General features: G+C 40.8%; 17 protein-coding genes and 1 long non-coding RNA gene across 96 annotated transcripts in view; 7 read left to right on the forward strand and 11 right to left on the reverse strand.

Moving 5' to 3' along the window:
• The first annotated feature begins 658 nt into the window (after positions 1-658).
• Positions 659-9,406, forward strand: LOC100117587 (neuralized-like protein 4). Of its 2 annotated transcripts, XM_001601731.6 has the most exons (19): positions 659-1,053; positions 1,362-1,577; positions 1,664-2,110; positions 2,187-2,387; positions 2,468-2,687; positions 2,760-2,862; positions 2,955-3,131; positions 3,211-3,519; positions 3,636-3,845; positions 3,920-4,193; positions 4,297-4,693; positions 4,768-5,089; positions 5,176-5,372; positions 5,460-5,665; positions 5,741-6,272; positions 6,411-6,940; positions 7,177-7,595; positions 7,689-7,841; positions 7,928-9,406. In XM_001601731.6, exons 1-19 carry the CDS (start codon positions 898-900, stop codon positions 8,118-8,120), a joined length of 5,262 nt encoding a protein of 1,753 aa, XP_001601781.2. In that variant the 5' UTR covers positions 659-897; the 3' UTR covers positions 8,121-9,406. The 2 variants fall into 2 exon arrangements, with proteins under 2 accessions (XP_001601781.2, XP_031785640.1); XM_031929780.2 differs by having other exon boundaries at positions 2,468-2,862.
• A 5-nt stretch (positions 9,407-9,411) lies between these two features.
• Positions 9,412-12,507, reverse strand: LOC100117548 (guanine nucleotide-binding protein subunit beta-2). The gene is made up of 6 exons (XM_001601701.6): positions 12,071-12,507; positions 11,411-11,556; positions 10,676-10,975; positions 10,397-10,598; positions 9,965-10,181; positions 9,412-9,884 (listed from the first exon to the last, which is right to left on the reverse strand). The coding sequence occupies exons 1-6, from the start codon at positions 12,137-12,139 to the stop codon at positions 9,778-9,780; spliced, it is 1,041 nt and encodes a 346-aa protein (XP_001601751.1). The 5' UTR covers positions 12,140-12,507; the 3' UTR covers positions 9,412-9,777.
• Positions 12,508-12,986: 479 nt separating this feature from the next.
• On the forward strand, positions 12,987-32,580 carry LOC100117467 (procollagen-lysine,2-oxoglutarate 5-dioxygenase). 3 transcript variants are annotated; one of them, XM_016984369.3, is made up of 9 exons: positions 12,987-13,766; positions 19,109-19,343; positions 20,012-20,355; positions 20,455-20,908; positions 20,996-21,223; positions 28,861-29,182; positions 29,257-29,361; positions 29,799-29,945; positions 30,932-32,580. In XM_016984369.3, the coding sequence occupies exons 1-9, from the start codon at positions 13,511-13,513 to the stop codon at positions 31,214-31,216; spliced, it is 2,376 nt and encodes a 791-aa protein (XP_016839858.1). In that variant the 5' UTR covers positions 12,987-13,510; the 3' UTR covers positions 31,217-32,580. The 3 variants fall into 3 exon arrangements, with proteins under 3 accessions (XP_016839858.1, XP_016839853.1, XP_008215204.1); XM_016984364.3 differs by lacking the exon at positions 29,799-29,945 and adding an exon at positions 29,589-29,735 and having other exon boundaries at positions 13,461-13,766; XM_008216982.4 differs by lacking the exons at positions 12,987-13,766; positions 29,799-29,945 and adding exons at positions 15,474-16,711; positions 29,589-29,735.
• Rhbdd1 (rhomboid domain containing 1) lies at positions 13,869-15,320 on the reverse strand. The gene has a single exon (NM_001134401.2). The coding sequence runs from the start codon at positions 15,017-15,019 to the stop codon at positions 14,279-14,281; it is 741 nt and encodes a 246-aa protein (NP_001127873.1). The 5' UTR covers positions 15,020-15,320; the 3' UTR covers positions 13,869-14,278.
• Positions 21,301-23,380, reverse strand: LOC100680305 (immunoglobulin domain-containing protein oig-4). Of its 2 annotated transcripts, none has more exons than XM_008216937.4 (4): positions 23,192-23,380; positions 22,361-22,572; positions 22,134-22,283; positions 21,301-22,061 (listed from the first exon to the last, which is right to left on the reverse strand). In XM_008216937.4, exons 2-4 carry the CDS (start codon positions 22,544-22,546, stop codon positions 21,903-21,905), a joined length of 495 nt encoding a protein of 164 aa, XP_008215159.1. In that variant the 5' UTR covers positions 22,547-22,572; positions 23,192-23,380; the 3' UTR covers positions 21,301-21,902. The 2 variants fall into 2 exon arrangements, with proteins under 2 accessions (XP_008215159.1, XP_031785764.1); XM_031929904.1 differs by having other exon boundaries at positions 22,361-22,557; positions 23,192-23,333.
• Positions 26,106-28,208, reverse strand: LOC100116266 (immunoglobulin domain-containing protein oig-4). 2 transcript variants are annotated; one of them, XM_008216959.4, is made up of 4 exons: positions 27,935-28,208; positions 27,619-27,836; positions 27,048-27,197; positions 26,106-26,842 (listed from the first exon to the last, which is right to left on the reverse strand). In XM_008216959.4, exons 2-4 carry the CDS (start codon positions 27,829-27,831, stop codon positions 26,684-26,686), a joined length of 522 nt encoding a protein of 173 aa, XP_008215181.1. In that variant the 5' UTR covers positions 27,832-27,836; positions 27,935-28,208; the 3' UTR covers positions 26,106-26,683. The 2 variants fall into 2 exon arrangements, with proteins under 2 accessions (XP_008215181.1, XP_008215171.1); XM_008216949.4 differs by having other exon boundaries at positions 27,619-28,205.
• LOC100117421 (vacuolar protein sorting-associated protein 37A) lies at positions 31,782-35,905 on the reverse strand. 3 transcript variants are annotated; one of them, XM_031929832.2, is made up of 5 exons: positions 35,322-35,425; positions 34,656-34,845; positions 34,465-34,579; positions 33,818-34,363; positions 31,782-33,582 (listed from the first exon to the last, which is right to left on the reverse strand). In XM_031929832.2, the coding sequence occupies exons 2-5, from the start codon at positions 34,782-34,784 to the stop codon at positions 33,233-33,235; spliced, it is 1,140 nt and encodes a 379-aa protein (XP_031785692.1). In that variant the 5' UTR covers positions 34,785-34,845; positions 35,322-35,425; the 3' UTR covers positions 31,782-33,232. The 3 variants fall into 3 exon arrangements, with proteins under 3 accessions (XP_031785692.1, XP_008215221.1, XP_008215214.1); XM_008216999.4 differs by lacking the exon at positions 35,322-35,425 and adding an exon at positions 35,484-35,905 and having other exon boundaries at positions 31,864-33,582; positions 33,818-34,345; XM_008216992.4 differs by lacking the exon at positions 35,322-35,425 and adding an exon at positions 35,484-35,891 and having other exon boundaries at positions 32,808-33,582.
• Positions 35,906-36,154: 249 nt separating this feature from the next.
• Positions 36,155-40,843, reverse strand: LOC100117389. 6 transcript variants are annotated; one of them, XM_008216892.4, is made up of 7 exons: positions 40,677-40,843; positions 38,265-38,973; positions 37,426-38,181; positions 36,821-37,334; positions 36,610-36,745; positions 36,482-36,538; positions 36,155-36,410 (listed from the first exon to the last, which is right to left on the reverse strand). In XM_008216892.4, exons 4-7 carry the CDS (start codon positions 37,189-37,191, stop codon positions 36,261-36,263), a joined length of 714 nt encoding a protein of 237 aa, XP_008215114.2. In that variant the 5' UTR covers positions 37,192-37,334; positions 37,426-38,181; positions 38,265-38,973; positions 40,677-40,843; the 3' UTR covers positions 36,155-36,260. The 6 variants fall into 6 exon arrangements, with proteins under 6 accessions (XP_008215114.2, XP_032455693.1, XP_008215131.2 ...); XM_032599802.1 differs by lacking the exon at positions 37,426-38,181 and having other exon boundaries at positions 38,757-38,973; positions 40,677-40,820; XM_008216909.4 differs by lacking the exon at positions 40,677-40,843 and having other exon boundaries at positions 36,821-37,331; positions 37,426-38,631.
• Positions 36,292-40,692, forward strand: LOC100117358 (TBC1 domain family member whacked). Of its 3 annotated transcripts, XM_032599778.1 has the most exons (7): positions 37,784-38,085; positions 38,228-38,379; positions 38,470-38,694; positions 38,812-38,980; positions 39,050-39,617; positions 39,688-39,957; positions 40,038-40,692. In XM_032599778.1, exons 4-7 carry the CDS (start codon positions 38,829-38,831, stop codon positions 40,155-40,157), a joined length of 1,110 nt encoding a protein of 369 aa, XP_032455669.1. In that variant the 5' UTR covers positions 37,784-38,085; positions 38,228-38,379; positions 38,470-38,694; positions 38,812-38,828; the 3' UTR covers positions 40,158-40,692. The 3 variants fall into 3 exon arrangements, with proteins under 3 accessions (XP_031785703.1, XP_008215148.1, XP_032455669.1); XM_031929843.2 differs by lacking the exon at positions 37,784-38,085 and adding an exon at positions 36,292-36,433 and having other exon boundaries at positions 38,228-38,694; XM_008216926.4 differs by lacking the exons at positions 38,228-38,379; positions 38,470-38,694 and having other exon boundaries at positions 37,747-38,085.
• Positions 40,844-40,889: 46 nt separating the features above from the next.
• LOC100117323 (merlin) lies at positions 40,890-45,017 on the forward strand. 5 transcript variants are annotated; one of them, XM_008216862.4, is made up of 10 exons: positions 40,890-41,189; positions 41,345-41,486; positions 41,574-41,703; positions 41,781-41,986; positions 42,066-42,293; positions 42,381-42,590; positions 42,699-42,805; positions 43,291-43,420; positions 43,495-43,830; positions 43,913-45,017. In XM_008216862.4, exons 2-10 carry the CDS (start codon positions 41,388-41,390, stop codon positions 44,288-44,290), a joined length of 1,824 nt encoding a protein of 607 aa, XP_008215084.1. In that variant the 5' UTR covers positions 40,890-41,189; positions 41,345-41,387; the 3' UTR covers positions 44,291-45,017. The 5 variants fall into 5 exon arrangements, with proteins under 5 accessions (XP_008215084.1, XP_032455620.1, XP_001601599.2 ...); XM_032599729.1 differs by having other exon boundaries at positions 43,943-45,017; XM_001601549.6 differs by having other exon boundaries at positions 41,049-41,189; positions 42,381-42,805.
• Positions 44,963-46,793, reverse strand: LOC100117281 (peroxisome assembly protein 12). Its single transcript, XM_008216884.4, has 5 exons — positions 46,404-46,793; positions 46,235-46,343; positions 45,974-46,149; positions 45,525-45,896; positions 44,963-45,467 (listed from the first exon to the last, which is right to left on the reverse strand). Exons 1-5 carry the CDS (start codon positions 46,521-46,523, stop codon positions 45,270-45,272), a joined length of 975 nt encoding a protein of 324 aa, XP_008215106.1. The 5' UTR covers positions 46,524-46,793; the 3' UTR covers positions 44,963-45,269.
• A 307-nt stretch (positions 46,794-47,100) lies between these two features.
• Positions 47,101-50,135, forward strand: LOC100117246 (mitochondrial carrier homolog 2). Its single transcript, XM_001601495.6, has 7 exons — positions 47,101-47,418; positions 47,617-47,701; positions 48,079-48,250; positions 48,310-48,441; positions 48,510-48,696; positions 48,777-48,844; positions 48,930-50,135. The coding sequence occupies exons 1-7, from the start codon at positions 47,266-47,268 to the stop codon at positions 49,120-49,122; spliced, it is 990 nt and encodes a 329-aa protein (XP_001601545.1). The 5' UTR covers positions 47,101-47,265; the 3' UTR covers positions 49,123-50,135.
• Positions 49,888-65,444, reverse strand: LOC100678404. 8 transcript variants are annotated; one of them, XM_031929815.2, is made up of 9 exons: positions 63,260-65,444; positions 58,443-58,918; positions 57,116-57,365; positions 56,131-56,160; positions 55,260-55,577; positions 54,562-54,628; positions 54,100-54,252; positions 53,920-54,034; positions 49,888-53,435 (listed from the first exon to the last, which is right to left on the reverse strand). In XM_031929815.2, exons 1-9 carry the CDS (start codon positions 63,363-63,365, stop codon positions 53,340-53,342), a joined length of 1,611 nt encoding a protein of 536 aa, XP_031785675.1. In that variant the 5' UTR covers positions 63,366-65,444; the 3' UTR covers positions 49,888-53,339. The 8 variants fall into 8 exon arrangements, with proteins under 8 accessions (XP_031785675.1, XP_031785679.1, XP_031785671.1 ...); XM_031929819.2 differs by having other exon boundaries at positions 53,932-54,034; positions 54,100-54,261; XM_031929811.2 differs by having other exon boundaries at positions 54,100-54,261.
• A 7,484-nt stretch (positions 65,445-72,928) lies between these two features.
• Positions 72,929-83,354, reverse strand: LOC100117167 (USP6 N-terminal-like protein). Of its 4 annotated transcripts, XM_031929772.2 has the most exons (9): positions 82,565-83,354; positions 81,140-81,428; positions 80,825-81,068; positions 80,432-80,755; positions 80,177-80,364; positions 79,935-80,095; positions 79,543-79,863; positions 79,004-79,172; positions 74,195-76,175 (listed from the first exon to the last, which is right to left on the reverse strand). In XM_031929772.2, the coding sequence occupies exons 3-9, from the start codon at positions 80,977-80,979 to the stop codon at positions 75,709-75,711; spliced, it is 1,785 nt and encodes a 594-aa protein (XP_031785632.1). In that variant the 5' UTR covers positions 80,980-81,068; positions 81,140-81,428; positions 82,565-83,354; the 3' UTR covers positions 74,195-75,708. The 4 variants fall into 4 exon arrangements, with proteins under 4 accessions (XP_031785625.1, XP_031785632.1, XP_031785634.1 ...); XM_031929765.2 differs by lacking the exon at positions 81,140-81,428 and having other exon boundaries at positions 72,929-76,175; XM_031929774.2 differs by lacking the exon at positions 82,565-83,354 and having other exon boundaries at positions 81,147-81,406.
• A 550-nt stretch (positions 83,355-83,904) lies between these two features.
• LOC100678057 (CREB-binding protein) lies at positions 83,905-89,870 on the forward strand. 2 transcript variants are annotated; one of them, XM_031929757.2, is made up of 9 exons: positions 83,905-84,293; positions 85,372-85,550; positions 86,299-86,417; positions 86,533-86,798; positions 86,885-87,044; positions 87,600-87,669; positions 87,750-87,978; positions 88,057-88,246; positions 88,332-89,861. In XM_031929757.2, the coding sequence occupies exons 1-9, from the start codon at positions 84,006-84,008 to the stop codon at positions 88,613-88,615; spliced, it is 1,785 nt and encodes a 594-aa protein (XP_031785617.1). In that variant the 5' UTR covers positions 83,905-84,005; the 3' UTR covers positions 88,616-89,861. The 2 variants fall into 2 exon arrangements, with proteins under 2 accessions (XP_031785617.1, XP_031785615.1); XM_031929755.2 differs by having other exon boundaries at positions 83,957-84,293; positions 86,885-87,290; positions 88,332-89,870.
• On the reverse strand, positions 84,583-85,544 carry LOC116417284. Its single transcript, XR_004227574.2, has 2 exons — positions 85,018-85,544; positions 84,583-84,941 (listed from the first exon to the last, which is right to left on the reverse strand). It is a non-coding gene; the product is annotated as an uncharacterized LOC116417284 (long non-coding RNA).
• A 2,100-nt stretch (positions 89,871-91,970) lies between the features above and the next one.
• On the forward strand, positions 91,971-100,761 carry LOC100114069 (protein O-mannosyl-transferase TMTC2). The gene is made up of 9 exons (XM_001599188.6): positions 91,971-92,519; positions 95,691-95,931; positions 95,985-97,218; positions 97,630-97,744; positions 98,203-98,288; positions 98,602-98,846; positions 99,356-99,496; positions 99,665-99,749; positions 99,978-100,761. The coding sequence occupies exons 1-9, from the start codon at positions 92,434-92,436 to the stop codon at positions 100,307-100,309; spliced, it is 2,565 nt and encodes an 854-aa protein (XP_001599238.2). The 5' UTR covers positions 91,971-92,433; the 3' UTR covers positions 100,310-100,761.
• A 3,261-nt stretch (positions 100,762-104,022) lies between these two features.
• LOC100114105 (Down syndrome cell adhesion molecule-like protein Dscam2) overlaps positions 104,023-136,490 on the reverse strand; it is a 64,158-nt gene continuing 31,690 nt past the window's right edge. For 28 of the 50 annotated variants that reach the window (XM_031930814.2, XM_031930750.2, XM_031930724.2 and 25 more), the window contains 18 exons: positions 117,226-117,345; positions 116,963-117,136; positions 116,576-116,872; positions 116,134-116,495; positions 115,679-116,053; positions 115,396-115,582; positions 115,032-115,319; positions 114,681-114,950; positions 114,369-114,600; positions 114,118-114,294; positions 113,765-113,931; positions 112,809-113,072; positions 112,520-112,687; positions 111,447-111,587; positions 110,327-110,517; positions 109,877-110,234; positions 108,979-109,030; positions 104,023-107,643 (listed from right to left, as the gene is read on the reverse strand). In XM_031930814.2, the coding sequence (XP_031786674.1) occupies positions 107,568-107,643; positions 108,979-109,030; positions 109,877-110,234; positions 110,327-110,517; positions 111,447-111,587; positions 112,520-112,687; positions 112,809-113,072; positions 113,765-113,931; positions 114,118-114,294; positions 114,369-114,600; positions 114,681-114,950; positions 115,032-115,319; positions 115,396-115,582; positions 115,679-116,053; positions 116,134-116,495; positions 116,576-116,872; positions 116,963-117,136; positions 117,226-117,345 (3,899 nt within the window). In that variant the 3' untranslated portion in view covers positions 104,023-107,567. Of the gene's footprint in view, positions 107,644-108,978; positions 109,031-109,876; positions 110,235-110,326; positions 110,518-111,446; positions 111,588-112,519; positions 112,688-112,808; positions 113,073-113,125; positions 113,309-113,764; positions 113,932-114,117; positions 114,295-114,368; positions 114,601-114,680; positions 114,951-115,031; positions 115,320-115,395; positions 115,583-115,678; positions 116,054-116,133; positions 116,496-116,575; positions 116,873-116,962; positions 117,137-117,225; positions 117,346-121,376; positions 121,665-128,881; positions 129,173-131,017; positions 131,309-131,479; positions 131,771-132,967; positions 133,259-133,967; positions 134,259-136,490 lie in introns of all 50 variants that reach the window. The other 22 variants (XM_031930796.2, XM_031930799.2, XM_031930778.2 and 19 more) reach the window with 9 other exon arrangements.

Here is a 136,490-nt window from a genome sequence, read left to right on the forward strand (position 1 = left end):
TATTATTAGGGTAAAATTGTTCACATCAACGTGACTTTTATAGCGGGACTGTGTGAATTTCGTGACTCGCAATTCTCATAAGTAATATAAAATTATGTTGTAAACTTACGCTATAAAACCGTTGACATATTGCGCGAGATGTATGTACATAGACCGAATTCAAAATCCCACATCCTATCCTCGACGAACCTAACCTAAACCCAACGAAGGCGAATAATGTAAACAGCAGTATTAACACCATTACACCAGTCCCCGGCATGAATAGCGATAAAACACTTCCCTTCTCGCTCCCTCTCTCCTTCGGCAACACAGTGTATACTATTCGCCTTGTTAACGACAACCTACTGAGGGTTCCTAACTTCTCCACACTATTTAATTTTACACGGACTTCATGGCGCTGCTGTATCTTACACCCTACTCAGGGTTCCTAACTTCACCACTCCGTTTACTTTTACACGTACTTCGTGGCGCTGACGGATACTTAACAAGGCGAATAGTATAGTATAGGCTAGTATACTATAGTATACTTACTTATACCTATATATAGTCCATTCCTGCAAGCCCGAACAACGCGGGCGCACAGAACTCGTACACGCTATATACATATATACACAGAACCACAACGAAATCCATCGCTGCTACTGCCGACTGCGGCGCGACTGCTCGTTCAGATGACGGGAGTGGGTAGTATAGAGCAGCACTGCACCGCCGCCGCCGTCGTCCGCTGCGCTCCTCTTCTCGCTATATTGTTTGTACATAGAAGACAGCTGCAGTCTCTCAGCTCTCTGCGCCTCCTGCTGTCCTCTCGCTTCGGAGAGGCGGCGGTGCTGAGAGAATAAAATAAAGAAAATAAAGAACAACCCGTGCGAGAGCGACGACTCTGCTCGTGACCCGGAGATGCTGCTGTTCCACAGAAGGTGCGGCGATCGCGTGAGCCTCGTCAATGGCCAGTGCACCGCCGTCCGGGATGTCACCGAGTTCAACTTCGGCTTGGTCTTCAGTGCCGAGCCGCTTAGGAACGACGAGGTGTTCCAGGTTCGGATTGACAAGAAGGTGGGTTATTTTTTGTCCTGATGCCTTTTTTACTGATTAACATATAGTTTTGGAGTTTGTTTTTGTTTGGTCAATGGGACGTGATGCAAGAGAGTTATAAGTATTATATCAAGGGCGTATTTATAAATGACGTTTATGGGTTAGTGGATGCGCGGTATGATGAACCAAAATTCAGGGTTGATTGACTTTGCAGACAATGTTTTTTTTTTCAATTATAATGACTATAAACACTGACATTGAGAGTCTGGGTTAGCACTAACAAGTACATTTGTACTGCTTGTTTATGTAAATTGCTCCTCTCTCTCTAGATAATGATATGGAGCGGCAGTATAGAAATCGGAGTGACGGCTTGTGATCCTGACAACACCAATTTACCAGCATCGGCTACTAGCTTACGCCATGGTTCCTGGATTATGACAGGATCCAGTATTGTATACGATGGTGAACCCATTTTAGAGTTATACGGTACTGATTTAAGTACGTTAGATGAAGGAAATACTCTTGGAGTATGTCGGACATCAAAGGTAATACAAATTAGAACGACAATAATACACATTTTACAATGTATACATTTCACATCCATCTTAATGATCTGACTTATTTATTTCAGGGAGAACTAGTTTTTTATGTCAATGGATCGCCACAAGGTATAGCAGCAACAAATATACCATCTCGAGTATATGCAGTGATAAATATGTATGGGAACTGCATTCAAGTTACAACAGTACAACCACCCTCTGGGTCAGTCTCAAATTGTAGCAATGGTGAAGCGACAAGCCATCAGATAGAAATCAATAATGATTACACTATGGATGAGGCTTCCAGTTCTTCGACCACAAACTTAGTGGCCAACCTTAATGTCAATCTAAATGTTTTACCAAAAAACCCAAGCCTTGCAGCCATAAGAGAGGATAGATTAAGGTTTCACGAAAGAGTGGGCTCTCTGGTTAAATTGTCAAATAATGCTCGCACAGCAGAAAGACGAAGGCCACTGGATGAATTTAATAATGGAGTGGTTATGACGCACAGGTCTCTACGGGATAATGAATTGTTTGAAGTGAGTACCTTTTTTAAAATCCATAATAAAAAACAAAGAAATATTCTAATAAGAATTTATCGTATTTTTGGAGCAGATTCGGATAGATAGACTAGTTGACAAATGGTCTGGTAGTATAGAAGTTGGTGTAACTACACACAGTCCAACTGCGTTGGAGTTTCCAGCAACAATGACGAATATGCGTTCCGGCACAACCATGATGTCTGGTTGTGGTATTTTGACAAATGGTAAAGGCACGCAGCGCGAGTACGGTGAATTTAATTTGGATGAACTTCGAGTAAGGCATTTAGGACAATCAAGCATTATTTCTATGAGTACATTATTCAAAACGTTAATTATTGAACCATTGCATCGTAGGAAGGTGACAGGGTAGGCATGATGCGAAAAAGCAACAGCAATCTTCATTACTTTATAAACGGCCTCGATCAAGGTGTGGCTGCCAAAGTTCCTAATACGATTTGGGGCGTCATAGATTTATACGGGATGACAGTTAAAGTCACGATCGTTGATCGCGATGAAAGAGAGGAACAGAATTTAGTTACCAGGAGAAATACTTTACAATTACAGGGAATCAATGGTCAGTATATATTTTTTTTTATTTTAAAGAAAAACGTTTATATTCAGTTCTATAAAGATTTTATTATTACAGAAGGAGGAGAAACGGAAGAACCTTTAGATAGATTAATGTTCCATCCATGCTGCGGCACTCGAGCGGATGTAATTAATAACGGACGCACAGCCCACAGACCTAAGTAATAATCATTATTCACTTAATTAATTTTAAATTTCTTTCTATTTCGAATTTATTGATGTCCGATAGTAACCAAGCTCTTCTAATATTTAGTGCTATAGACGATTTTAATAACGGTGTTGTACTGACGTCGAGGCCTCTGAGACCTAATGAGTTGTTTGAAGTGAGACTGGACAAGATAGTCACCAAGTGGGCAGGTTCCATTGAAATCGGAGTCACCACACACTCACCTACAGAGCTTGAGTTTCCCTTTACCATGACGAATGTCAGGTAAACCTCTTTTTTAATCAAATCTTTGACTACTCTTCGTAACATCGCCCTATCTTCATATGCTGCTTGCGCTTCTTAGATCGGGCACGTGGATGATGACGGGCAACGGTGTTATGCACAATGGTACTACTATGATCGATCAGTATGGTCAGAACTTGGACAGGCTACAAGTAGGCGATCGAGTAGGCGTCATGCGAAAGGATAACTCAACACTGCACTTCTACGTTAATGGCTCGGATCAAGGAGCTGCTGCTAGTGGTGTACCTGAAAGAGTTTATGGAGTTATCGATTTGTACGGACAGGCGGCCCAGGCTACTATTGTGGACAACTCAGACTTCTGCAGTCCGACGACCATCAATTCTAGTCTTAGCAATACTACTCTTTACTGGTATGAAAATGAAAAGTGTTGAAGCTATATTTCAATTTCTGTCTCTACAGAGAAAAATCAATGTAGAAACATTTCAGACAAACGTTACATAAATAAGCCTTATTTATATTCTGCAGCGATCTGCGTTTTCACCATGTGCATGGCAAAAACGCACGGATCACGAACAACGGCCTGACAGCATCACGACCGCGAGCTCTCGGTGAGTTTAACGATGCAATTGTGGTGGCCAATCGAGCTTTACGAGACGGTGAGATGTTTGAGGTATCCATTGATAAGATGGTTGATCGCTGGTCAGGTGCTATTGAAGCCGGTGTTACTGCCATAAGGTACGTCGCGCTCGTGAATAAACTAAACTTTTTGTCATATACGATAAAATAATGTGTTTTTGTTTTCTTAATAGACCTGATGAGTTAGAGTTTCCTTCGACGATGACGGACATAGATCATGACACTTGGATGTTGTCGGGCTCTACGGTGATGCGTGATGGCGTAGCTCTTAGAAACAATTACTCCTGTGACCTGGACAAACTTGCCGAGGGTAATCGAATCGGTATGATGAGGTGCGCAGATGCTAGTCTGCATTACTACCTTGATGGAGTTGATCAAGGAGCAGCTTGTACAGGACTGCCGGCTCATGTGTATCCAGTGATAGATCTCTATGGACAATGCGCTCAAGTTAGTACATTTCTTTTATTTGCAGTTCATTGAAGGATAACAAATAATGGTTCAGTATGATTTGGTTAAATTAAAATATTGAGTGGATTTATTTTATTTCAAGGTAACCATAGTCATACCAGAGCGTCGTGATATGACACTTCAGCAGTACCTGCCATCAGAAAACAGCACAACGAGTCAACAGCCGACCTCGGTCGTTCAGGCTCTTGCCCAGACAGAAATAACACACAAATTCCATGAGTCGGTGGGTCTTAATATCCAACTGGACACTGGTCGCACGGTGGCGACACGCTGTCGAGAGTACAGTAATGCAGTCCTGCTTAGCGAAACAGCTTTAGAAAATAATGAGATATTTGAGATCAGCATTCAGGAGGTGGCGAGGGAATGGAGTGGATCTTTGAGGATAGGATTGATCAGTAATGAAAGTGGCAGTTGGTTATCTTCTATGAATCTCGTACAGGGAATGACTTCTATTCCTGCAGATGCCTGGTACCTCACGGGTAAGTGTTTTTACAAATAAAATCAAAATAAAGAACTGAACGAGTTATATTTGAGCTTTATATTCATAACACAGGTAATCAAGTGCGGCACAAAGGTCAATGTTTATGCTGGAATTACTGCCCAAGCTTGGACTGGCTGCGGGTGGGCGACAAGATTGGCCTAAAGCGCACTAATGAGGGCAACCTCAAGTTTTACGTGAATCGCGAAGACATGGGTGTCGCGGCTTCCAATGTACCTGAGATGTGTTATGCAGCTGTCGAACTTTTCGGCAGCACAGTGGCGGTTTGCATCACGAGCACAAAACAGCAAAACACGGCTATTTCACCAAACGCTAGCCTAAGATTGCAGGATTCATTAGAGCTATTGCTAGATCCTATGCCACCTGGTATCAGAAAGTATGTAAACTAACTGGCTTTAATCATCAAAAATTAATTAAATAATACTTGTACAAATTTTATTCAGACATCTTTGCTACTTTTAGTGAAGTCGGCATGGATACGTCGATAGATACTTGCGGTGAAGGTAAACAGGTCAATGAGATAGTCACAACACCAACCCAATTGACGGTAGCGTCGATTGGGGAAACCGACTGGTCCTACGAGTTTCACGAGAATCACGGTAGAAACGTACAATTAGAGAAAAAGACTGTGGCTAGAAGGGTAGCAAGTTACAATCAAGGTAATGTGATCTTAAAAAACTTTTATGGACGTATGTTTCTTGAGTATGTGTATTTCAACATTCGTTCATTCGTTTCTATTATCACAGGAGTCGTAATGTCCAATAAGCCTCTTATAAAAAATAAGCTCTTCCAAGTTAAAATCGATAAAATTAACGAGCGATGGGTATCAGGAATGTTGTGTGGAGTATCGTGCGTTTCGCCTGAAAAAGTAACTTTCCCGGTGACGGCTCTTGGCTTGAAAAAACATTCCTGGATTATTTGCGGCGACTGGATATCACACAACGGAACTAAGGTAAACTATTGGCAAAACTATTGCCTTATATTTCATTTTTTCATGAAAATAAATTAAATAATTCCATTTCGGTAGGTGCGATCTTCTTATGGTGCAAATCTAGAGTCTCTACGTGTTGGTTCAACAGTTGGTCTCTTGCTCGACGAGGATTCCCGATTACACCTTTATATCGACGGTTTGGATCAAGGAGTCGCCGCTTCGGATCTACCGTCATATGTCTACGCGGTGATCGACCTATATGGCCAGTGCGAGCAGGTCTCTATAATTGGTCCGTCCGCTGAGGCGATGATTTTGCCTCTGCTCAACGAAAACGAGATGTTGAACAACGACACGAACAATGCTACCGCTTCGGCCATGGAAAGGTTGGCTCTAGAAACAGATGACGTCGAGAATTCAAGAGAAAAGGCTGATCTAGAGTGTCATGAGAAAGAAAGTGGAGCTGCGATGCTCGTTGATGAGATGAAGGATGGTTCAGTTGAGATGAGTGTTCAGGATGAAGGCGGATGTAGCCGTACTGACGATCAGGTTGACGAGATGGAAAGCTTGACTGACGCAACGGCTAAGGATAATGATCTAGCGAGCCGGAACTCGCAATCTAGTAACAAAGGTATGAAACTTATTACAATGAGTGAAAATATTATATTATAGTTAGTTTATTTGATGTACTACTTAATTGTTAACGTCTTATAATTTTACTAACATAAAGTAGATTGATAATAATTACTTATCTTTGAATATTGAACAGAATTAAAACAAGTGCCAGCTTCATCGACGATGTCAAGTAGTCTGCAATCGGATGCAAACTGCTCGGAACATTGTTCGGACGCCGTATCCACTTCGGAAACAACTAGCAACATTCCTGACAACAACACGTACGCTGATAAAGATGTAATTCCTCCACCCCTCCATTACAACAACGTTACGGCTGTAGTCCCTACTGGTTCAATGGAAGACAACTGCGAGGGTAATAGCAGCGATATCGAATCTATCGCTGATAACAACGATTCTTGCACAAATGTTGAACTAAATAATGCAACCAACATTAACATCAAGAATGGCTCAGTTATAAATTCTACCAACATGACTAATTTGAATACTGCGATTAGTGGAAGCAACGCTAACAATGCCATCAATGAAAGCATTGCATCAAACAGCTCGCAGAATAATAATAATGCAACAACGACGCCGAGCTTAAATATCAGGACCTGGCACTCAAATCATTGTGCGCCTAGTGCACCGCAAGAGCTTGTGCTGAATCTTCATCGGCATTCTTTGGTAACTAGATCTTCATTTTTTTTAAACCCTGGGTTATTAAACGCTCTGCGCGTTTAAAAGCAGAATTCAATAAAAATCATGAATGCGAATACTTTAATATTACAGTTGGGGTGATTAAAAGAAGAGTAGAAAGTCTTTTTAGTCCAAAGTTTTAGTCAAAAAATGTTTTAATTTAGCCAATGAGATTTTTAGCGATTTTTTCAGTCATTTTTTAACCAAGTAATGCTTTTCCGCAGCAAGGATTTCAAATCAGCAACAACTGTTTTTCAAACAACATTCTGACTACGGCTGCTCAGCAGACAATCTCTACGCATGCCTCGATGCCGTCCACGCCACTGGCGACGAGCAATCATATAACGCCGCCGCCATCCAAGAAGTGCGAATACTTGAAGGCCTGCGTCCGGCTGAAAAAGTCTCTTGTGCTACCCGACGAGTTCTTCTCGCTCGATGAAATTCTCTGCTACTGTAGTTCTTGTTTCAAAATAGATGGGGATTCGGTTATTTGTAAAAAAGGCGAACCACTTGCTGAATTTGCTATCCCTGTCGGTTGGGTAAGATTCCCTCTTAAGCACAACATCAACGCTAACCAAATACCACAAAGCACGACGGACAAGTGGCACGTAGCTTTCTACGGAACGAGAATTGGCACTGTCAGGTAAAGTTTATTAAAAAAGAAAAAGAAAATAGAATGTCACTTAAATTTTCATGTAGACAACTTAAGTTTTACCAAGATGCTCCTGATTTTCAGATGGATTCTTGATAGAGGCGAATTGTTGACAAAAGAACAGCTGGACACTGACTCGTTAACAACCGGTACTAGTACCGAAGATCAAAATCCTCAAGTTGTATTTTCTCCAAATATTAAGTGCGCTAGTTCTGAGGAATTTACAAAGCAATACTCGTAAGTTTATGAACTGATGAATTGGACTATGAGTAAGGTCTTGAATGGAAAGCGAACAAATCTGAAAAATCATCGTTGGTTTACAGATACATCGATACCCAATTAAACAAGAAAGTCAACGCATCGACGGCCTTCCAATTGCTGGTGAGGCCCGGCTCGTATACGACTTCCAGCAAGAAGGACGGACTGGACTCGCAGCTGGAGTGCATCGAGTGGGCTACCAAAGAAACGGGCGCTACCGTTATCATAGCCCTGTTGATTCATCTTGATGGCTTTTAAAGCGTTGTTTGGGCTTTAAATCGTAGCATAGTTCGCGTTAACGTAGAGATTAAACAAGTTCGCGCATGTATAGTAACGTAGTCACGACTCCCTCACCTCTGTTTTCTAGACGAGAAATTACATGCGTGTAAAAGATTTATACGTTCGCTTGAAAGTAAGAGATTTCTTTTATTCCTTGTGAAAAAGAGCACGTACTTTTTATTCAAAGAATAAGTTTAGTGAGCTTTTAATGTATCACGGAGATTTTAGAAGAACATGAAAAATTATCTTATTGAGCACGGAGTTTTGATCGCGTCATACTTGCGCCTATTGAAAATACTCGTGACTTGAAGACTACTTGTCGCAAGTATTTTCGACGATGCAGCGAGTACTTAAACGTATCTTTTTAAACTCTACAACCAATAAGTATTATTATTATTATTGTTTACCTGCCCTTGTACCTAAGTCATTCGAATTTACCCGTTCGTTTACTTCGTTTCGTCTATTTTAACTTTGAATTTATCGGAATTGCGCTTATAAATAAATATATTTAAACCAATATACATTTTCTGTGATACACCGTAATTGCACTCGAATAAGAGTTGCATCGATTATTACGCAATGTAAGAAACAGCGCATTTGATTTAATTTTACTATATTTATAAACACACGAATTCAATTGATAGTTTATAAATATACGGCAAATCATTGAGCGTTCAAAGAAATATAATTGTTGAGCTTGTTCAAAGAAAAGATTACAAATTCGAAAAGATGAAATACCACGAACAAACACAGAGATAAATATTTCTCTATTTATTTTTCCAAAGAGAAGTGTTTTTCTTGCGACGTACAACTATTCTCGAGAGGAAAAATGATACAACAAAATGAAAGAACGATCTTCATCGTTTTTGTTATATAAATGTATATGTATACGGCGTGTGAAAGACGGAGAGAGAGAGAGAGAGAGAGAGAGAGAGAGAGAGAGAGAGAGAGAGAGAGAGAGAGAGAGAGAGAGAGAGCGAGAGACAGAAGAACGCTGAAAGTTTAGCGATACACGAATTATATTGTAAATCATTGAATGAATGCGTACCCGCGTACACGGCAGTGTACGTCACGAAAGTAGATTAATTTTTACGAAAATTATGCGATACTTGAACTATTTGTTGTTAAATCGCATTGTGAATGCATAAAATGTTCAGCAGCAGCTACAGCGGCACACCGAAGTTACTCCTGCGACATTATGGTCCGACATCTTATACCAAGAATAACAATAAACGCAATATTTTGAGTTAGCAAAAAGATAAAAACCGCCTTTTGTCTAAATCTCTTTTTATTTATTAAAAACCCAATGGTGTTTTGGTACAATCTAATGTGTCTTATTACTACGACTTTTTAGCCATATATAAACAATCGATAATACGCTACGGCATACCAATATGTTTCTCTTGATCCTTCGATTAAAATGTAAATGCGTCATCTTTTCTTTTAAATGAGAATAAATTTTCTAAATCATCTGCGTAGCTTGAATTAAAGTATATTTGAAATAATCAATAACAAAACACATAGAACTTTTATCGACATTGACTTGCGAGGACGAGGACTAGCTTTGCATTGCGAGCGTTGTTAATAAATGCATTCCTTCCGTCATTTCTCACGTGTACGGCGTAAGAGCAATCTTTTAAACCCAGACTCGGCAGTTCTGGTCCCAGGAGCAGCTGACCATCGCCATGCCGTTGCCGGAAACGCTCAGCGATGTCACACGATTTTCGTGACCTTGCAGGACTCCTTCATAAAATTTAATTTGTGTTTTAGTCTGTATAGTCACTATAAAAAAGCATACTTTATTTTGTAGAAAATTGCCTCACCATTATGTTGGACCTTGAGGGTATCCCAGATATGAATATTGTTGTCGTCAGTGCCGCAGAAGATGAACCGTCCGCTGAAAGAAAGTCCGCAGGAGGTGAATCCAGGGTTGGAGTTGGGTGGCTTGAAGGAAGCAATCTGCTGATCTGCGCGCAAATCCCAGAGTCGCGCTGTCTTGTCCTCCGACGCCGTCACAAACGCATTTCCCGAAGGATGGTACTTTAGCCGTTGATTAAAAGATTATTAAGTATGCGCATATGCATTCAGACTATAATAATAATCAAGTATTTTTGTTTTGTATTAAGCTAATAAATTAGCTAATGTCTGACCGATAGCCGACATTTTCTACTGTTAACGTGACAAGTTAATCGCTACCTTACGTAACTTGTCATTTTCTACTTACAACCAAATTAAGAAACGGAATCGACACTCACGCAAACGGAATTGACGTCAGCCTCGTGCCCAAAGAATGTCTGATGAGCCACCTCCTCCCTGAGATCCCAGAGTTTGCAGGTCCTGTCTACCGAGCCGGTGATGTAGGTATTACCATCCGGACCCAGACTCAAGCTGGCTATGTCACCGGCGTGTCCTGCAAAGTCCGTCGTCTTTTTGTTCGCCTCCAAGTCCCAAATGCAACTATATGCCAATATGTGTATAGTACAATAACAGGAAGATTGTTATATAACAATGTTACTTCGGCTACAGGTATTTACATCTTCATGTCACCGGAACCCGTGATGAGATGGCCGTCGTCCAGGAACCTGCATGACGACAGAAAGCCTTCGTAGCCCAAAAGCTCACGGGTGATTTTAGCAGAGCCTGTGGCGTCGCGGTTGTTGACGTCGTAGACGGTACACATGTTGTCCATACCACCGCAGGCGACGAAATTGCCAGAGGGAGCAAACGCGACGGACATGACCCAGGCCGAGCGCAGGGGTATGACCTGGACCTTGTTGCCCGTCCATGTATCCCAGATGATGAGCTTGCCGTCGAGAGAGCCCGTCACGCAGTGCCTGCATTTTCAAGGTTTTTCTGTCTATTTTCTCAATTTCGATTTTCAATTATTAAAAAAATATCTGCTACGCGCTACCAATAGTACCTTGAAATACTCGCGATAAATAAACGAATTTTTTCATTTTTATTAATCAAACGAAGATAATGCCATCACTGTCCGTTCTATGGTTCTATCTAGCCCAGAAAGAATATCATGTATACGGCAGAAGTATACTTCTCAGAATGCGACAAGGCTTCACAATAGCACTGATCGTCGGATTTAGCTTTACCTATACACTGCATTATTACATATTACCGGTGCGGCTCCCATATTTAAACCTATATATAGAATGAAAAATGAAAGAGACGCGCGCAGTAGAAAAAAAAATTCCAAGTAGATTCGTTCTCGCATTGACTATATACATGCATAAAGAAGAAGTTGAAATTCGACAAACCTACTGTCACCGCTAAAGTGTACCGAGTTGACTTTGTTGATGTGGCCCTTGAGCATCTTTTTCGTAGACAACTTTATCTTCGGCGCATCCGCGACACTGCTGCACACGTCCTCGATCGTCGTGTCCTGGCATTTTTTCTGGTCTTCCTGTCAACCGCGCGCAAACAACAGAGTTATTCTTTCGCTTGTATTTATATTTATAAAATTGTATACGGGTGTATCGCAAATCTATGTTATTGAATCGTCTCGGCGTGGAATGTTGACCGACAGAGTTCGTTAGAGCTTCTGACGCGAAACTGAATCAGGATGAAAGAAAATTACATCACAATGCGGTCAGGAGCTTCTCGCGTGCTATCGCGTAATATCGTAAATGTAATTAAATCACGATAAAGCCCATACTGCAAGAATGCCGTCGATCATTATGATTTCAAAACGTCTTTGAAAGTATTTTACATTTTTTCGGTTTAATTACCTATAGGTAATGAAGGTCAACACACTTTTATCTTGAGTATAAACTAATAAGACAAGAAAGTGTTTACTTCGCTAACTTTCTGTACAAACAGCGCGAATACAAGCCTCTTTCGCTCCAGTTTCGCGCAGTTTCTCCGACAATACTTTATGGTCAATAGTACAGAATCAAAACAGCGCTTCCAACTCCCACCTTGCACTTGTTGATCAGGTCGTCAAGTTCCTTCTTGAGAGCGATGGTCTCGGCGTCGTCCTTTCCCATCTCCTCGTCTCTCCTTGCCTCCTGGCAATCGGGCTCCGATTATCACTGTAAATTCTACACTATGGAAAAAAAGACAAAGCCTCCACTCCGAGAATCGGATTCTCGATCAGATCGGCAGCGGCCGATCCCAGCTTCAACCCTTTCCTGCCGCGTCAGTAAGAAACGGAAAACTTTTGGCTCGTCCTCCTCGGCCTATCCCACACACTGCGAAGAAGGCGCGTCTCGCGAGTATAGGGTAGGAAGCCTCAGCAAGTACCGTCAGCTACTACTGACCCAGTAATCGTATTAAACCGCGCCGCTATTCCCAATCCCATTTGCAGCCGGCGCTCGCGCGCGCGCAGCTATCTCGTCGTGCTGGTATACGCGCGTGTGTGTCGCTCGCTACGTACATATAGGCCGGCTTAAGTCGATTATAGTCATTATAGACGGCAGCTCCGTGCGCGCTCGTATATTGTTGTATATGTGTGTGTGTGTGTGCGTGTGTGTGTGAAACGCGCGAGTCTACAGTTGTCGCACTTGTGCGACGTGTTTTTTCCCCTTTGTTTGCTTCGTTTTGCGGGGTGGCTTTACGTAATTTTATTTTTTTTTCCCGAGCTGCGGTTTGACAATGGTAATGGGATATACATTGTCTAAATATGGGTAAAAATCGGCTCTATGGGATGCGGGGGCGAGAAGATGCACGCGCAATTCGTTTGGGCGAACGCGGTGATTTTCAACGCGTCTGTTGGCCGGGAAACCAGAGAAATGTCGTGGATTTTGCACGCGTTCCTGTATCGATTGTATTTTATTGTATTGAGAGTACATTCATTATATTGCGTTTTTTATTTTTATTTATTTATTCATTTTTTTTCGCGAATTCGAAGTATTGGAAATATTGGAATTCAGTTCGACGAATAACGGAGAATCGTCGCTCGTTCGAAAAGAAGAAAAGTTGCCCAAAACAGTTATAGCAGGATCGCCGCACACTTTTACCGCGACTGCCGCAACGAAAGCGGAAAAGCATCGAGCCGCTTCGGCTGTTCTTTTTTACCCCGGAATAACAGCGTGTCGACATCACACCCGCGCGCATTGGCCACGATCGCGCTTCGCTCCATCAGCTCTATCACAGCGAAAGTGTACTCGTGATCCGTTTTTGATCGGAGATGCGTGAAAAGCAACGGCCGATATCCTCTAGGATGACGATGCCCGCATTATATATATAGGAGTAGAGCAAGTAGAGGCGCAAGAATAACGCGGAAATTTTCGGAGCCGCCGTCACGCTGATTCTCGCACTTTCTCGGGTATATAAAGTCCGAATCCGAGCGTGTCTCGCTTTCAGATCGGTCGCGGTCGTTTTGACGGGATCGGCTTCGAGAGAACATTTTTGGAACCATGATCACGCGTTCGGCGGCATGTTTCGCGCTCTTTATCTACTGCGCCTCTGCCTGCTCGGGACGGAATGGCAACTCGATCGCGGATGACAAGAGCAAGTACAGCTGCAGTCGAAATTTGAAGCTGAGTTCCTACGTGAGCAAAAATAATAGAAACTCGTCGTGCGAAGAGGCCGAGGCGGAGGACAGGGGAGTGCCGAGGATCGTGCGCTGGAGCCAGGAAGGGGCGAGCTGTCCTTTTGAAGCGCGTGACAAAGGTAGCTAGGGAACTTTTTTTTTTCAGTCTTCAAATCAAATTACTTGTATGCATGTGGTCAAAGATATGTGGAATTGCGAAGTTGAAAAAGTTCATTGAAATGTAAATTATTATAATTTTGTTTATTAAAAACCACTTATAGTTTGGGCAGTTGTTAAATATAGGCAAAGTGAGTTTGGAACAGTAACTTTGGAAATGATGCATGCACAAACATGTGTATTGATTTTCTGGGTGAAGAAATTGACATTACAAAAATCAGATAATTTGTTCATAAGTTATATATTTTATTTTTAATTAGGTATTTTATAATTAAATATAAAAATAATAACATTTGTGCTTTTCACATGTTTGTACTTTACCGCTAACACATATATTTCCCTTAATATGTACTGTTATTGTTTCATCACAGAAATTACACTGAATGGTTCTACATTCAAGTATCTATTTTTAGTTACAATATATCTTCATTCATACAACATTCAAGATTCACTCAAAAAATCTTTGCCCCAACACTTAAAATCTCCAAGTACGTCTCCTGTAAAATTGATCTTCGTGGATAATGGGTCGTCCAGTAATGGTGGATAATTTACTGTCTACAATTTCTCCCACAAATGTATAACAATATAAACAGCCAACCAAAATGCCTCCAAGATGTCCAATAAATGATGAGTTTGGAACTAGAAGATGAATTAAAACCAGCTCAGCCCAGACTGCAAACTTACTTGGTACTCTGAAACCTCCTACATCAGTAGGTCTGTCATGTTCCTCACAGACGACAATAACTTTCAAGGCAAAAAGAACTGCTGAGAAGCCAATGGCACAGGAGGTGTAGTAAGCGTAATCCGTTGTAATTTGTGTCAATGCATATCCCAAGAAAACATACATTGAACTACAACCCAGGGATAACAGACCAATGAGCAAGGCAAAGTTGGCTGTTCCATACATGGGCTCTAAATAGGAACCTTTCAGGAGAAACGATACCATATTGTAGTAGAGATGCATATCTGATCCGTGCTCAAAATTGGATACTACGAAGGAACGCCAATCTTTGTGCTTGAGAATTTTTAATGTGGAGATGCACACGTCCTCTGGATTCCATGGCACTTTGATCATTCCGGCGTATAGAAGACTTTGAACTGCCATTCCTAGGAGAGTGGCAGGAGGTATCTTGTCAATTCCGAAATTCATGGCCTGTGATGCTAACAGTACCAGTCCGTACTGCAGCCCTGGCTGCCTTCTTTGTGCTGGTCTCATTCTGAATTATCGTACATAAATTTGTATCAATCCTTTTTTGTCATAAATCACTTGAATCTTCTTTCTTTATCAATGCTTGTCAAAGGTTTAACCAGGCAAGTTAAACCGCTTCAATTTCGTTTCTTTTCAAAGACTGATGAAATCTCTTCGAGTCGCTTAAACTTACTTAACTTGCCTGTCATTGAGGCGATCCTGCAACTCTCGTTCAAACTGACGTGTCTTTTTCAGATTCACTTGCCACTTTCGGCGGCATCTCGTCAGAGAAACGTTTGTTGTGTACAGGTTAGGATGTTTCTAGCACAAACTATACTCTTCTGTGACGTCACGAAAACTCGAGCATATGTGATAAAGCTTCATTCGCAATGGTTTCGTCTGGGGACCAAAATCATTCTTCTGCGATTTATTGTTTCCAAGAATTATAATTAATATTCAGCATTAAAAGTTGCAGTTTTTCCTAAATTAATCTATGTAGAAATTTTATGATTATATGCGAATGGACAGTACAATAAATTAAATTTGAAATAGAACTTGTGAACAAAGCTTAACATCACTTTGCGCATGCGCAGTAACTGACGTTTCTCGTCCAGTCCCCGGTCCCTGTTGTTCTCGCAAGAAAAGCGAATCGTTTTTGCAATAACTCACAAGATTGTTCTAATTATGTGTGCATGTGCAATGAAAACGGCGATGAACTCTTGAAAGAAAAACTGGTTATTCGCGAATAAGTGATTCTAGTCCGCCTGAACCAAGTGTCATAACAGGCGCGTCATGTGTCGCCTCGAAATCTTTGTTTATACTCGGTAAAGACATCAAAGAAATGTTAGAACTGTACGGCCCGAGACAAGCATCAAAGTCAAAAATCTCATTATTCGATTAACTGTACACTGTAACAAATGAGTGACAAAAGAACTTTCAACAAGAGAATTCTTGTGACTTAACCTATTTTATACGCGACATAGTGGGAAATGAAAACAAATCGCAATAATATCAAAGGACCTACTACGCTGCAATTCGTTATCTCGTTATCAAACATTCAAGACTGACGACCTCATTAACGTAGAGTAGAGGCGATGGTATCGAAGAAGAAGAGACAGAAATGAAATCAGTGCGGCGGATGAAAGAAAGCAAGAAATTTCGAGAATTGCACATTGTAACATTATATCTATGAGGCTGATTTCACAATTCCAGTGCGAGCGATAATTTAAGTCTTACATAAAAGCTCTCCCATCGCTTTCGCTTATCGGCGGAAATTCTCGTAGAATTTATAAAAAAAAAATTGTGATATAGTATACGATATTATTTTTAAAACTTACGCACATCAGCTCTTCCATTCGATCAATCTCGGATACAAACCGCAACTGGCAAAAAAGAATAAAGCCGACCCGGTGTGAAGACAGCTTAAAAACTCTATAAGTCGTGTGGCCCGTGTGGGCGACGGTCACCATATATACACACGCATATATCTCTTTCTCTCCCTCTCTCGGAGAGCAGAGCTCGCACAGCATCATCAGCTGCTGCGTTGCGCGGCGGCGAGTCGCAGTCAGAGCCGCGTGTCCGTCGAGATTACGCCGCGTCGCGTTACAAGCTCCCCTTTTTTGTGATTTACCTCGAAGAGTGAGATGTTTTTCCTCGCGATGAAGAGGTGGACGTGTGTCCTGCTCGCAGTACTGGCTTGCGTCGCGGCTGAGGAGACGGGTAAGGAGTTGATTTTTCGCTCTTCATTAGCCTGAGTGATTGCGTGCGTATAGGTGCGGACTGTATACTGATGAGAGAGATCCTTGAATGGCTGTTGATTCTCGAACGAATTACCGACTTGTGGGTGCGGGGAAGCGCTGATTATGCAGCGTTCGCCGTTTACGGAGGTTTAGCGAGAATTGAATTACCACCACGGCGGCTTGAAGGTATTTAATTCGCTAGAGTTGTGCGCGAAATTTATAAGAAAACATCACCGAGATCCGATAGATTCGTTTAACTAGCGCGCGAGAGCTGCTGTGTGCATCGAGCGCAACATCGGATCAACGTTCTCTGATTGTTGTGTATACACACACACACACACGGACACACAGGATGCTCCAATAAACCGGCGCAATTAACGCACGCGGAGACTCTCGGGGTATTACACTTTGAGAAAAACAACATCGCCCTTGTATCCAACTTGGAGAAATCATGGACGAAAAGCAAAAATTATCTTTGAACCCCGAGGCGTACGTGACGAGGTCCATGTCGTCGGCGGATCTGAAAACGAGAGAGATAGTGCCCAGCAGCGTCGTATCCGCGTATACAGAGAGGAAAAGTCGCCGGTTCCCCTCCCCTCAGGCGTTTTCTCTCTCTCTCTCTCTCTCTCTCTATACTGCACACTTCGACATCCCATATACTATCCGGCCGGTTGGTCTAATATTACGCGTGTGTAAGCTTCGGGGAGGGACATGCTATACCGAGAATAACGTGCATTCGAGATAAAAACCGAACTGTAGAGATTTAGATGATTCCAATTTACAATTTAAAATTTTTAATACACTCGGTGCTCGTTGAGCCAGCCTTTTCCCTCGTGATAGTATTTGAAAACCATCAAATTTAATGGGCGACGCGTCTATATTTAAAAATATGAACGATTTTAATATTCCCACGCGTACCTTCGCGCATTATACAAATGGACTTGATGACAGATCAGTGACAGTTTTAATTATAATTATGCTTCTTATTTTTTAAATTCATACTCCACATTCCCTGTTGGGAAAACATCCGTAAAAATAAACAAACTGCATCACTTACATCCCAACGCGGCTTCTCTGCCACGTCGTCGGGGCCGAGAGCATTTCTGGAATTAAGAGAGTCTGAATCGCTGCGCGGGCGCGGAAGCGCGCTTATACTTATAGGTATATTACGGGCCGCCGCACAGCCGGGAAGCGCGATGCGCTCGCCGATTTTTCGTGCCGGCGCTACTTTATACAGACGCCGCTCTACCGACCGCTCTACCGACAGCTCTCTCGCGTCGGCTGCGCGAGACGATGCTGCAATATTACATGGAAGCTCGAGAGGCTTTTGTTACGCGTGTATAATATTATTGACGTCGCGATGTAATTGAAATTTGCACGGATGATGCCGGATAAATATTAACGCAAATTCTCGGCGTAAAAAATACGCAAATTTAATATCGTTCCAGACCATATATACAGGTATAGGATAGCGAAACGCGTATAAATTACTCTCGCTCGTATAAATTAATTACGCGAATTTCGCGGGTTTATTTATCGGCTCCGCGCGCAGCGCCATGCGTTACGCGACGACGCCGCCGATATTTCATTATCCTTCCGCGCGCATTAGACTTGTAGCTCCATACGCAGTCGTAAATTAGCCGCGTAAAAGTACATGTATATGGTGGAATAAAAAGCACGTTGCATCACCTTCATCAAATCGTAATACCTGGCTTTAGAATAATAAATGCGAGGCAGAAGCTCGCGTCTCGCTCCCTTCTGTTTCGCCGTGATTTCAAGAGCCTCCTCCATTGCAATTTAAGTACTACACTGCTACGCGAGTATTTGTTTTATACGCTGCGTCTGCGTCATTTTATGCGCACTCGTCGGATTTTCGTGTAATACTTATGCGCTATACGTATACGAAACGAGACGTTTTATTACACATGCATATTATTATGCATAGTGCGAGATTTCCTTAAGAAGGCAGAGTTTGCTGCAGGCAGTGCAATCGTAGATCCTGATCAGATCTCCTCGCAGAGTGTACAGTGGAACACTTTTTAAGAGCAGAACTCGCATGTTTTTGCAGAATAATTTATTTCCAATCGACGTGTAACTTTAATTAATTACAATTCGCACTCGTAAAGTTACTCGTTATAGACAGCGTGATCATACGAATTTAAACAAATCAACATTTCTTTTTGCTCGCATCGTCAACGTTATAAGTATAAAGACAATTAGCTCAATTTTCGTTCCAAACATCACAATACCCTATACCATAGCCAATTTAAGGTTCAACAAGCCACGGCCCAAAACAAACAACTGCAGGTGCAGGACGTATAACGACTGTACAGAATCTCTAATATAACGGCACGTGCTTATCTCGTTTGTTTGACAGACGACGCGCTGGTCTTCACGGTCGCGACGAACGAGACCGAGGGCTTCCGGCGTTACTTGCGCTCGACCGAGGTCAACGGCTTCGGCGACAATGTCCGTGTCCTGGGCCTAGGACAAGCCTGGCGAGGCGGCGAAATCAAGCTCTACGCCGGAGGTGGACAGAAGGTCAACTTGCTCAAGGAGGCCATCGAGGAGATCAAAGACGACCCGGACCAGATCGTTCTTTTTACCGATAGGTGAGAGTCGATTTTTTCTTCTTTCATTTCTTAATGGATCAATAAGTTATAAATGAAAATTTTGCTTTATTATACATATTCATTCTATAATGAAAAGCGGCTGCATCTGTTTTATTGCAGCTTCATTATTCTTTAACAATCGCGCATACTCAGCGGTATTAATTGCAACTCTGCTGAAAATACGGTGAAACGCGTTAAATTTTAATTATATTCGCCTGCATAAACCGTTCTTAGCTCCGCATAGCGCGTTTTTGGAAAATGCTTGCTCCGATGAACCGCAGTACAATAGGACGATATTTCACTCTAAATGTCCGTGCACAATCTCTCGATATACGCATGGTAAATTGGTAGCGCGACTAGCTGCACACAAAGCCCCAATTCTGGCACTTTGCCGACGCTGACATATTGCTGCCTTTCTATTTTTCTCTTCCAATCGGCAGTGTCGCTATTCATTCAGGATATATAACGTCGAGAGAAATCGAGAATTGAAATTTGCCCGGCATGATTTGTATTGATGATGTGATCATAGAGAGATATCATTTCGTTCGTTTGAACTGCCCGAATAACGTGTGCACCTTTCGCGGGATTCGTCTTCGTAATTTCAAATTAATATCATTGCGTATTGTAATGTCAGCTGGTTATTAATTAATAATTCGCTCTTTCCGCAGTTACGACGTGATATTCCTCAGCTCTCTGGAAAAGATAAGCCGGAAGTTCAAGGAATGGGACGACGCTCGGGTGATCTTCTCGGCAGAGGAGTACTGCTGGCCTCTGAAATCCTTGGCCTCGGAGTATCCACAGGTGAAACGTGGCAAGCGGTTCTTAAACTCCGGAGGATTCATAGGCTACGCTCCCGATATCTACGCTATTTTAACCAGCGCTGAGATCAAGGACGACGACGACGATCAGCTCTTCTACACCAAGGTGTATCTGAACTCCGAGCTCAGAGAGAAGCACAAGATCAAGTTGGATCACAAGTCCGAGATCTTCCAGAATCTCAACGGAGCAATTCGTATGTTTTTTTTTTTTTTTTTTTTTTTTCAAAAGGACTACTGTTGGTATAGAAATTCACTTCAACTTTTAAAATTTTCTCGTACGTTTGCTATTCCAGATGATATCGAGCTCCGTTTCAAGGGCAACGAGGCCTACGTTCAGAATACGGCCTACAATACAGTTCCTCTGATTATCCATGGTAACGGATTTAGCAAATTGCTGCTGAATTCTCTGGGCAACTACGTGGCTCAGGCCTGGAGCCCCGAAGAGGGCTGTCTCAGCTGCTGGGATCGAACCATCGAGCTCGACGTGAAAAATGCCGAGGCCTATCCGAAAATTCTCATAGCCATCTTCATCGAAAAACCTACTCCGTTCCTCGAAGAGTTCTTGAACAAGATCAAGGATCAGCGATACCCCAAGGAGAAGCTGCATTTCTTTATTCGCAATAATGTACCTTATCACGAAAAATTGATCGACGAGTTCGTGGAAAAGCACGGAGACGAGTACCAAAGCGTGAAGCAGATCAAACCGGAGGATGAAATCGCCGAGGCTGCTGCTCGTAATTTAGCTATGTAAGGATTGGGACTAAAATGCTTTATGCGAACTTATATGTAGAAGAAAATCAAAATCTAACTAATCACTCTTCCATTGCTACTCAGGAATCACTGTCTCTCTGTGAAATGTTCGGGTTACTTTTCCATCGATTCCGAGTCCCACTTGGATAACGTAAATACCTTGGAACTGTTGGTGGAGCAACAGCGTGGCATTGTAGCGCCACTGCTAGTTAGGCCGTTCAAAGCTTGGAGTAACTTCTGGGGTGCTATTACGGACGACGGATTTTATGCCAGGAGCTCTGATTACATGGATATCATTCACCACGAACGAAGGTGAGAATAATTTTTTTTCCTTACTTTGAATTTTATTTTAAAGGAACTCGATAGGACGGGGTTATCAATTAAAAGAGTACGTGCCTCAGTTAAATTTATTGTCACATTTGCTTTGAGTCAAAGAATAGAAAAGTCTAAAAATACAAGCTGCTTGACTGTCGTTTGGATACACACTGTGAAATGGTTTTCTGTAGTACAGATACACAGTTTGACGTAAGAGTAGATAATTTTTCGCAATATATCTTAGGATTTATTCGTGTACTGAGAAGAAACTATTGGAGTATAGAAAAACACGTGCTTACAGCTTACAATCACAGGAATATTTTTCTAATTGTTACGCTTTAAAAAAAAGTATTCGTAAAATCGTCAAAAATTCCTACAAAATTCTTTCTTGACTGGCAGAGCGATAATACGTTCATCGTTCAAGGTGTCCAGAAAAATTTCTATAAATACACACTCTCGCTCTGTTTCTTGAATTGAGATCTTGAAACGAATGAATTGATTTCTGCACCGTCCATATTTCTCTTTCAGTGATAAAAAAATATCAAATTTAAAAGTAAAATAAAACTAAATTTCATTTCAAGAAACAAGGGAGCGCACAGAGTTTATAACAGCCCTCTTTGGTCCAATGTATAAAGATTTATTCTCAGTACAAAGTGCGCATAGGATAAAAGTAAGCCTAATCGAAAGCGATGGAGAAGTCAGTCTTGAAGGATCTCCGGTCGATGCTGTACATGTTGTCGGCCGTGCACTCGTAGACGCCGGCGTCCATCTGCGTCGCTGGATCGATCTCTAGCTTCGACTTGACCTTGTCTTTACCCATCTGCCACTCGTGTACCTGGAGTAATGAAAGAATCGTAAATTAAGTTAATCGATCGAGTTTCACCGTCAAGAGATATCTCATACTCACGTGCAAATAGAGGTGGGTGTAAATCTCGTTTCCGTCCTTGTACCAGGTGATGTGCGGCCGGGGCGTTCCGCGAGCGACGCATAGGAAAGCAATCTTGTGTCCGAGAACGTACTCGAGATCGAAATGTGAGGCTAGCAATATCTTGGCTCCCTGAAATCGTAAAAAATCGAGGTCATCAGATATAACCCACGATCCAAGAGTACTCATTATATAGGGGAAGTACGTACGTGCTGATTATTGTAGTACTGATCGCTCTCGGGGTCGCGGTACTTGCCGGTTATGGGCAGACCTATCTGCACCCTGGACTTGCTCCTGCTCCGGGCGCGACCTCTTCTCGCCGCGATCTCCTGACTGCCCAGCAACAGCAGCAAGCACATCATCAGCAGACAAGCGCAGCTCCTTCCGCTCGACATCTTCCAATGGCCTGTCGTGAAGTGTGCTATTTTAAAATTTCAATTAATCAGATTATCGTTGGATTCATATCGTATATAGAGAGGAGCACAGCGTTTGATGATCACCGGCGCGTTTAATACTGGCCGGACATTACCGAATCGGTATATCGGCTTGGACTATTACCTCAGCGGAAAGTTAATTATCGTAAGTGGATGGGATTGAGCGCAGGATTTAGTCTGTCATTATAGATCTGGTGAAATTTCACGCGTGCGATCGAGATTGAATGTTTCTTTATTATACCGATCAAGAGAACGATCTCTGACGACTTCCGCGATTAAAAAAATGTGAAAAATCGAGCGCAAAGTGGACAGTGAGAAATGATCGTCGGTCTCCAAAATTCCCTGTGCCATGCCTATCAGCAGAATCAGCCACAATCACATAATCTCTCGCATCCTCGAAACTTTTCCACGCATGCAAAATAATCATCGCATCATCAGCCGCAAGCAAAGTCAATAATACACTCCCATCTCACCACTTGTCCGCATCAGACGCGCAGCCCCCCGTCAACCAGACCAAACCAACAAAAACAACGCCACACGCACACACACACACACACACACACACACGCTCGAGTTATATGTACAGTTATATCGGGAACAGCTTACTCTCGGAAGCAGATTGATAAGTATCCTCTCGCTTGATCGTGCGGACACACAGTAGCGAACGGGCCCAGAGAGCGCTCTGTTACGCCGACGACACGGAACAGTCTCCGAGCTGCTTTCCTCTCCCCTAGCTCTAGCCGTTGTCGTCGTCCTGTCCTATCCATTACGCTGAGCCGAGCATAGGCTAAACTCGACTCGGGGACCGGGGGGATAGCGGCGGAGCAGTATAGCGCATTATCGTGCAATTGCCCAAGCGATGAACCTGACCTGCACCGTCGTCCGGATCTCCGTAAGCTCGCGTGCATGCGTATAGCTGTGCATTAGAATAATACATCCGCGTGTATGTGTGCGCGTGATATCCCTTGCAAAGATGCGCGGATACGCGATCGAATGCGAGAGAGGATTTCTAAAAAAAGAACCATGGGATTTGGAATGATGCTGCTTGCATAGTTTGAGTGATGCGCTGAGAGGTCGTTACGGAGTGCGATGATCGTTTTGATTAGGAGGATGATTGTCCTAACGCCGAGCGAATTTGCTCTATGCGCGATATGCTTCTGCCGCTAGATCGATGCTGTAATCCAATTGTTTTATAATGGCTTTGATATAATCGGGTCAGATTCGTGGGAAATATAATTGCCAGCTATGCGTTTTTGCTCGTTGCGTGGGCGGGGATATTTTTTTGCGAATTTTATTAAGTATAAGAAATTGAGAGTTGTCCTAATTATAAGAAGATAGAATAGTCAAACATTTATAAAATACGTATGTATATTTTTACGTATCTTTATTTTTCCGATAAAATTTCCTTCTGCTCATCTTTATGCGATCGAGCTTTTGAAGAAAATGTTTCTCTGTGAGTTTTTTACCCACAGAGCCCCGCAACGAGAAATAACGACAAAAATTAATTGATCCATCAAGCCTCTATTAAACGACAATACCCCCGGAAAATATCGTGAAGGTCGTAGCCCACCATTGCCTGCAGATTGAACGACTCTGAAAACCTACCGCGCACACGGAAATTAAATCTTCAGAATAGGGAGTGCATATAATACATAAACGACAGAGAGCCGGCACTTAATCTAGAGGCGACGATTCGCGAGAGAAGAGCGTAAGTAGTATAGCCCACTGCGAACCTAGCGAGGCACTCGCGCACACGCTGCGATGAGTGTACGCATATAGGTATAGGTATGCACTATAGGAGAGAGATAAATCACAGACGCCGCGACCGCTGCACTGAACGTATAGCTCAGCGATCCTCGCGATTACGGTCGTTAGGATATTATACGCATATGCCTATATGCTCTCGAGTGTATGGATATATATATATATATATATATATATATATATATATATATATATATATATATATATATTATTGCGCGCATATTTCAGATTGATTTGACTTGGTCAAGCTTGTGTGTCGGTTTATTGGGTTAGGGAGCGTGTGAGGGGCAGTTTATGGGTATATACGTATATAGATCACAGAGACTGATGGACTTTTCTGGTAGGCTATATGAGTTGCCTCTGACGAAGAGTTAATGCTTTTGTTAATTATTATATGAGCAATTAGCGCTGTCGGCGATTGAAGAATCTCGTTATCGGTTTAATGAATTACGTTATGAAATTGAGCTTAATCAGATAAAGTGCTATGTTATACCCAAATTATGAAATAAAATTCTCCAATTTAATTTAGGAGACGGCCGAGTTAGGAGGGCTTAAATTAAACTGAAATTTCGGGAAAAAATGTGGTTATTATTATTTTAATTGTAAAATACAACTAGCGATCACTATTTGTTAATAATGCAGGTCTTTTATAGATAAAAAGAATTTTTTATAATCACGCTTAATAAGTTTCAAAGCTAGCTTATTTGAAACCTTAACATTTTTCTACGATGGAGATTGCTGGTCTGTAATAATGGGAAATGGATTTTTGCAAGATAAAAAGCAAAATTAGTTAAGCAATTAATGGTAAATTTTCACAATCAAAACAGCACACAGCGTCTATTTAATTGTTATTAACAATTTAAGCATGCAGTGTATTAAGCATAGCTGAACATGTAATCACAATTTTAGATTCAATTGTTCATTCCGAGTAAACGCGACCCTATTTGATTAACGCGTTCGCCAACGTAAACAGTGAATTCCACCGGGGTAACACAATTACGTTTTCCCATTTACACTGTGAATTGAAACACTCGATGCGCGCCTTTTGTACGATTACGTATACACTGAAAAAAAATTCAGCCATTTTAACTGAAATCGCACCGGTAATCCGTCATTGTACGAAGACTCGTCAAAATTACCGTAGAGTTGAGTAGTTTTAAAGAATCAGTTCGGTCGTTTTTGCTGGTGTCCCGCGTAAGCGACCAATTTTACGAGTCGCGACTCGCCAAAACTACCAGTGGCATACCGTTGTTCTTACTGAACAGTCGTTACGGTGGCAGAACGGTTAAAACTACCGAACTTTACAGCAGAAATGACTGTTTTTTTTTTCAGTGTAGTTACGTGAATTCGATACGACTCCGGTCCGTATATAGATGCGCTCGTAGAATACAGAATGACCGAGAGTTGCGCATTATGTGTACGTACCCTTAGTGCAATTATTTCCTAATAAAACTTATCTCGAGAGGGGACGAGCATTGGCGCTGTACTGCTCGATATTGTTATAGCCATGCCAAGTCACCAGGAAGACTTGCGCGATAAATATAGACACATACGTCGCACAAGTTGCTTACCCCTTTTTATTTCGTTACAGCAATAGCTATATCAGTAGAAAATCGCATTGCAATTTGAATGATTAAATTAAAAGAAACGCGTGTGATACACCATACCGGATTAATCAAAAGGAACAAAATATTTACATTTAATTTTTCGTAGATTTTTTGTACGAAGATAGGAATTGAATAAATGTGGGCTCAAGTTTGGTACAAAACTTTTTTATTCGTGCATGATTTGTATGCTTAGTAACTCTAATCGAACAATAATAACCTGCCTGTCGCATTTCAGATCGAAAACCATACTTAATACTGGCTATAAAAAATCTAGAGTAAAAGTATTTAAAACTATGAGCGTATTCGTCCACTTAGCTTATTATAACAAACATTTATGTACGTAAAAAAGATTAGTTTACAGAAATTGATTCTTCCAGTGCCCCAAAGGCTGTATGTTGGACAGTTCATCAACGTAAAGTTAAAACAGTAATTTTACACATGCTACATCATCATTCGAATTAAGAAGTTCGTAAAAATTTGTTTGCCCTTAAAGGAGATTGTATTCTGCCTCATACACTAATTGAGCCTTTCGATTGCTTTCTATCAACTATTTCTTCAACGACGAATGTCTTCTTTACAATATTCTACGAAAATTCATCTTCTATAATATAGGCCAGACTCAAAGGAAAACGGAGCCGTGATAATTAAAGCAGCGATCGTTCAAGTTCAAATGCGAAGATACAGCATAAAGAGAAAGAATATTGCGAGCGACGATATTGTATCCGTTCTAATACGAAATCATGACGTAGTCCGTGCGAAAACCGCGGCGGTCGACCGCGTACTGATTGTCTGCCTGACACTCGTAGTAGCCGGCGTCTTTCTGCGTCGCCGGGTCTATCTCCATTTTCGACTTTATCGTGTCGTTTCCCATGGGCCACTCGTGAACCTAAAATGAGTTAAAACTTTTATTTGTTGTCATAATAACGTGTAACTCTGAAAGACTCAAAATTACGGACGTCTGGCTATATCGAGACTTTTCTACTTGCTACGGTGACCTTTATAACTCCACGCAATAGATGGATAGGTGTACTTCTTTGGCATTTCTTAAGACTAGTTTACCATTAGATTATCGAATCATCGTGAGAAATCACCTGGAAAAATTTGTGATGGTACAATTCGACGCCATCCTTGAACCACGTGATTTCCGGCCTGGGTATGCCGGTGGCCATGCAGAAGAACGTTATTTTCCTGCCCAGCATGTAGTCCAGCTCGAAATGCGAGGCTTTCTGGATTTTGGCTCCCTGGAACAGGCCCGCACACCGTAAAACTGAATGTATAGTCTATCTACTACTGAATATATAGGTATTATACGAGTGGCGTCGTCAAATAACGGATACGCGCTTTAACTTTATTGGCATATCCGTCGAGCTGAATATTCAGTCTAAGCGTATATGGGCGACAGCCTGTACATCTGCAGCCAAACAAATGGAAGTTTATGACGGTCGGCGTGTCGCATTATAACTAATAGTTTTTACACTGACGGTTCAGAGGGTGACGAGACGAGGAGAGTTATTTAGCCTGCAGCTGCGGCTATTTTTAAACGCGCTCTGATGATACCTTTTTTCGTTCGTTGCAGACATTGACTGCTGTAATATTTATATTTCATCCGCACCGAACACCGAATACAAATTAGAAATTACAAAAAGAAAAAGGCAAACTCACGTCCTTGTTCTCGTAGTAGTTGACAGCGCCGGGATTTCGATTGGGTATGAGTATCGGCATGCGCGAGCCGAACATACGTCCGCGGCCACCTCTGCCGCGACCGCGGCCACCGCCGCCACCCTTAGCCGCCTCCGCGGACTCGATGCTGATCATCAGCAGTAGCACCAGCGCGGCCAGCCCCACCAGCTGCGCCGATCCGAGGCACCTCTTCATTTGACCTTGCCACGAGAGCATGCAGATCACGATGTGAAAAGAAGACGCTCGAGTCAGTTTCAATAAAGTATCGACGATGCGAGGATGAAACAGTCTCCCTTACCAGCTGAGAAAGAACGTCTGGCCAACTTAGTCGCGCACACGTCTTCCCGGGGGCGTCCGAGAGGCCTCCTGCAACCGACCACGCGCCTGTCACTGACGCGCGCAAAGTGTCGCTCGCGTGCACGGCCGAACTGCCCCTATGTCCCTCTCTCGCTCTTTCTATCTCGCCTCGGTGCAAAGAGAGAGAGAGAGAGAGAGAGAGAAAGAATGACAGCCACGAGCTATGGATGAGCGAGTCGAACGCCGGGGCATCTGATGGAAAGGCAAAGCACGCACTAGTGCTGCTGGACGCAGCCGAGGTGACGTTATGAATCTCAATTGGATAATTCACCAGCCAGTAGCGGCCAATCGACGCGCGCCCGATGCTAATGCTCCTGAGGATAATGATGATGATGATGATGATGATGATGATGATGATGTTGTACGGGACGTGTATAAGAGAGGCAAGACCTCCGCGCGTCTGTGTGCGTGTTTTCCACTCGAGCTGGGGTGTATTGTTTTCAAGCTCTTCTGACCTCTGGAGACGCGCGCTGAACTCTCCTCGCGGCTGGCGCACGCGTCGATCGTAAATGTCTACCCTGATTAATTTTGGAAGAAAGTTGTCCGTGCGTGTCACCTTGCTAACTCTATGCACGTACACTGTCTGGAGAACCGATCAATGTCCATTAGAGATATCCCGATACTCGCTCGTAAATCAATACCCGCAATTCGACTCATCCCCCTTTTATACAATGCTCGCATCAGTGGAACTACACTTTTCCAGTTAGACTATATACGCAGAGAGCCGTTGATCAGGTCTCGACAGTCTTTCCGCGAACGTTGTGACGAGGACCGTTAATCATCGGATGAACTGCCTAATGTACTGCACCGGTGAATCACCGATGAAGGAGAAGAAAATAATTCATTTTTCACTTTTTCTCATTCCAGGGGTCTCTGGAACGTGCCGTTCGTCAGCAGCTGTTACCTGATCAACGCGACTCTCCTGGAGAACGAAGCCACCCGCCCATCCTACGCCGAGGCGGACCTCGACGCGGAAATGGCGTTCGCCTACGCGAATCGTCGACGCGACATCTTCATGTACGTGAACAACCGGCTGGACTTTGGTCACCTCGTCAACCCAGAGACCTTCAACATCTCGCTGACCAACCCGGACATGTATCAGATGTTCGACAACAAACTCGACTGGGAGAAGCGATACATCCACGTCAACTACTCGGACAATTTCCTTCCGGAGAACAAGCCCGTTCAGGTGAGAGTCGAGCGGTTGGCCGACGTTTGGTAAGCCTCGAGAAGGGTTCTGGGTGTAATCGGAAATTTTTCCAGCCGTGTCCGGATGTCTACTGGTTCCCGATCGTCACGGAGAGGTTCAACAAGGATTTCGTGGAGATCATGGAGGCCTACGGGAAGTGGTCTGATGGTTCTAACTACGTAAGTCTGAGCATATTATAAGTTTATTATGAGCGCAATAATTTGACATCTGCAATTCGAAATCGAGGTCTCTAATATTGTTTCTGAAAAGTATACTCTAATTTCCGAGACCCTATATATAAGATCATGGGGTGAACGCATCATCGTCATCGTAAGACATGCCATCGCAAAAGCACGATGATATAGCGATTAACGTAATTAACGCTGTTTTACCCGACGCCTCTCAGGATCCAAGGCTGTCGAATGGCTATGAGAACGTACCGACCCGGGACATACATATGAACCAGGTCGGCCTCGAGTCCCAATGGCTCTTCTTCCTGCGCAACTACGTGAAACCCCTGCAGGAGCTCGTCTTCCTCGGCTACTTCCACGACGTAAGCTGACAATTTTCAAAAGCGATACTCATCTCCCTTTTTTCTTTTGTCCCTGCATTCTAGGACCCGCGGCTCGAAAATGGTTACGAAGCCGTGCCGACGCGCGATATACACATGACACAAGTAGGTCTCGACGAGTCCTGGCTCGAATTCCTTAGAGTCTATGTGAATCCGTTGCAGCAAGCCGTTTTCACGGGATATTACGACTATGTAAGCGTCTTTTTCGAGAGAAAGATTTATCATCAGAGTTGCTCTCACGAGGGCTGCTTGTGATTTTTTGGGGGTATTGTTTATCTTTTTTTAACCGAAGGAATTTTCATTGAACTGCTTACTGAAAAATACTTTTATTCGCATTGGCGGTATTATTATTGCAAAAATTTCAATTTTTGTTTATTAGGCTTGTATAAAGTTCAATAAATATTTCTTCCATCTGCGAATTTAAAGTATTCAAGGGATGATTGAACCGGCGTATGGTTAAAATTGCGGTAATTATTATTATCGATTGAAAAAGGGACGTAGAAAAGACACAATTGCAATGTAGCACATGTGAATATCAGCAACTTAGCACTGCTTCTAATTTTGAGCTTCATATTTTAAGTTTTAAGTATTTACTAGTTTATTTATTATTGGCCAATATGACCTTTTATTATGATTATTTCAGTTTATCAAAAGTAAATTTTGTTTTATCATTAACAAAATCATTTTCACCAGTGATTCGATTATTTACAGAAAATATGGCAGAACTTAATTGAACTGAATTGTAAGTCTTCCATAAAATGCATTCAGCTTGTATGTTTTAATCAATATAAATATGAATCATCAGTAAATATCATAGTCAAAGTGTTATATTTTAAAACAAATCAATTCATTAAATTTCATTCAATTATTGTATGTGTCAACTCTTAAAGAAAAATCTGCCTGATTTTTGGACAACGTAAATTATTAATTCGAAAAATGTCTTGTCGCAGGATCTTTGGCTAAACGTGCACAGTGCACTTTTTAAAAAATGATTCTTTTGTAGCGTTTTGTTGGATCAAATTAACGGAAGACAATATTAACTTAAGTTCATCAAAAACATTCCAAAAGAATCTCCCACACCAAATTCACCTTCTATTCTAAAACATAGTTCAAAACGCATACGTTGTGCTTTAATATAAAGCATTAATTCTCTTTCACATTATCTGTTCCGAAAACAGCCGCCCCGATCCCTGATGAACTTCGTGGTGCGCTACCGCCCGGATGAGCAGCCGAGTCTTAAGCCTCACCACGACAGCTCGACCTACACGATCAACATTGCCCTGAACAAAGTTGGCGTCGACTACGAGGGTGGAGGCTGCCGATTTATCCGTTACAACTGCTCCGTAACTGACACTAAGCCCGGCTGGATGCTCATGCATCCCGGAAGACTGACCCACTATCACGAAGGATTAAAGGTCACGAAGGGCACGAGATACATCATGATTTCCTTCGTCGATCCCTGAGCTGACAGACTAGTTGAAGGTGCTTTTGAAAGACTAATCTAAGGATTATGTTTTTGAGATTTTTGAGAAATTTTAGTGGTCGTTTCGATTCTTATAAGTACGTATATCTAAATTAGTTAAAATTTCGTTGATGTGATGCGTTTTCTCGTTTGATTGTTCGGTGAAATGTTTTTTTTTTATAAGTTTGAAAATGTATGTTAAAATATCGTTTATAGACGTGTAAAAGACTAATAAAAATTGTATGTATTTTCTTCGAGATGACCACAATGAGATTTAAAAAGAACTGAAAAGGAGCATTGCTTTAAAATGACCAAAGTGTGAAAGATGATGCTTCAAGAACGCACAATGCTTTTTTTGTACTACTATGTTTTATCTTTTGCTGAAGTATAACATTACTTTATTTTTATAAGTATGACTGCATTTACCATGACTATAAAGTGTTCAGCGAACGCAAAGTATGATAATAAAATGTAAGCGTCGATATTTGTAAATATTGTCCATAAAAGAACAAAAACTTGACTAATAAAGAGAGTTGTTATATAGAAAATAAAGTAATGCAAGTCTGTTTATTATAAATATTTATCTTATATTTTCGCAGATCGTTTAAAATTACAATTTGTTTTTTTTCCAATCTATAGATACACAAGCTGCAATTAATCGCAGAAAGAAAATGTTCTTTATCAAGTTCCTTGATATAGTTGTAAAAACAAAATCTCGATTACACTCGTCGTACTATTTCTGTACCCTTCGAGCCCAGAAATTTATGCGACAATTAGGAACATCCACAAAGAAGATACTCATTTAATTATAACTCATATTTACCAGTTATTTAAACTGCAAAAGAAGTTTGCGAGTTTTCCTGCTAATCGTACATACATATGTATATCGTTTTTCTTCTTCTAAAATGTATTTACAATATAGTAGAAAAGTGATGCTTGGAGAGTGAAAAATCGAATTGAACACTGACCCTTTAAGCGTTTATAATTCTTTTAACCAACTTGCAATATCGTTTCTTTCACGTAAAATGTTTACTCTTTCACGTTGTCTTTAAATTTAAATCATATTCTAGAAAATCTTGTTATTTATAGAATTACCGTCCTATGATGTTCTGATCACGTTAAAGCAACTAAAGTTTTTTTTTATTTTTAGCACAGCATTTTATTGTTACAAAAAATATCTTTTTTCTCGTTTTTTTCTGGAATGTCTATGAGCGCGTGCAAAATAATCATGTTTAATATTCATCGACGTATTATCTAGTAAGAAGTCGGTAAGCAGGATAACTATGTGTAGAAACGTGACGTGCGTGTGTATTTTAACAATTGTTCTTTATCGATGGCACCGTAGTAGAGATTAGAAAAAAGTGACTTTTCCATAGCGAGCCATCGACATAAATATACCATCTATATTTATATGTATATTGAATTCAACTATGAATAAAAAACAGGTGCCGACCGTGGTATTGTTTTTCCATTGCATTGCCACGCAGGACAATGACGTTTATGCATGTTTCACGATATCGACTACTCACTAAACGCATATCATATTTATACCTTAATAAATACTAATAACATAACACGTAATATTAATTTCCTAATGTTTTATTATCTGTAGAAGTAACTTTTCATAACATTTGCAAGAACGCTCGTTTTAAAACACATACATTCTCGCCATACCTTTCAAACCCATCAAGCACATTATCATATATATATATATAGCTATATTAAAATAGATTTAGTTTTCTGAGGACAATGCAAAACAGTGAATTACACATCTTCGATAAATAAAAATACATATCACGTACGAAATCGATAATCCGTTAGTACATTTGCATGCATAAACGCCATCATTTTGACCAATCGAGCAGGGCAACGCAACGAAATCAATAACCTCGTTTCGGTCCTCTCCGCCAGAAAAAGAAGAATTTTTGAGAGGAGGGATATCTTGTGTACAATAACGCGTTCTCTCGTCATCGACATTTCATCGTTTTTCACAGAAAAAAAGCATTTGTTCGTTCGTTCAATATCTGCCAGTTCTCTTCAGCTCGTTGATTTGATGGGTAAGCTTCTCTTCCTTGGTGCGTCTTGCCTGGCCGAGCTTCCTGCACTCGACGTACGTGCTAAGGAAACGTTCAACATCGATTTTGCGGTTCAAAAAGTCTTGAGCTATTGTCTCGCTCTGCTCCTGGCTCTCATCAGCAGCCTCGCGTAAACAGTCTCGGATGTGTTCGGGCGCGAATACCTCCGATAGCTTGTTGTACTGCTGTATCAACTTATCGTAGCGAGCTTTGAGTGCCTCCACTGTCTGTACCTTTTCGGTCACATCCTCGCGCAATTCTTGAAGTTCTTGCTCTTGGTCAAGATTTGTCGCTAAAGAAAGAAGAGTTAATATTTGATAAATTATTTTTATCTTGAAACTATATAAATTTACGTAAACAATGTCAAGAAGCGCTATCTTATCAACAAGTGGTTTGTCTTTGCACTTTCTGATGATTACATCACTTGAAACTAAAATGATTATATACTGCCGCAAATACTTCAACGATCTTTGAATTATGCATTAAAAATATAAAACAAGTTTATTATAACTGCGCCTGCAACTTACTCGCTGTTTTTTCAACCCAGTCAATAGCGTCCTCGACCGCAGAATCGATATCCTTAAGCTTCGAGTGTTTTTCTAAGAATTCGTCCATCAAATCTTCGTCCTCGCTCAACTTTTTCAGCTCCTCTGTCGTCAAGTTGTCCAATTCAGGGAAATCCTCGACGGTTGGCTTACTGCTTTTATATTGCACTTGATTCTGCATTGACGGCCCCACGTTGGCATTGACATAGTGCAAATTCGTGTATACGTTAGCCCCAGAACTCGATGAGTATTGCTGCGTTTGCTTATACTGGACCGAGTTCTGAGTATTTGCCAAAAACTGTCCCTGTTGTGTATATTGCTTTGGTCTCGACGGATCGCTGGCGATATTGTACGCGTTGCCGGCGTTCGTGTAGTTGTAATTGTATATGCTTGGGGTGACGTTAGACGAAGAGTACTGTGGAAACGAAGCGTTATAGTAGCTGTTGTATGCAGCGGGGGCGAGGTCATGCGGCTTCCATGCGTACGACGGCGATGCTCTTCCAGCTAAATCTGTGTAAATAATACAGTCTTATATCATTTTTTAGCACAAGTTTGCTTTAATGAAATACTCTTAATGTAAGCTAATGCAATGGTTTTTAATATACAATTTGAAAGTAGAATTGTGGTACCTCTAAGCGGCAGATTTGATACTGGAGAATTATCTTCTATAAATTGTGGCGGATTTTTACTAAACTCCCTAATGATAGCTTGCACAACACGCCCAAGATCACTGTGCACTGTAAACTGCAAAATTGATTTTTATTAGCTAAAGTATTTTGTAATATGCAATCAAGTTGATTAGCATGCTGGCAATTATTACGTTTAACAATCCCGGAGCACTAGTGATTTCACTGTGTTCATTACACCACTTGTGTGTTATCGGAGGCGAAACTCTGAGTACAGGTTTTTCCAGTGGAAATTCTGGGGATAACGAGACCATAATGGCCATACGTTTGTCTCCAGCATCGAATTGCACTTGGTACTCAACATCTTCTTGCAGCTCCAAAACACTGAAAAATCACACACAAATTAGTTAGTTGTTCTGTATTGAAAGTACTGCTGAACAAAAATGATATATTATAATCCTAGTCCTTAATACTACATTTGATTGGTTGTTCATGACACGAAGGTGCTTTTGTTTCTCTCTACCCTATTTCGTCATATAGCTAAGACCTTTGTTGCAACACGCCTCTTTAACATGAAATTGAGGTTTATTATCACGACTCTCTCTTATTTTCACCTTCAAGTTGCTTGGATAGAATAGAAAGACTTAGAAGTCTTGTAAAACGCTATTGCCCAGAAACAAGTTTGCTATTAAACTTGGTGACTTTCCGGAGTAAAACAATAGACCTGCTCTAAAATGATCATAAAGTCATAAACAAGAACAGGTTCATTTCAACAGCTAACAAGCAGCAAGAGATCTGTCTCAAACCTCGAATATTAATAACCAGTAGAGGAAAGTTTCGGGGCATGCGAGTTAGCTTACAGAGTGGAGCGTTCTTCTCAAAAAGAAAACTCTTTCAATTCACACAATGGACTGAGCTCGCGACTCATATGCGAGTTATAGGTTAATCGCGGGCGGACTAATGTCAGTCTCCTCTCTCTCTCAGTTGCTCTCCTGAATAACCTTGGCAGCCGAAAAACTCACTTGTCGTTGAAGATCTTTAGCGTGTCGATTTGACGTTTTCTCTTGACGGCGGCGTTTTCATTCTCTCCACGGAATATTCGCGATAACATTTAAATGCCTGAATTTTGAATAACTCATTCGCCAGAGCTCGAAAGCTTTAGCAGCAGCTTCGTGATTCAGTGCGTCTAGACTGGACTGTGATGGAGTTTCCGTGTATGTATATGCGTTTTTCCCTTGGGCTGCTGCTACTGACGGAGGAAAGCGAGGCCACTGCTGCGAATCCGACTGATTGAATCATGTACGCGAATGTAGACGGTGGGGTATTGAGGTGTTCGGTATATCTGTAGGTATGGGTGCTATACAGTCTACAGACTCTACACTGGCGATGGATGGTAGAATGGAGATGGCTTGAGGATGTCGCGCGCACGGAACAGCTGTTTTCTCATTCCGCGGCTGACTTCGCGAGCGAATCGTATCGATGTTCGATTGTATAATAGACCGAGACTGGGCAGACTCGCGGGAGCGTTGAAAATGTAAACATTAAAGATTTTGTAGCGTATTGTACAGTTCCTTTGGTTCAATTTGCGAATAATTACTAAACATGAACGTACCAGTTTATATAGAAAAGTAAAAAATATTTATCGTCATTATTAGATGCAGGATCCAGTAATTCAATATTACAAGAAATTAAGTTTAAGTCAATAATAAAATAGGTACGTTTCAGTACATCAACAGACACATTTTCACAGATATATTTACAACGAAAATAACTACTTGCAAAGTTTAACATTGCACACTTCAGAGATTCCTCAACTTAATTTTAGTCTTGTCATTGGGGTGAAATTGAATAATATCTGCTTCTTCCAAGAAATTAACAAAGTCTAGTACATCAGGTGTAACAGTGATGTAGAGATCGTCTCCACCTTTGTTTAATGCTCTTGTGAGAACCTAGAGATATTGAGATTCAATGGGTATGTAACAATTTACAAAATTAAATTTAAATATTCTATAATACTTACAAAAAGTAAATTTTGAAATGCTCCATTATTTGGGAATAAGGTGTCAACAACAAATGCCTATTAAAAGATTGTACATTTTTTAAAAATTTATTCATGTTTTATCTTAATGCCCTAGCATAAGTACTTACCAAATCTTTCTTAACATCACCAAAAATTTGCTTGGTAACAATCATTTCAGCTTCAAAATTAGTTGCTGCTTCCTTATCACCTGAATTCAGGGATGCTTCTTTTATTAGTTCAAGTGCAGTTTGTTTCTTTTCCATACTGTAAATATTTATAATTTAATTAAAAACAAAATACATCAACTGTGGCTTTAACAATAACATTGAATGCACCTACTATGCAATATCACTTTCTAGCTCTGCAATTTCTTCGTCAGTAATTTTATCCAGTTCTTCCATCGCTTGGACTTCATCTTCCAAACCTTTAAGAGCTCCAGAATAAAAATCTGGTGTATTATGAATGGAAAGATCCTTAGGCTGCTCCTGTGCGACAAACTTGGCTAATGATTGGGCAAACTTATATCTCTTCAAGAGAATCTCCTCCGGTGTAACATTTGGCTGGAGTGTCCTGACTTTGTTATTCTGTACAATGTCAATCAGCTCCTTGACTTCCTGTTCCTTCTCGCATTTAACATCTTTCAGATGCTCATAAGTATCTTCCAAAGTAAATTCCACTGAACTCATGTCAGCGTCATCGCCAGATGCCATGTTTTTCACAAAAAAATTCTCAATTCACTGAGTCAATATTTGGACAATGATAATCTCGACGCCACGGTATCATGAATCCAAGTTTTCCAAAACATTCTCCAATAAATATTTTCGCAAAAATCTCCGTTCTCTCTGATCCACTTCTAAAAAACAGGGGAAAGAATTGCGATTAAAAATAGATGTCAAAAAACCAACCTATTCATTATAATTATCTCAGTAGCAAGCCTCTAATACATCCGAGCTTCTCGTAATGGACCCTGCACTCTCTGCAGTCCTTCAAACGAATGTCGAGCGCGCGTGCATCAAGAGCATCAGCGTCTCCCTCCCCGATATAAAATGAGATCTACATATGCAGGCAGCAGGAACAGGAAGCTAGAAGAGCGCGGGCTGCAGCAGTCCGGCTGCTTTTTTATCTTATAGCGCTGCATCGCCGCTCTCTGCAATGGGCGACGTCTGCTCGTACCAATTCTATCTCCGTCCTTCTTCCTCCCTCTCGACCTACCTATCAGCTGTCTCATTCGCTCCGAGAACAGACCATATAGCTGTACATCACACAAGTCTCGCTTCGTCGCTGCAGAAGTCAGTCCGTCCCGAGTCCCGAGGCGCTCTCTAAACTAAACACTCGCGTACGGCGTACCGCAGCTCTATAGCACACATACACATATGGAGAAGAAGTGTGCGTGGCGCGTGCACATCAGTCGCTGTTTATCGAGTAGCTGATTTTCACGCACGCCCATACGCAGTCAGTCCTACGCGCGAGACTCCGCTCCGACGATGGAAAGCCGCGTATGTGCGTAGGTCTGCGGGAGTAGTAGATCCGTAGGTAAATAAGGATCAGATTGGAAGCGAGTGTGTGTTGTTGGGAAACGAGATAAATGGAAGGTGGAGTTTAAAGTGAGTTTATAACTTTACACGTCTATATCTGCGATTTCGGAACGCCTAAATCTGCTCGCTGATAATTCTCATGCTTAAGAGTGGTAGTGTGTGTGTCTATACGGAAGGAGAGAAAAGATTGATGGTTAATTGTTGTTTTAAGGCGGAAGGAAGAGCTTTGAAGAAGCTGTTGCGCTTACCTGACGACGCGCAGCGTGTATAGAAAAGAGAAGACAGTCGCGGATCAAAATCTCGGCGTGTGTTTACATGTTGTACCTATATCTATCTACGAACTGCAATCTAACCAAAGCATTGGTAAACAATCGATTATCCTTCGGAAAATTGTGTGTCTCTGGCCGAGTGCAGGTTGGTCGGGTATAAAAAGGTCTCGCGTGTCCATTTTAGGTGTTCCTCCGCTGACATTTGATTTATTATCGCATTCTCATGCATACCTATACCATCGGCGCCTAAAGGGACACACACTGTAATCTCCGTTGGCGGCACACGACCTGCATACGCGCGTATTTACGCACAGTACACGCGCGGAGTATGACCATCGGGACAACTGGGCCGCACGCACTTCCTCTTTAACTAGTTTACTCGCAGCGCTCCGGCCTTATAAGCGACCGAGTGAGTCTGCTTGTTTACGTTGCCTATACTTTATCAATTGCTTTTGGCTTTGGCGTTATTACTTATATTGATAAGGCTACGTGCTGGAGAGGTTTTAATGGACTGGTTTGCTCGTAGAAAGTCAAGAAGATGCCATGGCTGCCTCGGCGACGCGCAACGCCGAGGAGGAAGCGGCTAACGTGGAGTCGGAGTCCGAGGGAAGCAGCATCTACCAGTGCAGCTCTGTAATATCTACCGTACCGGACAGGCATGGGTTTCTTGGTGGCACGCAGTACAGTCCTGAAAGGTAGAGTTTATTCTTGTAAACATTTATCTGTGCAATGCAAGGTTTTTAACTGATTATTTTGGTTTACAGAAAACAAGCGATACCCCCAGAAGTAATTCTCAGGAGAGAAAGAAAATGGATTCGAATGCTGAACAAATGGAGCACATTTATGAGCACAAACTACAGAAAAGTCAGAGAGCGTTGCAGAAAGGGCATTCCTCCGTCAGTTCGACCTAGAGCATGGTTGAACCTCTGTGGCGGAGCACTGCTGCTGAAGGAGAATCCAAATTTGTATCAAGAGTTAATAAAACGTCCAGGGGATCCAAAGTACATTGATGATATTAAGAAGGACCTTCACCGTCAATTTCCACATCATGAAATGTTTGTGGAGAACGCTCCTGGACAGCAGGAGCTGTTTCAAATACTGAAGGCTTACTCAATATTAAATAGCAAAGTTGGCTATTGTCAAGCACAAGCACCCATAGCCGCGTTTTTACTGATGCATATGCCAGCTGTTCAAGCATTTTGGTGTCTCGTGGCTATTTGTGACAAGTACCTTGTTGGATATTACAGCCACGGAATGGAAACTTTACAACGAGATGGTGACATTTTGTTTGCTCTGCTTAAAAAGGTTTCACCTGTAACTTACAAACACTTGGTAAGTTATGAATAGAAAATTGGAAGACATTGTAAATCTTACAAAAGAGTATCAATCTTTTCTTTTTCAGAAAAAGCAAAAGATGGAGCCAATACTTTACATGACTGAGTGGTTTTTATGTGTCTACACACGAACACTTCCCTGGGAAAGCATTCTCAGAATTTGGGATATGTTCTTATGTGAAGGAGTGAAAATCATTTTTAAAGTTGCTCTTGTCTTACTGAAAGGAAGCTTGGGCAGATCTTGGCAAACGAAAAAATGTCCCACTATGTATGAAACGTTACAAGTTTTAAAAAACCCTCCTCAGCAGATAATGGAAGAAGACTACCTTGTATATCATGTAAGTACAACAATGCCACCAATGACCATAAATCACATAATTTGTAAACAGTTAAAAATCATCTGTTTATTTTATTCTAGATACAAAAATTGAATTTAAGTGAGGAAGATTTTGAATACGAACATCAACGACAAATTATTAAGCGCAGAGCAAAGGACCAATCTCAACATCAAGGTGGTAATAATTGGACTAGTTTGTAAAAACGCACATTGGTTTTGTTAAATCGCAACAAACGTGTATGAGTCGGCGTGCCTTTTCCTCATTCCCACAAGTCATATCATGAGATAAAATGCAATTGACGTTGACGTTGAAAATTTCCAAAAAGGGTCGTGCAATTTTTCCACGAGCTAAAAACTAATTAATTTTCCATATTCGAGAATTCCATATTTTTTACAAAATATATAGTTAAAGCATTTCTTTAAATAAGTTAGATTGGAAAAGACCTTTTCTCTGTCACCTTGGTCAAGGTGAGCGCTGAGAGAAAAAATGTAATTATTAGAAGAATGTTGCCATTATTCTAAAAAATGGTGAGAGTGTGACTTACTAACATAAACATAATGATAATCAAGTTTCAAGTATGATTGTTATACCGTCTTTTTCCGTCGATATTTATGTATATGTACAAAATAGCTCTTGTATGATGTATTTTTAAAAAATATATAAATAATATGATATTGTTATATATAAAAATAAACATTGTCAATAAAATTGGTACATACATTGCTTCCAAAATAAGATAATAATTCAATTTATTTTCAATTCGTTCGATTATATTTGCAAAATTTAAAAATACGTTCTTTGAACATTATCATGAATGAATGAATACGAGACTCCTAGTGAGAATGCGTCTTGCATGTCTTGCCTCTTGCCTTGCCAAGCCATCACCAATAATCCGCTCTGACTATATATATGTAGATATTATATATAGGCTTGTTTTAGTTCACAACCACACATACAGATGCCTATATTTGTCGAGTGTTATAAACGTATATACACATAGAGTGCGCGAAGCGAAGGAAAAATGTTATTCTTTTGTAAGCTCTAATGACTCTTTCTCTCGGATAATACAGTGTACGACAAGCCTTGAATTATCATAACACCCAGTGCATTATTACGTGTTTTTAATCTCTCCCCGCCCGAGCGAGAGATGACCAAATGGACGGCTCTAGAACGAGTAGCGCATACACACGAACGTTTGGCTGTTCTTGATTTCATCTGATTATAGGTTAAATGTATGTTTATACTTAGATTTTAGTTTATCTAATTAAAGAATTTCGCCTTAATTACCCATGATTATCTTCGGCATAGAACGAATTACGAAATGATGACGCGCTCGCGTGCTCCGAAGTCATTGTTGGCTGTTGATTCGAGAGACTTTGATTTATAGTTTCAGCGGAGGACGACGATGAAGATGACAAATGTAGCACACAATGAAGAATAAAATGCCACAATTCCGTAGGAAAAAATCTACCAAATCTTTTCCTGTCAAAGTTTGTACTCTAGATGCCGAACTAGAATTTAATTTAGAGGTTAGTTTGCTTGGACATTCAACAAGTATTTACAATTTTTAACTTGAAGACTGGTGGGTATCGAGTGAAAATAATCTCTGCTTTCAGTGGCGGGCAACAGGAAGGGATTTGTTTGATTTAGTATGTCGCACAATTGGTCTTCGAGAAACATGGTACTTTGGTCTTCAGTACGAAGACTCAAAAGGTTTCATATCATGGTTAAAATTAGACAAAAAAGGTTTGTTATTCAAATTCTAAAGTTATAATCAGACTAAGTTTAATTGATATGGTAGCAATAACAATGACTTACTGCAGTTCAAGATCAAGGTATTTCGCAACAGTCAACCACGCCATTCATGTTCCTAGCCAAATTTTATCCAGAAGATGTGGCAGAAGAACTTGTACAAGAGGTGACGCAGCATCTGTTTTATCTCCAGGTTAAGCAGGCTATTCTTTCTATGGATATTTATTGCCCACCAGAGGCTTCTGTATTATTAGCTTCTTATGCTGTACAAGCAAAGGTTTGTTGATTTTTTTTAGAAAATAAAATGTCCTACCCATAATGTTTGACCATCAACATCAATCCGTTGTTAATTTTAGTATGGAGATTATGATGAGGCATCTTATCAACCAGGAATGCTCGCTAGTGAAGATTTACTGCCACAGAGAGTTATTGATCAATACCAAATGACTCCTGAAATGTGGGAGGATAGAATTAAAATTTGGTATGCTGATCATAAAACTATGTCTAGAGATGAGGCTGAAATGGAGTATCTAAAGGTTGCGCAGGATTTGGATATGTATGGTGTTAACTACTTTCCCATAAGTGTACGTATGAAACTTCAGTTTTTATTACTGTTTAAATGTTGAGACATCAATAATACTACTGTTACTGTAAATACTCATTTACTACAGAATAAAAAGGAAACCAACCTTTGGCTTGGAGTAACTGCTTTGGGACTGAACATTTACGAAAAGGAGAACAAGCTGACACCAAAGACGACATTCGCATGGTCGGAGATCCGGCACATAAGCTTCGACGACAAAAAATTTATCATCAAGCCGGTCGACAAATCATCGCCGAACTTTGTCTTCTTCTCGCAGAAAGTTCGCATGAACAAATTGGTAAAGAAAAAGTCTGATGTTGGGCGCTGGGTGAAGGGTGGCTTACAGGTAGCTTTAGGTATGGACGAGCGTAATAGTGACAAGGCTACTCGCGCCTTATTTGTTAAGATTCTGGACCTGTGCATCGGCAACCACGACCTGTTCATGAGACGACGCAAGCCGGATTCCATGGAGGTGCAGCAAATGAAGGCGCAGGCCAAGGAAGAAAAGTCTCGGTAATGTCTCCTGCAATTTTTCTTATCAAAAGCTTTTTGTCTCTGCATTGCGTGAGTACAGAATAATTTCAATTTTAAGCTTACGCTTATTTTTTAATCAAAGGCTAACAACGACGTAAGTTACTTATGCCACACTCGTTTTCATCATTCGTGATACGAGCGCTTACATTTTTTATTTAACTTCAAGTTATAAACTTTATTTTTTATATATTCGATAGCTACAAAGATTATATTTATATATGCATGTTGTTACGCGAATTTTGCGTTTGGCTTTGCATTGAAAGTCAAATTTGATCTCATAATAAAGCAGGTTTAAAATATCTGAGGCAATTACTAATAATCTATAGAGTCTTCAACATAAAATAAATTTAAAAAGTGAACTAACGAAAATCAAATCTGAGATTAATGAAACCAGTAGAAATGTTAGTTCAAAGTGGTGATTCGCATAATTAAAGCCCTTTAATAAAGGCAGTTGTTTTTATTAGGCGACAAATTGAAAGGAATAAGCTTGCTCGAGAAAAACAACTCAGAGAAGCTGCAGAAAGAGAAAAAGCAGCAATGGAACAAAGGCTCTTGCAATACCAAGAAGAAATAAGACTTGCTAATGAAGCACTTGTAAGTCCCTTAATTTTTTTTTATTGTACGCAAATATAAGTTTTTTGTTTATTACCATTTTCTACTTGCCACAGAGACGTTCTGAAGAAACAGCCGATTTATTAGCAGAAAAGAGCCGCGTAGCTGAAGAAGAAGCTATGCTTTTGAGTCAAAAGGCATCTGAGGCAGAGCAAGAAATCACTCGAATCAGGTTAAATAACATGAAAACCGAAGAGGAGAAGGTCCATTTAGAGCAAAAAACTAGAGATGCGGTTCGTCTTACAGAAATGTTAGTACAAGAGTCCGAGAAACGAGCCCTAGAGGAGAAAAAATTAAAAGACGAGCTTTTGCGAGCTCGGATAGCCGAAAAAGAGGCAAAAGAAAAATTATTAGAATTTTTAAGCAGAAATCATTACACTTCAGCAATAGCGGTAAATATCACATTTTATGAAATCATTTAATTTATACAAATAGCGATGCACCGTTGACAATGGAATCGATATTTCGTTTCAGCCTGTACCGAATCTATTTCCATCCACACAGGTACTTCCTTCCGATTTGCAAGCAGATTTGCAAACGCTTCAACTGGACTCGGAACCCTTGTCATCTGAAGTTAATTGTTACGATTTGATCGTGGATGGAGACGCTGATCAGCTTTCTTTAGAAATTGAAAAAGAAAGAATCGATTACTTGGAAAAGAGTAAACATTTGCAAGAACAATTACGGGATCTTCGAACTGAAATCGCAGTGCTGAAAGTTGGTGAAAAACAATGTGAACTAGATCAACTTCATGAAGAACAGGTACGACTTGGGGAAAACAAGTATAGTACACTGAAGAAAGTCAAGTCAGGCTCAACGAAAGCCAGAGTTGCCTTTTTTGAAGAGTTATAGTTTTTTAAAAGTATTCGGCGCTATAATGTTTATATAGCATGCTTTATATGTTTCATAATAGTGACTACTCTGGAAAATACAATCAATAGCTGTTTTGCTATTCTGGCAATTGTGAAATTCTGTATTATACGTATGATGTAATTAGATATATTAATGTATCTGCATATCGTTTGGAAAGCAAGACGCAGTGACTTAGGCTGTGGTATCCATACGCATATGAAATCGCACACTATTTGAAAACTGCGAAATAGAAATTAACATACTCATAGTTATTTTGATATAGAAGTTTAAGCTTTTTATACTAACTATCGGTTTATCTATTTTTAATTTTTAAAACGGTTACAGTAGGTAGGTCGTTTTGGTAAGCGTATTTATTAGGGAGTTTATGAGTCTAGTTCGCAAAATTAGAGATAACTCATTTTTAGATTGTTCAATAAGTGCCTCGCGGCGTCTTAACAATTCTCGTTTGACTGTGCCTTTTAAAATTGTTAAAATACGTATATAAATTATAAATATCTGTGCTCTATAAAAGACGAAATTTATTCGTCTTATATATACTTGTATTTACCCTGACAATATATTTTGTTATACTTTGGAGAGAATGACTGAGATGATAAGTAATGTGAGTCCATTAAATGGTGGACATAATTATGTTAAAAAATATCAAGTGCCTTACATTATATCTTACAAAAGTCAATTTTAATCAATAAAGCCTATGAATTATATACAAAATATCTTATATTAATCCATCTTCCTTTCCTACACCAGTCGTGTATTTTGTTCCCCACATTTATCACATACTAGTTAAACCTTGTATATTAACAATTCTCACTAAGGTAAATGACGTTATAAACATCATGTTATTTTTAAATCTTGTTTGTAGAATAATCATTGGGTCCTTCCATGTATATTAAAAATATCTTGAACTAAACTAAGTTTGAGTCTGATATCCTTCAAAATTTTCAAAGTAATTAAAAAATTATTGTACATAAAGTCTAATAAGATGATCTTCTTTGGCTGGATATCCAGTAACTGGACATTTTTGATTCTTTCTAACTTCTGTCAAGATACAAGTATAACAGTAAACAAACCCAGAAGTAGATATTGCTGTGTGAATCCATGGTGGTTTTTTACAAATAGGACATATACCTTTATATTTTTTTGCAAATTCTGGAATCTAAAATGAAATTTCGTTATCAAAACAGTTTGCAATATAATTAAAACTATTGCTAACCTGTGGTGCTGGTGGAACTGGCAATGTTGTTAAATTGAAGTTGTGATAATGCTCTTGATTCCACCATTGAAGAAATTGAAGGAAAAAGGCACTGACTTCAATGGAGCGAACAATTGTCAGGCGAATCACCTCCAATCCATCATTGGCACTAAAGTTTCCATGACCTAATTTTTTGAGTAATTCAATCAAACCGATTTCTTCATTGTCTTTTGCATATGTCAAAGAAGTTGAAAGTAAACGCAAAGACAATGTTGGATATTCTGAACGATTAGACAAGTACAGTAGATATTGGTATAAAGTTAAAACTTCTTTTACTGCTCGAACAATCTTGTAGGTTTTGGAAATATGAACTTTCCATTTGGTTTGTTGTGCCTAAAAATAGTAATCTATAAATGTTTTGCAGCATAAATTTATAGGAAGTTGAATGGCAAACGAAACTTTTATCTTACAGTGTTTAAGTCAAGGTTTTGATTTTCCCAATTTTCAATTTTTTTTTGCAAATATGGAAAAACGACTAAAATGATTAGTGAAAAATTCAGCCTCTTTTTATCAAGATTCAACTGTACTTTGGAATCTTTCAACACTATACGTTTTAAACCATAAAATGTCTCAGAAAATGAGGCAGCTGCAAAGACAATTAAAATTCAATCTATTGCTCTTGTGATAGATAATGCTGTAACAAATTTATGCATCTGGTATATAATAATTACAGTAATTTTTGAGGTAGTAGTGTTGCAGAGTTGAGATCAATACAAGATAAACCTCATCCGACCACTGATAGAGCCAAGCATACTTGTCAGGATTCACTGATGCTATAAACTAAAAAAACGAAGTGAATACAAATTTACATTTAAACAAAACCATTGCTAATATACATACAGTTATGATTTTTTTTGCTGCAGGTTCAAGTGTAGCAGCAAGTGATTTCTGTGCAGCTATTTCGAAAATCGAAGGTTTGGCGAACACAGTTCCCGTAAGATGAGCTCCTCGTTCCGCCATAACTTATCGCGCTTACTAGGTTCTATTTTACATAACACCTAATTTACATGAGCTTTTTTATTCGAGCTAAACTTTAAATAAAAAGATTTAACGAATAAAGAAAAAATGCGGTTTTGTTTTCGTCATGTTTAAAACATAACCTTCTGCAAGTGACCTAACTTATCTTACAGCTGCGTGGAATAACACACACACACACACACTTATAAGGTGAAGTACTGAAATCATTCGTGTGATGGCTCGACTCGACTGATCCTGCGACTACTTATGTGCATAATGCATATATTTCATTATAATACGGCGAAGTAGAAAAAGCCGTATATTGTCAGACAAACACCTATTCTATTTTATTTCAAGTTATTCATGCAATAAATTATTAGGGGAAATGCGCCTATAGCATTGAATACTTTTAGCTATTTGGGCATAAATTTTAATTGATGCGATGAAAATTTAAATCCTTTTAGGATTCGATGTATTACGCGATGGGTGGCGCCACAAAATACATGTAAAAATTAAATAGGGTGGTCAGTATCAGAACTAAAATAAGTATCGTTTATTAACATATGAAGCGTACTAGGGCTCTCTGCTCGCGTAATACCTCGAATGAACGTATCGAGATCGAGAATATCTATATATACTTAACCAGAAGCCAGAAGTGCAGAAGCTGCTCATTGCGAGTATAGAGCGGTACGTGTGTCGGGGCGAACTAGTGAACTATACTCCTCGCGTAATCGGGTGCCGTCGCATGCGGTGTCAGAGCGAAGATCTACTTGCTCCGGGCTACACGACGATCAAGATTATAATGGAAAAAGATGAGCCGTTGTGGTCAAAAATTGCGTGTCGAACGTTGATGAACGTCGTTACTCATCCCTTCGACTACGCGAAAGTTTTAATTCAGGTTAGCCATCTCCGAGTCGCCAGAAAATACATATCACCTGTAGCTCTGTCTCTCTTTCTCCTTCGTTAATGATGCTTATTTATCTTTTTTTTTGTCATAAAACCATGAGAGAAAGAGAGGGAGAGAGAGGTTAGGTATGTGTCGCTATATATTTCATTGAAATGTATGTAAAGAAATGACGATTCATATGTATTTTAGATCGGATACGAGCCCATCGAGCCCAGGCCCACGACCACCTTGTTCGGAAAACCGGCACTGGGCCTGCCGAACATTTTTCAGTATGGTGAGCAGCTGAGATCTTTCTTTTTCGTCTTGCTTTTTTACATGCCTGCGTCTAGATTCTAGGGGCTCGTCGTCCGATTTCCGCTTTTGTTTGTTTATGCCGTTGTCGGCTTATCATTTGTCAATGTTATCTGTATTATCTTAATGCTTCATGTTCTTTAATTTTTCCATTAGCATTTTGACAAAAGTGACTATTGTAATTCATTCAATATTAAGTTATTTTTTTGGTACCTATATCTTATACTTTTAAATCAATAATCAGCCTGTGTATTTAAAATAAAAGCTGAGCAGTTCCTTTCATAAGTATAAATGTAAACGGATATATTGCAATTATTACCTCATCCAAAGAAAAAGCTGATTCTTTTTTTTTCATTACAGTTAGATATATAAAAAATGTAGACGGCCTCTCTGGATGTTACCGTGGCCTCGTACCAAAGCTATGTGCACATACAATTTGTGCTGTTGCTTTTGACAAAAGCGTCAAGTCAATTGAGTTTGAGGATGAACCGGATAGCAGTGTACCAATTGATGATTTAGAGGATAGTGAAAGGTAATCAACATAAGAAGCGATTCATGTTACAATGCTAAATTCTTTAATTATATTTTCAGAGATAAGAGATATGTGCAGGAATTCTTCAAGGTTCTGATAGCAAGAACAGTAGGGATTATTCTTAGTCATCCATTTGATGTTATATCTGTAAGAATGATGGCACAGTTTGTCGGAGGAGAAACAAAATATGTGTAAGCAGTTTCGAATAATGTTGATTTTCTGTTAATTGATAGAAATACAAATATTTCTTGCTTTCCAGTACACTGGTAGGTTCCATTGCAGAGATTTATAGAGAAAATGGAGTTTCGGGTTTCTTTGCTGGAATTGTTCCAAGACTCATAGCTAATGCTACGACATTAGCAATAGTTAGTACTTCAACTTATGTGATTAACAAATACTTTATTCAAGATAGAGAATTAAGGACTTTCACTTCAGCTACTATGACAGTAAGTACAATTTCCAAATATTGTTGTTACAAAGTTACGTATATTCGGGAAAGAATTTAAATCTAATTTTTTTATTACAGTTCCTAGCGTCAACAGTCACCTATCCTTTCTTGGTTGTTTCTCAATGTATGGCCGTAAACAACTGCGGGTAAGCATCAATAACGTAAACCTGAGTTGTTTTTAGATCTTTCATAGACAACCTTATTGTTTAAAATACATTTCTTCTTCTGCAGTTTGACTGCCGGTGAGCCGCCTATGATGCCAATCTATATAGACTGGATGGATTGTTGGAGACACCTATCCAATACCAGACAGCTGAAGCGTGGAAGTAGCTTGCTTTGGCGATATTATACAGGTCCTCAGCTTCTGATCAATGGCCGAGCCATAGTTGACAAATCACGTCTCTACTTCAAAACGATCGAGTAAAAAATAACTACTACCTACTTGCAATCGCTGCCGGTGTACGTTCTCAAGTTGAAAAATATTCATTTACATGCCACCATAATTTAGATCAAATGCATTTAAATAATCGCATTAGAGAAAATCCAGGTGTGCAGTTTACTAAAATCAAAGAAAAAGGCGAGAGATGGGATAATGCTCCGTACATTTGTTTTGATGAATTGTGGATGCTGTTGATGTAAATACTGTGTAATCGAGTAGCTTTTGAAAAGTAACTCGAGTTCTCAACAAAACTTCAATTTTCTTCGTGTTTCTTGATGAGTAAATAATGAAATTAATACTTACAATTGAATATTTTATGATTGTGATGTTGAAATTATGTTGAACACTTTAAATTCTCTTATATACTTTTTCTCGGCGATAGGTGACAATAAAATTTTTGTTTTTATGTTTGTAAAATACTTTTACTGGCTGTTTGGACAACAACTCATGCATTAGTTGACCTTGCACTAGTTTCTTTTCTTGTAGCGTGAAAAGGAAAACAAAAAGTTTATTAATACGAGTATAGGTCGACGGTGTTTTTTGTTTTTATTAAGCATTGTTTTTTTTTTAAATTATTTGTACATTAATTTACATGTCGTTAATTAAACTTGAAGCTATAAATCGTGCTTCGCATTGAACAGCGAACTGTAGAAAATTCAAGCCAGTTTATTTTACAAATATGGTTTGGTACACCAATTCAAAAACAAAATTGCAGATGAATTTTGTACTCAAATAAATAATAATCAAGACTTTTGTTTCCCAACAGGATGAAAATCTTTATTTTCTATTTACCAGCAATAATTCAGTTGTCTCTTTATTTTTTTAGGACATTACATATACATATACATATTTATATATAGATCATCATTCGTAAAATATTCTCTATCGTTGCAATGTGTAAAGATATACAGAGTGCGTTGGTTAACAATTTTCGATTTTTTTCTCTTTTTTTAACCGCCAACCGCCTGTCCTGAAAGATTAAAGTTATACATAGGTAATTTTGACTTCTGATGAATTATCGATTTACCATGCTCATATATTTAAAATCAGTTGTATCCCGACCAAAGTTGATTCGGTTTATTAAAGTTTTACACATTTTTCGTTCCAATCACCTAAATGAATAAGTGCGTGTATACAATATAAGTTTGTGTAAAAAACATGGTCCGCAAATTACACTGTAAAATTTATCTTGATAATTTTTTTTAAATATACGTTTCGCTTTCATTCTGTGTTGAAAAATTGAAAATCTCTGCAGTTAAATTGTTCAGTCGATGCGTTGTATTGAACCAAAACTTTTCATAGGTTTCCTATCTCTTTCATATACTCCCTTTTTTTTGTTATTTTCATTTTTTTCTTCTTCATTCTATATAATTGTCACATTATTTTCTGTTAAATATCTAACAAGATGCCTCGATGAAGGAAAATTTCATGAATTCATATGCAAGATTTTTCGCGTACTAATATTCTTTACAATTAAGTTTGATGTTTATTCTTTCTTTGTTGTTTACTTAATACTACGGATATAGGTTCGTATTTTCACTCACACGTCGATAGATTTTTCTCTTCCTTCAAAGGGTGTTATCAGAAATTTCGAACGCCTTCGCTTCACCAAATTCAAAACTACGAATGGCACACATACACAATACATATTATACACGTCGTTTATTAGAACTAAATTATAACGCGGAATAATAAAAATACGTCAAATCTTCTTGATATAGGAACTACAATATAAGTACTCAGTGCTATAATTTAAACAAAAATTAAACTCTCTTTTCAACGAACCCGTTAAATCGTACAATTTCACCAAAACTTCAACATAAAAAAATACTCTCTCCCCATCTTTAGATCACCAAATTTCAATTCTCAGCTACGATATTATAGACCTTCACCGTCTCCTTTTACATAGTTTAGGCAATATAGCTTTAAAAGATATATATATATATATATATATATATATATATATATCTTTCCAACTCCTCTCGCTTAATAATTTCACGTTTTTTTATGCGCATACTGAGCGTCCAGCGCTCCTCTCTTTGATTTTTATTTTTGTCATAGGTAACACCGACTCCTCATCGTTAACGCAATAAATTGTCCTCATGCAAAGGTTCGCGTTTATAGAATGCTGTTAAAAAAGCATAAAATATTTCTCTTCGTATATAATATATAATATATATATATATGGAGACATATACAACATCTTTCTGAACTTATACCCTCAATACGGTAAATTAGCGTATATAAATGATATAGCAATAAAGCACTTTCTATATATATGCCAAATAATTCGCCTGTGTGAGTTTGTATAGGAGTTTGAATTGTGTTTTTTTTTTCTCGGAAAAAAATTGACTTCAAAAGGAACGTTTCGCGTAACGGACGTTTTCCATCTCGAGACGCTCTCGAAATCTGACTGAATAAAAGATTTTTTTTTTACATCTATCAGTAAAATTTTGGAAAGCGTTGATATATAGGAATGTTCTTGTCTTACATAGCGAAAATTATACAAACAACATTATAAAAAAAAAAGACAACGGACGCAACTTATAGTCAATTATATATAGATACTGAATCAATACTAAAATTTGCCGTCAGTTAGGAAAAAGCAGATATGATTTATCCTGATAACATACGTTCTTTTTGGCACTTTCGTAATATATGGACCGTCATACTTTTGTTGCGTAAAAAAATCATGTATGGAAAACAAGCGGACAAGATATAGATATGATAACGGAATAAGTATCCATTTCAGTATAGCAACAGCAATATATATATATATATATATATATATATATTTGATACATGTTCCCCGTTGCAGTAGGTTTATCGAGAAGCCTTTTTACTTTCATGCGTGCGTGTATATATATTACGGGTCTCTTTCGTCGTGCCTCGCATAGATTTTGCATTTTACTATATATTCGTATAATACTATATACTCGTATTGACTGCGATTAATTTGTCACCCTGGTGAGCGTATTTTCGCGCGGTAAGAATGTACAGAGAGGTGCTTTTACATTATATAATACACTTACAATCGCCGGAGCTCGTGAAAACAATGCAAACATCTGATGCGCATCAGCGGCTTTCCATTTGGGGCGGGATACAGTGTTCTCCTTTATAAAATGGTTGATTTTTTTTTCTACAAAATCTCGTACAGGTATTTACATTCTCTTGCGGCTCTCCGTCTCGCGGTGCGGGTCGATATATCTACGATTGGTGTTGGAATTCTTAAGATAATATTAGAGACAAAAGCTGCAGTTATACATGTGGTAGGCTGGATCATCACTTATTATCAGTGAAGTTTCGAGAGGTGCATCAATGTATATATAGCAAATGCGAAAGAGGACCGATTCTTCGCGGAAAAGCCGCGCACCAGGTATATCGCTAAAATTCTAACGAATATATTAAGAGACTATACCTACCGGTTAGGTAGACACGCCATCGAATAAGTCACATCGTTTACGATGTCGGATATAGAGGTACATGCGAGTGTGTTTGTGTGTCGTTTGTGTAATAATTTTTCTCTTAAAATCGTAAACCGTGCATAATCGTCATCATGATATAATATGTAAGTACACGATATATAGATAGTATACAGGCATAATATGTAGGTGTACGCACATACTGATGCCGCGAAAATAAAAATCCTGCTATATAGATTTGCGATAAAAATCTTTGTTCCTTCTCGTCTTCTCGTACGTGTGCGAGCATCTTCTGACAATAGAAACTCGCGTGTGTATCACATGCATGTATAAGTGTTTTGTGGTTATACTATATGTCTGATGCGCTTGTATACAATAATTATAGTGTACGTGTGTAATTCATCTCAGTATACGCGCAACGACAAACTAATATCAAGGATTGTTATATACCGTACAAGCCTTTGTTTGCGTAGTATAAGCATCATCCGCGGTCCTTCATATAAATAGTAAAACTCTGTCGATATAATATGCCTCTCTTATAGATACGTACGATTAAGATTAAAATACATCGTGCTTTAGTTCCTAATTTTTTGTCTCCTTTTTCGATATGATACATTGAAAGTGTATGCATGTGTGTCGTGTGTTAGAGTATGCGTTATAGTGTTTCCGAGCTAAAAACACCGTATTATGGGGAGAGATGCGATTCAGATCGTGCAGCTCGCTTTGTGACATTGTTGTTCATTCCATCGACGTCAATTCAGGCGTCCGGTGATGAAGGAGCTAGACGTCGTCGTCGTTCCTCTTGCTGGATTTTGCCGGAGTGGCCGGGGTTGGATCATCGTGGAACAGCGGGTTCTTCACCTCCATCTCGCCAGTCTGCGAAACGCGATTTCATCGACATAATTTTAATTTTTATAAATTACACTGATGCGTGCGTGTGTGTATCTCAGTGATAGCCAATAAGCCGAGCGATAAATTTCATTGTCATCGCAATAACGCGCGCGTTAAAGTCCTCGCAGTTGCATACACCCACGCAATCGAGCCGTTCGTGGAAACTATACTCGAATTGTCATTCAAATTAAAGCGTCAAGGTATACACACGCCACGTGTAATCCCTTGGAATCAAACTTCAATGCCGATCCAAGTTCTTCCCGCGAAGTTCCGTCAGATAGTAGTTGCGCGAATGCGTAAATGTATGCAGAGGCAAATGCTTGTCTGGCGAACCCCGACTGTTTCTACTGAGATGTCGTGCGTTTTCTGCCCGAAGTGGGAGTTTCGCCCACGGAGCTGGCGATTATTGCAAGAAGCTGTCTTATAAAATTTGCGAAAGTTCCAGCAGTATGAAAAAATATATACACACACGATCACTCACCGGTGCAAGTCCAGGACACTCGTACACGGTGTAGTCTCCCTCCTCGTTCTCCTCGTCGCTCTCCGCCTCGGAAACGGATCCAGGATCTCGCGTAGCCGAAGCTCTGAAACGAATCGTAGCCGATCAAAAATATATATGTTGGTACAATTATTTTCTTCTTTAACTCACTTCTCCATAGCGATGATCTGCTGCTTCTGATGCTGGAAGTGGTACATCTGAGCGGACTGAGCGAGCCTCTGGTCACCCGACGGCGACATGTCCTTGTTCGGGCCCGTCACACCGTAAGCCGGATACTCGACGTCAGCTGCTGCCTTCGACACTCTTTGCAACCTTATTTTAATGAAATATTTTAAGGGATTTTATGCACGCAAAAGAAAAACTCAACTGGCTCGTGCATACTGGAGATATACAAGTCTTACTGTATGTCGTTTTTTAGCGATTCAGTAGGATTTCAGAAATTCGCGAGAGTAACGCATGCGTAATGACGTATAAGTAGTACAAGTCGCGTATGGAAGCGACGAGCTTTGAAAGCGTACCAATTGCACTGCATCGTGTGGTAAAATATAATCGATAATACATTTGCCGCAACGAAAAAGAAAAAAAAACGGTATAATCAGTCTGTATAGTTACCTGCACCAGGTCAAGCTTATCAGAACCAGAGCGAACATCGCCGCGGCGCTGCAGCCGGCAACAATGGCTGAAAGTTTAATCCCAATGTATAAATAAAACAGGACAGGATGCTCTGGATTGAGCTTTCCTCCCCAAGATACGCCTAAACTTACTCGGATATATAGTTCTTTCTTTATATTCCATAACAGGGGTGCAATAGTTTGCGATAAATATATTATTTATGAATTCGATGCATGTTGCAGAGTGCTTGCAGAGTGTTTGAGGAAAAGTTATGAATGAAACTTTCAACGCTTCTTATCAATTATAATAGGAGCTGCGTTGTTCGTTGTCTTATCCGCCGCGTGAATTAATTAACAGACGACCCTCATGGCGATGCTGCATGTCCGACTGTATACTCGACACGTACATATGTCTGCCTTGACACAACTTTTATAAATGACCGAGTTTTATATGAAATTTTCAACCAACATCTGGCAACACTTTGTACGATCATTCGGAGAATTCGCGTATCCACCGCATCAAAGAACCAAGGTCACGGACGACGTAACATGCGTCAAGCTTATCACGTTACTCTATCATCCCAGTTTCGAATCATGTAACCAAACCTCCACACGCTGCACCACAGCACACGTATTATTTTGCCACGCACGCGAATCAGCCCTTTTTAATCGGGAAAAAAATATCAAACGAAAACTCACCTATGAAGTAAATGTCGTTGTTGACCTTGTTATCCAGCGAGACGACGAGCGGGTCCTGCTGAGCGCGTCTGTGGGGTTCGGGCATCATGCTCATGTCGACGACGCCGGTTCGGGGCATGACCAGCTCGTGATCGCGATGTTCCTCTCGCGGCCTTTTGGGCGTCGGTTTGACCGGTCGGGGCTTCGGTGAGCTCGGCTCGAAGTGCATCGGCACGTGTCTGTTGTCCTCGACGACATGGCCGTCGTGCATGGGAAGCTCATCTACCAGGTCGTGATGGTGATCCACGGCGTGCGATCGATGCGTCTCTTCTGCCGGTTCTGCAAAGGGGAAACGTGAATTCCTTCGGGTTACAGTGGCCTGGGGATTAGAGGAGATGTGGGTGTAGCTTTGTAATACGCACTAATGACTACCGAGAATGAAGGTTGAGAAATATAGCTAGAGTATATGAGTAATTTTCCTTTACAATTGATTTTCATAAAAATCAAATAAACGTGTATTTTGCTTCCTCCTAGAGGAAGCTTTGTAATAGTAAAATTTTGAGTTTCGTCAAAACTTCTAGAAAATACTTTTTCGTGTGTTAGAAGCTCAAATTACGTGTTTTTAGAAAATGTCCGTATGGATGTGTGTGTGTGTGTGTGTATGTATACCGTAATATTTCTGGAATTATTCCGTCAATATCATTAAAATTTGACATGCATGTATATTTTTGGATTCTGAATTCGGGAAAAACATTTATTTTTTATTTTTCTAACTATTTTTTTATGGCCAATTTTTGATTTTTGAAAAACACTATTTTGCGTTTTTTTCAATCATCCCATCGTTACAAACAATTCAACTAATATGCATTTGAAAGAGAATAAAATTACCTACTTTTCCCCGTTTGGTCCTCGGGATCGACCGCTTTGTTCGGCAGATAAAATGAAAAAGGTGTTTTTTTTTAAATTCATATCTCTGAAACTAAACATCATAACCTCACGAGAAAAATCATGTCGATGGATCACGTGTCAATCTATATATTTTTTCAGTAAAAAATCGAAAACTGGAAAAAATGAGTTTTATTTGTGCCTCGATTACGGAAGTAAAAAGGCTTTATTGCACTTGAGATTTTGGGAAAAAGTAGATATTTTATGTGTCGTGGCTAAGTTCATTGTGCAGTTTCCAAACCCCTATGGTTCTTAAGATATCAAGGTTTCAATTTTTATTTGCTGATTCACCATAAAAAAAGCTATTTGCTGCTAAAATTTTAAACGATTTCGTCGAGCGGTTCTCAAGTAAAGAGCTAAAATGTAAAAACTGATTTTTCTCAAAACTTTTTCTTCCTCTTATAGGGGTGTCGTTGCACGTCGTTAAAGTCCCTCCCTATGAATTGTCCCTATGCAACATGTTAAAACAATATTTTATTTATTGGAACAATAAATTTTGTTGGAGGAAGCTACGTGCCAATGAATTGGCAGCGGTTTTTTTCTTTGGCTGTAGGTTTAGCTAGCTGGACTTTCAGTGGAAGTGTTTAAAAATTGTATTTCATGTAACGAGCTTTTAACGCGAATCAACCGAAGGCGTCGTTTGGTATTACACAACGGCCGTGTGTTCTTATTTAACTAAGTCGAAGTGACATTTCTCTAATGAACGATCCCCAACTGATCATTAGTCAAATCTACACCAGCCATCGGATCTCAACGCCTATTGTTTACCTCTATAGCCCTGATCAATACCGCCTACGTCACTATAGCGTCGTCACTATAATATTGAACTTATACATCGGTGCACAGAAAATTTCGTAAAAATACTCGATTTTCTACTCAGAGCTCTGTAATTGTATAGAGTTCGGAGGAAATAAAACGCGATAATGAATCACCTGTGTCCCCGGTGTCCTCTTCGTAAAATCTCGGGTCATTAGGTTTGAAAGCGAACGGCTCCGGTTCACTCTCGCGCTGTGGTTCTGGCTGGTTGAACCTGAAGGTGAACGCCGGCCTTCGTCGATGTGCTCCCTGAATCATGCGTCGAGCATTTTCTTGAAGCTGACGAGCCCTTTGGTCCAGATCCATGAACTGCGTCTCCGGGTAGTCGAGCAGAGGGTCTTTGTTTAGCTGGGGAAGAAGACGCGCCTGGAAGAAAATTTCGAGAATACTTTTTTCATAGCGCGCTGCATGACTGTTGTCGCATCCTTTCGAGCTCGAAGCGTTTTTATTAGATTCGCCCTCTTGTATCACATACGGAGAGTCGAAAGCTCCGCATCAAAAGTTTCTTATACATCGACGAAATGAGATTACGATCGGAGCTTTCGCAAGTTTGGCGCAACCGTGAGCTTTTATAACTTTTTTGAACGTTCGAGCAAAAAAGAAGAATCAAAGAAACGAATCTGTCGTCAGCAGCAATAATCAATACGCGACGCAGCCGATGTCTCTAGATCGCGCTTTTCGAGCGCAGTAGTAACAGACGGGCCGACTGCCAGCGATCGCTCTATCTCCCGCACCGCTCGTTGCTATAACTCCGACAAGAGCCAGAGCGGCTGGAGAACGATAAGGTGGCCGGCGGTGCGAAAGGATAAATCTATACCTATGTATAGGCGTGGGTTGAGTCGAGTGCGGATAGCTAGATTTTATTGATCGCGCGAGATTCGACTTGCGTCAACGACGTTCTTAAAGCATTGTGTAACGCGCGCGTATATACAGTGTATAATGGAGATTTTTGTAAAACTAATAGCGACAGAGCTATAACAGGTGACTTTATAATTGCCTGGTAAAAAAGGGAGCTGTGTTTTGGCAAAGCGCCATCCTCGCCTTTCAGATTAGCATCTCGACCTCTCGCGAGTTATCCGTCGCTATTATTTTTTTTTCCTATACAAGGCTGAGATGGAATGGATGTGCACGTATGTATAGTGCCCAAAGGCTGTGCAACGCAAATAGCTCCGAAAATCAATATTCGACGCCTCGAAATTGGTATAGCTAGTGCGCCGGTGAGACGTTGTGGAATATTAAATCCTCGTACTCTGTGCGAACAGGTGATTCCGATATTTATTGGACAGCGCTAAAACGAACCGACGCGATATGCATATTTCTAGCACAGCTCTATACTTATAGAATTTCGCAATTTTAGCGAGGTGACCTTACGAACCGTTACATGTATAACTGAAAACCGCGACTATCTCATGGCAGCTTATTAATTAAACGAAATCGGCTTACCCTGGCTTCGTCCTCCACGGAATACTGTTTAATCCTCGGCGGTTCGTACTCGAGATAAGGCAAGAGTCTCTGCCTCTCGAGTTCCCTGACGTACTCCAAGGGATCCGCAGCCTGCCGCTGGAGCACGTCGATTATGTTCGGCCTCTCCGGCAGATCGTCCCTGAGTATTCCCCTCTGTTTCTGCCTGGCCAGATCCAACAGGTGTTCCTGATGCTTGCGGTACAGCTGCTGCTGCTTCCGATGAAGCGCGGCCTGCTGCTTTCGGTGAAGCTCCAGCTGTTCCAGCTCCTCGAGCTCCTCCTGCTGCTGCAGGGCCATCTGCTGGGGCAGAGGCTCGTGGGGCGGGGGTAGCGGCTGGTGGTGATGGGCAGACAGCGGACGGGGCTGCTGGTGCAAGCCCGAGCCATGGGACTTGGCCTCCAGGAAGCGGACGAGCCGCTCCAGCTTCACCTCCGGCCTGAACTTTGGCTGTACATCTGTGCAAGTGCAGGAGGAATTGATATATGAATCATATATACTTTGAAGATCGCTTTGCAATTGAATTATGCGCTGTAATGGCTTAATTTTGTCGCGCGAAACGCCGTTGATGTACGCACGCGGCACGAGCAAGCTCGCAAGCTCGCAATGAAGAAGAGGCAATGAAAAATACATCAAAACGTGCACGCGTTTCGTTTTGATGAAACGCCGTATATGAACAAAAGTAATTTCAAGTTTGTGGAATTCACCTTAGAGTTTGAGAAAAAAGGGACGAAAATAATGTAAACAGTATACTCGAAGAAGCAGGCTACAAGAAAGACGGATGCGCATAAAACAACATTACACTCAACCTTATAAGCTACAGAGCATGTCAACGATATCGAATTTTCCGAAGAATATCTTTGTAGTATATAGGTAGCATACTTCGAGAGCCTCTCTAGGCATATTGTGTTGTTGAAAATCAACTACTTAGATACACAGTTTCAGCGAGGCCATATAGTAGCCATACTCGAATACCTTCCCAGTTCTATATACGCTTTTTCGAGCGAGTTCCGCACTTCGAAATAGTTTATTGCTCCCTCAAGACGTGCGGCATTTTATATATCCGTATTACGCAGTGGTCGATTCTTCGTCTTAAGGCGAAGCTGCCCTTTAAAAATGGAAGGATCGCCGCGTCTCTGACGCCAGTAAAGTTTCCAAAGAGGACGAGGAGAAAAAAGTAACGGCCAGATGAATCGACAAAGTCGGGAAACTTTTCAAATTTAAGTATAAGCGATAGAAATTGCATAATCAATAGTCGTGAAACTGCGCTACACACCATTTACCAAGTCTTCCCATCGGACAAGCATAACTGGTTATAGCAAGTTTCAGAAAGTCCTATAATTAATTACGAGGGAAAAAAGCACGGGAACGCGCGTAATGGGCATTGCGCAAGAAACAATTTCATCCACAGGCTGGAATATAAAGAGGAGCATCGAATTGCCGAGGCATTTTCTCATTCGTTTAAACCCATCGGAATGAGACATTCAAGCGGAGCGGAGAATAACAAAAAAAAAAAAGGTTTTTATACGCTTGGAAAACGCAATGGGTGGGTGTACAGAGGAAGAGCTTTTAATCTGTTGCCAACTTCTCTCGGACCAACATTGTTATGGAAATTTGTGAAATGCGGTGAGAGAATTCTCTAACTAAATGCCACTCGAATCTATATACAAGCTTAGATACGTTTAATTCTCGGAATTAGTTGTAAGTGACGTTGCAAAGCTTGTGTTCGTGGCGATGTTCGAAATCCCCGCGCTTTGAGCGAGCTTCATTCTCTCTGGGGAATTTGAAAAATCGTCACGAGCGGATATTTACGCAGTTGAATGTCAAATATATATGTGCGTTGGTATGCATGAATGAAGCGTAGGTGTCCTGCACGCATATTAATTTGTGATTTTAGGGCAAATTATAATTATAACGTGATTGAAGTAATTGTACAGCACTGTGTCGATTTATGTGTTGCGTTATTGGATATATATATATATATATATATATATATATATATATATATAATTTATCCTTTATTAATATGCAATGCGGCTGCAATAACCGCATTGATTATAAATTCCAAGTATACAGTGCTAGGTTAATGTGTTGTGTTTTGATAATTAAATTCACACTTGATGCGGGTGCATTGATTGTAATAATGCTTTGAGTGGACCGCTATTCAATTTGACGGCGAATTCTGAATTCGTCACTCCGCTACACGTACCGATTCGATATATATATATATTCGATATATATATCTTTGTATAGAGTATATAGGTTTGAACGGAACCCGTGAAATTATAACGTTAGACTTGAATTCACGTATTCCATTGCAAAGCTCATCATTTACTTTAAAGCTCGCTTTAAAATAAATCTAAAAATGATCAATCTCGCACCGTTTAGTATGATGCGTTTTCCTCGCGAGATATTTCAAAGGTCTGAATAAAAAATCCGAAATACGTGGTAAAAAGCGAATGAATCTTTCGTGCAAGCTTTGAATGATTAAATAAAACAACCTATATTCTCTAGAACAATTTCAACGCGACGACTTTTATCGTTTAACCGCAAAGAAAAAAGTCTTCTCTCCGCGCTAACAAAAGAATCCCTCCCACACACTCCACCTGTGCATTCATCCCAAGTATCTAACGTTATTTCCCGAAAAAAACATCTGCAAATACCACCCCTATAGAGAATCCCTCATCCCCGCGCGACAATAGCTCAGGAGAAAGCGTGCGAAGAGTTCAATAAAGGTTAACCTCACGCAAATACGACGACGCGGCTTTTGCTTGCTCAGCGGAATACGTCGGCGTCGAAGAAGAAAAAAAAAAGAATTCCTGCGGATCGTTAAACTCCAACGACACCGTCCTCGAAATATCCGGTTACCCAAACGCTCGTTTTTTCTGTCGATGAATTTCTTTAAACCGCTCGTGCAGCGTATTGGCAATGTCGCGTCGCTCTTTTTATTACACTCCGCGGCGAACTCGGCACACGGGCTAAATGACACACTTGGCGGACTTTATCGCGTCCGCACGTGCGCGAAAAAAATGCGGAGTCGTACGTTGACGGGGTGTGTTTGTTGATTTTGAGCTTTACACGCGATGACGAGCGTAATTGCCGTGGGAGTGATGGATTTGTAATTTTTGCGAATTCGTGCAATGGCTGCTTTGACGCGCTCTTTTTTTTTTTATTATTCAAGCGCGTCGGGCGAAATATTGAGTTGGCTTGATTGGCGCTGACCTTAATATTCGTTGGACGTTTTTTGTATGATGTCGATAAAATGTTTCTTGTCGAATTGCGATTGCTGAAATACTTATTTTCTCATCGAACGTTTTACGTTGTGTGTAATGTGGAGAAATGCTGTGTCAATAAAAAATGCATATTTTTTACAGGCACACACGATGTTTTTATCGTCCGTCATAAACAAACGTATATTCGTTTTTCTAGAATCTAGTCTCTTGCCGCTGGCGATGACACAACAATTCTGTAAATTTGCGTTTTGTACAAGAAGGGATTCTGTCGAAAATGCAAATCCGCCATTATTACCCTAATCCCTCTCTACGTATATCGCCGGGATATACACCTATATATTCGCGCATCCCCATATTATATCCTGATCCTTCAAACTATCGATCACGAACAAAAGCGTTCAGCCCCTCGCGCGTACCACCGTGTAAACAAATATAATTACGATGTAAGTCATCTACACATATGCATATATAAAGCTACACCGCCAGCTGACGTCACGAGCAGCGCGCACACATATAAGTACACACTTTAAAGTTCGGTCCTCTGCGGCCTGCGATGTATATATGTATAAAAAAAGCAAACCTCAGAGAGAAGAGGAAAACCGCGTCAAAACACGATTCTACCGCTTCACTTCTGTATACGTAGGTATCGATAATTCGTAAAAAAAATCTGTATCGCGGACAAATAAATATAACATAGATCGAGGTTGTTGCATTAATAGATTTGCAGCGTCCATATGCGAATCTTGATATCGATGCGACGCCCAGTGATCGGCTGGACGAATGTAAGGAAAATAAATAAAAAGGGACAGATAAACTCGTTACTCTAATGTACGTCCGAGAATAAATACGCCCCGACAGTTCGCGCAGTTATACACGAGCACAGATACACACGCGTCTGGGGTATACAGGTTGCGCGAAAAAGGAACAGGAAAAGACTCTTAGAACGCACGAAGCACAAATCCATCATAGAAATCGTTGAAGTATGTTAGTCGCTATATTGTTCTTATACACATATACGAAACCTGCGCTAATCACCCTCCCAGCGCACACAGGCATGTTACATACATACATCAGCAATATTCATCGCAGAAAAAATAAGCGTATGCGAGAGAAGCTTATTAAAATCGATTCGATTCCAGCTCATACATTATACCACAGGCACACGTTGTAACAACTGTTCGTATATCGCGCGGTCAATTGGACCTTACCGCGCGAAACTTTCCGCCCCGTCTAACTTCCGCGCACACCCGGAAAGACGAAGATCGAAGACGAAGCGAAAGAAAGCAAAGCGACTTGGAAGAGAGAGAGCGAGGATAGCTATATACAGCAGCAGGCAGCCAGTAATCGACCTTTCCAACAGCTGTACGAGCCCTAACAAGATCACACGCCTCTGTCGCATAATCAAACGCACACACAGCTATATAGCCTTGGCTCTCGATCAGCGCTCGCACGGCCCCGTATGCAGACCAGACGAGCTGGGCTGGTGATATTCGCGACAAGAACGCGCAATAATTAAGCGTGATGAGGAAGGACGTGGAATTCGAACATCCATGCATGTGCGCTTACCTTGATATAGCTCGAGCTCGGCGGTGGCGAGGCCGAGGAGTCCGCCGGCGAGGGCGAGCAGGAGGTGGCCGCTCAGCCTGAGCCCCTTAAACCTGATCCTCGTCATCGCTCTGCTGCTGCTGCTGCTGCTGCTGCTGCTGCTGCGACGGCATATAGCAGCCCCTTTTCCTTCCGCACTATTTTCTGCGCACCCGACGAGAAAACACCGTGTGTTACAAGCCGACGTCCGAGAGCTTGCAAGCTCCAGTCTGTGTGCGTGCGAGTGTGTTTAGAACGGACGGCGCGAGAGGGAGAGAAGGACACACGTCGGCCAGAGAGTGTCAGCAGCGCGACTGCCTGGCTGCGATATGCGCGGAGGGGAGACGATTGGCCTCGCGCCCGAGCGCGTCATTCATTCAGAGCCGCGAGCTTGCGCAGCTCTTGGAGACGATCGTGGCGCTACCAGGCGGAGGAGGAGCTCTTCTATACTATACGTTCGCGAGTGTGCTCGTGTGCGTGCGTATAGGGCTGTGGAGTGCAGAGGGACACCCGCGCAATCAATACTTACGCCTGCGGGCTGGACTTTTCTGAGGATGGATGGGTGTAGAGAAAGAGAGAGGACAAGAGGTTTTTGTCGTCGCGCTCGGCCTTCAAGGTGCGGTGCGATCACGTGGGAATGTTTTGGCTTCGAGAGCTTATTCGGCGGGTTATTGACTTTGTTCCGATTATATTAAGCTGAGTTAATTAAAAAAAAAAAAAAAACAAAGACTGCTCGCATTCAATTTCGCGAAACGAGATCGCGCAGAAGGAGCCCGTGCGGAGCAGAATTAAAACAATTAAAATGATCGCACGCGGCCGAGGAACTTTGACTCGCTGATATCGTTACATTGCCGCGGGAGAGGATATGACTTGTACGTCTCGCCGTAATGCGGGAAGCTATTAGGAGCGAAGTGAGACTTTATGAAGTTACAATCTATTACGGCGCGCTCCAGCAGCCGGTCTCGAGAGCTTGCGACGGCTTAAGCGCCTCTTTCTTGATGCAAATATCGCATTCGGCTAGATTAGCCGCCCCACCTCCGCGGCGAACTAATTAAACAATTTTCATCCCTCTTTTCGCGCGGGACTTTTAAAAAGTGATATAACGCGTTCACCTGATATATAGCGTTGATGTCACTGAGAGCTTTTCACTTATATGAGAGTTGTATGCCTAAGGATGGCCAGTGGGTGGAAGTTTTATCATCAATTTATTGTATTTTATTACGCGTTCAATGTGCACAAAGTCGCCGCGGCAAATTTAAATGCATAGATTTATGAGCTATCCTCTCGATAGATGCGACCCGTTAACCTGGGAAAATGTGCGGAACGAGCGCATTGCGAAAGTTTTAGATAAGGGAAGTTGTATTTTGATAGCGGATACACTATACAATTTGATATCGCACGAAAAACTAAATAAAGAGCTGACACAAAAAGACGCGTGTTACTCCAGTGTGCGAGATGATAAACGAGCCTTTGTCACCTCTGTTTATTGGACAACTTGGCAAAGCGCGACGTCCTCTTCCAAAGCGCCTTCATTAATCACGCTCGCTATATATACTCTTCGGTTTGAGCAGTAGCGAAGGAGAGAAAAACACGTATTACAATTTTCGCGTTTATATGGTAGAGCCGCCGGCGTTTATAATCGGAGAAACTACATCGACGTTGGCGGAAATTTCATCTCGCGCGCGTCCACGATATGAAATTGACAAGGCCGTGATTTGATTTCATCGATTATGTGTAAACTCTCTAAAATGAATATATCGCCGCGAGTGGAGATGCGTCTGGTTCTAATGGGGGAAGATAGAGTCACCTGGCTTAGCGACGATGTATATTTGGAAAATCATATAACCGCATAATAGGCTGCAATTTTTATATATACTATACATACACGCAGTTGTAATTCTGCGATGTACCGTCGAGCTGACCTTGACTTGCCTAATCTATATTATACACATCCTGTGATATGGATCCGTTAGTTATGGTACAATTGGCATTCGGATATGGATCAAAAATAGAAGCTGCAATAGCGTAGGAACATGATTACGAAGTTAATATCTACCCTTCGCATGCGCGCGTCACACTTATAATCAGCTACTCCCAAATCAAACGAATAATGGAAATTCCTATGAATGATACAGATGCAAATGTTATACACGCAGAACGATTAATAATTCGACGTTTCGTCGCAACGTGTACTATATCTATATACAATACGTACGTCACACACGCGCAACAACACAACGTCAGCGTTAAAAAAACGAGACCTATATTATACACGGAGTTGTTTCACAATCGCAGCCGAGCGTCAGCGGCGGACTGAAGAGAAAAAAAGTCCCACAATATGCGGGCGCGACACTATTTTATCGCGACAGGATGACCGGCACGTCGACCGCCTCTGTATATACGCGTGTGTGTGTATATATACGTATAGTCGATAGTGGAAGCGCGCGTATAACGGAACTAATTATATGCTCGATAGGCAGAAAAATAATTGTGAGGAGATGGAATTTCGCGCCGCGATGATTCGCGTTATGATTTTTATGTGAATTATAATGTGATTTATAGATTTAGGAATGAATAATCGTTATTTTTTTTAAATGAAGACTCTCGTGACCAGATACTTTTTGTGCAACTTATCTACTTCCGATATACCCATATTGTATATATACTGTCTTTTTATCTGGAGAAATTACAAGATAAAATATATATGCAGTAAATGAATTATCTAGTATATGTGTGTTTAAAATGTTATACGAGCGTAAATTGTCTTCATACTTACCGAAGAAGGATCTGCATAAGTCAGCAGGCGGATATGTAAATATCCTAGCTTGGTAATCCAATTTGCTTAATTTCACAAACTCGTTGCAATGACAAAGAGGAAAAAAAATCATCGGGCGAGCCGGAATAACAATGCAAAAAATCCTGTTTATCAAATTTATTTACAATGCCAAAAGGAATAATAAAGGAGTATCTCGCAAAGTAGAACTAAAATCGTCATAGCGAAAAGTATACAAAAGGAGTAATGATAAAAACAAATGCACAGTGCGCAGTGGAATCAACGGAGAGAGAAAGAAAGAAACGAAGGATAAATCGTATATCAGATACAATGCATAAGTTATACAGCAGAAGAAACGCAGTGTGTGTATGTTATGTGCCTGGACATCGTTTGCATCATCTGTCTCGATCCAATTCCGAAGTCGCTCGGTACATCCTACCTCGTCTCCTTTTCTCTACACAGTATACAATAATACTTATGAACTTTAGGGAATGTACATCGACGTCTTTCGACGCATACAGTAGTGCTTTTACCTTATATCTCTATACGTGATTGACATGTCTCTTTTGTGACACTGCTGTGTATAAGTGTGAAAGAGAAATTAATGAAGTGCGTAACATAGTTCTCTCGCTCGCTCCGTTGTATTTATACATACATTTTTTCTCGCAATATAATCATGTATAATATACATAATTGGAATAATGCACGTCGAGGGAGCTTATCTAATGCTACGCGAGGAAGGGCTCTACCATACGGATCGGACAATGTATAGCAGTCTCAAATAAATTATTGCAATCGTCTATAATCTCTCTCTCTCTCTCTCTCTCTCTCTCTCTCTCTCTCTCTCTCTCTCTCTCTCTCTCTCTCTCTCTCTCTCTCTCTCTGTGTATACATCTGTGTGAATGTGGCTGTGGGTTTTTGCATTTCGTCTTGGATCAGTCGCGCGAATTCGTTCACACGCTATACATATACACACACACACGATGATAAATAACGCTGTGGCTACTGCGCATGGTGACGACATTCGGAGCGGACCAATTGAACGAAAATGTACTGGTGAAACGTCGATTCGCTGATAAATGGGCTTTAGAGCTATATTTTATACGGGTTTTATTTTTATTTACATCGAGTCTAAAGAGACGGTGGAACGAAAATTGACTTTTCAAAGAGTTATATATAGATCGTAAAGTACTTATATAGAGAGACAGCTATGGCTAAGCTGATAAATAAAGATGGGCCATTAATGGGAAATTCGTTCAATTGGCGCGACCCGATATTCACTCAGCGATTCACATGGGAGAAAAGACAAAAAATCTAATGGAATAGCAACGTAATAAACTCGCTAACAAACACATGAAGCGGCTGGACCAAATGATTCTCGCTTGTTCAATTAAGAACTAACATACAATGTGTTGGCACGCGCATATAATAATAATAATGATAATAATAATAATAAATGATCATAATTACAAAGGTGTTTTGTCAAAGTCGTTCTCCATTCCTACTATATAGTTTAAAACTCTTTGATCCGCGTTTTTTCGAGATTAATCTCTACAATTGCTATTTCTCTTCTATATAATTCTATATATTCTCTTTTGATCTACTCGGTCACGATTTTTTCTGTTCGCTTAATAATTATATACCTTTTATAATATTTTTTCATTTTTCGTCCTCTTTTACGAAGAAGGAAGGAAAAAAGGATTGCAGTATTCACAAAAGTATATATATATATATATATATATATATATATATATATATACGACATACTTATTTATATACACTCGATACATGTACCGATGCATTGGTTTTTACCTTAGTATTTTCTTGCTTCTTTAGTATTTATAGTTATTTATAATCTGTTTTTTTTTCAAATTTGCATACGAGTATTACATTATAGACAGGGTTTTCTTATCTTCGCCAATGCGATATTGTTTTTTTTTAAATGCTTTTGGTAGCAGAGAAAATAGAAACGAAAACAGTAGTCTGGTTTTACATTAACATTCAATATATTAATATACAGGGTGTTTCATTTTAATCCGACCACGACAAAAAACCATGGAAAAACTAATTTTAACGAAAAATGACCTTAACAAAAGTTGAAGGGGGTAAAGGAGGCCATCGAATGACACAAACACCTATGACCTTGAACTGGATTTTCAAGGTCATTTGAGGGTAATTGTGATTTTTTTAAATAGGAACCTCTATTTTAGACCTTGGAATCGGATAGAGCGGAAAAAATTACGTCGCAAAGGATATTTTAAGTTTGCTTTGGTGACCTTGACAAGGTCAATTCAAGGTCAAATAAGAAGTATCAGCCTAAGATTGTTTTCCTTTCAATTTTTTCGTAGAATTATCATTTTGTTATTGTAATAAACATTAAGAGAATAATTGACTTAAAATGTGATTATGCTTTGCTGACTTTAAAGCCATTTTGTAAGGTCAAAAGTGCAAAAATGCAATATCAAATGTTCTGTGAAGTTCATATTTATATCCTAACTTTAGCGTTACCCAGGAACAACGACGTGGACGTAATAGGATTGTGTTCCCTTTGGGGTGCTTGATTAGAGTGAGTCCCCTTGCCTCTCACTTTTTGGGGTGCTTGATTAGAGTGAGTCCCCTTGCCTCTCACTTTTCGGGGTGCTTGATTAGAGTGAGTCCCCTTGCCTCACACTTTTGCTCAAAATTCAACGCAGGTGCTCAAAGACACCACCATTTTGTTGGATACACAATTCAATTCGCTGCTGAAAATGTTCTACTGTTCTGAGTAATACAGCTCTTGGGATGTTGTCACAAGCGGTTTGAATTCTGTGGATCATATCTTCCCTTGTTGTAGTTTCATGTTCATAAACAACATCTTTCAAATACCCCCACAAATAGAAATCGGGTGATGTCATATCTGGAGATCTCGGTGGCCATCGAACACCCAAATCTCCACGTCCAGTGCGTCCAATCCACCTGTCACGGTAATTTTGATTGAGATATTGTCTAACTATTCGAGCATAGTGCGCAGTAGCTCCATCTAATTGAATCCACATTCTTGCTCTTGTGTATAAATCTACTTCTTCAAGAAGTACTGGAAGACGTTCTCTCAGGAACTGTAGAAAATTATGGCCATTTACATTTTCATCGAAAAAGTATGGGCCTACAAGGTATCCGTTAACAATTCCACACCAAACATCAAGACTCCAACGATTTTGGTTATCTATCTGTCTGTACCAATGCGGATTAACATTCGACCAATAATGACAGTTGTGTCGGTTAAGCTCTCCATTGCTTTTGAATTTTGCTTCATCAGAAAACATTACGTATTGAAAAAAGTGACGATCATTAGCAATCATTTGTCGTGCCCATTGGCAAAACTGTAGCCTTAACCTCATATCAGCAGGTGTGAGATCCTGAGTCAAAGTAATATGATATGGATGATAACGTTGACTTCTCAGTATTCTCCAAGCAGTAGCCATAGGTATACCACTTTGCCTTTGAATTTCACGGGTACTAACGTGGGGATTCAAATGAACCATTGCTAAAACGACCATTACACGAAGATCATCTTCGTTGTAATTACGACTTTCTCTAACCCGTGCTAGTTGCCCTTGTTGAGCTCTACGGTAAATCTCACGAATGGTTGTATGACTTGGATGTCTTCTATCGGGATATCGAATTCGATACAAGGCAGCTGCGGAAAAAATTACGTCGGAAATGACATTTCAAGTTTGCCTTAGTGACCTTGAGAAGGTCAATTCAAGGTCAAATAAAAAGTATCAGCCTAAGATTGTTTTCCTTTCAATTTTTTCGTAGAATTATCATTTTGTTATTGTAATAAACATTAAGAGAATAATTGACTTAAAATGTGATTATGCTTTGCTGACTTCAAAGCCATTTTGTAAGGTCAAAAGTGCAAAAATGCAATATCAAATGTTATGTGGAGTCCATATTTATATCCTAACTTTAGTGTTGCCCAGGAACAACGACGTGGACTTAATAGGATTGTGTTCCCTTTGGGGTGCTTGATTAGAGTGAGTCTCCTTGCCTCTCACTTTTATTATGTACAGATTTGAATGTAGGTGTACAAAGACACCATCATTTTTTTGGATTCTATTCAGTTCTTGGGATGTTTTCGTAAGCGAATTTTTATCGAATTCGATATCCCGATAGAAGACATCCAAGTCATACAACCATTCGTGAGATTTACCGTAGAGCTCAATAAGGGCAACTAGCACGGGTTAGAGAAAGTCGTAATTACAACGAAGATGATCTTCGTGTAATGGTCGTTTTAGCAATGGTTCATTTGAATCCCCACGTTAGTACCCGTGAAATTCAAAGGCAAAGTGGTATACCTATGGCTACTGCTTGGAGAATACTGAGAAGTCAACGTTATCATCCATATCATATTACTTTGACTCAGGATCTCACACCTGCTGATATGAGGTTAAGGCTACAGTTTTGCCAATGGGCACGACAAATGATTGCTAATGATCGTCACTTTTTTCAATACGTAATGTTTTCTGATGAAGCAAAATTCAAAAGCAATGGAGAGCTTAACCGACACAACTGTCATTATTGGTCGAATGTTAATCCGCATTGGTACAGACAGATAGATAACCAAAATCGTTGGAGTCTTGATGTTTGGTGTGGAATTGTTAACGGATACCTTGTAGGCCCATACTTTTTCGATGAAAATGTAAATGGCCATAATTTTCTACAGTTCCTGAGAGAACGTCTTCCAGTACTTCTTGAAGAAGTAGATTTATACACAAGAGCAAGAATGTGGATTCAATTAGATGGAGCTACTGCGCACTATGCTCGAATAGTTAGACAATATCTTAATCAAAATTACCGTGACAGGTGGATTGGACGCACTGGACGTGGAGATTTGGGTGTTCGATGGCCACCGAGATCTCCAGATATGACATCACCCGATTTCTATTTGTGGGGGTATTTGAAAGATGTTGTTTATGAACATGAAACTACAACAAGGGAAGATATGATCCACAGAATTCAAACCGCTTGTGAAAACATCCCAAGAGCTGTATTACTCAGAACAGTAGAACATTTTCAGCAGCGAATTGAATTGTGTATCCAACAAAATGGTGGTGTCTTTGAGCACCTGCGTTGAATTTTGAGCAAAAGTGAGAGGCAAGGGGACTCACTCTAATCAAGCACCCCGAAAAGTGAGAGGCAAGGGGACTCACTCTAATCAAGCACCCCAAAAAGTGAGAGGCAAGGGGACTCACTCTAATCAAGCACCCCAAAGGGAACACAATCCTATTACGTCCACGTCGTTGTTCCTGGGTAACGCTAAAGTTAGGATATAAATATGGACTTCACATAACATTTGATATTGCATTTTTGCACTTTTGACCTTACAAAATGACTTTAAAGTCAGCAAAGCATAATCACATTTTAAGTCAATTATTCTCTTAATGTTTATTACAATAACAAAATGATAATTCTACGAAAAAATTGAAAGGAAAACAATCTTAGGCTGATACTTCTTATTTGACCTTGAATTGACCTTGTCAAGGTCACCAAAGCAAACTTAAAATATCCTTTGCGACGTAATTTTTTCCGCTCTATCCGATTCCAAGGTCTAAAATAGAGGTTCCTATTTAAAAAAATCACAATTACCCTCAAATGACTTTGAAAATCCAGTTCAAGGTCATAGGTGTTTGTGTCATTCGATGGCCTCCTTTACCCCCTTCAACTTTTGTTAAGGTCATTTTTCGTTAAAATTAGTTTTTCCATGGTTTTTTGTCGTGGTCGGATTAAAATGAAACACCCACGTAGCCTTTTTGTGTATAGCGCTGGTTCCGCTCTAAGCTTGCTTGTACTCGGGTAATTTTAGTTGCTAGATGGACACATCAGTTGTTCTCTATCTCTGCTTTTTTACTGCATTGCGTTTCGTTTGGTCTACTTGTATAGGACGAACGTGTGCTTTAAGCTTTGTCAGGATAAATTTGTCGCATCTTCTTCCTATGTCTACTTCTTGGTTACTTTTTTCAATTTCACAGGAAATCGACGTTTTTTCTCGACAAAGCTCTATGCAATCATTGAAATATCAACAAATAGTTTAGGCGTTCGCATTTTACATGTACAAACATCGCCGTCGTCCCGTTTTGGCGCAGTAATCGTGTGATGAAAAGTCGAGAGAACATCTTTATTGTTTTAATTAATCTTACTTCGCAAATCGACTGTTCTAAATCTAATCTTTCACTTGAACACGTACTTTTTTGTTATCTCTTTAATAATAGCTTATGTACTATTTTACATGCTATATAATAAGTCGATGACACAGCGAATTTTACGGAGACCGAGTATTTATAGTTATCGGAAGGAGGAAAAAACATTGTATCCTTTTTTTGACTCCCTAACGATTTTTGGATTAAATATTTATTTCGCAGAAGGGTTATCATTCTTCTGTTCCGAATAAAGTTTCGCTCCATGACAGTTTTAGAGAGCATCAATGTGTACTATTCAACTCTTGTTCCGTTCTCACTTTATTTATAATAAATGTATATTAACCCCTAAAATGCAAGTTAGGCAACACTCGTGTATGTATATATAATAGAACGTAGCGCGAAAGGCAAAACTGCTTAGGCCCCGTATATGTATAGAAGAAAAAGCTTGTGACTGTGTGTGGCGATGAGGAAAACAATGTATTCCGCGAGTTAAATTCTCTTTTTTTCGTTTGCTAAACAGACATGGGCATTTCATACGACGTCACATTTATGGACTTTGCCGACATTCAATGTACAGATGTATGTACATGTTGGAGAGTCTACGCATTTTATGCCGTTAAGAGTGCTCCACACCTCAATCGACGCGCCACTCCGAACTATCAGATCGGAAGTGATTTTGGTCAAATTTGCTTGACAAAATACGGGTTTATAATATGATTGAGATAAACCAAAAAGTTTGGAAACAAAAGTTTAAGCCGTTGTTCACGTGGGGAAACTCTCCTTATAGTGTTCATCAATTTACAAGTTTGTTAAAAAATAGAAAGAAAATGAGACCTCAATTGTCGTCTGTTCGGCATAAAATAAGCTGTTTGTGAGTTACTCAGAGAAAACGATTTATTAGGACTAGTTATGTAAAAATTCAAGCTAAAACGAAGTTTCCCCAAGGGTAGTATGAAATAATGAATCGATTAAAACTCAATTCCGATTAGTATAATTATTCTAAAAACTACAATCTGTCAAGCAAAATCAGAAAGAATTTTTTCGGCTTTTAATTTTAGTATACGCCAGTAGAGCGCGCTTATTTTCACTCAGCGTTAGGGGAAGGGGACCCTTGTCCTATAGTTATCCGGCTTAATGTAACTCATTTTTCAATATTTTGCATATTTTGTCCACAAAGCGCTGCACTCGATTCTGACTTCCGAAATAATCGTGGAGCACTCTTAAATCAATCAATATATTATATACATCAGTATTCGATGATAATAGTAATAATAATAATGGTAATAAAAATAATAGTAAAATACTGAACACATGCCTTACACATTAAATACAATAATATACATATATAAATGTGTAGAAAAAATATCATGAGATATGCCCTCATTTCATTAAGTTATAATATTTTCAAACGAAACGTCTTGTTCTCGATTGTCATAAATAAATAACTATACTTTTTATATATCAATATCGTATATCCTAGAGGAAAAAATAGTTTATCGTGGGCTTTCAAAATTTTTAAATAACTTTGATTAATATTAATCCGATCACCTTTTTTGACAGCGCAAAAAATACTTATTTGCCAAAAATGTTAGTAAAAATTAATCATATTAATGGAATACAATTACAGTTTTAACCGATTTCACGAATACAAGTGATGTATTTACGCGATACATGTGAGAATTTACTTATATTAAGACATCACTAAAATAATCCTTCAATCACTTGCATACAAAAATTAGCTTTTGTCGTTTAAATACAAAAATTAGTTTATCGAACTACTGTAATCTAGTCGATATATTTATCCATTGCTGACTACATTGCTACTACGATAAGAGCTGCATCGAGAGAAGAAAAGTAACGTAAATGCGAATTGAGATTATAGAATCACCCTTAGTTGTCAAATCCCATGTTACATTATATTTTCTCTGTGCGTATTTAAGCTCTGCCCATGTCTGTCGTTAAGTTAGCATTCTGTTTTTTATTATTTTTTAAATCAAATCTCTTACGCACACAAAGTAACGTGCTATTTATAATATCTCTGCGATTTTGAATTTTTCGTCATTCGACATAGACGTTTTTCCTCTGATTAGGAATTTACAAATTTTCAATTCCCGAGTACATCTTTAATTTGGAATTAACGATCTTTTACGTGCATCTGCTTTTCGTTATTTTTTTTTTACTTTTCAATACAAAAATAACTATCGCATTTCTAATCTAATAAAATTGCGCGAACGTTCTCTCTCGACATATCTGGACTAAGAATTGTCTTCTTGTACCTTTCTGATCGTATTTTCACGGAAATTTTTCTATACCATTCAAAAGTTTGTATACACTGGACAGACTATATAAGTAGTCATACAAGCTTCGGACGGTCAAGAATAATTTCAGTTCCGGTGAAATAGGATTCTAGGAAGTACAAAATTTGGTGTTTCTTAGTGCAGCTCAAAATTCAACGTCTGTACAATCGCCTTGCTCTCGTTACTTATACACATCTTAGAATGCTAAATTTTGAAATCATTTTGAATGATCGAGTTAACTATACATACATATTTCAATAAAAAAATGTCAATCGGAATTTCCTCAATTCTTATCAGAATCATGAATATTCACATTGTCAGACTAAATTCTAAACAACTAATTCACAAAAACAAAAATACGAGTTCACACAAATCTCTACTACGTGGTACATGAATTGCAAATAATCTTTACAGAAAACAATATAGTATATAAAGAGTACACAGAAAAATTCCTGCCTGACACATTTATTTTCGTAACCTATTTTAATAACCACTGCCATTCCAGCAAATCAGCCGTCCGTACCCACGATCTTTTTTTAAAGCTAAAACAAATTTATTTCGGCGAGGGGTCGTTTTTCTCGCCCGGATTGGCCACCCCCACCGCTTTGTTATTATTATTGCGTGTATCACAGATTTCGGGATGAGCATAAATCTGTCAGAATAGTGTAAGCCATTCAAATAAATTAGCAAGAATAAATGTATCGACGCATAACAGGTGTTCCGCTGAAGCTATATGGAGCAGCGTTTTATTTTTCGAGCGAAAATACCTATACTGATCTTGGTGTCGAATTACCTATTATTCATTGCTCGTCTAAAAGCTGCGACACTGTTCACAACCCAATCAAATTGATCGTTTAGTGTTATAAGTGCAGAAACGAGTGGAAGACTCTGATGACTTGTACGCCACGAACTTTAACGTGCAATGAAAAAAGGTTAGACTGTATAAGTAATAGCTCTTGAACGAAACACGTTACAAAAAATACTACGCTTCGCGGGGTTTCAGGATTGCGCGGATTCGAGACGTCTAATGAACCTATTTTTTCTTTTGAGTATTAATTCAGGCATTGACTTTTTCTCGTTCTAATATACATTAATTAATTTGAAAGTATACTTATCAATCAGTTCTCTTTAACCCGCACAACCCTCTCTATCTGAAGAGCCTCATCAGCCCATCATCCCCTCCTACTTGATATCAAGCTCGATCTCGGGACTGTCCAGTGTAAATGGCTTGAGGGTCTCGACGATGGGCGTCTGGTCAGGGTCCTGCACCTTGATCCTTATCTTGTTGGTTTCCAGCGACCTCGGCAACGTCCTTGGCAGATCGTCTTTGTAGGTTCCCGTCGGCGTCAGGCTCAGTCCACCTCCGCTGGCGTTTGGAAGCCCATAGGGCACGTAGATCCGGACGACGTCTGGGGATGGCTGGTGAGACGAGGGTCGAGGCGTGGGCAGACCACCGCTGCCGGACGAGCCGACACTGACGTTGGACTGGGTATCCAGGCTGTTGTCGAGGGCTTGGCTGCGAGTCGCCGAACTGAAGACCGATAGGTCGGCCGTTGAGGTGACCGAGGTGTCGGCCAAAGAGCGACGAGAACCATGCGGCGAGGCACAGCAGCCATCCGCGAGGCTCGGGTCGAAGGAGAACTTGCTTCCTGCGCAGTTAACATAGCATCGACATGGTTTTTGTACTGGTCTTTTATTTTTACTTTGCTTCATCTTGTTACGTGCGTGAAAAATGAGTTTGAAGCTGTCGTAATAATTTTCGACGCTAATATATTAGTGTTTATTGTTTGTAGATTTATTCTGATTGCTATAATAACTATTATGTATAATAATCATTAATATAGCGATAAAACTTATTACTATCGCTTCAAACTGCATTCGTCCATTTTAAATTTAAATATAATTTAATAATTGCAGTGATGAGATTAGAAGTCTGTATAAGTGTACTTATGAACTGAATGTTATTGTTATTTATTGTTTCTTTTTGCTCGTTAAATAGTCTGTAGCACCGATATAAATGAAAATGTATAAATTGTCTTTCGCTGTAACATGAATAAATTAAAAAAGTGTTTGTTCTAGAAAACCTTTGTGAACAGAGGCTGAGATTGCTACGACGTGTGCGCTCGTAGTTCAAAAGATCATAAAAACTAATAATATTTTTGCAACATTGCGAGTGTAGTTAACAGTTAGTCACGAATTTAATGTGTGAGACAAATTACAGTGAGTAACTTTTTCTTTAGCATATAAAATATGATGACTTAGATTTTAATACAAATTAGTATACACATATCTGATGTTATAATAAGCATTCAACAAAAATTGCATGATTAAAAAAAGTTATAAACTTGAATTGTTTCTTAGACGTCAGACGAGTCTTTAAGGCATTCTATACATTTATAAACAAATTATAATAATAAATCAAAATAAGTATAATAATAATTATCTGCTTTCGTTATCACGTGAAACGTGATAATCGACTGCTGAAAATAAAAACAGTTCAACAAAATGGATATATAAAAAGCGTTGCTACTGACAAACTCTCTAGCTGTGAACGCTACATGTTCCTACGTTTTCTAAAATCAGTATGTATTTCTAGCGCAGGGTATAGGTGATCGAGTTGGTCCTGTAAACGGTAATTACGTCTATGATAATATTACTTGATGATAATACTACATTTAAATTATTCAGTAAAGAACAAACAATAAATAACTTTATGTTTTAATACAAAAATTGTAGGATTTAATATCAGGAATGCATTACATTCATAAGTACTATCAATTTTAATTATTAGATTATTGTTAATTATAAACTAACATCAAGAGGTTTAAAATAGCAGACGTTAATGTTTTTAATATTAGAAATAAATTAGATATTATACCAAGCCTGCTTGGCTTTAAGTAATGTTTTTTATCACACACGTCCATGCATATGAAGAAGGGAAGCAAGTTCAATCCTTTTTAGAAGGAATATAAGGAGTCGAGCAAATACAGCAAATGTTAGTAACAGATCTTATACAAATATTAAGGGTCCATAACACTTAATATGTATTCACGTTTTTTTTTATTTTATAATCGTAAATTAATTTATAACATTCAAAGTTCACCAATGGATGTGAAAAATGCAAGCAAATGTATGCATCTAATGAACGAAAAAGCTTATTTCCAAAAATGGCAAATTGCTTCCTGTATACATCAAGATTGTATGTTAAATTTTCATGCAGTAATGTGTTAAGCCGAAAACTCGGTCCTTTCACAGCCCCCTTAATATTCATAAATGTCAAGTTTAATCATAATTTCATATTGAAGAAACTACCAAATACTTAATCTGTCCTAAATATAGTTTATTACTTTACCCATAATATAATATTAAGATATAAAAATATACAAATCAATTTCACAAAACACACATACTACATCAACATTCTTCTCTAGATGAATTGAAATAAAGATTAAAGTATAAATAAAAAAAATGAACATTCTTTCTTCTTGTGTGCTCACAGTTGCTCATCTTTACTTTAAGATAGCTACGCGATGATTTGTTCTAAGCACTAACCGTTTTTAGAAAATTCACCGTTTTCCTTTCTACGTATGATATATAGCAAAAAAGAAGACGTAGGAATTCTTGTCCCGTGTCTCATATACACGCAAAAGGCACTAAATATCATTCGTATGTCAAAATAAACGTTCTTCTTCCCTTCGTTATTTGTAAATTGGCTGAGTATTTGTTACGCTTCGAGACACGTACTTACATCTTCTTGTACAAATGTATTTCGTTTAATGTTACAAAAGGACAATCTCATACGTATTGTAAATATTATGTATGCGTACCGGCTGAAATTGAATTACGTACGAGTATTTTCTCCAGCACAAGTAAAGTTTGATTGCACATCAAATTTAATGTGGTCTTGTTTTACCAATAATCATATTACCCGATCGTACAGGACCACATACCCCATACTCATTGACTTGTACATAATAATAATATAATAATAATAATTTAACAAAAAATGGTTGATTTCAGACTGATTGAATAACCCGCGCGTATGTATATCATTATGCAGTCAAACATGCTGAAAATTTATACCCAACCATATAACATGACCATACGCAAATTCTTTCTCTAATAATCTTATCAACTCGTATGCGTTTAAGAAACAAGTCTAATATTGAGAAACTTAGAAAAAATCGATAGACAAGAAAGATGAGTCTTGAGATTCTTCAGAGCCGAGTGTTATAGATAAGTATGACGTTTATGTTTGAGTCAATGCGACTACTATCACATACTATGTCCTTGCCGTTCGTGTTATCAACATTATTAGTAATAGTAGTAGTAGTAGTACTAGTAGTAGTAGTAGTAGTAGTAGTAGCGGTAGTAGTATTGGTAGTAGCAGTAATGGTGGTAGTAGTAGTTGTACTAATGTCAGTGGTATGTGTTTCGCAATCGCGGTCATTGGCGAGTACTGCAGAGGGAGACTCACCGCCGAGGCTGTTATTGCCGACACAATTGTTGCCCATCGCGGCGAGCTCCGTGGGCGTAGCGCTGTTCTCGCGGTTCTCCTCTTCGATCACCACGGTCTGGCGTCGCTGTACCACAGATTCACGCATCAATTGCTGGGCTTCGCTGAATTCGTCTGCCCTTCTGCCCACCTGTGAGATACAAGGAATATAAGAAAATAACATAATTTTAGGAATCTAGTATTGATAGGCTGCTAATAATTTGTGAGTTGATGTAGAACAGAAGCGAATATTCCAAATGGACTGTTATCGAGTATACGCAATAAAGATAACACGTATTCCTATGATAACTTAGCAATTAGTCACATTACACTTCCAATGTTGTTTTGATTAGTAGCTAACGCGCTCTATCTCTATAAACACCGTAAATTTCAAAAATGAATCACTCGCAATTATCTTTCAGCATGAATAATTATTTCCAGTCGTTTTCATTCATTTTATCAAAACTAATCAATATTTAGAACATGTAGAACAATCGGAGAAATCAAAAAAGCAAGGGCACCTTGCTCGTAAACGTAGGCTCTTTGAACGTGCCAAAGGGCTGGCGAGGTAACTCGTGGGGCTGTGGTGGTCCTGGGTAATCGAGCTTTGCGCGTTTGAGCTCATCCATACTGCGCTCGACAGTATTGATGACCGTATCATCGTCGTAGCCAAAGTCCTTCTCAAGCTTTATCTGCAGATAGTTGCAGAACTCGTCGAGGCTCTCCATTGTCATCAATTGGCGTTTGTGCATCTTCATAACCGTGTACGCTATCGCAGGCAGTACCCGGTCTCCATCCAACAGGAATATGTCCCATATGCGAAGACCAAGACTAACTGGTGTCTGCGAAACAAGTCGAGCAATTTTTATTTAATTACACTCTAGAATTTCATAAAATGGTTGCAAACACTTACTCTTTCTTGAAATACGACGAAAAACCACTTTAATGCATAAAGTATGGAGTCACAGCCGCACTTATCCAGTTTTCGCTTCAGTTTTGGAAGGAACTTACCCATTATTTTGTCATGGTGCTCTATATAGCGATTTAACTTTGGAAAACCATCTACATAAAATCCTACAATAAAAAAAAATGTATGAATAAGGTATACTTTCTTGTAGTTGTTACAATTTTATGAAATTTTTGCAGGAGCCATACCATGCATACTGTACTTCTTATCTGTGAGTAGCACAGACAATCCCCAAAATGCTTCTTCCTCATCCATATATAACAAGAGTAATCCAGCCAGCACAGACATGCCTTGGCAATATCCAACTTCCATATTATACATACTATAGGCTGCCAAGACATAGAACATGGATCTTTGTTTAAGACTATACCTCTCCCTGGAAAAAACACAGTGATTAAATATGCTAATTTTTTAATTCATATAGTTTTGTCTAATATGTTTACCTATAATTAATGTGATCTCTGTATTGTCTAGCAACATCAGCATCGATTTGTCTAATTTCAGTAGACCATTGACGGGCAAGAGCTAACATTTCTTCATATTTACCAGCTTGTTCACTTTTTAACTTTGTAATACCTAAGAGAAGAACCCAAACTTGACCACGAAACCTATCCGGTATACCCTTATAAATTCTACGCCTTAATTTTTCCTTAGTAGCTGGGGATTCCCATTGCTTTGTCATCTTTTCCCACTTCTTTACCCTCTCCATTTCAACATGGTGGGATTTGATTTCATTCTGGTCCATTTTCTGTGGTAACCGTTTATCACTGCAATAAATTAAATTGTTAATATCATAGAATATATGATGCAGTTATTTTATTTAAAAAAAGCCTTACTGTATGAATCCATATCTGTCTGTGGTATGGTACACCTCGTAGGCAGGATCCTCCCAAGGATCAATCTCAGCTCCATTTTCCCTACCACGGTCATAGCAGCTGAATATTCTATCCCGTTCTGCAGCAGACCGCTTTAATAATTCTTCCTCGTTCATTCCACGCTAGAGTTGGTAGTAGCTAGACTTGTATGCATGCCGTTTCGTTAGTAATAACCTTGCCAATGATTCTGATTCAGCAGCACCATCTAAATAAAATTAATTCATCATCAATTAAGTGAATTCAATCAATAAATTATAAAATAACAAAATTGCTTTCTTTTTACCACAGGTGCAAACATACGCCCACATTCGCACACACACACAGGCAAAAGTCGTTTATTTGAACAATATGTGTATTTTATATACAATTAGTTAGCCAATATAACAATATTATTGAGATTGACTCTTGTGAAAAAGAATCAAAATTTAATCATGTTATTGGTAAATTTATAAAATGCTAATTTTGAAGTATGCGTTGCTTTAGAAATGATGGCTTTCAGTTAGAATTTAATATTTTAATATTCAATGAATTTTCTTCTTCCATACTGGAAATTCTTGCTCCATGACTAAAATATACAAATATTAGAAACTCAGTCTTTTTACAAGTCATTAAAAAATTGTAGCGATTATAATTGTTGCTTTACTTTTTTTTTTACATAAAATTTAACATTAGATGACAGCTTGAAAACTGTAGCTAGTGTATGGAATTGAATCCAATTGCACTTAAGTTTCATTCACATGCACACTGTACACAATCTTTTGGAGTATACTTAATGAAACCAAATTGATATTGAGTTATAATTAATCAATAACGTTCATCACGTTGCCTTGCGTTTCTTACATTTAAGTATTTTCATTACCTTTAATCAACATCTTTTTCAAACATCTAATGACTCACTCTTTATGAGACAAATATTGTCTTTCAATCATACTTTTGACTTAATCTGATACTAAGAGAAAATGTATGCTCATGTAAATATGAGGCACCATATGCAAACAAAAAATTTCTCATTGCTTAGTCAATTCATTCTGTCACTAAATAGAATAATAGAATTTGACCCTTTGTGCAAAGACCACTTGAATTCCACTCACAAGATTCACAAGACTAGAAGTAGCCTCCTCCCCCTCTCTGTCACATAAACACTCGACTAATATTAACCTGCTCCCACACTGCTGACATACGTGTGTACTTGTATGTGAAAAGTGCAGAATCAGCGTAACCCGAGAGCAGCCAGGGGCATCTGTTCTGCCTTCAATCATCCATCCTGTCCTCTCCCAAACACGGGGCTTCACACACTCACAAAAAACTCCAAGGAAATCACCTCCTTCCACAGCATATGTGCAGTCAGAAAAAAGGAAACAAGATAGCAGGAAGTCTAGCACGCGATACCCAAACTTCACACACAGATCAGACTGAAAGTGAGAATTAGAATTAAACAAGGGCTATTGTTAATGTCAAACTCTCTTTCTCAGTTCAGGCAAGAGTATAGGTATACAGTAAAGGTGTCCCAAGGAGGCCAAAGACACTGCTAATTAACATTCCTCGAGCCGTCTGGAATTCCCGGAAGCGGAGGCTCTTTAAATCTCCGAACTCCCGTTCCATTCCACTTTTGGGGGCTACCCATGGATACTCAAGCGCTATCCTATATGAGCCTACGGGATTTAGACACTGCTCTGGAATATCAAACGCTTGTATACTTACAACTGTTGACAGTCGAGGTCCGCACGTCGTCATGCCGCTGCCCCGTCTGCGTCCGTATAGCTTATCTCCTCCTTGACATAACTGTGCAGAGAGACCGTATCTCAATATGACCAGGCAAGAATGTGCGGCGGAGGAATAAGTGGTAAAAGGACGAGAGACTAAGTCGTTGCACAGCTGGGCGCCGCCTCGTCGTCGATCACCATTGATTGAATTCTATATTCCGTCCCACTGGAGATAGATATATCACTCTGGCTATTCTATTACTTATAGGAATACACGCACATCCCGAGGAGAGGTACTAGATATACTGAACGAGCACTGTAAACTGTATATATGTACTGGAGAGTTTAGTCCCGAGACGACGTCGTCGCGCTACATTATACGTGTGCTTGCAAATTCGTACACGGACACGGTGTCTGTTTCGCTCTCTCCGTGTTTGTGTGCGTGACGTTGGGAGAGACTCTGACGAGTGTGTGTGAGAGAGAGAGAGAGAGAGAGAGAGAGAGAGAGAGAGAGGGAAGACCAGTCCCAGAGAACGGGACGATCGTGGCGACGGCGACAAGGGGGGATAATATGAGATATACCGATAAGAATATGATTGTATAGGTTGTACTAGCGAGAGATGCGCCGCTACGACTGAGCGGCCACGTTTTAGATTACGGTGTTTTCGCGAAATCCTCTCCTCCTCGCCGAGCTCTGATGCTGCTAGGTATAGTGACTCCACGCTGATGCAGCGCACCGCGCAGGGTCGAGAAAAGAGGAGAGATGATGTGGACGGAACTGCGAGTGAGTGAGAGAGATTTCTATATAGGTTAGGATTTTGAGATGCGGCTGTGTTCAGAATGGCGCGAAGATTCAAATAGTCGAAGCGGTGGTTTACGATATCTACGTATATCAGTACTTTGAACACTTTTTAGTTTGCGTTTTATTTAAGAAACAAAATAGCTAAGAAAATTATACCTTTGTTGCTTACAAGAAGTAATCTTAGCAGATTTAAACAATCAACAAATGTAAAATCGACTCACTCGTTACGTCATTCGTGAATGAAAAATCCTTCGATTTTACATTGAAATTTTCATTGAAATTTTCAAAATCATTCGCTCTCTCGAAAATGAAATGATCAATCCTTTCACCCTCCGACATTCGAGTCTCAAAAGCCCCTAGACTCCCGCGCTATCTCCAATCTTGCGACAAGACAACATTAGCCCCGAGACACAAAAGCTTGGCGAGTATTGATCAGTCGCGATCCCCCCACCCCTCAGCAGTAGTATATACAACTGAACATATACTATTCTGTCACCGCAGTGCGCATGCGCACTGGCAGAGTAGTTTCAAGTTTCGCTACCCCATCGCGACACCCCGTGCGAGAGACAGCTCGGCCCATCAGGACACACACATAACCCTCCCGTGAGAGCGAGAGATATAGCGAGTCAGAGTCGCCATGCGGCAGCGACTCCTGGTGATCTTCCTCCTCGTCAGCTGTTGTTGTTGTTGTTGTTGTTGTTACTCGCAAGATGTCAACGGTCAGCCGGAGAAGCAGGAGACGGTCATGGGCCTGCAGACCTGCATCGACGGCTTCGTCGTCCACCGAGACAAGATCATCCGGACGCAGGACTCGAGAGACATGGGCGCCAAGTATCTCACGGAGTTCGACGTCGAGTCGAGGATCGAGTGCATGAAGTGGTGCTGCGAGACCGAGCACTGCGACGTTTTTATCTTCGAGGAAAAGGTGAGCGGGTGGTTTTGTGTATATAGATATGTATAGGCATATTATGTAGTGGGTGTGTGAGGTTGTTTTTGTTTTTTGTTTTCGTTTATTTTGATCGATATGGGCTTTTTTATCGACGATGGTGTAGGTTGTTATTACATGATTTCGTTGGTGTTGTTGTTTTCGCGCAGAGTTAGCGAAGTAGCTCGCAAGTCGTAGGGGAGTCGCAAGATTACGGCGGAGATTTAAGAGTGCTCCACACTTATGCTAGAAGTTCGAATTTTTAGCAGCGCCCCCACGTTACGTCTGAATAACCATTAATAATTTAAACAAACTTAAAGGTTGAAAAGTGGGTATTAGTGAGTTTCAGCAAGTGTAGTGTGTATCAAGGAATATTACAAAATTAAGTTTATTAGGTAAAAGTTTAAATTCACATTTTATTCCGTTAATTTTTTTTTCAAACATTCATTAATACTTATTTCACGTGCTGAAACTCGATTTATGATGATAAAGTTAGTCAATTCATTATAATAAACAAAAAACGTTTTCTTCGCTAGGTGGCGGGTCACTCAAGGTGTGGAGCACTCTTAATCCAAGTAGTATAGTTAGAAAAGTGTGTCAACTTCGTAGAGGGTCCGCATTATATCATATACAGTGCGAGTTGCGGTTCTGTGGGTTGGATGTTTTGTAAACGTATTAGATATATCTTTATTACAACTAATGATTCCAATTACAGATTACTTACATTTATTCGAAATAAACTAAACGTTTGCCTGACACGCGCATTTTTGTACTACTTAGGACCCATTGTCGGTGGGGTTGGAGTCTTTAACTGTACAGTTGTAACTCGGCATTGCCTACTTTTATAATTGAGCGATTGTCATGATAATAATTAATTAAACTTCTGTTGATTATTGCTAATAAAGATAAACAAATATGATTTTTTGATGCAAAAGCTAGCTGACACGAGCCAGTAGAAACGATGATCAGTGACCCTTATATATTACACAAAATCAATCGCGTTTAGTCGACATATTTTACAAATATCCACGAATAAATTTGTATGACACATGAATAACGAGTATATTTCCAATTTTAGAAACCAGGAAGCTGCTACCTGTTCCACTGCGGGCCGCCTCATGACTTTAAGTGCAAGTTTACGAGTCACGCGAACTACAGCAGCGCTGTACTAACTGTCAATTACAACTTGCAAAATGCCGCCGCCCTCGAGGAGCAGATGCGCCATAATCAACAGGAACACGAGCTTAAGTCACTCAGGTAAGCGTTACCGATATATCGACGAGCCCGTCGCATAACCGAATTAAAGCGCACTCCTTAATAGGATTAATTACAGTAGAGAGAGAGAGAGAGAGAGAGAGAGAGAGAGAGAGAGAGAGAGAGAGAGAGAGAGAGAGAGAGAGAGAGAGAGAGAGAGAGAGAGAGAGAGAGAGAGAGAGAGAGAGAGAGAGAGAGAGAGAGAGAGAGAGAGAGAGAGAGAGAGAGAGAGAGAGAGAGAGAGAGAGAAGAGAGAAGAGAGAGAGAGAGAGAGAGAGAGAGAGAGAGAGAGAGAGAGAGAGAGAGAGAGAGAGAGAGAGAGAGAGAGAGAGAGAGAGAGAGAGAGAGAGAGAGAGAGAGAGAGAGAGAGAGAGAGAGAGAGAGAGAGAGAGAGAGAGAGAGAGAGAGAGAGAGAGAGAGAGGAGAGAGAGAGAGAGAGAGAGAGAGAGAGAGAGAGAGAGAGAGAGAGAGAGAGAGAGAGAGAGAGAGAGAGAGAGAGAGAGGAGAGAGAGAGAGAGAGAGAAGAGAGAGAGAGAGAGAGAGAGAGAGAGAGAGAGAGAGAGAGAGAGAGAGAGAGAAGAAGAGAGAGAGAGAGAGAGAGAGAGAGAGAGAGAGAGAGAGAGGAGAGAGAAGAGAGAGAGAGAGAGAGGAGAAGAGAGAGAGAGAGAGAGAGAGAGAGAGAGAGAGAGAGAGAGAGAGAGAGAGAGACTACGATTTCTCAGTGCGACATTTAATGATTTATGATTTTTAGAAAAATGGAGCCCTCTCCGAAGGAGTACAGGGATTACTTCACGGGTGCGTCAGTCTTGACGTCGACCACTCTAGCACCTCCACCGCCGTCCACTTCCACGACAACTGCGCCTGCCAAAAGTAGGAAATCGTAATTTGCAAAAATAAATTGTTGTGTTCTGTTACTTCAATTATAATTGGTGTCACCAGTAGAGTCAATTCGCTTACGACTTGAAACAAATTCGAAAAATTTCAGTTCCAGTATGCAGCCGCAATCAATTCGAATGTCGTTCGAGCGACGACTGCATAGCTATCTACAACGTCTGCGATGGTATTCCCCAGTGCGCCGATGGCTCGGACGAGGCAACCGAGCTCGGCTGTCCTGTAGACCGGACGACGCTTCCACCACCTCCGCCCCCACCACCCCCCGCGATCGTACCTTCGCCTAAACCATATATTCCGCTACTGCCGGAAATGATCAGGTATCAGCAGATGATGCAGCAACAGCAACAACATGGACAGGTAACACAATTATTCAATCAAATGGGTTAGAAGTATGTTTTTAAATCATTAAAATTTAAAAATAAAAAAAATAAAAATATTTCTAGTATCCAATGGATTATCTGGGTGGACGTGAGCAAGATGCTTCGAAAGGCTGGCCAATGGTCAACCCGAACCTGCATCAGCTTTCCCCGAACCAGGAGCTAAGTTACGGACGCGGCTACAATTCTCAGCAGATGCCGGGCGAATCTAACGCTGGACCATCCGGTATGGCACCTCAAGTCCCTCAGCAACATCATCAACAAGCGCAAGTTCCTCCTCCACAACCACCATCACCAAAACAACAACAACAACAATCACCACCACAACTGCCAGTTAATTATAAGCCTCCGGGTTACAATCAGTGGAACAATTACCCAGCACCGATTTACGAGCAGAATGCTAATAAGCTCAGTGATAACGCGGCCCTTAATGTGATGCATGCCCAGAATGCTCTCCCGTCTGCTTACGAACGTATGTCAGCAAATTTGTTCTTCTCTCTCTCTCTCTCTCTCTCTCTCTCTCTCTCTCTCTCTCTCTCTCTCTCTCTACTTAATCTAATGTATACTTTGTGACTACACTTGAGTATGAGTACACAATACTATAAACACTTGATTGTCGTTAGAATTAAAAGTTGCCTGTATGTAGGTTCATCATGTAGTTGGTTGTATTACCCGACCATTTCATTTACTAGTGTCTATACATACCGAATTCGTTAAAAATACACACGAAAAATTTTAATAGACTACAGATTCATACCTATTTGATTTGGTTTTTTTTCAGAGGAGCAACCGCCTAGAATTTTCAACCATAAGGGGCCAGGTATGCGTATGGAAGATATGGAAGCGGCAAAGTGAGTAGTATTATTGTCAATAGCTTATTTTATCGCATAAAATTGCAATAAAGTATACCAATTTAATGTCCTTCGTTCAGCATGGGAATGTATGGACAAGATCCAAACAGAGGGTATGCACCTTACTACCCGGCAGTGATGCACCACGTGCCGCAAAATCCGAACTCTTGGCAAGAAGCAGCTGGTTCTCCCCCTCAACAGCAGCAAGTGCAAGTGGTTATTGCTACTCCATCACCACCTCACGAGCAGCAACATCAAGAACAGCCCAAAAAGCACGCGAGTACTTCAACTTCTGCTCCACCTTGTGACGTGAGAATCTTTCTATATAATATTATTACACACATAGAGAAAATTTTAATGCAATAAACTTAATGATTCGCGATACAGTCGGAAGAGAAGCAAGACGACGATACAGCCAAGGACCAAAGCAATCACAATAAAAAGTCCGAAAACGATGAGGCTCACAAAAGGGTTCACTCGGCGACGACGAAAGCCAAAGATAGCCTCGACGGACATTCAGCAGAACATCATGAAAGTAAGCCTGCTGCTGAAAATAACAAAGCAGACAATCATAAAGGTAGCTGGTTACAAACATTAATAAAGAATTTAATTGCCATAAAGTGCCAACTCTTTAAAAATAATGTATATCGCAAAATTTTTAGCTCAGGAAGCAGAGTTGCGAACTATGGCTGACACCCACCTGCAAGAACACAAGAGCATGGCTATAACAGATCACATTCGCCGACATGGCACAAAGCTCGAGGATCTGGAGATGTACCGACCCAAGGGTGCAGTCATCTCCCTAGCTCTTGGTCTCACCGTCACCGCGGTCATGGCCGTCTTAATCGCTTGCAGACTTCGAGTGGTGAAACGTCGGGGTCGCGGCCGAGGACACGATTCGTATGCGCACGATGCAGATTACCTCGTCAACGGAATGTATCTGTAAGGATGGGATGTAGTTATCGAGATATTGACCTTCCAGAGGTGTGGGCCTAGATTAGGGCAGAAGACTATGTAGATATTCTGATTGGGCGAAGGGATCGATTAGGTTTAAATAATTTTTTTTTTTTTTCAGTGAATTACTTGTGAATCATGGAAATACTTCGTCTAACGTAATTTTACTATTGGGAAGACGATCGGTATATATATATTTTTTTTTAATTCAAACGAGAAAATTAGCCAAAATTTTGTAAGATTTTTGTAACTTGTGTACCATAAGATGAATATCTAGTGTAATGTCAGAGAAACAATTTTTCGTAAACTTGAAATTAATACTAATTAAAACTAACAGTATGGAAAGTTTAATGACCATTCAAATAAACAGTGACTGACAACACTTTTTCATTTATCATTTTCATTGAGATGAAGATGTATTTCGAAGCATGAACATGAGCTCAAAATGATAGAAAGAGTTTAATTTCAACCTTCAGTACGAAATTCAAAATTAGTTTGGTTCTCAGAATATGAATTCACACTAAATATTTCTAATTCACACGTAATTAATCATTCCAGAGGGAGAAAAGCATATTTTCATATAACTCTGTAACGCGGTGCGTGACACGACATGTATAATGTATGTTACATAACCCAATAATGCATTAGATGTATAAAAGTTTACGAGATGCTAGAGTTATTTCGCGAAAGATTGTTTAACAAATATATAATACAGGCTGGATTGCCCTTTTTCCTCTTGTATGTTTACATGTTGCTGCAGCAAGCGATATCAATTGAATTGTCGAGCTGGTTTTTCCTTTTCCCTTTTCCTCGCAGGTTTGCAAACTTTATCGAAGATGTTGTACTTCGAAAAAAATTAGCTAGCTTTTTAACTATGACGTTTCTTACCGAGTGACGTGTAATTTTAGAGATGAAAATTCAATGATTAGTACTGTTCTAAAAAAATGTTATGAGATATATTTAATAGCGGTACCGATCTATATTGGTTTGGTGTTTTTATTATTTATATATTTACTCAATGTGTACCTTCACTTGTATTATATTTATTTTATAAATGTACATTTTTGATTATTTTAAAGAGGTGCAGTTAGAAAAAGTACTTAAATTTACGTATACATTATATCAATTGAAAATAAAGCGATAAATTTTTACGAAACATCAGAGTCGTACCTATTAAAAAATATAAGGCACGTCCACGATTGTCTTTTTTCTAAATAATCGTTAATAAAGCTGTTGTTTGTAAAATATTCAAAGGATCTTGATTTACCCCTGTTAACACATTTATTTAATGCACATATGCACCCAAGACAGTTTGTTTTTAAACTTCAGTAGAGCATACGTCGTCAGACATGGGTGAATCTATTAAGCAGTATTGAGGCAATGCCAATGTTTGAGCAGAAAGTTCAATAATTTTGCAGTTTTTGATATGAACTGCACGAAAATCTCTATGAATTTTAACTTAAATTCATAAAATCTTGATAGTGAAAAATTGTAACATAAAAAATTCGTTGGAGGCCCACAAAAATGAAAGACTTGATTATTCTCAGCTAGTTCCAACAATTGTTAAAGTGGATCCATATGAATAAAAATACATTTTGATTTAAGTTCAATCGGTGAGAGGTGTCTATCTGTGCTTTTATTATTCATTTTTTTCTAACTTCTTTTTCAGAATTTTTGAACGTTTTCTGCACATATACATACAGCGATGATGTTAATAAATAACATGTATTATGCACTATATGATAGATTAAAAAAAAAGGATTCGAAAGACGAGACCATAAGGTAAGTATTACCTGCAGAAGGAAGTTCAAATCGTCGTTTGGACCAACCATCATAGATGGCGTTAAAAGGTATAATTTTATACAGCGGCGTTGTCCAAACTATGCGGGCAGTGCAGAAGGCACACGATATATATAGCATGAAAGCTCACTCCACGGCTTGCAAGTTGCTTCGATGTCTGACGGACCGAATGGAGGGTTCGGGTGCAGTAAACAGTTGCATACTGCTGACATATACAATAGACGTTATTCGCTAAGAAATTAACAATGCATCGTATTGTGCATTAAAGATTACCGTAAAAAGCTCGATGATTAATCTTCCATCGATCTAGCTGTAACTAGAATGTAAATTTTATAGGAACAGATATATAACTAAAACTGCTACTAAAACGCAATTTTTCATTGTATAATTATACTTTACTGCCAATTATATCAATGAGATTCATAATAATAAAATAGAAATCAAAAAACTCTCGCCGCATTCTCTTTCGCGAAAAATCACGTAAAATCTGTATACAGCCAACAAAATCAGTCGCATACACGCGAGATAAACGGCGGTTTATCGCACAATTTCGTTTTGCACTCGCTTCATAGCGCTCAAGCCTTTGAGACACACACACAGTGCGGCATTTATACAAGTGGCACTCGCGTAGCAGCGAGCTTGCCACCCTTTTAGAATATAGTGTAAAGTCGCGCTCGCTTAATTAAGTATATGCAGTCAAATCAACCAGTAGAGTTATTTAATAGGTGCTATACTCACTCGTGTCGCGCCCGCGGAGTCGTAAAGTACGGTAATAGACGTGCTAACGCGGTCAATTTTTTTTTCTCGTTTTATTTCCCAGCTCGAATTGTATCGAGCGGAGATAGTAGTAATGCGCATTTCTCGAATTAGGAGACGGACGAAAAAATATATAAAACGACGTATATCGGTTGTGCAGGCAATGGCCGACCGTTCCCGGACTCTATCTACTCGGACGTCTCCGTATTTAGATTTAAGAGCAGCGTAATAGAACCGATGAAGTGCGACGTACAGCTATAAATTTTGCTTCGGTGTTATGCAGTAAGCTTTTGCAGATCTGAGATTCGTATTTCTGCACCGCGCGAACTAAACACGTGCGCCCAAAACCGAATCGCGGCAAGCCAATATTACGATGTAGCTCGATTCCCAATCGTTTTTCTGTTTCGACCCAACCCGTACATAAATATAAACGGCGACTGGCTGATCTCGCGACCCGAAATCAGTCCCCGTGGCTGCAAGCTACAGCTCGGTCCTGCCTTGAAAAAGAGCAAACCTCCCCAAAAGAGCAAAAGCCCCTCTCGTCGTCGAGCGAAAACTGGCTGTCTCTCTCTCTCTGCCCGGTGAGGGTGGGCCCGTGCAGCAGCAGTAGCAGCAGCAGCTCCAGCGATATACACACGTACACACACAGAGACACACGCGCGCGCGCGGCTGGCGATAGAGAGCTCGAGAGAAGGAGGAGAGAGAGAGAGAGAGAGAGAGAGAGAGACGGCGGCAGCAGGAGCGCAGGCGCCCGTCCGATCGATGTTTCTCTCGGGCATGATATAAACCTCCTGACGCTGGGAGGCCGAGCGCCAGTAGGCGAACGCGGCCTGCACAGGATCGCAGCTCGCTCTGCGCCCGATAAGTCCAGCTTCGCGTGTTGCACAGACGCGCGGACGCAGCGATTAATCGGCGATAATTGGCCGCGCCGAGTGTGGCCTGTGCGACGAGGAAGCTCCGAATAAACAGTGAAGCGAGCCGAGCTGGATCCTGGATCCTCATCCGAGTGTCGCTGTCTGGGAGACGGAAGAGGACGCAGCCTCCGGAGTACTGCACTGGTATATACGTCGTGCGAGTGCCGAGTGTCGCGTAACTGCGTCGGGCGGCTGAGTGTGTGCGTGCAACAAGTCCACTCGGTGCAGCGCTCTGCGCGTATAGAGGGAAAAGGCCATCAGCGCGGGAGAGAAATCTGGCCGCCGCTGATACTATAGAAGCAGCGAGCGAGGGGGCCGAGCCCGAGGACGAGGATGCGCCATGGATGTCCTAGCTGTAGCCTGCGCTCTCGTAGCCGCGGCGCTCTACTACAACACCATCTACGCGGGATTCGTCTACGACGATAGGTACCTCCATATGTATACTTATGCCGGATCATTATTCCCGCTGCGTGTCTATGACGGCAGCTAATCCCGACCGCTCCTGCAGCTCTGCTCTGACGCTCTGATTCGGTCCGTGTACACGTTACTCGTGCACAGGCACACCAATAAAAGCTCGGCAAGGCGGAAAAAGGAGGAATCTCTCCTCCGCACTCGCGCGCAGCTGCAGCAGCGGAGGGAGAGAGAGAGAGAGAGAGAGAGAGAGAGAGAGAGCGACCGGCCGGAATTTCCGTGTCTGTACGCGTGCGCGTGTGTACACTCTCAGCCCGGGGCGAATTTCGTGCTTTAACACTTGCGGGATGGGGAGAGAACCTATATACCGCTCCCTCTCGCTCTCACTCGTACCATATATACGCGACTAGACATGCAAATAAGGGACTATACACTCGCCGCGAGCGGTCGCAAACTTTTATCCAATATTCGATAAGCGCGCCTCGGGGCTCTCCCGTCGATCTGATAAACTGCTTTCGAGATTTCGTTAACCAAAATTTTTTGCCTCTCCAAGGGTGGAGCGCGCTTATCTGCGGGGATTTACTGGCTGGTAATGCCATGCGAACAGCCCCTCGCAGTCTCCCCCTCCCTCGTAGGCTCGGAGATTTGGCTTTTTAGATTAATAATAAGAATCGAGAAGGAAGAGGCGAGAATTGCCAGCTCGGGAATCGACGGGGCGAGAGTATCGCCGAAAGCCGATAAGCCCATTTTTCAGCCTGTCCGCGATCCCCGACGACCATGTCTATATACATCAGCTGCACAATAGCTCCCGTTTAAAGGCCTTTCGCGGGGATTAGATTGCCGCGCGCGTCTGCATATCTGTTATGCACACGTATAACGCGCGGCTCGTTTTTCATCTCTCGCGAGCAACTCTATCTTATTATGCCTCGGGAGGCGTCACGGTCCAGAAATTTGTTCGGCCGCACCGCTCGCCGTGTCGTCGCTCGCTTTTTTTCCCTTATTTAATTAAGCGCGCACATGTGACGCAGCGGCCCTCCGTCACACGTAGGCGCATCTGTCGCGAACTCGATATTGCTCAAGTTTTCGGAGACTCGTATATAACTCGAAAAGCCAAGTCGAAAAACTCCCGGCCTTTTTAACGATCCACCCCGCACCCCCTTAAATGGACTAATTATTTTTTCACACTCTCCAAAAGCAATAAAAAGCAGGGGAAATGAAAAGTACACATACGCAGCATTGCGACTACTCTTTCAATCAGGCCTCGCGTATACAGTATCACGAGCTGTTTATAGCTATATCTTTGAATTTTCAGAAATAATTCCCACACGCGTATAATAATATATACACTGCACATACCTGGGCTGATCGGCGCATGCAGTACATAATACCTGTTGCTGTGGCTCAAACCATCTACGCCTATATACTATATATACGCGCGGCGCTGGTCGCATATATCGATTATTTCTCCTTTTCTTTCGGGCCCGCAAGTGCTCTGCCAGAGCTAGCCTCTCCGCGATATATTAGCGCCCGCGCGCGCGGACAAGTGGCTCTCGAGGAGAGAGCACGCGATATCGCTCCATTTTCTGCCTCCGAGAGTGAGAGAGAGAGAGAGAGAGAGAGAGAAAGAACATTGTTAGCGCGCGAGCACGCTTTTCTCGCGTGCGCGCGTAAATTGGAATCGCCGAGATGAGCAATCGCGCAGGGGCGCCAAGTGCGGAGGGGAAACTCGTGTGCGCGGCGAAACTTTCTTTTTTTCTATTACGCGACTTTTGAAACGACCGATTTTTTTTCGTTCACCCTCCAAGCGAGCGCCCGCGCGCGCGCGCGTGTATTACGGAGTGGAAACTCGGTGAAATCGATACGACCACCCCACACACGCGCGCGCTAGCGTCATGGGGGGGGGGGGGCGGGTGATCGTCGGAATTCCGATGCCGGGCTGTGCGTAATTGCACGATTGACTGTTCGGTGAGAGTTTTGCGCTTCTTGTGAAAAATTAGGGGGAAGCCCATACCGGCCACTAATTTTTGTTTGTCAGTTTCAATGGGATACGTGCGGGAAGAGAGCGGCTTCTTATTCTGTTCGTGCGTATATATGTATATACGTTACAACTTCCGAAGAGGATAAACGCGGAGGAGACACACGGCTTCCTTTATTCAATGCGGCTCTTCTCTGCGCTCGCTTTGTAATTCGGCACAGCGGATGCGCGTATCAATAATGCATCGCTCCAGAAGAGATGAGAGTTCCTCGATAAAGCTTATCATAATGAATAGACCCTTTGCAGCGCGCGTATAAGGTCCTTGCGCAAGGACCTCGCGCGAGCCACGTCCATCAAATTTTCACATAGGCGCGCGGTATAAACCTGAAATAGAAGCTTATACCCCCCGATTTGTTCGAAGGGTCTCGCGCCGTATCGAACATCGATTAAGCGACGAAGCCTCGTAAAATTTAAAGGGAATCAATTCGGCGCATCCGAAGAAGAAAAAAGTTCAAGGAGAGTTCAAGAGAGAGAGAGAGAGAGAGAGAGAGAGAGAGAGAGAGAGCGAGGGGCGCTTTTCTAAAAGGGGCGGCCGCCTTTCTGCTCGGGCGACTGTCCACGGAAAAATTAAGCTTCCACTCGGTCGGGCCAACTTCTCTGTGCGGCGCATAGTGTATACAGCGGTGGTTCCATTTTTCTTTTCGGAACGTGTCTCATAAAGTTTGCCGGCTCGAATCGATTCCACTGCATATATGTTGAGCGCGCGGAGCTTTTTCTTCTCCGGAGCAGCAGCAGCCTGTGTCGGGGGATTAGAAGAGGCAACCTCGCGTTATATTTACGTTCGGAATCGGAGAGTCGTTAATCTTGGATTGCTCGGCCTCTACTGCACATTTAACTTCATCTCGTATCCAGAGCTTGCGCGGCGCTATGTGGAGCGTATCTGAATATTCATCCCGACAGCGGCGAGTGCATATCGGAGAAAAGAGGATAAAGTCCGCAGCTATTGCACGCACAGGACAATTTTAGAGCTGTAGAGCAGCCGCATCGCGTTACACAGTGACACAGTTCCAGGCCGACGAGAGGAGAGACTCGAGCAAGCGTGCGCGAGATGCGAGATGAGAAGAGAGGCTGCGTTTTATTCTCCGGGGCTTGCAACGCCTACATTGTATTTTATATAAAAACACATCTATTCTATTTTGTGTGATTCCAAGACGGGCGATACTGACGAACGCCGACCTGAAGCCGAGCACGCCGTGGTATCGGCTGCTGGAGAATGACTTCTGGGGCACACCGCTGCGGGAGCGAGGCTCTCACGGCAGCTATCGACCGCTCTGCGTGGCCACTTACCGGCTGAACTACCTGCTCGGCGGACTCGAGCCGCTGGGATACCACCTGGTCAACGTACTGCTGCACGCGCTCTGCACGGCCCTCGTCGTTCGCATCGCCAAGAAGGTATACACGCCTTTTTGCGGAAAATTCAGCATAATCAACGCCCTAATCCGCAGGTGCTGCCGGGCCAGCGGCTGGCGCAGGCGATAGCCGGCCTGCTCTTCGCGGTCCACCCGATCCACAGCGAGGCGGTGGCCGGGATAGTGGGCCGCGCGGACCTGCTCGCCTGCCTCTTCGCCCAGGGGGCCTTCCTCTTCTACGTGGACCACCAGGATGCCGACTGGCCCGTCCTCAAGCTCGCGCTCACCCTGGGCTTCTCGCTGCTGGCGACCCTGGCCAAGGAGACCGGCATCTCCTCCCTGGCGCTCTGCCTGCTCTGGGACTTCTGCCACAGCGAGGCCCTGCTGCGCAAGCTGCGCACCCGCTGGGCCAACTCGTCGACCATCGTCGCCGGGAGCCTGGCCATCATCACGCTCGGCCGGCTGCGGCTGGCCGGCGGCCGGACCCCGGAGTTCGCGAGCGCCGACAATCCCGTGGCGCGGCACCCCTCCCGCCTGGCCCGGGGCCTGACCTTCCTCTACCTGCCCGCGGCCAGTCTGGGCATGCTGCTCTGCCCGTGCTCGCTGAGCTTCGACTGGGGCATGAGCGCCGTGCCCCTGGTCACCGGGCTCCTCGACCCGAGGAACCTGCAGTCGCTGCTGCTCTACGCGAGCCTGGGCCTCGCCTGCCTCTGGGCCCTGCGCCGGCTCCGGGCCTCGGCCGCCCCGCCCGCCGAGCACCATCAGCCGGACCCTCTGCTCCAGCAGCAGCTGCTGCTGCACCAGCAGAAGCCCGTCTACGACAGCTGCCCGGTCTGCGCGGGCCGGCGCACCGGGGCCTGCCACACCGACGGCTGCCGGGCGGCCAACAACAACAACGGGCCCGTCGCCGAGTGCCACTGCCCGAAGCGCCGCTTCCACCAGAGCCAGCAGCAGCAGCAGCAGCAGCTCCGGCTGAGCGCCGCCGCGGCCGCGATGTCAACGCGCAGGGCCTCCTCGCTCCTCACCATCCTCGGCTTCCTCGTCTTCCCCTTCCTCCCGGCGAGCAACCTCTTCTTCTACGTGGGCTTCGTCATCGCCGAGAGGATACTCTACCTGCCGAGCGTCGGAGCCTGCCTGGGTGTGGCCGCCGCGATCTCCCAGGCGCACCGGCTCGCCAGGCGCAAGGGCTGCCCCAACCTCGCCAGGGGCATACTCCTGCTGACCGGGCTGCTGCTCAGCTGCATGGCCGCGAGGACGCTCTGGAGGAACGCCGACTGGCACAACGAGGAGAACCTCTACAGGTCGGCCCTGAGGATCAATCCGCCGAAAGGTACTTGAGCTTGTTACTCGGATATCCGGCTGCTCCCCGACAGCCTCCCTTCCTGTGCCAGGGCGAGCCGACGAAAACCAGCAGCCCGCATGGAGGTACACGCGCGTGGAGCGAGGGGCCAAACACCAGCAGCAGCCGCGCAATTAAGCCCGCAGGGGATGAAACGCGCGCTTGCGGGGGCAATAAATAAAATAACGCGTCTTATCTTCGCAGTTGGGAGCGATGCGCGCCCGAGATGTTCCTTGACAATTACACCGCTCTTTCGCGCGGTCATTCATCAAAGGGAGTCAGCGCGCGCGGCCGAAGAGGAGCTGTATTAAAAATACCGTCAGGCCAGGGGGGGATACGCGGTCACTCCGTATTCGCCCCATATTCTTCCGAGGTTAATCGGCGGATCGAATTGTGTTTCAGCCTACGGCAATTTGGGCAGCGTGCTGAGCGCCCAGGGACGCGTCGACGAGGCTGAGGAAGCCTTCATCGAGGCGCTGAGATATCGACCGAACATGGCTGACGTCCACTACAACCTGTGAGTTATTCATGTATAATATAATACGTATAAGGCACGAGATATTGACGATAGTCAAAATCGAATGCACGCGCAGGAGATATGGAGATCTATGTCCGTTCTGCCCTCGTCTATTCGAGCCGCGTATGATACTTAATGCGGGGGAGAGAAGGCATGAGGCGGCGTATCTATTTGAGAACGAATTAGCCGGCGACTTTCCTCCGCGCGGGATTGAGACGCGACTCTATCTGCAGGCTCTCCCCTATTATGTGCGCGCGCGGAGCGACTGGAGAATGGAGCTGCATCGAGTCGATAAGCCGGGTGAAAGCGAGCTGCGAAGCCGCGATAAGAGTGTGTGGGTGTGGGTGTGGGTGTGGGTGTGCTATCGGCGCGCAACGCTTTTATATGTGTTATATACGCGAGCGCGCTCGCAGGGGGATAATTATGTCAGATATGCATAGCTATCTACACGTTCGCAGGGGCATCCTTCAGCAGGGCAGACGGAATTACGAGGAGGCTATCTTGAGCTACCAGAGAGCGATCCACTTCCGACCGTCCCTGGCTCGTAAGTCAATTCCTTCATCTATTTATTGCCTCAGTCTTTATTCATTTTTACTCGCCGTCGCGATCCTCTATATATTATTCCCGCGGTTTCTCATAATCCGTGCTCTATCTATTCGCAATACCGAGCCAATGGTACATGTATAAAGATTTGAAATAATAAACAGGACTCTGGATAAAGTTTATCGACATACTGCGAAGTGTCTCGTTCCCGAAATGTCATTTGCTCGTGTATATCTTTATTCACGAATGCGCTGTGCCGAAAAAAGCATTCGTGACAAGAAAAAGTTCTTCTATTTTTAAACGAATTGTTGCAGAGGCCTACGTGAACCTGGGAGCTACGCTGGTGTCGGTAGGCCGAGGCACCGAGGCGGTGGCGGTTCTCCGAGCTGGCGCGTCCCTCGACGGCTCAGCATTGAAGGACAAGAAGGCCCACGAGGCAGCTCGGGTACAGGCCTTACTGCAGCTCGGCTCGCTCTACGCCGAACAGGGACGGCTCCACAAGGCTCTGTCTTCCTACCGGGAAGCGCTCAGGATGCTGCCCGATCATTATCCACCCCAGGTATACGGATATACCTTTATAGAATCTGTTTTTATCCTCATCAAATTGGATTGGTATAAATGCCAGGTCAGAAGTGGTTTAAACATATGACGAGGCTTTCTTCGCCATCGATTTATCGTAAAACGTGTACGCGGCTGTCAAAGTTCGAATTTTCAATTATTCAGAGAATTGCCGATCCTCGTGTAAATAATAGAAACGGCCAATTATATAGTAATAAATTAGATTCGAACAGCGGTTTCGCGGATAAAGGAAAGTTTGAAGTAAATGTCGATAAAATGCTTGATTACGCTACATGTATTTCGAGCGCGAAAATAGTAAGATCTATTAACCATCGAGAGCTCATCGGTCGACCTTATTCAATCTGTTCTCCAAATCAAAGTACAAACTTTGCGGGATTTCACAGGCGCAAATAACCACGTTGTTTGAAAAGAAGAAAATATACAATCGCACACCGCACACGATATACAATCAATGAAGCTATACACCAAGTCGTTTATTTCCATTCGCAGAGCGTGTACAATCTGCTCGGGGAGACGCTGTCTCGCCTGCAGCAATACAACGAGGCGGAAAAATGGTTCCAGGCGAGTCTGGCAAGTCAGCCGGACCACGTACCCGCCCACATAACTTATGGAAAGCTTCTGGCTCGTAACGTTAGTGTCCTTTTTTTCATTTCTTCGTCGCTTGTAATTTTCCGCTATTTTCCTGGCCCCCGTGTGACTGTCCCCAAAAGCTCTCCTCCATTTCCCTCGATTTTCTTCCCTGCCTTCTCCGACAAGCAACGGCGCACTAATTGTCGAAAATTACGTTATTGCTTTCAGTCGAGTCGCGTGTCCGAGGCGGAGAGGTGGTTCCTGCGCGCTCGCAGGCTCGCGCCGCAGGACCCAAGCGTGCATCACCACTACGGTGAGAACATACTTGACATATACGTCTTTAAAAAAAAATGGCACGTTAATCAAAATTAGCCGACGAAAAAGAAACGTAAATTCGATCACGCGCATATTGTAAGTAGCAGAACAGAAGCTCGGTCTATACAATCAAGTTATAAACTCGTGAATTTCATATCGCGCGGCGTAATTTAATCTCTCGATTCCAACAGTATATGCGATTATCGAATAAAATGAAATCTTGCAGGTCTCTTCCTGAGCATGCAGGGCCGGCTATCGGAGGCAGCGGAGGCTCACCTCGAGGCGGCCTCCCTCTCGCGCTCGGACTACGAGCTTGCAGTGGCCGCGGCTTCGAGCTTGCGACGCGCGTCGCGCTGCGAGGAGGCCGAGATCTGGTACAGGCACGCGCTAGGCCTGAAACCGTTCGAGGCGCGAAGCCACGCCAACCTTGGGGCCATACTTCATCTCAACGGCAAGTACCAGCAAGCTGCCGCCGCTTACAGAGAAGCCCTCAGGCTTCAACCCGGCGACGCCACCACTATCACGAATCTTCACAAGCTCGCTGCGCTGCTGGCTTAACCGGCGGCTGATTACGCGCTTCTTCAGACTTCAGAGCTTCTCAGACGATCCGTATGTCTCGAGGCTTTCGAGGCGATGTTTTCTTCTCTTTTGCGTGTAACCACACTCCGACTGTTTCGCTGAAGCGCATATGCAACTTTCCTCGTAACTTATGAACAAACTGTCGACCCGATAACCGATTAAACATTCACGGGCTGGAATAAGACGAACGAACAATTTCGAATGCGCATGTCTGAAAGCTTTGGAAAGTATCGCCCCGACAGCAGAAATTTCATAACACACACGAGATCGTAGAAAGCTTCCCTTATTTTGTTCTCTTCATTCTTGCATGTATATTTGTGATTTATATTTTCAATTCTTCTTATTCTTTCTTCATCGACTCATACTCGCGATACAAGTGAATCTCTGGACGCCTCGTAACCGCAAGCTCAATATATATATATATATATATATATATATATATATATATATATATATATATATATATATATATATATATATATATATATCGCTCTCCTCGCTAAGAAAGCCCCGTCACGTAAAAAGCGAAAAAAAAGAACCTCCCAGCGCTCTATCTCACCGTCGACATCTTCATCTTTCACGCGTGTATATATATATATATATGTGTGTGTATATATATATATATACACACACACACACACACACACATATACACATATAACAAACACTGTAACATTAAAAGATAACCGCGCGGCTTGGCGAGCGCGTCTAGGCGAAAGAGAAACGATTCATCATCCTTACGTATAGAGATATAACGATATACATACGTCTATATAAACTTATACATTCTAACGCGAATTTTATACGAAAAACTTGGCTAATACTTTTATACTGATGTTGAATGTCGATAACAAAAACTTGAGAAAAACGAAAAAACAAACAAACAAAAGTAATATATTTACCACTGTCAAGATATGTGTAAGCACTATTCATTCACGACAAGAAAAAAAAAAGTAAAAAAGAAAAACGGAAAAGCGATAAAATATACATAAAACACACGGCAATGTATGCTGAATAAGACAGCTTGCATATCGACAAGCTTAGAAATGCTCTTTTTTCATCGTTCGTTTTTCCGTTTCGTTATCGTTATTATTATTTTTTTAAATATCTATTTGTATAGCAAGGCGTATTACACATCGTACGTCATCGCACGCACACACACACACACACAATATGTACGTATTATATACTCTGCGTGCCAAAAGCCTTTTCGCGATTCTCGTTGATTAGAACCGTTTCTACCTCTGGGAAACGCTGCTGTTAATTATTCACTCGGTTTTTCATCGCGTGAGCTCTCGCGTATACACACGCACACACACATATATATCTTATATGTACACCGGGCGCGCACACGTGTTTCATTATTGACGCGCGTATACTTATACGCATTACAGCAGAGGAAGTGGGCAGGTATTGGCGAAGGCACAATGCCGAAATTAATGTTTCAACGGCGAGTAACGAACTGCGCACGCGTGTCTGCGGGAAGGAGGAGGAAATTCGAACGAATCTGGAGGCCTTATTCAGTTGATTGCGACGTTGGTGAATTATATATCCTAGTTAGTTTCTGGTATACACTCACACACCCACACTCACGCATCGAGATTCATGAAAATCGTTATTATTAACGCGCGGGCGTTCGGTTGTAGTTTGCTGAATAAAGCCCCAGCCGGCGATAATACATGCGATAGTGATACTATGATTACCTGTACGAGTATACGTTCAATTTGGTTTGTTCTTCGGCGACGAATCGTTCTCATTCTTCCAAAAGTCCAGAGCGTACCTATTTCTCGCTCTGGCGCGATGTACTTACGTATTATATTATATTCAAGCGTCACTGCGACGGACATTCCTCTCGCTTCTGGACAATCAGCCGAACTACTGCGAGTCGCGGATGAGCCACTCCACGTACAGTGACGCTGTTATTATTATTATTATTATTATTATTATTATTATTATTATTATTATTATTACATGTGTACTTACTTACACTTTGCTCTTCTTCGACTATAACATACTTATGAATGTTGCGCTTGTGTAATTTTGTTCGTTATACATTTACTACATATATATATATATATATATATATATATATATATATATATATATATATATATATATATATATATATACACACACACATATATATCATTACTATGTAATACTTCTTTCGAAGATTATTTTTTACGAAGCTGAAAAGGTATTATTATATATATATACATATAATGAATAAATTTGTTGTATATGCGGAACTACGCCGACGACGTTTCTTGCTTGTACAGTTTTTGAAATCTTGAAATTGTGATAACTAACGATCATTATAATGCTATATTGTTGCTACTTTTACCTATTATTGTATATGATGCATAAAGTAATTGTATTTTCATCATTATCCTGTTATAATGCTGCAGTCGATTTAACTTTAGGGGGTCTACGCGCACATTATGTATGTGTACTGCGACTAAAAAGTATTATTATCAGTTATGTGAGTAGTATTATATGCTTATACCAGAACGATGATAAATTCGTGCTCGAAATTCTGGAATAGCGATTTCCTGGAGGCAAAATTTTTCGTTACAACAATATAATATACTTATCGCTTTTAACGATGTGGGGGAATATAAGAGAGGTACGACTCATTCATTATATCACCTCGGGGATACATATATACATTATACATTGTGTACATATTATATATCGACAGAGTAATGCCCGACTTGGTTGGTTGTTTCGTCAAGGATATTTTTCAATGAATTCGTTATACAATATAGTACTATATACAAGCATTTAGTGACAGATAGAGCTTGAGATCAGAGGCGAAGCGCAATCCTGTTTTGTACGAGAAACAATTGATTTTCCGATCGTATATAAGGGAGACTGGCGATAATGAGACGCTGAACGTGACTAATGTACATATATTATAATTACTCTCTCGAATGAGACGGAAAAGAAATTCGCACAAAAGAGGTGATCGAGAGGCATATCTTTTCGAAAGCAAAAAAAGTACAGAAGAAATAAATTGCAATCGCTTGTACCTATCTCGTATCTCTCGCGTGTATGTTATAATCTGCATTGCTGCCAAAATTTTAATCTTAATTCTAGCATGTAATTATCTAAACAACGCGAAAATCGCCCTTTGCAAGCACGTTGGGCTATGATAAGACAATACCTAACGATAAGACTATTTAGGTTTATGGTTATTATAATTTTGCGACTGATCAACCAAATTAAATATGTACTATTAAAATCAAAATAAAGTTTTGAAATTCATTTACAAAAAGAATACCGATCGTTTGTCACTTTTGTTTATTACGTCCTGTTTGTTGTACACCCCAGTCTCCCTTATAGATACTCATAACATTGGTTTACAAGATTATACTTTGTGAAATGACTGACGACATAGTAAATAAATCTGCAAATTAATTTTCCATGTGTACAACCCTTCTTATCGATCTGATGTTTTATTTTTCTGGATACAACGTTATAAGGCATCAGTTGAATCATTAACGGCTCTGTAATTACCGGCCCCTCAAGGCAGTTTTGGTATAGTTACACTAAAATGAACTGTTTTCGTTTTACGGCTACATCGTAATATTGTCAGAGTATAATCTACTGCATAATGACGTGCGAAGGGATTTGTCGGAAGGATGTTGTATAGGAGCGGAGAGATGCGACAATAAAAATGAATGCTTAAATTGGATTTCAATTGTTTGTTTATTTAACTTCAAATTAGATATTACAACTTTGGTATAAAAACAAAGTAATCACACTGCGTTATGAAAGAGAGTACGAGAAAAATTTGTTTTTTTCCTATTGTTTTTTTCATTTTCGTATAATACGATACATATAAAGGGCAGAAATCGAACATTTTGGTAATGATTACGCGAGTATTTCACATTTTTCACTTAAATAAATTATAATATACATATTACCATTATCGTTACGAATATTATTAACAATCGACAAAAAAGTAAAACAAATAGCTGAGTACTTCTATATTAAAGCATATATAAATAACAAATAACAAAGAGACGTACGTTATGCAATAAGCGACTTCCACGAGTTGTATTTTTGCGAATTAATATAGGTTTACAAAGAAAATTCATGCTTGCATATCCTCGTTTCCCTGCTCTTCACTCACTCCCTCGACTTTGTCGTCTTCGCGTTCAATTCATCACCCGCACTATACCTTCTCACCGTCAGTTAAAGCTCCGGGAATTTCAATTTGCGCGCGATTATGTTGAATTTTTATTCAAAAAGCGTTTTTGTATATACCAGCTGCACTGATTCTATTATCGCGTGTCCGGTTTTGGCTATGTCATTGTATATGGGGCATACGCAAAGGAAACGAGATTTGTCGTATAGTAGCTTTCAAAATCCTGCTGAAAGTAAAAGTCGTTAAAGGCTCCCCTTGGTATCCCTTTCTTTTCCTCTCCTTCTCGAATACCGTCCGCGGACATGCTATCTCTGACAGGCATGCAGTCAGTCGCACACAAGTCATCGTTTTTTTTTCTTATTGCCTTTACTTGTAACAGTCGCGAATCGCAAAAAAATACACATTCACGCAAAAAGCCGCTTTATTTTGTTTTCTATTATTAATTCTTGTTCTGGTATAGGTTTTTTAATTTTATAATTTTTTCTCGTTTTTAAGCTAGAGTTAATCCATAGAGGAGAGAATTGCGTGTATAAGAGTGGTTTTTGTCGTTTAATTGTTAAATGCTGCTTCATTATAGTTTAAGCCCTTGCTTTTATACGGTTGGTGGATTCGGTGATGGAGATAAGCGACGTTTTTATTTTTCGCAACTTTATACTTTTGTCTTCAATTCTTAGCCTGTCGTTTCGCTCCGCATATTTATATATATATATATATTTATATATTTATAGGTAATTTTTTTTGTTGCTTACTTAATTTATTACGCTTTAAATTTTTTTATCATTTTGCTGGCTACATCCGATGGTTAGACACTATAGACACGAAAAGTTTCACGCCGCAGTAAGTTAAATCGATGAATGATAATATCACGTTTAATTAATTATGACGATACAAGGAGATTAGTTTGATTATTCTTTTCATGGCTCTTAATACAGTGGCTGTGTGTTAGTTATGTGTGCGAGATAACTCGGTATACGTGTGAAACATAAAGCTTTCTCCTATTATCCCGGTCTATATACTTTAATTGGAAGCAATACACCTGCCATATGTATACGCTCGACTTGTTTCTTATTTCTTATATTGTTTTTCTTTTTTTCGCCCTCTCTCATCTCGTCGCGAGCGACACTCTCCGCCTTTTTTCAAAAATAATTCTCTCCGTGTTATTCACCGTTCACTCGGAAAAGGAATATTTCGTCAAAAGCGCTCCTCTATCAGCTTTTCTCTTTGACAAGTCGAGCCATGGCTAGTCGAAAAGACACATCGTCGTAATTGAATACTTATACAAATATACGAGAGTAGTGTGGGTCCGGTCCTGAATTGCAGTTTAATGGCTTTTCCTTTGAGTGAGAATAAAAGCATGGCACACGAAGAAACGAATTAATGCATTACGACACCTACAATATCATATACTCATACGATTTTTTAAAAAGTATTATCATCATAAAAACAAACTATGAGACTCGCACCACATCGACTCCTTCGCTCCGAAATTCGTCGCTCTCACTTTTATTCCTCGCCTCTCTGTCGATATGGTACTCGCTCGCGACCATCCGTCCCGCTTACGCCTAGCTACGTAGATTTATTAATAGATAGATATTACATTTCTACCATCAGCTGCTTATTGGGTAATGTATCGTTTAATTACACGCGCATCATCGTCGGCCCTTGCCTATCGTCCCCGAATTATTCTCTGCTTTTCTCATTCTTCTTTCATAGTCGAACTTCCCCTGTCCACGCGACTGTCCCTCGAATTCGAGCAAGTGTCAGCTTTTTTCTCCTCGACTATTCGGCCCGCGACGATGATGCTCGTTTATATACTCGCTCAATAGGACACAACGCGTTCCCACACTTGCGCGCTAAAATCAACTTTTCCCCCCAATCCCGACGTTTTTTTTCTTCTGTTAATTATCTGCTTCTCGACGCGGCGGCTGCTCGTTCGGAAACGAGCACTACCTATACACGTATAGAATGATCGCCGAAAGGAAACGAAAGAATTGCCTACGTAAAATGTGGCAGTCGGCACAACCATGATTACATACTTACTCCCCTTCGCCCCCTCACCCACCGTAGCATGTGCTCTCGAGTAGTCGAAAACGCGTCTTCGTTTATAATATATAGTTATAGGCAAACGAAAACGACACGTGTGTCCGCGCGAGCCTCGATCGGCTCTGCCTCCGTCCGCTAGTCTTGCTTTATGTACATCAACTCCGTCCGTCCGTCGCGTGATTGTGTGCATAATATACTCGCCGATCGGCGAACGAAACGAAATCAGGGCTTTGTTATTTAAGGATATTGCTTCGCGTCCATTATATACTCGTGTGACAACGAAAAGCCAAGACGAGCCATCGGACGGAGGCGAGAGCGAGCGACGACCTACTTTGCCAATCCCCTCACTGATTTGTACGCTATAGTCACACTCGCTTAATTAACGTTGATTATCGATACGAAATACGCGTTGCTCTGCGATTATAGAGACTAACACAACCAGCTAGTTTCGATCCTTAGTTTTTCTTTAGCATTTAACGTTTTTACTCTGCTCCATATCTCGGTTCTACGCTTAAACTTAGTATAATTAGTCGTTGCAACGCTGTCCAAGTGTCGTGTTACGCGTTCGCTTATTTCTGCCGTTCTGTCAAGTTAAAGTTTAATTTTCCTACAACTCCTCGAGCGTCATTTGGCAAAGTTGCGCGTATCTCCTCATTCCCGCTCTCCTTCCACGGATACCCTTAAGTTATAAGTCATCGACTCTCTCGCGGCTGTAATGATTTCTCGACTCTCTTTCCCTTCCTCTTACTCCCCCCTCCCCTCTCTTACTTTTTGTGCCAAAACGAATTCGCTAATTCGTCGAATCGAACTCGCCATATTATACATATATATTGTACGTGTATAATATAGTATAAACGAGGACAATATGCGTCAGCGTCATATAAGTCATGATAAGTCTTTTATCATGGAGTTTCACAATAAATGGACTATAACAATTGATGTCGAGATATTATGTAAGAAGTGGAAAAATTGGCAGTTTAAGGACAGTCCTGGTTAAGAAAATGAAGATCGCCGATGGATTGCAGTCGAGGAGCTTACAGATTACACTGCCACAGTATCGTAGGGTGCGAGGAGTCCTGCGTGGTTCCCGAAGCTGCTTTGCTTGGTGGCTTCGTTTCTGCGGGAAAGAGAAGCAAAAACACACATGGCTTGCGTTAGTAAGCAGTCAAAACCTTAACGTACAGCGTTCAATTATGTTTTATTCGTTGTAAATTATTACGATCACCATTTTTCACTACATCGATCGTTTACAACATTTTTTTTCTTGATTTTGCAGCTGCCTTCTCTCTTTCTCGATGATCGAATAAAGTAAGTGTACAATGAGAAAATCAATGAGTGACGAGGTGACAATAACACTGCTGTCGTACTAGCATGCGTTCACTTTGTACATTATTGTCGCACTTATGAGAATCAAATTATAATATACGATGCATATGAATACGATGCAGACGTAAGCAAAATGTAAGAAAATAATATGAAAATCCATGAACACTAAGCGGCATGCCATAAATGGTGAACAGAAAATTTAAAAACACAACGAAAAGAAACTCGTGAAAAATACGTGAGTTCTGTGAGGTAAGCTGATCTGTATACTCATTAGGTAATGAAATGACTTACGTGAGCTCGTGATGAAAAATTATGTATCTTATGAGACATGCGCGTGATTTGAATGTTTGCCAAATGAATTATGCTTTATAAGTATTTATAGACATGTAATTTGGTTATTCTATATTGCGATGTGCGCTCTGAAGTTATTTACAAACACATAAAATTGGTTGTTAGTCACATTGGATTATAGATTGGAATTGTATAAATGCATAGTATTAGTCACCAGTTTTAGATGCAATAAGTTTTGCTGTGCTATTTTTTTCATTGTCGCGTTTGTGATAATTTAGTCTCTGCTAACTCGTAAAAATTCGTTTCGATATTTGAGAGTTTGCTCCTTTCAAATTCAGTTTGAATATCTAAAAACTGTGTGTACTTATATTATTAAAGGCAGATAATTTTCTAGTGAGAATAGTTAAAATATTGAGAATATAATGATAAACTACTATTGAAAATAAAACTTAAATTATATAAGCCAATGAAGAATTCATGAACTTTTTATGCAACGAAAGAACCATAATGCTAATACAGTGTTGAATAAAAAATAGATTACTAAAGCAGAACATTCGAAGGTATATGAAATAATCCGTCGTAGGATTCTTATAAAAAATACATTAACTCTAATGGGCAGAGGATACAATTTTCGATATTCTTTACATTATAACTAATTTAAACTTATTAATTCTATCTCACTAGAAAAAGTCTGCATCCTTTGACGAGAACACGTTAGCTGCGAATTCAAAAGAGTATAGCAGCAAATTTCGAGAATGAAATTTTACAGTAATTCTCGTCATCGGAAATTCAAAAAAGTCATACTGTCGATGACTCGTTAGCACAAAGTACCAACCTTTCAATGAGCTTACGCATCTCCTCTGCCGCCTTGACATCCTTGCCATGAGCTGCAATTATAAAAAAACACATACCAATTGACACAACACAACTACTACGACACATTACATGCAATTAGACGAGTCGACATAGTTTGTCGACGCTCGTCTGCTTCCTGAAAGATAAATGTTAGTTATGATACCGCATGCATTTCAGTATTCCCAGACACATATAAACACGCATTAAAGTTTACTATTACTTCTTAATATTAATTAGAGTTTGGCTGTTTATAGTAAATAAATAAAAAAAAAAAAAAAAAAAAAAGAAAAGACAACTCGAAAAAAGTAAACCGATCTAAAATGCTTATTTATAAGTCGTTGACTGACGCACATCGCTAACAAATCTACCGTAACGAGTCAAAATAATTCATGAAGTTTAAACAAGTAGTTGCATCAGTGGTGCATGGAGAATCAATCATGCGAATCAAATTACTGGAATTTATATTGACAGCTTGAGGTGAAAACGTTATTTATATAGTATATATATATTACAATGATTAAATTGAACAGCAAATAATCAACAGTGCGAGAATTTCAGTACTTAAGGAGGTTTCCGGAATCTATTCGGATCAAAGAGCAAAGTACGAGAAAATCAATACTCAGTTAGAAATAATATATAAGCATTAAACAAGTAGATGAATGCAAATTTAGTCAAACAGGTATTGTACGCTTCGAGTACCGCTCAGATTTGATAAACACACCCTAAAATCTCAGACTCGTTAATATTCTCTCGGCAAATACCAATGATGAACTTCTCCATTGTTTCTTAACGATGGCAGATAGAAATTCAATAAGGGATGTGCCGCGTGACGGGACGAATGGGTTTGAGGGAGGCGAAGCAGAGATCGAGCGGCTTACCACCGTAGTTGCGTATCAACTGGTCGCGGTCATCCTGATCGTTGATGTCGGTGCTCTCCTTGCTATCGTTAAAGCTCGAGTTGTTCTGGTCGTGGTTTCGTGGTGGTGGTGGTGGAGGTTCGGGTGAGTTCGAGACAGGCAGGTTGCGCAGCGAGCCGACGGACCTGCGGCCCACAGAGCCTCGTGATCCGTAGTGATCGTAGGGTGCTCCGTACTGTCCGTACTGCGAGCCGTATTGGTCCTCCTCGGGAGCACAGTTGGCCGGGTCGTCGTATTCTGGCGTGAAGATGTTAGTGTTGCCTCCGGTGCTGCCGCCCTGCGATGGCACTCGTGAGTAGCGGCCGCCGTTCTGTCGTGGCTGTGGAACGGTATTCGAATGAATTTGTCTCTCTATTTTTTTACTACATATTGCAATGTTGAATGCAGAAACGAATGCGATCGGGCTCTTACCATCGACTGGGAGCCAGATCGGCTGTGCGCTGATGAATTGGTCGGGTGTCCTACGGCCGGTCCCATCGTGCCCGAGTGTCCGTTAGCCGGGTGTGGGAAGGTCTGGAACTGCATCGCCTTGCTCGGGTCCATCTCCTCGCGGAAGCCCAGCAAATGGAACGTCGCGTACGGGCAAATCTCGTCCTCCATACCTGCGTTTGTGTACGTGCGAATTCATCGCGTGAGTTTCGTGATCGAGCTCTGAGAGTGTTGACTTATATAAAATTATCGTTTATATACGTATTTTTGAATTTTCATTGATCTTTGTTGTGTGTATTTTACAAGTCAACTAAAACTTGAAATTGAGAACAACTAAATAGATCATTATGGATGTATGTCGTTACTCTATTGATAAAGTTTACAGGATAATGGAACCAAAAGAATTCGAAGGTCAAAATAGCTTTAAAAAGGGTGTATTGGAGCAGAAGCCAAATTATGTATATGTTCTCTAGAGGGGTCTGTACAGTGTGTAACAGAATCATGATGACTTGGCAATCGTAATTTTCCAAAACATCTGTTCGTGCGAATAACAGATCAGAGATGGAACGATGAAGATGGTTTGAAAAAAATTGCGATCGAAGGATGAGAGACGAGTATAATCGTGCTTGATAAAAATAAACTGTCATGCAATATAAGTGTCGTGCAAGCGATCATAAAAGAGCGAGCGTCCCTAGCTCGTGCGATTTCTGTTTTTTTTTTCTGGCGATACGGAGCAGAGAACTTACGAAGATGTTAGCAGGTGGTCGCACTCTCCATACGGCCCACCAGACAGTTTCTATAGCTCTCTTTCTCTCGTCGACTATAGGACCAAACTCATTCTGTCTATTACGTGGCTCACAGAGAAAACAATCAGAAATAGAGAGGGAGTCACTAGTCATACCATTAATTCAACATTCCGCATATCCAAGATGCGTTGTCGGTATCCGATTCATTATTATACATAATAAGTCAGTGTGTATGATATAATATATGCTAATTTATCGGGTTTGTCAATAATACAACAATGATATTCCCGGAAATACATTTATTTTCTCTGGCTTTCGGTTAGCATCCCTCTCTACTTGTAAGACTTGGTACAAACCTCGGTGGTTGAGCTGATCGGTGCTGGCGTTGGGCGGCGGCGGCGGACACCTCCTCGTCGGCGCGTAATGACTCAACTCCTCGTACATGTGTCTCCTCGGGTCCCAAGTGGCATGATGGCTCCTTACCGAGCCGTTCCGACCTGTTGAATACAAGCTACAACGATCGTTCTACACGCTTACGCCTACCGATCCTCGCGATCGAACTCTCGATTTCTTTTTCTTTTCTATATTGACAAAAAAGCGTTTTTTGCTTCTTCTTGCGGCCGTTCCTCTCGACAACTAAAAGCGACTGGACTTTACATCTATGTTTACGGCGACTATTGAATGTATTTACGTTTGATTTTTTTTTGTTTATGAGAATGAGGTAAAAGTATACACAATGAATCAATGTAGTTGGCGAGTTATATATCACGTTCATGAATCTGATAGCGAAGACACAAAACACATGCGATATACATATTATAGATAAAATATATGTACTGGCTGGCCTCATACTTGATGTATTCCCGCGTAGCGTTTCCCGTGTGCGGTTTTCTCCTCGACCATAGTTCATACGTATAGTAATTACTCTATTGATATATGTGTAAAAGCAGTATACGGACATATAATGTAAATTACACTCTATTAATAACAAATAGTGTCAAAACTTTGTGTGCAAAGGCAAAATTATAATGATAATAATGAATAACTGTACAATAACAAACGAAAATACATTACAGATGATTTGGGTTAAGTATAAACGCCTCAAAAGATGAGCATAATAAACATATGACTGGCCTGTTTACGAGAATGATAGTGAGGACTGTATTATGCCGCGGTTATTTCGTGAGCTCATAAAAAAAATCATAGAGGATGATTCTATGCATGTGATGGGTTATCATATCTATACATAGATATAATAACGCAGCAGAAAGACAAGGTTTATAGTGACAGTGCGCGCTAATATGTAGAATCTGACTTTACATTAAAAAGTAGATATGTATTATAATCATGCCGGAACAATGTGGATGTATTACGTACGCTTGCGATAAAAACCTCATCTCTCTTAACGAATGATCGAAACCGAACTTACTTATGACGGTGCCTCGCTTGATGCGGTCGCATGTGTTGTAATTGGAACCGGGTACAGGGGGTAGCTTGCGATTGGGTGGCGCGATGTAACCCAGCTCGTCACGCAGGTCAGGTCTTCTCTTGTCCAGCGTCGCTCCAACCACTCCGGTCTGCTGGTACACTACGTCATCTACAAAATTCGATACAAGAGTCAATCGCGTTTCTCCATCGCGCGCATTCATGTAGATAATATTTATAAGAGATAAAAAGATCAATGATGTAAGTATAAACGATCGTCAAGTCATTAGTACATTGGCCTTCGTAATATTTCTCGTCGGACGACGAGATGCCGCGCAGTCTGGTCTGTTCGGGACCACGGGTTCTTCTGGACAGGGCAACGCAGATGACGACGATGCCAACGATGATGACAACGATGGTCGCTCCCACAGGCACGATGACGTTGATGTCGAACCAGACTGGCAGCCACGGGAAGAACCGGCGCACGTCTCCATCCTCGCCTCCGTTCTTCTCTGAGTCACCGGAGCCTCCGCTGAGAATCGGCGGCGCGATAGTACCTGTATCGCGCGACGAGAAAGAAAGGAAAAAAAGAAGTTTATAGTTTACGCACCTTTCTCGTCGTCGTGACCTTTGCCTTTGAGGACGCAGATCACGATGACGGCCACGATAATGACGAGCACCGCCGCAACAACAGGCACCACCAGATTTAGGTTGGCCATGAATATTTTCATGGGGTCGTCGCTGCTGTCGCCGGCGTTCGCGTCCGGGAGTTCGCGGGCCGGCGCAATGGTGCCTAAAACATATAGAAGAGGCTACACTCAACGAGACGTATATTCGCGCGTGCGAGAGTGGTAATAATGGACTGTTTTGCCGTGATATAGCAGTATATGCCACGAGCAAGTGGTTCTGCAGCGAACGAATCAATTGAGAAGACTCTCTATCGTCACGAATGATTGTAGGGATAGCCCTTAATTTTGAATTTAGGTTTTAACTTTGAATTTTCATAATATAAAAACTAAAATCAGTCACGAGCTCCTACAGTGATTAGTAACGAGTGGAGTAGAACTTATGCTACGTTAGGCTAACTTATTTTAGTAAATATAAAACAATGAATAAGATGACAAGTGACTGTCAATACTAATCAACCACCCGACAACCGATCGTGTACGTTAATGGGAAAATGTAAATGCAATGTGAGTGCCACCATTGACGCCGACCACGCGAAACCAATGCGCAACGGCATACTCACTTCCAGTAACGGTGAGGGTTGCAAATTCGTACTCGGCAACGGCAAAGCCGGCGTTATTGTGCGCCGTTACTCGAAGGTGATACCAGCTAGCGGGGTCCAGATCCATGACGACGAAGTTGCCGCCTGGCTTAACGTTGTTCGACACCTGGTTCCACTCTTGCTGGTGCCTAGTGATGATACATGAGATTAGTTAGAGCTAATATATAGTATTCCTTCTGATTTATAAATATGTCATGGAATCTATTGCGAAAATCTTCTCGGTTTCAATGGAAAGTGATGCGAAAAGATTTTCGCGATTCGTATAGCTAGACCTTCAGTGAGGCCGTTAGGTAAAATAAAAATTAGTCCGTTACTTTTTCTTGTGCTCAACGACGAAGTATAACATGGGGCATCCGCCGTCGGACCAAGCGTGAAGGTGCAGCGTAATGCTCTTGGTGGAAACTTCGATGAATCTAGCAGCCTCGGGAATGATGGGTTTCGAGCCCTTCGTACGAGTGTTGAGGATGTCCGATGGTTCGCCCATACCGATTCTAAAAGAGATAAGTGATGTATGTGAGTAATCAATCAGTGACACAATTAAATATCTTAGCTAATTAATACTGACGCGTTGTAGGCGGTAACGTAGATCTGGTAGCGCGATCCGCACCAGAGGTTCTCCAGAGTGTACTTCAGAGCGGTCGAGCTGATCTGCACAGTTTCCCAGTCTCCAAATTCAGGCTTATAGTGGATGGTGTATCCATGGATGGGAGCATTATCGGTCGGGTGAGGACGCAGCTTCATGGTCAGCGAGTTGGTGGTCGTGGCGGTCAGCGTTACTTGCGGGGAGTGTGGTGGAGCTATAAGAGCACAACAATGACGTTATTATTTTTTATGTGATTCAAAGGGATTATCAACTGCGCTAAAAATTTAAACCAACCGTGCACAACGAGCTGATGAGTTACGGTATCGTGACCAAAGGTGTTCTCAACGTAGCAAGAGTACTCTCCGGCATCGGTGCGATCAACCTCCTTGATGAAAAGGGATCCTTCGGGCAGTTGTCGTAGACGATCAGTAGGCGCGAGCTTGACTCCGCGAACCTTCCATGTAACCTCTGGAGCTGGAACTCCAACGGCTAGGCATGGCAGTTTCACATCCTCCTTGTAGGTAGCCACAAACTTGTCATCGAAGGACGCAATTTTGGCCGGTACTACGGATGCAAATAAAGTTTTTAAAATTCCGACGTTTATTGAGTACTCAAAAATAAAAATTTATAATAAGTGCAACTCACCGCTTCCACTGGGAGCAAGATTAACGATCTTCGATGTTTGTCCCTCGCCTATGTTAGTGCTGGCCGTAACCCAGAAATCGTAACGACGGTTTTCGCTTAACCCTGATACCTCGTGAGTCAGTTGAGTTGGTGGTACCTTCTGGCTAACCGCCTGCTCGGAGTTGTTTGCTTTCGTATAGACGGTGTACTGTGAGATGACACCGTTAGGTTGGGTTGGTGGACGCCAGGAAACGAGGATCGAATCGGCAGACATAACCAGAGCCTTGATAGCGGTTGGAGCCTCAGGAGCTGTAACAGTATTACATTAGTATCCAATGAATTGCACGATGGACCTACGTCACGAATAAAGATAGAGTGTAGCTACCATCTTGTTCGGTTTGACAGTGAATAGGAGCGGACTTAACACCGTCACCTCCTGAGGTGAATGCGAGAATCTGCATACTGTAGTTAGTGAACTTCTTCAAACCATGCAAAATGGTCTCGCTGGAAGAAGTGATCTTGGTGTCCTTGGTATTCTCGTCGTGCCAAGATTCGGATGGTCCGTAGATGATCTAGAGTGAAACGTTCATCAGTAATTGTTGCCCGGTAATCTTTATTACCGTAATCTTCACTTATACACAAAACGTGACAATTTGAAATAGCATTACCTTGTAGCCAGTGATGACACCGTTGGCAGCGGAGAGCGGTGGGGAGGACCATGACACGCGGATGGTCTGAGAGGTCAAGGTTGTGCAAGTGGTATCGTGAGGTGGCTGCTCGGGTACTCCTTCAGCAGTATGCTGACGTCTCTCCTCGCTCATTGGTCCGGATCCGACCTTGTTGAAGGCCTGGACGACAACGCTGTATTGAGTGTAAGTCTTGAGGTTCATGATCTGCAAGTGATGCTCCTTGCCGTCTTCCTTCGAGAATTCGACGGTCTCGAACATGTAGGGTTTGTCGGACGAGGAAGCAAGGCGATAGCCGACGTAGTAGCCGAGGATCTCGCCGTTCCAGTCGTCGCGCGCGGGTGGCTTCCATGAAACCTGTAGACGTTCGTTTGAATTTATAAGTATGTTTCTCAATTTCATTTTAAAAGTTTACAATTTTTATTATAAAAAAGTACCTTGAGGGTATGCTGATCCAATGCATCAACGCGAACGGAGCTTGGAGGACCAGAGGGTGCCTCTTCGGCCGTGATGATGGTTACGGTATCTGAAGGTTCGGAGACTCCGATCTCGTTCTCAGCAACGATTCTCAGATGGTAGGTCGTAGCGGGCTTCAGATTAAAAACGCCGGCAACGTTCTGCTGGGATCCAGGTACCACGACTCTATCGATATCGGTTTCCCAAGAGCCCTTGCTGATCTTGTACTCGATGACGTAGCGCTTGATCGGACTGTTTCCGTCGTAAGGAGCTGCCCAGGAAAGCTGGACGGAACGGCCTGACTTGTCTAAGACTTTTAGGCCGTAGGGGACTTCGGGCACCTCTGAAAGTTTCAATTGAAAATTAATGACCGAAACTCACAAGACTCGCTGAGAACAAAAAATTATAATAGTCTTTACGAACCTTGAACTATCATGTTGATACTCGTATCGTCGCTTCCGAAGGCATTGGTAGCAACGCAGGTGAAGAGAGCTGAGTCGCTTCTCTCGGTTCTCTTGATGCTGAGATCGGACAGGACACCGTTGCCCATGATCTCCTCGCGGATGGTGTAGCGAGAGTCGCTCTTCGGGTCCAGACGCTTGTTGTTCATGTTCCAGAGGATGCCGATCGGCTTCTCACCCTGGGCTTCGCACTGCAGCACCGCTGGCTCGCCGCGACGAGCTGTTTGGTTGCGCAGCTTGATCTCGAAGTGTGGTGGTGCTGAAAGAGTAATAATATGCCGATTTATCGAAAGCTGTTCGCCTTATCGTTACGCAGATCGGTATTCTGATCGGTAAAAAGACATGGTACCTTGTACGGAAATCAGGATCACGGCAGACAGTCCAGAGCCGATTCCGTTGACGGCTTCGCAGAGGTAGTATCCCTCGTTAGTCTTTTGGATGTTGTTGATCATGAGAGTACCGTCCTCGACGCTGATGTCAGGGTTATTCAGCTTGAGATCGGTATAGTCTCCGGGGGTGTCACCTGCGTTATACGATTTGTCTTAGTTTTTCTCCAAACCTCTCTTGTGACGATCGTAAATGTTATTCGATAAGATTAAGCGAAAAACTCACCGGCAGCCCTCTTCCATGTGACCTGGGGCTTGGGGAACCCATCGGCTTTACACTCGACGCGAGCGTCTGAGCCTTGAGCAAATGCTTTATCGGTAGGCTCCAGAATCCAACGCGGGGGTACTGCAGCGGCATCACAAAAATTGAGTTAGTAACGATCACGTTTGGCTATCATTTGTTTGAGGCATTACTATGAACGATTACTCAAGAGTGGCGTCAATTTTATCCGGATACATTCAAAATGGTGCAGTTATTTCGTTTAGTCGGTGTTAATTTTTGGGTTCGGATAAAATTGATCGCCATCATGTGCCGTTTTGAAGCGTCTGTTAGAAATATTTGCGAGTAGACAAGGTATGCTTCCAAAAGTGGAAAATTTATTCAACTTTGTAGACTTGACTTGACACGATGAAATGTTTGTTGCGATGAGCTATAGTTGAAACATCCAAGTTACAAATAGTCAGAGATTATTATGAACGAAGAAAGTAAAATTCAATATTTTAAAGTTAAACATTCAAATTTCATAGTCCAAATGTTCATGAAAAAGTAAAACTCCTTGTTAACTGATTCGTGACTTTTATCTTTTCTCAAAAATCATCTCTTTTCAAGATTTCAAATATCGACGCGAAGTCAGCCTAATAACGTTTCTGAATGATAACATATAGTCCACTCCGGATAAATCATTTTAAAAGCATCGAGTTAAACATTACAAATTATGCCCGAAAAGCAATGTCAGTCGCATCGACATTTGGAATCCTCGTATAAGAAAGAAGATTTACGAACGTTGCTTTCATTACTGAATTCATGTCATATAACGCAAATAATAAACATTTCATTTACCAAGTCTTATGACCAACAGACGATTCGCACATAATTCATTTTGTCGCATGCTTCGACAAAACGACCCCCTTATTTTTCTACAGCGATCAAAATGCTTCGGATACTTCTCTTCTATAGTTTTCATTCTGCGATTAATGCAGACAATCGCGTTAATTCAATCCGAAGCATTTGTATGATGGCATGAATCTAGCCTTAAGATTAATGTGACTCGCATGGCTTGTTATTGATCTCGACATGCAATCGTTAAATGACTTTACAGCGGCAGCATGCTTCAGCCGCAAATGTTAAAAGCTACTACCATAAACATGCGGGATTATTAAAATTTAATCACTACAAAACCAAGTGACGGGATCGAGGGATCGTGGATGGGATTGTTGGCAAGAGAGAGAGAGAGAGAGAGAGAGAGAGAGGAAGGAGCGAGAGAGATGGGATATTGTTGTTTGAAAGTGAATCGATTTCGCGCAAACATACGAATTTCGCCTAACACAGACTAGCTTTTGTCGAATTGTTTAAAATTTTGAGCGTTATTTCGAAGAACGGCCGATCCACCGAACGAATGTCGAATTGTGCATTGTTGCTCAGCGAGTTTTCTTTTCCAAGGCTCACACGTGATCCTATGCGCTTATGCATACGTGTGAATCCTTGTCTTATGCGACCAGGTCCGAAGAACGTGGATTGATATAACGATGAATTTTTTTTTGCTAGAGAAGGCTAATACAGTGTGCTGATGCTGGATGTTACGATGGAGGCAACGTATGACAAATATATAATGTGTTTGACTAGCGTACAAGCTGACCTATGGTATACGAGATGCAGCTGCGGGTATACATAATGAACGATTGATAAACGATAAGTGACGGAGCTTGACACATGGGATATAAGTTTACGGCTGGTTACTCATAAAAATATATGCATTGATGCAAGCGACCAGAGATAGGTATATCAATTACTACCGAAGCGTCAAATATTAAGTTATCTGTTATAAAGTCGCTCTTTGGAATTACGCCAGGTTGCACAGATGGGTAAGAGTGCAATGCATACTTGTAGATATATTCAGTTAGCTAATTGATCTAAACTTAAATCATAATACATAGTTATCTACAAAACAACAACTGAATATAAACACAAACGTATTTTTTTATTAATATAATTTTTTATAGTCGTTGTTTTAGAGTTAAGGCATCTCGATTGTTATTTTATTAGAACTTGTCGTATTTAAATTAAAAAACAAAGTTTAGAGCTCGGAAAGAGACGCGCGTACAAGGCCAGAAGAAGCTGTATAGTTTATTAGCAGTAGTAGAGTGAGAAGATTGAGAAGTATACAGAAGAGGCTATGAGCAATATAATAAACGGAAAGTTGAAGTGTGAAAAATAGTATTAGAAGATAATACAAAGCGGTAGAGAGACCTAGAGAGTAGAATATATAGAGAATCTGACAGATGCACCATTCAAAGCAGGCACAGCAACAATTATACTCTCAATCGCAATGTTCATGTCGCAGGACAAAGCGAGTATCAATCATATCATATATAATAGTGATCAATCAGGCGAGGCCCCGAAATACATGTTATAATCTCCGTCGCAATTCGGAATAAGAAGCCTTTCAAATATAATACGAGGAGAGTAGCCGCATCACGAGATCAAGGTACATCAGTGTGTGGTGTCAGTCATTATGAGTCATAGCCTAACCGTGTACTAGCAAGGTCGCCTGGTGCGTGTCGTTGCCAGACAGATTTTTCGCGACGCACATGTATTTGCCTCCGTGGTGTGGCTCGACCGGATCTATCAGTAGCATACTCGAGCGCGGCCCTAGTTGGCCTACCCTGTAGCCCAGAGACTGGGACAGGTTTTTCCCATCGAACAACCAGCTGATCTCGATGGGCAGGTCGCCGCTCGGCACCATGCAAGCCAACTGAGCCGTTTGCCCGGCGTATACCTGCTGATCGCCGAAATCGAACGGAATGATGCGTGGGCGGACTGGAATGTCAATGAGCAGAGATTGCCAGTTTTTATAGTATCTACTGCTTGCTGTCTTGATCTTATATGCTGCTTTCTCATTTCATCCCTCTCCTGTCTTTTTCAGCTCTGATGTGTGTACGTTTTGCATACCTATATATGTACATAGTTCTAGTCGGATGCGGGGAGATTTTGTTTTGTTCGTAGAAGAAGCTTTTGGAGCGAGAATTCAAAGATACGTATACATAGTAAAGGGAAAATGTGAATTATACTTTGCGAGAGTCGATACTCGGACTAGGCACGTTTACGCTCACAGTGTATGTATATAATATTATGCATTACGCACTAAAACAGAGAAGAGAGTAATTCAGACTATACAACATTATTCAATGGCAAATCATAATTTATACTTGAGGGGCGGGAACAAATATCAATTGTCATTATATAATTAAAAAAAAATACGACAGCCTGCAGCAGCACAGTGAAATAAAAATCTGCATGTATACTGTAAGAAAATCTACGCAATATAATACGTTTCATTATATAAATTTCTGCATTATCGAGACTTTCTCATTCGGCTATGTAAATCAGGACAATAAAACACAAGGATGAAAAATTCCAGATATATATATATATATATATATATATATATATATATATATATATATATATATATAGCTGATAAAAAGCCTACAACAGTCTCAGCGCTCGCTGCAGCATATTAAAGTATGTAGGTTTATGTAGGGGGCGCCACAGTACCGTTGACCTTGAGGTGAGCGCTGTGTCGAACGCGACCCGCTGGGCTGTCGGCGACGCACGCGTATTCCCCGGCGTGCTCACCCCTGACCGCAGGTATGGTCAGGGTCGAGACCCGCTCGCCCATATTGGTTATGTGCACCTCGTTGCCGAGCTCAATGCGTCGGCCGTTGAAGAGCCACTGAAGCGAAAGAGGCGCGTCGCCCTTAACCACCGCGCAATGCACGATTATCAGATCGCCGGTGTTGGTGCTATCGTGAAACGAGAACGGCTGAAGGTGCGGCGCGACTGCAAGACACACAACAACAAGACTAGCATTGATGACACTGCTCTTCGTTCTTTCTCACACGGCTTTCTTTCAGGTTGCGCTCGCTCGAGAAGAAGATCGACAGACCCCGCGATCCGGCGCGCGACGACACTCAATTGGAGGAGATCAGACAATCAAGGTTTCGTATGTTGTACGCATGCTCGAAAAAATAAATAAATGGATAAATAAAAGAAAAAGTAGCTTGATTTAAGTGGAAAGAGACAAACGGTTGAACTATGCAGTAGTAGTAGTAGTAGTAGTGGGTACGACTATGAAGGAATTCGACTATGCGATTGACCGTTGACGATGAGCTCGGCGGAGAGCTGACGCTTGCCGGCCGGGTTTTCGGCGGTGCACGTGTAAGTGCCGGCGTGCGAGGCCTGGACCGAGCCGATGCTCAGAATAGCTCCGCGCTCCCCTAGATCGAGGATCGATATGCCCGAGTGGGGCGATATCGTGTGACCGTTCAGCGTCCATTGCAGCTTGAGCGGCTGATCGCCCTCGACGACGGCACAGGGCACCGTCACCACCTGACCGGAGTTCAGCGGACCGTCGCCTAGCGAGAACGGGAGCAACTTTGGCAGCACTGGAAAAGCGAAGATGTCGAGATAGAGATTTGTCTTCGGTCTTTTTTACGCTCGCTTCTGATCGCGACGACGACAGTCGTTATAGGGTGGGGGGTAGTTGCTCAGGATACTTTTACCAGCTAATAATACGTAATACTCGATGATCCTAATTTTCAATTTGTCGATTCAACCTGTGGATTCCAAACAAAGTTCAGAGGCTTCTTTTTCTGCCACTTGTTCAAAAGTTATTGTCGTAGACGAGCAATGGGTTGAAGAAGCAAAGGATGATGGAGCGGTTATTGTGCAAAATCTACACCACTATTCGCATTCTTGAATTTAAAATACCGTTGACGTCGAGCACAGCAGTACGGGTTGTTGAGCCGGCTATGTTCGAGGCAATGCAGGTATACTCTCCGGCATGTGCTGCACCGACTGATTCTATAGTCAATTGTTTGCCGCGTTTACCAGAGTCCATTACTACGATGTCATCACGCCTATCATCGATTGGTTGATCTTTGAACATCCACTGAATATCCATGGGGAAATCACCCTTAGATACGATACACAACACCGAGACCACATCTCCTGCGTTTACTGGCTCAGTTCCGAAAGTGAATGCGCCGATTTGTGGAGCGACTGTTGAAGCATCGTTAAAGTAGTGAAGTATTTTAGAAATACTAAATTTATGCTTCAAATCAATTGTTGTTTTTATTTATAGGTACAAGATATACTAGTCTACAACGTTACCTTCTTCCAACTTAGAATAAAACTTCTAAAATCAGAGGTAAATGAAACTATCACTAAATATTTTAAGTTTATAAACTATTAAACATATGTCATAATACACTTGATGACCCTAAGTTTCAGTAATTTCTGATAAATGGATGAAATTTCGGCGTTCGACCAGAGATTATAAAATTGAAGCCGGATGAATATGCGAAAGCCACAATGAGATAAGCTGGTGTTGATTGTTTATTTAGTTATAAGTGAGATAAGATTTGGATAGCACATGCTAAGGATTTTACGGGATCGAAGTATTTGTCTAATTATAACATTGAATGTACCATTCACGTCAAGAACAGCAGTGCGAGTTCTTGAGCCGGCAATATTTGATGCTACGCAGGTATACTCTCCAGCGTGTGCAGCACCAACTGATTCGATGGTTAATTGTTTACCGCGTTTACTAGAACTCGAAACCACGATGTCATCGCGTTTGCTATCAATGGGTTCGTTTTGAAACAGCCATTCAATTTCCATGGGAAAGTCACCCTGGGTTACGATACATGTTACGGAAGCAACATCTCCAGCTTTCACGGGTTCAGAACCAAACGTAAAGGCACCGATTTGAGGAGCCACTGTTTTCACAAAAAAAGTATTATCGAATGATAAGTTAATTACTGGTTATAGTGTTTTCATTGGAATAAATACACTGTATGTCAGATGTTAAAATATATCAGAAGTAAGTACAAATATTTGTCGAAACGGGTTCAACGACAATGACCGAGTCGGAGTTGTATGATGTGCAACGCCTGAACGAAATTTCAACGACAGAGAAGGCAGGAATGGTTCTAAGGAAAATTACTTTTTAAATTAATTGTCATATTAGAGTTAGTCAAGCCACATGTTTTTTTTCTACGAGTTTAATATACCATTGACATCAAGTACAGCTGTTCGCGATGTAGAACCGGCAAGGTTTGAAGCAACACATGTGTATTCTCCGGCATGTGCTGCACCGACCGCTTCAATACTCAGTTGCTTTCCGCGTTTTCCCCAACTAGAGATAACAATATCTTCCCGATTTTCATCTATTGCTTCATTTCGGAACATCCATTGAATTTCCATAGGGAGATCACCCTTGCTGACTGAACACGTAACAGCTGCCATTTCACCAGCATTTAGAGGCTCGTCACCAAAACTAAGACCGCCAATGTGTGGCGCAACTGTTCACGTAGAAAGAATTAAAAATATAAAAAAAAATATAAAAAAAAATTCAAATTTATTACGAAAATAGCCGATTCATCGACCAATTTATTGGATTAAAAATATCTGAGCTAACTGATCATTTACAATTTCATCATATGGATAAATATACCTAGTGTAAATTAGACACACGATGTAATCTGATTCACTCTAAAACAACGAGGTCATAATATAAAATATTTACAAATAAAAATACATTAGCGTGCTTGAAATATATTAGATCTAAATGGTGCGCTTTAACCTGTAGAGAGCCATTCAAAAAACTATATTCAATAAATTCCACGTGAAATACCGTTTACGGCAAGTAGAGCTGATCGAGACGTGGACCCAGCAAGATTTTCAGCTACACACGTGTATGTTCCAGCGTGTTTTGCTCTGACCGACTCTATCATTAATTGTTTCGCACGTTTCCCAATATCTAACATTACTATATCATTTCTGGTCCTATCGATAGGATTGTTCTCGAACAGCCATGATATGGTGAGAGGAGAATCGCCTTTGGTAACAGCACACTGAACAGAGGCCATATCACCCGCATTAACGGGTTCCTGCCCAAATGAGAACGGAGCTATTTGAGGAATAACTATAAATTGGAAAATTGAAAGTGATCAGACACATTGCTTTGAAATGCATAGAGGTAAATTCAAAAATTCAAAGATATTGCATTGAATGAAATACGGTCGTTTAACAAGTGGTTGAAATCAGGCCAATTTAACAAATTTTAGTCCTGGGGTATACTTTGAAGGAACGATTAAAGGAGTTGTTTGGCATGTAGAGATTATTTAATTATTCAAAAGCACGTATTATATTCCTGAACATTCTGTACCATCGATTGACAAAACAGTGCTTCGATTGACAGATCCAGCTGCGTTACTGGCTACGCAAGTGTACACGCCCGCGTGATCAGCGGTCACAGAGTCAATATTGAGCAACGATAACTTTTTGCCACTTCTCGATATCGTTATGTCTGGATGTGTTTTTGGTGTAATTCTTTTGCCGTTTAATCTCCAATCGATCATTATAGGTTTATCACCCGTATGAACGCTGCAAACAGAAGACACTTGTTCGCCCCATTTTGCTGCCTCATCTCCAAAAGTGATTGGAGCGATTTGTGGTGGAACTGTAAGTTAGTATCTATTGTCAGTATACGTTTCTATATTACGAAGCCGTAAAATTCTTTGTCACGTATTAAAAAGATTTCGTATTGTTCATGTCTTATGAGCTAGAAAACCGACTGTGTAAATAGAGGATTAGACAAAAAAAGGTTATTGGGTACCGGTGAAAATTCGTCAACTGTAACTGAACTAAAGCAAACCCAGTAACATGCCAAAGTTTGTTCAACATATACCGTTAACAGCAAGTACAGCTGATCGCGAAGTCGATCCCGCAAGATTTGATGCAATGCACGTGTACTCGCCAGCATGTCTTGCGCCAACGGCTTCAATACTTAATTGCTTTCCACGTTTTCCGAAATTAGAGATCATAATATCTTCCCTATTTTCATCTACCACTTCGCTTTGAAACATCCATTGGATTTCCATTGGGAGATCACCTTTGATGACTGAACACGTAACTGCAGCCATTTCTCCAGCATTGAGTGGCTCGTCACCAAAAGTAAGAACGCCAATGTGAGGCGCAACTATTCGTACAAAGAAGTTGGATAGAAAATCAATGAGTTCGAGATGACTATCATATAAAGAAGTCTAAGTAAGCAAATATTTAGTGTATCGAATCCCAGTGTAAGGGTATGCAGAGATGGAATTAGTACAGGACATTGATGGCTTGGATAAATTTATATCATACATATTAAGATTTTTTATTCCTAAACTTCTATACCATCGACTGATAAAATAGCACTTCGATTGACGGATCCAGCCGCGTTGCTAGCCACGCAAGTGTACTCCCCGGCATGACCGGCGGTTGCAGAATCAATATTAAGTACTGATAACTTTTTGCCAGTTCTCGATATAGTAATATCCGGATGTGTCTTCGGCGTGATTCTTTTACCATTTAATCGCCACTCGATCATTATCGGTTTATCACCCGTATGAACGCTGCAAATTGAAGATACTTGCTCTCCTGACTTGGCTGCCTCATCTCCAAAAGTAATAGGCGCTATTTGTGGCGGAACTGTAAGTTAGTAGTAACTAGTCAATATACTTTTCCATTACAAACGCGTAAAATCCTTCGTTATTTGTCCCTGTACAATGTTCAGATAGTCTTATAAATTTCACGAACTCAACAATGGATAGGTCAGAAAGGTTGGTGGATCCTGATGCAAGTATGTCAAATTTCACCAAACTAAAGTAAACGCAGTAACATGCTAACGTCTTAAAAAGTATACCGTTAACAGCAAGTACTGCTGATCGTGAAGTCGACCCCGCGAGGTTTGACGCAACGCACGTGTATTCTCCAGCATGTCTTGCACCAACCGCTTCGATACTTAATTGTTTTCCGCGTTTTCCAAAGTTAGAGATAATAATATCTTCTCTCTTTTCATCTACCACTTCGCTTTGAAACATCCATTGGATTTCCATGGGAAGGTCACCTTTAGTGACGGAACATGTAACAGCAGCCGTATCTTCCGCGTTTAGAGGTTCATCACCGAAAGTGAAGACTCCAATTTGTGGAGCAACTACGCATACGCACAACAGGTCACGAAAATGAATTAATATCTACTACAAAAAGTAGGAAGAAACCGAAACTAGCGAATTAACAGTTCGATCGAATACCAGTGTCGAGGTATTTAAAAATGGAAGTAATGCAGGACGTGTGGCTTGGATGGATTAATTATTACATGACAACAAATGTTATTCCTATACTTCTATACCATCGACTGATAAAATAGCACTGCGATTGATGGATCCTGCCGCGTTACTGGCCACGCAAGTATATTCCCCAGCATGATCAGCGGTTGCCGAATCAATGTTTAATACTGATAACTTTTTCCCGGTTCTCGATATTGCTATGTCTGGATGTGTCGTTGCCGTGATTCTTTTACCGTTTAACCTCCATTCGATCATGATAGGTTTATCACCCGCGTGGACGCTGCACATAGCAGATACTTGATCTCCCCACTTAGTTGACTCTTCCCCAAAACTAATTGGTGCAATTTGTGGTGGAACTGCAAAGTTTACAGTGAATAAATAATATTTTTCTAGTGTTATCAGAAGTGAAATTGTTCCTTGAATAAATTAAAAAAATTTTATTAACGGGTGTTTATTAATTTTAAATGTATGAGTTTGAAGATAATGGGTAAGGCATATGGGTCAGTGGGTACCGATGTAAACATTAACTTTCACCGGATCTAAAGCAAGCGCAATCACATGCCAAAACTCATAAACTATACCGTTGACAGCTAGTATAGCTGAACGCGAAGTCGATCCCGCGAGATTCGATGCTATGCAAGTGTATTCTCCAGCGTGTCTTGCACCAACGGCTTCAATACTCAATTGTTTGCCTCGTTTACCAAGATTAGATATGATAATATCTTCACACTTTTCGTTTATAGGTTCATTCTGGAACATCCATTCGATTTCCATGGGAAGGTCACCTTTAGTTACGGCACAGGTTACAGACGCAATATCACCCGCGTTTAGGGGCTCATCGCCAAAAGTGAAGACTCCTATTTGTGGAGTAACTACGCACACGCAAAAATTGCACAGAAAATAAATTAAAACAAATCATCGAATTCACAGATCTACATGAAATCCTAGAGTCGAGGTGTGATCAAGTGGAATTAATACAGGACTTGTGGCTTGGATTGATTATTGATTTCTGATCAATTTGATTGATCAAAGATTGCATAACAACATATCTTATTCCTACAATACTTCTATACCATCGACTGATAAAATAGCACTTCGATTGACGGATCCTGCTGCATTAGTGGCCACGCAAGTATATTCCCCAGCATGATCAGCGGTCGCAGAGTCAATATTAAGCACCGATAATTTCTTTCCCGATCTCAAGATTGTTATATCTGGATATGTTTTCGGCGTAATCCTTTTGCCATTCAATCTCCACTCGATCATGATAGGTTTATCACCCGCATGAACACTGCACATAGCAGACACTTGATCTCCCGATTTGGTTGACTCATCTCCAAAGCTAACCGGCGAAATTTGTGGTGGAACTGTAAGTCAAGCAATATGCATTGTGAATAAATGCACTCATTATTTATCTGTGCCTTGAAAAATTCCATTTTCATATCAACCTGAAAAAGTAATTCAATAGCGGATGGGTCAAAGGTTTTGGTGGATACGAGTGTGAACAATGTCATCAATCTATAAAAGAAACGCTATTGCATGCGATAGTTCACAAAGTGTACCATTAACGGCAAGTACGGTGGAACGCGAAGTTGATCCCGCTATATTCGAAGTAACGCATGTGTACTCCCCGGCGTGTCTAGCATTGACGGCGTCGATCATCAGTTGTTTGGCTCGTTTTCCAGTTTCCGATATAACTATATCCTGACTAGGAACTAAAGCAGTTCCTTGAAACATGAAGCTAATATCTAGAGGTGAATCGCCTTTTGTGACGACGCACTGAACGGAAGCCGTGTCACCAGCGTTTAGGGGATCCTCGCCAAAAGTAAACGATCCTATTTGCGGAGCGACTGTAGTCAAATAGAACAATTCGATAAAGTGTTAGGTGAGATAGTGCTTTGCAGTAAGGAATTGGGAGAAAGATAAAAGCAGTTGGCGGGACAACCATTCCAACATTCAAACTTGAATTTTTTATGCATTTTGCTTAGAATACCGTTTACGACTAAGACGGCACTACGAGTTGAGGTTCCAGCAAGGTTGCTAGCGATGCACGTGTAATCGCCAGAATGGAACCCAGATACCGAATCAATGCTAAGCAATGCATTTTTATTCGTCTTGAACACGTGCATGCTTTGATGAGTTTCGGGAGTAATCGTTTCGCCTTTGAAAGTCCACACGATTTCAAGAGGTTGATCACCTTTCATGACATTGCAAACTGCACTAACCTGATCACCCCAATTAGCTGGTTCTTCACTGATCGTAAACGGAGCTATTTGTGGTGGAACTGTAATTAACAATGCACATGGATTTTGAATTTAAGTCTTGCAAGTCAAACATTAACAGACACGATGTAGTGTAATGAGTATCATGTGAGTTACGCACACTGTCGTTTCGGAATTGGGAACAAACAGAAATATTGGAATGCAAAAGAAAATAACGTTTTCTAAATGACTGCGCTAATACATACAAGAAAAATCTCCCTAATATACCGTTCACTGCTAGCGTAGCAGTTCGCGACGTTGATCCAGCAAGGTTGGAGGCTACACAAGTGTAATCCCCAGCATGCTTTGCACCAACAGATTCGATCGTCAATTGTTTTGCACGTCTGCCTGATTCCGATATAATAATGTCCTGATGATCAGCCTCCACAGGCTTATCACCAAACATGAACGAAATTTCCACGGGAAAGTCTCCTTTTATAACGGCGCATTGAATCGTAGCCATCTCACCGGCGTTTAAGGGCTCTTGCCCGAAAGAGAACATGCCTATCTGTGGGCCAACTGTTCAAAGGAAGTTTATGTAATATTTACAATTAAAAGGATTAAAGGAATATTTGGATACTGAAGTTATGATTTCTCGAGTTATACTTAGGTGCAAAATATGTTAATAAATACGAACGAACAAAACTAATAATTCAGGTATATATTTCTTCGTATATACCATTGACTAATATTCGTGTACTAAGTTGCGAAGTTCCTGCTCGATTGCTCGCAACGCAAGTATAATTGCCGCTATGCTCGGCAGTTACGGAGTCTATACTGAGCACGGAACTCATTTTTCCAGTTTTAGTAATTACGATCCCGTCGTGACTTTTCGCGTTTATTGGATTATGGTTCAGCGTCCAGTGAATTTTCATTGGATGGTCGCCCTTTGAAACGCTGCAAAAGAGAGAAACTTGTTCGCCCCAATTGACGGGTCCTTCTTCCATGGTAAAAGGAGCTATTTGTGGTGGAACTGTAATTAACGAATGTTCAAATATGTCATCAAGCCCAAACACACTTTGTGGCTTACGTCTAAAATAGAAAAAGTTGTTTTATCACTAAATAACCATTTCATAAGTTCGAGTTTAAGCCATACGAGTCTCGCGCAATAATCTCTAATAGCTACGACATTCGCTCTATTGAATTCATTAGTCGATACCATTGACGGCTAAAATAGTTGACCGTGAAGTTGAGCCCGCAGAATTCGAAGCAATGCATGTGTATTCACCAGCGTGTCTTGCTTCGACAGCTTCTATCATCAATTGTTTAGCGCGTTTACCGGAATCGGTTATGACTATTCCACTTTTGCTCGTATCTATTGGATCTCCTTTAAACATCATATCGATATCAAGAGGAGCATCGCCTTTTATCACGGCACACGTTATGGTCGCCATATCACCTGCATTCAAGGGCTCCTCGCCGAATGTAAAGCCTATACCTATTTGTGGAGCAACTAAACAAAAATGTATATCCTTAGTTTTTTCAACCATAATACAACGAAAAACGACAACAATATTCACTCTTTAGAACCATATTTCAGTTTATAAAATTTTTTAATTCTTATGGGGACTACGCGGAACATACTGTCAGTTAATTAGGGATATGTTGGAGTAACAAGAACAACAGTAAAAGTGTAAAAGCTTATTACAGCATTGCGAAGCTTGAAGCAGTTTTCAATGCAGTGTGGTTATAAATGTACAAGCATAATATGCGTAGGTATACCATTAACTTTCAAAATCGCGCTACGCTTCGAGAATCCAGCATTGTTCGTTGCAATGCAAGTGTATTGACCAGCGTGGTGTGCATCCACGGAATCAATACTTAACAATGAAATCATCTTTACGCTTCTCGTAATAGATATATCAGGATAAGTATCGGATGTCATCGGTTTATCATTTAACATCCAAGATATTTCTACTGGCTGATCGCCTTTAAGAACCGTACAAGTAGCTGATACTTGTTCGCCCCAATTAGCTGGATCTTCTCCAATAATAAAAGGAGCAATGACTGGTGGAACTATAAAATCAATAACAAGCTCTCTGTGAAATATGAGGACAAATTAGGGAAAAAACGCTTTGCTCTCAATCGTGCTTATGCTAATAACGATACCTAGTATATGAATTTAGTGTAATATAAAAACATCGGCTGCTACATCAAAGACTATTAACGAAAAAACATATTCGTAGCAGTTTAATGTAACGAATAATTTTTGTCTAATAATTAGTAATACTTTGTTTGTTCTACACAAATTAATAGTTTATATATTTTTTATACATTTTTTGTCATAATACAAGACGCCTTTTGATTCAATATAAGTCATACGAGTCACCTTAAAACACTAAAATTTTTAATAGTTCACAATACCATTAACAATAAGTTGCGCGGTTCGCGAAGTTGATCCAGCAATATTCGATGCTATACACGTATACTCTCCAGCATGTCTTGCACTTACGGGATCTATTGTCAACTGTTTCGTACGTTTACCAGTCTCACTAATGACTATATCACGTTGGGTAGGGTCTACTGGCTCATCGTTAAACATCCACACTATTTCCAACGGGGAGTCGCCTTTTGTAATTAAACACGTTAACGATGCTGTATCACCCGCATTTAGAGGATCATCACCGAAGGTAAACGATCCTATCTGAGGAGCGACTGTGAAAATAAACAAGTTGATTCAACAATACAGGATGAATGGAAGTAAAAATTTAAAGAAATCGTATAAGAAAAAAGTGAGGACGGAAAATTATGGTATAAAAATGATCAATTCTACAAGTCACACAAGTCACTGCATTATGGCAACGTATCTATAGTACTCAAAAATACCGTTAACAATAAGTTGGGTCGATCGCGATGTTGATCCAGCTATATTGGATGCTATGCACGTATATTCCCCAGCGTGCATTGCATTCACTGACTCGATCGTCACTTGCTTCGTACGTTTGCTAGTGGCCATAATTACAACGCCATGGTGAGCAGGATCTATAGGTTCGTTGTTAAACAACCATTCGATTTCTAATGGAAAATCGCCTTTCGACACACTACACACTATCGATGCTGCTTCACCGGCATTCAAAGGATCATCGCCAAATGAAAACGTTCCGATTTGTGGAGCAACTGAAGAAGTAAATCGTAGAATTTTGCTTATTTGAATAGAAGAAACCTTAAATTAGCCTAGTAATTGTAATAACCTTTTCTTATAAAAGAGTAAGTGTGATTTCTAGTGTTTGAAATTAGTTTGAAGAAACTAAAAAAAAAAAAAGAATAGTAATACAACACGAGCCATACGAGTCACTTTGTAAAAGTAAGATGTTTGTTGAATCTCAAAAATACCGTTGACTATTACTTGACCGGATCGAGTAGTCGAACCAGCACTATTAGACGCAATGCATGTGTATTCTCCAGCATGTCTTGCACTTACAGACTCTACTGTCAATTGTTTAGTTCGTTTCCCAGCTTCAGTTATGATTATATCATGCTGAGTAGGGTCTATGGGTTCGTTATTAAACATCCATTCAATTTCTAACGGGGCATCACCCTTTGTTACGATACACGATAATGACGCAGTGTCACCAGCGTTTAAAGGATCCTCGCCGAATGTAAACGATCCTATCTGCGGAGCGACTAGACAAATAGTAAAAATTCATGTGTAAATATATATGGTTCAGAAGTTTATCAAAAATCAAAATCATAGGGTGACTTGCAATGGGAATCACATTCTTAAAAAAATTAAAATTAGAGGTAATCTCTTAAATAGTCAGATGATAATATCCGTGCCTACACAAGTCATACGAGTCACTATAAGTACACCTACATGAATTTCATTTTTTAAAATACCATTAACAATTAGTTGAGCGGATCGCGAGGTAGATCCAGCAATATTTGAAGCTATACACGTGTACTCGCCAGCGTGCCTTGCGCTCACAGAATCTATCGTCAGTTGTTTCGTGCGTTTGCCGTTTTCGCTAATAGCAATATCATGCTGTGTGATGTCGATAGGTTCATTGTTAAACATCCATTCGATTTCCAAAGGAGAATCCCCTTTTGTAACGATGCAAGTCAATGACGCTGTATCGCCAGCGTTCAAGGGATCGTCGCCAAAAGAAAACATTCCAATCTGCGGGGCAACTGAGGTATCGAAAAAGATATTTAAAATTTCAATTGAAATTAGTTGACTTTCATTAAAAGCGTCGATTGATTGGTTTTGTTTGCATTATGTATAGGTTACTATATAATGATTATAATGCGAGCCATACGAGTCACTTTGGTAAATAAAAAAAAAATATATATAATAAATTAGTTACTCAGAAATACCATTAACGATCAGTTGAGCAGAACGCGATGTGGAACCAGCAATATTTGATGCTATGCAGGTGTATTCTCCTGCATGTCTCGCGCTTACGAAATCGATCGTCAATTGTTTCGTGCGTTTTCCGTTTTCGCTTATGACTATGTCGTGCTCAACCGTATTTATAGGTTCGTTATTAAACATCCATTCGATTTCTAATGGGGAATCTCCTTTCATTACGATGCAAGACAATGAGGCGGTATCACCGGCGTTCAAGGGTTCTTCGCCGAAAGAAAACATTCTAATCTGAGGGGCAACTAAAGGAACAAATTGACAGTCGTCAAAAATTATGTCATAGTAATCTCTTCTTTTCAAAAATAAACTGTTGACAAGTGTTAGAACTAACGCAGTGAAATAAATTATTATTTTCAATTGATACAATGCAATATTACCTATACGAGCCATAAAAATACCATTAACAACAAGTTTAGCGGATCTTGAAGTTGATCCCGCAATATTTGATGCTATGTATGTATACTCCCCGGCATGTCTTGCACTCACGGAATCTATCGTCAATTGATTCGTCCGTTTTCTGTTATCGCTAATGACTATATCAACCTTCAGAGGGTCTATTAATTGGTTGTTAAACATCCATTCGATTTCCAAGGGAAAATAGCCTTTCGTTACAATACAGAGTAAGGAGGCCGTATCGCCAGCATTGAGAGGATCATCGCCGAAAGAGAATGACCCAATTTTTGGAGTAACTATTATAAGAAAATGAGCATAATGATAGCTACTGACTTTATTTATTATAAAAAAGACCTTCACAATAAAATATTTTTTTCTATATCTGATAAATCAGATTTTCGTCTATCACTTTTTACCACACACAAACACACACACACACACACCCACACACATATATATCAGCGCCTATCAAACAGGTTGATTGGACAAAAGGAATTAAATTAACCAGGTACGTTCAAATATCTAACACGCAAATTTCATTACAACTCATATCATTACCATTAACTATCAGAGCTGTACTGTGACTTGTGCCACCAGCTTGATTAGACACTGTGCAAGTGTACTCCCCACTATGACCCTCATGAACTGATTCTATATCTAACGAGCTTCGCCGCTTATTGATTGATATAATAATGTCTTCCTTGTCACGTGGATTGATTGGTTGTCCATTAAAATACCAAGCGAATTCTAAGGGATTATCTCCAGCAGGAACAGAACACGTTGCTGACATTGAATCTCCAAAATTCACTGGCGCGTCGCCAAATGAGAATGGCGCAATTTGCGGTGCAACTGTTTATTGAAATTAGCAATTTGTCAGAGTGAGTTCTGTATGCGTGATTTAATAAATATTTATGAATACAATTTTAAACAGCACTCAGAATTTCATACGGTTTAATGCAGTACTTTTTGTTCTTACCATGGTATATTCGTATGCCAAAATCAATCTTTTAAATTCTCGCTCTTTCGCCCTTACTCTCGTCTATAATAATTTGGATTGTGGATATTTAATTATAAGCAATGAATCCGTATAAAATTGTATAATATATGTATAAGTATTCATAAAAGTGTGTGTTTTAATGTTGAACTCAATCGAATCTCATGCAAAGTAAGAATAATGAAACAAATTCTCATAACATATCTCTGGGCCAAAATATAAACAATTCCAAATACGAAAATATGTATAAATATATTTATGCGGAAAATGTATGTTCCCTATTACCGTTGACAATAAGAACTGCACTGTGACTCGCAGCACTAACTCTGTTAGATACTGAACATGTGTAAGTTCCGGCATGATGTGCTCTAACAGCTTCTATTTCTAGCAAACTTCTTCGTTTACCAGTGGATATCGATATCTCCCGAGTATTGAGCTCTGTCGACTGTTCGTTATTAAAGAACCACAAAATCTCAAGCGGAAAGTCACCAACCGAAACAGAGCAAGTTGCCGACATAGATTCTCCCGAATTCGCTGGTCGATCACCGAATGAGAAAGGCACGATTTGCGGTACAACTAAAGGAAGAAATTGGTTTTTCCATTGATGATATAGAAGGATAAGATAAGTAAAAATTGCAAATAATCAAGTGGGTGCAGTGGATATACTTCGTATGTATAAAAGCGTAATAGAAATATTGTAAAATTGTATGTATTTTTGTTTTGTCAAACGGGTACCGTTAACTGCTAAAATTGCACTGCGACTGGATATTCCAGCTGAATTTTCAGCTATACAAGAGTATTCTCCAGCATGGTTAGCCGTAACAGAGTCTATGACCAGTAGTGAAATTTTTTTTCCCGTTGTTGATATACTTATATCCGGATGTGTTCTAGCAGTTATTGGTTCGCCGTTAAGTGTCCACAGTATTTTGATAGGCTTATCGCCTTTCAAAACATTGCAAGTTGCTGAAATTTGTTCTCCCCAATTTGCTGGTTCGTCCCCTATATTCACCGGACCAACTTGAGGCGGAACTGTAAATATATTGGTTGAGTTACAGGTATATATTAAAATCAAGCACAAGAAACCCGAAGCCGATATCCTAAATCAGCTGTTGGATGGAGTTGACCTATTAGTAATTCATCCGAATACCCGAACCGATGAATTTCGTGATGACTGGAGCACGCAAAATATCTTTTATTTATCAATCGATCAATATTCATTTTTTAGAGGGTTGGATAAGCAAGGAATAAATCAATGAAGAAATAAGTTGAAAATAATTAAAAACTTCGAACATTTGAAATATTTTCTAGTTTTTTTCAATCTACACAAATCATTAACTATTTTTTAAAATGAAAGATCACCATTGACAATAAGAACCGAACTGTGACTCGCAGCGCCAACTGCATTCGATACCGAACATGTGTATTCGCCGGCATGATGAGCACTTACTGATTCGATCTCTAAGACACTTCTACGTTTAGTATTAGATATCGATAGATCTTCCCTATTGCTGGTCAATATCTCCTCGCCGTTATAGAACCATACAAATTCTATTGGATGATCGCCACGAGAGATTGTACAAATAGTCGACATCGATTCTCCAGAATTAGCCGGCCCATCACCGAAGGTAAAAGGAACGATTTGCGGTGAAACTTGAAAAGTGAAGTGTTGCAAAAAATCAGCAATTGTGAAGACAAAGATTTCAATAAGACACGAGATAAAACTATTTTTCGAATTCTGTTGAAACAAGTCAAATCCTATCGACCTTATATTGTTCGTTATAACAGTTTATTAACAAGGTATGGGCCTGTAAAGGATAACTAAAACGGAACAAAATAGGAGAAACAAAATATAATTTTTCGTGGCATTTTCAAAATGAAAATATTAAAGTTTCTATCTAAAATATGAAATAATTAAAAAATGATTTATTCGCGTGCATTTTAACCTTGGGATTACCATTAACAATAAGAACCGAACTGTGACTTGTAGCACCCGCTCCATTCGACACAGAACAAGTATATTCTCCAGCGTGATGAGCTTTTACCGATTCAATTTCTAAAACGCTTCTGCGTTTGCTAGTGGATATTGT

Source organism: Nasonia vitripennis, chromosome 1 (assembly GCF_009193385.2).
Source record: "Nasonia vitripennis strain AsymCx chromosome 1, Nvit_psr_1.1, whole genome shotgun sequence".
Lineage (NCBI taxonomy): Eukaryota > Metazoa > Arthropoda > Insecta > Hymenoptera > Pteromalidae > Nasonia > Nasonia vitripennis.

What these genes read in the sequence shown, in the direction of transcription:
- LOC100114069 (XM_001599188.6), top strand. Translation starts at nt 92,434, where the DNA reads ATGGATGTCCTAGCTGTAGCCTGCGCTCTCGTAGCCGCGGCGCTCTAC. An exon ending in TCGTTCGCATCGCCAAGAAG is followed by an intron (nt 95,932 to 95,984) that starts GTATACACGCCT and finishes CCTAATCCGCAG; the next exon opens with GTGCTGCCGGGCCAGCGGCT. An exon ending in GAAAGCTTCTGGCTCGTAAC is followed by an intron (nt 99,497 to 99,664) that starts GTTAGTGTCCTT and finishes TATTGCTTTCAG; the next exon opens with TCGAGTCGCGTGTCCGAGGC.
- LOC100117587 (XM_031929780.2), top strand. Translation starts at nt 898, where the DNA reads ATGCTGCTGTTCCACAGAAGGTGCGGCGATCGCGTGAGCCTCGTCAAT. An exon ending in TTTACCATGACGAATGTCAG is followed by an intron (nt 3,132 to 3,210) that starts GTAAACCTCTTT and finishes TGCGCTTCTTAG; the next exon opens with ATCGGGCACGTGGATGATGA. An exon ending in AGCAATACTACTCTTTACTG is followed by an intron (nt 3,520 to 3,635) that starts GTATGAAAATGA and finishes TATATTCTGCAG; the next exon opens with CGATCTGCGTTTTCACCATG.
- LOC100117167 (XM_031929765.2), bottom strand. Translation starts at nt 80,979, where the DNA reads ATGAACGAGGAAGAATTATTAAAGCGGTCTGCTGCAGAACGGGATAGA. An exon ending in AGCCTACGTTTACGAGCAAG is followed by an intron (nt 79,173 to 79,542) that starts GTGCCCTTGCTT and finishes TGTATCTCACAG; the next exon opens with GTGGGCAGAAGGGCAGACGA. An exon ending in CGGCAATAACAGCCTCGGCG is followed by an intron (nt 76,176 to 79,003) that starts GTGAGTCTCCCT and finishes TTAACTGCGCAG; the next exon opens with GAAGCAAGTTCTCCTTCGAC.
- LOC100117548 (XM_001601701.6), bottom strand. Translation starts at nt 12,139, where the DNA reads ATGGGAAAGGACGACGCCGAGACCATCGCTCTCAAGAAGGAACTTGAC. An exon ending in CACTTTAGCGGTGACAGTAG is followed by an intron (nt 10,976 to 11,410) that starts GTTTGTCGAATT and finishes TTGAAAATGCAG; the next exon opens with GCACTGCGTGACGGGCTCTC. An exon ending in CTGACGTCAATTCCGTTTGC is followed by an intron (nt 10,182 to 10,396) that starts GTGAGTGTCGAT and finishes CAACGGCTAAAG; the next exon opens with TACCATCCTTCGGGAAATGC.
- LOC100117246 (XM_001601495.6), top strand. Translation starts at nt 47,266, where the DNA reads ATGCGGTGTCAGAGCGAAGATCTACTTGCTCCGGGCTACACGACGATC. An exon ending in GCCGAACATTTTTCAGTATG is followed by an intron (nt 47,702 to 48,078) that starts GTGAGCAGCTGA and finishes TTTTCATTACAG; the next exon opens with TTAGATATATAAAAAATGTA. An exon ending in GGAGGAGAAACAAAATATGT is followed by an intron (nt 48,442 to 48,509) that starts GTAAGCAGTTTC and finishes CTTGCTTTCCAG; the next exon opens with TACACTGGTAGGTTCCATTG.
- LOC100117281 (XM_008216884.4), bottom strand. Translation starts at nt 46,523, where the DNA reads ATGGCGGAACGAGGAGCTCATCTTACGGGAACTGTGTTCGCCAAACCT. An exon ending in CTACTACCTCAAAAATTACT is followed by an intron (nt 46,150 to 46,234) that starts GTAATTATTATA and finishes TTGTCTTTGCAG; the next exon opens with CTGCCTCATTTTCTGAGACA. An exon ending in AAAACCTTGACTTAAACACT is followed by an intron (nt 45,897 to 45,973) that starts GTAAGATAAAAG and finishes TACTATTTTTAG; the next exon opens with GCACAACAAACCAAATGGAA.
- LOC100117358 (XM_031929843.2), top strand. Translation starts at nt 38,829, where the DNA reads ATGGCTGCCTCGGCGACGCGCAACGCCGAGGAGGAAGCGGCTAACGTG. An exon ending in CTGTAACTTACAAACACTTG is followed by an intron (nt 39,618 to 39,687) that starts GTAAGTTATGAA and finishes TTTCTTTTTCAG; the next exon opens with AAAAAGCAAAAGATGGAGCC. An exon ending in AAGACTACCTTGTATATCAT is followed by an intron (nt 39,958 to 40,037) that starts GTAAGTACAACA and finishes ATTTTATTCTAG; the next exon opens with ATACAAAAATTGAATTTAAG.
- LOC100117323 (XM_001601549.6), top strand. Translation starts at nt 41,388, where the DNA reads ATGAAGAATAAAATGCCACAATTCCGTAGGAAAAAATCTACCAAATCT. An exon ending in TTAACTACTTTCCCATAAGT is followed by an intron (nt 42,294 to 42,380) that starts GTACGTATGAAA and finishes CATTTACTACAG; the next exon opens with AATAAAAAGGAAACCAACCT. An exon ending in ATTACACTTCAGCAATAGCG is followed by an intron (nt 43,831 to 43,912) that starts GTAAATATCACA and finishes ATTTCGTTTCAG; the next exon opens with CCTGTACCGAATCTATTTCC.
- LOC100117467 (XM_016984369.3), top strand. Translation starts at nt 13,511, where the DNA reads ATGATCACGCGTTCGGCGGCATGTTTCGCGCTCTTTATCTACTGCGCC. An exon ending in GAATCTCAACGGAGCAATTC is followed by an intron (nt 20,356 to 20,454) that starts GTATGTTTTTTT and finishes TTGCTATTCCAG; the next exon opens with ATGATATCGAGCTCCGTTTC. An exon ending in GCTGCTCGTAATTTAGCTAT is followed by an intron (nt 20,909 to 20,995) that starts GTAAGGATTGGG and finishes ATTGCTACTCAG; the next exon opens with GAATCACTGTCTCTCTGTGA.
- LOC100117421 (XM_008216992.4), bottom strand. Translation starts at nt 35,572, where the DNA reads ATGTTATCGCGAATATTCCGTGGAGAGAATGAAAACGCCGCCGTCAAG. An exon ending in GTGCTCCGGGATTGTTAAAC is followed by an intron (nt 34,580 to 34,655) that starts GTAATAATTGCC and finishes TCAATTTTGCAG; the next exon opens with TTTACAGTGCACAGTGATCT. An exon ending in ATCAAATCTGCCGCTTAGAG is followed by an intron (nt 34,364 to 34,464) that starts GTACCACAATTC and finishes AAATGATATAAG; the next exon opens with ACTGTATTATTTACACAGAT.
- LOC100680305 (XM_008216937.4), bottom strand. Translation starts at nt 22,546, where the DNA reads ATGTCGAGCGGAAGGAGCTGCGCTTGTCTGCTGATGATGTGCTTGCTG. An exon ending in AGTACTACAATAATCAGCAC is followed by an intron (nt 22,284 to 22,360) that starts GTACGTACTTCC and finishes TTACGATTTCAG; the next exon opens with GGAGCCAAGATATTGCTAGC. An exon ending in ACACCCACCTCTATTTGCAC is followed by an intron (nt 22,062 to 22,133) that starts GTGAGTATGAGA and finishes TCATTACTCCAG; the next exon opens with GTACACGAGTGGCAGATGGG.
- LOC100117389 (XM_008216892.4), bottom strand. Translation starts at nt 37,191, where the DNA reads ATGGCATCTGGCGATGACGCTGACATGAGTTCAGTGGAATTTACTTTG. An exon ending in CTAGAAAGTGATATTGCATA is followed by an intron (nt 36,746 to 36,820) that starts GTAGGTGCATTC and finishes AAATATTTACAG; the next exon opens with TATGGAAAAGAAACAAACTG. An exon ending in GTGATGTTAAGAAAGATTTG is followed by an intron (nt 36,539 to 36,609) that starts GTAAGTACTTAT and finishes ATCTTTTAATAG; the next exon opens with GCATTTGTTGTTGACACCTT.
- LOC100678057 (XM_031929755.2), top strand. Translation starts at nt 84,006, where the DNA reads ATGCGGCAGCGACTCCTGGTGATCTTCCTCCTCGTCAGCTGTTGTTGT. An exon ending in CACGAGCTTAAGTCACTCAG is followed by an intron (nt 85,551 to 86,298) that starts GTAAGCGTTACC and finishes TATGATTTTTAG; the next exon opens with AAAAATGGAGCCCTCTCCGA. An exon ending in GAAGATATGGAAGCGGCAAA is followed by an intron (nt 87,670 to 87,749) that starts GTGAGTAGTATT and finishes TCCTTCGTTCAG; the next exon opens with CATGGGAATGTATGGACAAG.
- LOC100116266 (XM_008216949.4), bottom strand. Translation starts at nt 27,852, where the DNA reads ATGCTCTCGTGGCAAGGTCAAATGAAGAGGTGCCTCGGATCGGCGCAG. An exon ending in ACTACTACGAGAACAAGGAC is followed by an intron (nt 27,198 to 27,618) that starts GTGAGTTTGCCT and finishes GGCCTGTTCCAG; the next exon opens with GGAGCCAAAATCCAGAAAGC. An exon ending in ACCATCACAAATTTTTCCAG is followed by an intron (nt 26,843 to 27,047) that starts GTGATTTCTCAC and finishes AACTCATTTTAG; the next exon opens with GTTCACGAGTGGCCCATGGG.
- LOC100678404 (XM_031929811.2), bottom strand. Translation starts at nt 63,365, where the DNA reads ATGACGAGGATCAGGTTTAAGGGGCTCAGGCTGAGCGGCCACCTCCTG. An exon ending in ATAAGCTTGACCTGGTGCAG is followed by an intron (nt 54,262 to 54,561) that starts GTAACTATACAG and finishes CATTAAAATAAG; the next exon opens with GTTGCAAAGAGTGTCGAAGG. An exon ending in CAGATCATCGCTATGGAGAA is followed by an intron (nt 54,035 to 54,099) that starts GTGAGTTAAAGA and finishes GATTCGTTTCAG; the next exon opens with AGCTTCGGCTACGCGAGATC.
- Rhbdd1 (NM_001134401.2), bottom strand. Translation starts at nt 15,019, where the DNA reads ATGAGACCAGCACAAAGAAGGCAGCCAGGGCTGCAGTACGGACTGGTA.